Source organism: Carettochelys insculpta, chromosome 13 (genome assembly GCF_033958435.1).
Source record: "Carettochelys insculpta isolate YL-2023 chromosome 13, ASM3395843v1, whole genome shotgun sequence".
NCBI lineage: Eukaryota > Metazoa > Chordata > Testudines > Carettochelyidae > Carettochelys > Carettochelys insculpta.
The window spans coordinates 19807011-19951189 of NC_134149.1; the positions used below are offsets into that span (position 1 = coordinate 19807011).

The 144179-nt window shown below is 44.9% G+C and overlaps 1 protein-coding gene across 1 annotated transcript; it reads right to left on the minus strand.

Moving 5' to 3' along the window:
- Positions 1-3733: 3733 nt before the first annotated feature.
- TRPC5 (transient receptor potential cation channel subfamily C member 5) lies at positions 3734-109173 on the minus strand. Its single transcript, XM_075007696.1, has 10 exons — positions 108796-109173; positions 86636-87157; positions 50299-50635; positions 44233-44372; positions 38111-38433; positions 30072-30267; positions 9632-9838; positions 9417-9458; positions 5746-5835; positions 3734-4468 (listed from the first exon to the last, which is right to left on the minus strand). The coding sequence occupies exons 1-10, from the start codon at positions 109171-109173 to the stop codon at positions 3734-3736; spliced, it is 2970 nt and encodes a 989-aa protein (XP_074863797.1).
- Between the last annotated feature and the right edge of the window lie 35006 nt (positions 109174-144179).

Here is a 144179-nt window from a genome sequence, read left to right on the forward strand (position 1 = left end):
CCTATATCTTGCATTTCCTGAAAGCTCTTGGGTCTCAGAGCCTCTGGTTTTGGATTGGGCTCTTCATGCTGAGATGGGACCTCATTTACAATATGGGTGCCCAAAGGAACTGCCTGACAAAACAGCTTTCTATTTGGCTCAACTGCAGCGGAGAAACAGATTTAATAATCAGGCAAAATGTCCAATGCTTCGGCATTTGAGTACCTCCTCCATGGTTAAAACAGGAGGAGCTACTGTTACTGGGAGTCCCTTGCATTGAATCTCAGTGCTATCAGCAAAGGAGCTCCAGTCCCTTTCAGAAAAAAACCCTGGGCCACCAAGAGTAGCTCAGAAGTTTCCAACATTGTTATAGTAAAACCCTTCTCCAAGCACAGTCCACGGCCTAGCTCAGGCTGCTTGTCATGCACACTTAGGACCTGATGCTGGAAGTCTCAATAACAGTCACTTCTGCTTAACACTGCCTGGGAGCAGATCCCTGAAGTTCACTGTTTTGAGCTCATCAGCAAAGCTCCCTGTTAAATGTATAAATGTACCAAGTCGAGTTCTGCTTACCTGTCTGCACTTCTCTGAGGGAGACTCCGGGCTGCCCCATATCCCCTGAGCACCTTTCCCAAGCTGCTCTACAAGGCCACTACTCTGCACATTCAAGCCCTGATTTAAACAAATCACTTAATACCACCCCTGCCAAAAGGACTAGCTCAACTGTGATTCCTGTAAGAAAGCAATTGACTAATAATGACCAGGGCGATCAATGGTAGTTTACATCTTTCTGCAGCAACAGTAAAGGAAGTCCTGCTGTTAGGCACCGCATTATCAGAATCCTCTCTTTCATCATGGCCACATCTATGCTATGTCGAGCTGTCGACAGATGGCACCGTCGGAAGATCTCTTCTGGCAAAACTTCTGTCGACAGATCATCTCCACACACAAAAGCAGATCAAAAGACCGATCAGTTCTGGTGACAGAGTGGGCAAACTGCCCAGACACTCTCTCGACAGAACAGCCAGCCAGAAGCTCAGCAAACAGGGTTGCCCGGTAAACTGGAAGCCTGTCTGTCAATAGAGGGCCTTCTGGAGTATCTACACAGCTTTTTTGTCGACAGAAACTGTAGACAAAGGCATCATTCTTCCTCGTGGAGAGGCAGAAAATTGTCAGCAGAAGTGCCAAGTTTTGTCAACAAAACGCATTTTGTGTGTAGACGCTCTGCAGGTTTCGCTGATAAAACCCAGGTTTTGTCACCAAAACTCTCTAGTGTAGACATAGCCCAAGTGTATGTTGCATTACGTCCCTTCCTCTTTATCTAGGGCTCTGTCCATACTACTGTGACTTGTTGACAAGCTACTGTTGGAGGATTTCTTCTGACAAAACTTCTGTCGACAGATTGTGTCAAATTGCCAAGTGGATTGGAAGAACGATCTGCTCTGTCGACAAGAGTGTGGCCAGATTGCCTGGCCCCTCTCTCGCAAGAATGGCCAACTGGAAGCCCAGCGGACAGGTCTGCCTGGTGTCCTGGAAGCCCTGTCTCTCGACAAACATCCCCCTAGAATGTCCAGACTGGCTTTCTGTCAACAGGTCTCTGCTGACAGTCGTTCTGCCTCAGGGAGGAGTGGCAGAAAGCTGTTGACAAAAGTGTCATGTTCTGTCAATTTACTGTCAACAGAACGCCTTGGGAATGGGGATGCTCCGCGGGTTTTGTCAACAAAAAGCCAGTTTTGTTGACAAAACTCTAGAGTAGACATAACCTAAGTGTCTCCTTAAGATGGTGAAGCACTTTGGCTGGGGCCAGTACTATCCTTCATGCGTGTATGGTGCCCAGCACCCTGTAATACTATGGGAAACAAACAGTAATTTCTACTGCCATGTTCCATTTTGCTGCAGCTAGAATAGAACTGCATGGGGCTTCCCAAGCTGTCAAACAAAGTTCAAGCTGCTATTGCTTAGGCTGGTTTTAACTAATTCAGTTCATAAAAGCAAGGTAGATGGTCTTTCTTAGGAACTGCGAGCACAGGCCGTCAGTTTTCTGCCTACAATACTGTACCATGCAGGCCTGAACAAACTGCAGCTGACAAAAGTTCAGCCAGCATTGGAGACGGGCTTAGCCCACAAAATTCGGCTCTGAGGTTAAAGCACCAAGAGAGTCAGGAGGGCTCAGGTGTGGCTTTGATGCAATCCATGGCCAAGCTGCAGGAGCCATTTGTACAATGCAGAGGGTGGATTGTGTTTGAAGCACAAGCAGGGACATTTGGATCCTGGCTTGTAGTTCAGTCCCATCTTTATGCAGAGCCCTGGCCCTAGGCTAGTCCCTTGTATTTTCTTTCCATGTAAAAGGAGTAACACTGCTTCTCCCACAAGGACCACCAGGTTACTAAATGTATCTGACCAATGAAGAACAAGGTGATAAATACAAGAGCAGCACATGATTTAAGAGGTGATGGCAACTGGCTGAAAAACTTGCCTCTGTGAGAGAGAGTTTACATGGAGACTATAACGTACAACCATAAGAACACATGCAAGTGAAATAATCGGAGGTGGTATTGTTTAACAAAGAAAAAGGCCAGTTATACCTGGAAATCCCTCCTGACGGTTCTTGTTTGGCCCTCAGCTGCCCCAGTTAAGCTTCTTCTCCGTACCTGGCACTGTGGGCCAGTCAAATGAGGAGACTGTGCATTATACAGCGGGGTGGCTTGAGCTGGGAGCCTTAGGCTCAATGGCTCCCCTGGAAATCAGGCCCAGAGCAACTGGGGTGTAAGGGGTGTACTTTCGCAGGGCCCGCCTCTGAGGCCTGCCTGCCCCTCCTTCATAATGGAGGGGTGACTTGGACAAATGGGAGCGTGTGAGAGCAGGGACATGACCTGGCGCCACACTGATTCACAGAACCACTCAGCTTTTGTGCCTGCCATTAATAATGCAGGAAGTGACTCCCTCGACCAGGCCCAGATCTCAAATTGGCTGCCTCTGGCATCATCGTGCCAGGCCAAAGGTGACCTTCCAGGCCAAGAGCCCAGAGTTAGGATCAGGGTCAGGAATCTTACACCCACCAGCACTGGGCTCGGAGCACATGGAGAAGCTGGATCAGTACCCTGTCCCCATATGGGGCAGAGGGTCCCCATCCCCATGTTGAGAGAAGCAACTCTCCTAGGCCTGGGCTCTCTTTGACACCTTCCCTTAGCGCTCTCTTTCCTGCAGGTAGAGCAATGATCTGCCCTTTCTTCCCCATAGGCCCTCTCTGGGTCCCAACCTCTTCCCCATGTCCCCTCCCTGCAGGAAAAAACAGTGACCACAAAGGCCTGGGTCCACTAGGACTCCTCTGTCCTCCCTCATGTCCCTGTACCCGTTCAATCAGGAGACAGCATCTGGCCCTGGAGAACAACTGTACAGGTCCTTTACTCAGCCACCTCCAATAGGTCTGAGGTTGGTGGGCTCTGAAGACTCCATCTGGGGGGTCTACAGTGAGCACACACAGGCTAAAGCATAGCAACTGGTAGGGAACATCAGTCTGCACCTCTGCCGGTTCATCCTTTACAATTATTGGCCCCCCACTAGTAAATAGTTCAGCATCAGTGAGTGTAAAAAGGAAAATAAAAATGTAGTAAAGGTGACTATAAAGCAGGCTAAAATAACTCGAGGTCTACACCCGATGCTAGGGACTGAACGGGAATCCTGACTCTGAATCATCGCCCATCGCAAACACTTGCAAACATTTAGCTACGTTCTAGGTGTTAAATAACTTTACTTATAGTCGAGTTGTAACATGATCTTCCTGCCCATCTTTCCACTGGTTTATAAGCAAGTCACAGGTCTCTCCCCAAGAGTCAAACACGTCCTCTGAGGAGTCTATAAGTTTGGAATTAGAGGAGCAAATATTGGAAGCACAGTGAAGGGAGCTGGTACGAACCATAGGGCATTCCTTGCTCTGTCCTGTAAGTCTCAGGTTCCCACTGTAGTCCACCTCATTGAGGTTAATTTCACTTTTGGAGCAGTTCTCTTCTCTCTCTTTATCCATCTGAGAGTATTTAATGTCTTGCCACATGTAATGTGGCTGAATGACACCATCTGAAATCGTGTACATAGGCTCTGAATGTGGCTCAGGCACATGCCCGTTCATCTTGGAGAACAGGAGCCCCAGTCTCTTGAAAGACTCTTTCTTGGAGCTTGAGAGTCTCTGAACCCTATTCCCATTTCGGACAAAGGAGCGCTTATTTATTCCATTGCTTTTTGGTTTCTCCTCCACAATCTCAATCCCAGACATGGTTTTAATCAGAGCTGAGACATTGAAATCTTTTTTCTTGTTGGCTATGTTGAAAGAAACGCTCTTGGCCTTGGCTTTTTCTCCAGCACCATCCTCATTGGTTTCCTCTTTTTGGGAGACCTCTGTGCTGCTAGTAGAGTAGCTTCTTCTCTGGGGTTTCCTGTTTCCCAGGAGGTCAAGAACTTCATAGCGAAAGCTGGATATGTCCTGCTTTAATTCCTACAGCAAGAGGGAAAATGAATTACACTCAGAAGCTTCATCAGTGACATGAAAGAATGATTGTATTCCCCAGACAGGAGTGTTCAAAGCTATGCAAATGTGTGATACCAAATCACTGTGTACAAGAATACCAGATAAATCTTTCATTAGTCAGTGGCTGAAGAAACACATTAGTTTTCTGTGCCTGGAGAGAGAGAATGCCTCATTAGATCTCCTGTGCCCTTAGGTTAGGCCTCTTGACACCAAGAAAAAGAAAAGGAATATTTAAAAAAAAAAAAAAATCTAATTAAGATGTTCATTAATGTGGTGGGAGTGGAAGGCTCTGCTAAAATGTACAAGATGCCTTGATTGATGGGTTGCACGTTTAATTTAGGTGACAGATGTTTCCTCCTTTGGGACTGCCTCCCCTAGAAGCTCAGGCATACTAAGGGAATGACATAGACCAGCTGTCACATACGGTGATGTTTCATCTCCTGATTTTCATCAAAAACTGTCCCTTCAGGGCTGCCTTGGACTGGCCTGCTATTTTGCATCCTTGTCTTCCTTTGCCACTGGTCTTATGGTTCATGCGCACGGTCTTTGGTCTGATCTAGACTAGCATTTAGAGATGTGATGTTAAACCAAGTGAACTCAATCTGATTAATACCTTCTAATATCCTAATCAAGACCAAGCAACTGCACTTTAGACTATACTAAACTGCTAAAGCCTAGAGCATGGGTGAGCAAACATTTTACGTGGGGCCCCGCTTTTCTTCCCTGTAATTAGCTGGGCCCCCACGACCTGGCTAATGTCATCCAAACTGACAGAAATTATGGGTGTGTTCATATGAAAAAAAAAAACAAATCAAACCAAAACAAAAACCCCTTTAGGCATGTGAGAAAATAAAAGGCTATAGAATGTAAACACTTCATCAGTATCTAAATGTGAATACACAGACATAGAAACAGTAGTGTATTTCAACCTTTTTAACTAGATGGATGAGCTTGACCCCTAGCGGCCAATCACTCTGTGCCCCCCTATGGAAATTTCACACCTTTCCCGAGGGGACCCACCTCCACTTTGCTCATCCCTGGCCTAGAGGAACTTGGGGAGGTTCCCTCTTCGCTCACAAAAATGCACATAGACGTAAGATCACAAAAATACAGAATAATACTTTCATCAGTAGGTGTCACAGTGCTTTACAAAGGAGGTAATATTACTGAGTGTAGCAAAAGAAATTGTGATGTGAGGTATTGAAATAAGGAAATACCTTAAAATTACAGAAAAAAAGGATTACCTTAAAATTTTCTTCTGTTAATCCCTCATTGGTTTTTGAATTTCGTATCATTGCTGCAACATATCTTTTCACTAGATTTCTGATCACTTCCTGGAACATAAAAGAACATGAATGATTCAGCTGCCAGCCTGTGTGGTCTCCTCGTATTTTCAGTCTGTTACCTCTGTGTCCCACTCTTTACGGACTTAGAGAGCTGCCTTGGGAGTTGAAAAATGGGGCATCTTGTGGCTTGAAAGCTCAGCTGTTAAGCCTAATAAGTCAAAGTCCTGTATTAGTATTGTATGGATGTCACAATGCTTGTGGGAGAAGAGATTTCATGTCTCATATACAAATCTCATATATATATGCCAGGTATCAAGGAACCACTAAACATGTCACTGGGAGATTTGTTTTTCCCACAGTCGTGAGTCACAGACCACTCCATAGCAAACCAAATACATATGCTGAAGAGCAGACAGAACTCCCTAGATTCATTTAGAGCAGTGATTCGCAAGTATTTTAGCCCAAAGCCCACCCTGCTCAATGCAAACCTTCCCGCGGACCTCCAGCCAATCACCCATGATGACTAAATGTATTCGCTTCTCTCTAAATATCACAGTATTTATATTCTGCTGGAGCATAAAAACATAGATATGCAACTGCAATGTAAGGGGTGGGACATGGGGCTTGAGACCCAGGACAGGCTCTCTGCTGCAGGAGGAGGGGACAAATCCCATGCCCTTGGCTCGCCTGCAAGATGGTTGCAGATCGCTTGTGATTCACAGACCACACTTGGAGAGCCCCCAATTTAGAGCCACATTTGCCCACATGGATGTAAAGTGTCTTGCTGAAGTAAATGGGAACCATGGCATTTATCCAAGGGTGCAGTATATCCTGAGCATGGCCAGTCTATCACAGGGGTGAGGAGGATACTGCCCATGGATCCAAGCCAGCAGATCCAGCACAAGGTGCACCTCAGGCACAGAGCAACCAGCTGCTACTTTAAGTGGCTTCCTGCCGGCTGTATCTCTCTGCTCTAGATGCCAGGTGGTGGGGCGAGGGCTTCATGTCCTGCTCCTGCACCCTTGCAAAATATCTTAGCTCCCATGGGCTGGTTTCTGGCCAACAGGAGCTCAGAAATTTTGCTGGGAGGCAGGAGCAGCAAGCAAAGCCTCGCACTCCTCTCTGGCATCTGGAGCAGGGAGCTCCACAAAGTGGCTGGGGGGTCTGAAGCAGGAAGACAGCCTGCCAGAGGAGCTGCCTAGAAATGTCTCCCGGCCAGAGCCTGTGTTTGGTACCACAGTCTCTCCCTCCCCCCAGCTCTCATCCCCCACATAAGCCTAACCCTCTGCCCCTCCTCCTGCACCCATGCCCCTCCCTGAGACCCTGCACCCTAACCCCCTGCCCTAGGTCACAACTCAAACCCTTGAACCCCCGGCTGCCCCTGAGTCCACTGCCCCAGGTCACACCCAATCCCCTGCACTCCCTCCTGCATCTCAGACCCCTGCCCCAGGTCACAACCACCTCCTTCACCCAGAGTCCCTGCTGGACCACACGTGCCCATCCTCCACCCCAATCCCTAATCCCAATCGCTCTTCTGCACCCAAGCTCCATCCTAGATCGGTGCCTCCTCCATCGATATCATGGAAGAGTGCAGCCTGTAACCACTTTCCAAAGTCTTGGCGTGCTCCTGCCATCAAAAATTATTGTCCACCCCTACTCTGTCATCTGTAAAAGATGATCTCTGGAGGATAAGATCTTAGTGACTTGCCCTGGGCCTCTGATTCCTTCTGTGGTCCCAGGCTAGACAGTCCGAATTTTGGGTGGGAAGAGAGCCACCTGTGCAAGTAAATGTATGTGCCCATTTGTAGCTGCCTGTGTGCATGTAATGGCTGTAATTACATAAGCAAATTGGTATTTGGCGACATTAGATATGTTTGCAAACACAGGTGTGCACCTGCACCATTTCTCACCACGCCTCTGCCCTACAAATGTTGCCCTCAACCTCTCTATGCCCCTATGAGGGGAGAGCAAGCCTACAAGGGACATCCCTCAGACAGACTGTTAGGGTTAATAATTTAGCACAGGATGTTCAAAGGAAGCCTTGACTCCAGCAACATCTTTCAAAATCCTCTTTGTCAACAGCCCAGTGAAGTCTAAAAGCTCTGAGACCGACACTTTCAAGAATGGCAGCGCCTGCCTTGGCTTTGTGGTATTCATGGTAAGACATGTAGGCTACGTCTACACTAGCACACTACGTCGAAGTAGCCTATTTAGACGTAAGAACATCTAAATAGGCTGCTTTGACGCATATCGTCTACACGTTCTTCAGGGCTGGTGCCATCGATGTTCAGCGTCGAATTAGCGAGGGAGAACGTCAGCAGGAGCCGCCCTGGAAGGAAATGCAGAGTGTCCACACACACAAGTGCTCCCCGTCGAAAAAAGGGGCCAGCAAAGCCCCAAGCCCCTCCCTTAAAGGGCCTCTCCCACACACACTGGGCCTGCACAGCGCGAGATCCACAGAGCCGACAACCGGTTGCAGACCCCGTGCACGTAGCATGGACCCCCAGCTGCAGCAGCAGCCAGAAGCCCTTGGCTAAGGGCTGCTGCATGCGGTGACCATAGAGCTCTGCAGGGGCTGGACAGAGCGTCTCTCAACCCCTCAGCTGATGGCCGCCATGGAGGACCCTGCTATTTCGACATAGCAAGACGTGGATCGTCTACACATGCCCTACCTGAACGTCGAAGCAGAGCGCTATTCCCATCTTTGGATGGGAATAGCGATTTCGACGTCTCAGCGATTTCAACGTCGAAATAGCACACGGGGCGTGTAGACACAACGCGTACTATTTCGATGTTGTGCCAGCTCCTTTGAAGTAGCCAGCTAGTGTAGATGCACCCGTAGGGGAGGCCCAAGTTTCAGAAAATACCCGGTGTCTGTCCTCTGAAAACTAATCCCCTTTAAGGTGTCTCAGTTTTAGACATCCGAAAAGTAAAGCACCCAAAATCATTGTGAAAATGTAGACGGGCTGCAATATACAACAACATTCAGAGTGATTTATTATAACTATTGCTTTTCCTTCTGGAATACTGGTATAATGCATCACATTGGGTTCAGGTAGCTGGTACTGTAAGTACACATTCATTCTGTTGTAGCTTGAAACCGATGAATTTTTGAACCCAGGCAGGCAAAGAACAAACAGGAGCTACAGGAGTTGTTGCAGCAGAAGAAATCATTTCTATCATCTGAGCCTTCCTCAGTCAGTAAAAGACTCCTTCTTGGTGATGGTCTAGGGGGTCACTGCACGCACATGACTTAGCTTTTTGACTCTTTTTAGAGTTGTCTCCACGGCAATTTTGAGGAAGATTTCACTTCATTGCATGACCAGGCATGAAGTTCTGGCCTGACTGAAGCCAACGAGAATTTTGCTAGAGCCTTCAGTGGGCCAGGATTTCACCCAGCTTTTGCATTCTGGCTGAAGAAGTCAGAGGTGACAAGCGAGTCACTGAACTGAACCACACAGACTGTTTGGAAGAAGCTCTGCACATTTTATTGCACAATGAGCAGAAACCTCTCAGAACCTATACATGCGTCAAAACATATCACAGCACTCTGCTGTCAGGATGCTGCAAGCCAATCAAGCACAAGCAAGAAAGGGGCAATAAATGACTTAATGTACTGGAGGCTTTACCTGGTAATGTTGATTCTGAATCAGGTTGTCAGCATGCCGTTCCTGAAATTAAATAGGAAAATGTATATTATATGGGCCTGAATCATGTCTCCCACTGGCTCTTTGTGGTTCAGCCACAGCCCACTATTAAAAGCAAAAGTCTATGGGAATCTATGAGTCTGGATTAATGAGTACTATTCTGGGCAAATGAAATACTAAACTATAAGGCTCCTTACTGTGAACGTTTTTAGGTTTTCGTGCCTCTTCTGTTCATCTTCCGAGTCCTTGTCTGGGCACAGTTGCTTGTGGATCCACTTGCAAAGGTACCAGATTGACTTGGGACTTGGGATAATGTTAAAAGGAGGCGGCAGAGTGCCACCTTCATCAAAGTAACTCATCCACAGCTTTGTCCGTGCAAACTTCCACTCAATATCTGCGTGGTCCTGGGAAAGAGGGAAACACAATGTTACTAGCTTCGGGCGACCTGTGCTGCAGGGCACACTGACATCCATGTAGACACATATCAGCTGGGAGACTGAGTCCTGTGAGAAGAGCTGTATTAATTCACGTGCGCTGAGGAGGATCTTACATGATGAATGAGAGGCAAATTCAGTTCCTCTATAGCCCTTGTCAGTGTAAATACAAACTTGGCATGAAATGTAGCCCTGTGTAAAACTACTGGCCCCTGGACCATGGAGCAACACCAAGATTTCGTGAAAAATGTTTCCCATGCCAAAACCTGGGTTCATCATTTAAGATCTGTCCTGTCATTAGTAATGGCTTCATTTACACCTAAAGCAGAGCAAGAAAAGCCACTCCTTAGGCTGAAACAATGAGAAGTCCTGTGGCAATAACAGATTTATTGGACCATAAGCTTTCGTGGGCAAAGATCCACGTCGTCAGATGCATGTAGTGGAAATTCCAGAGGAATCCATTGGTCTGTAAGGTGCCACAGGACTTCTTGTTGTGTTTTGCGGATACAGACTAGAACAGCCACCCCCTGATACTTGTCACCAGCCTTAGACTGAGAGAGGTAGCCGTGTTAGTCTGTATCTTAGCAAAACAAAGCAAGCAGTCCTGTAGCACCTTAAAGACTAACCTCAGATTCTGGAGCAGAACTGAGAAAGCCCTGAGAAATCCATTGGCCTACTATGTGCTGCATGAAGGAAAACTTCCTTTTGTGAGTTTAAAACCTGCTGCCCATTAATTTCATTTGGTGACCCCTAGTTCTTTTATTCTGGGAACAAGTAAATAACTTTTTCTTAGTCACTTTTCCCACACCAGTCGTGATTTTATAGACTTCTATCCTATCCCCCATAGCCTCCTTCTTCCAAGCTGAAAAGTCCCAGCTATAGTCTGAAATGTGCATGCTGGGTTGTTGGCTACCTGGCAGTGCCCCTCCCTAATCAAAATACAACCAGGGCTTGGCAGTTGAGATGGAATGGGGCCATGTTTGGATCACATATCCACATTGTGCTATGGCTTTGCCCTTCCATAAGTCTGTAGCATAAGTTGGAAATTCATTCAGCTCAGCCCACACAGTGTTTGAAGCATGTCAGTTCAGCACTGTGGCCAGATTTTGCACAGAGGTAGCTTTCTAAGTGTGGGCAGGATCAGGTAGAGGTAATTGGCCTGGCCCTTTGATCTAAGCTACATTTTGCCCAGGTCTCTGGATGGAGGTAACAGTAGCACCAAAAAGAAAGAAAAACCCCAGCATTTGCACTTAACACACAAGCACAGAGCTGAGCTATCTGTAGCTTCGACATCTTTGAAGAGAGCCTTCTCCCAGGGAATCTCCTGACACTGTGCTGGAGGGTGGCCAGAAGGCAAATAGACCCACATAACCCTGACTGCAAAAATAGCCAACCAAGATTCCTCTTCTATACTGTCCAGAGGGGATGTGCTGTCCTGAGTCCAGAGGTGCTGAGAACAGCAGATAGAGCAATGAAAATAGTTTTACACAGCAGCTGTTTACTGGGGAAATAAACTTTGCACTGATGATGATGCAAGATAAACTTTTGGGCAGAAAAGGGGGGTGAGAATACTTTTCTTGGCACACATGCATGCGTGCACAGAGAGCTCACCTTCACATTCAGAGGATCGCAGAAACACATCACCTGCCTAATCCCCACAGCAAAACTCAGCCAAAGTCTCAATATGCTACATGAACTGTTCTAAAATCATCTGAGGCAGTATTTTATCAGCCTTGTTATCCACAAAGCCCAGGGGTTGGCAACCACACGAGCAAGAAGAGCCTCTTTTTTAAAAAAAAAAAATTTGGTAAAGAACTCTATCATTCTCGAGCCGCAATGCATGTGAACACAAGCCAGTCCTTAATAAATAATGTCAAACCATACTTTTTGTAACCCTTATTTTAAGAACAGCACACACACACATCCCACAATGCACTGCACATATATTAAAGGAGAAATTATCCAATAATTTGAGTTCACATATCGTTTGTTCCTTAGGTATAAGTTGTTCATTGTTTGGCTTATAGATGTTCACCAAAATATTAAAAATAATCATGAGGGTTTTACTTTGCAATTATGGCATCAGGAGCCACAAAGAAGTCTTTAAAGAGCTGCATGCTATGCTGGGAGGAGCTTGGCAGTCTCTGTAGGCAACAATTATAGGAAGGAGGCCAACAACTAGTTATTTGTTATTGCTCTGCATTTAACCCAACTGACTTTTTGTCTGAATTAAATCTTTGTATGTCTCCATTTCAGACAAGAGCAAAGCCCCGTGTGTCTGTGGGGAAGGAGTGTGTGTGTAAAGTTTTGGAGTTAATTATGCCTGGCCCCAGTCAAGTTAAATGCGCCCACCTCTTGGGGTGGGGGATCCTGATGCCAAGTCCATTTGGACATCACCTGATTTGTCACAGACGTGCAACTGTACTATGAGTTCTTTCCAAAAAAAGACAACCAACCTGCTAAATGTGGCCCAGATTACTCAAGCTTGTCCTCCTTTGCAGCTGTGAATCCCCCAGAGATTCCAGATCAAACTTGGTTCAGTTATTTGCACAACTGTTTGGAGAACCTAGGTGATCAGGTCAGCTTGATTTTGAGTATAAATTTGGGGACTGTAGCTCTCTCTGTGTTCTACAAGGCTGAGATCACAACTGGCAGTTAATAAGTAACCCCAAACCTCTAATAAGGCAAGCTGCTGGCATTGTTTTGAGAAGTGAGTTACTGCGAGGGAGAAGAGGGCTGCCCTTTCACAGAGGAATAATAAAAGAGAAGAAGTTGAATACAATGTCACACCCTGTAGCATCAGTCATATTTCAGGTATCTTAACATACCAGCCAGAGCAAGACACATATGCAACCTGTAGTGACTGCAGACAATAGAACAGTAGCTGTTCTGCACCTGACACTGCTAGCTTACAGGCTCTGGCATTGTCACCACTTCTACCGAGAGAGGCGGTCAGGATGCTGGTCAGTATATAAAAGCTACACCCTGATCTTTCACCACTGCCAGGCAGAGCAGAGAACGGACCCTCCTGGGCTCTATTCACCAGGCACAGCCACTGGCGGAGCTATGCCTTCCCTGCCACGCATTGCAGTGTCAGCCGGGCCTGGATGCTCAGGTCTTGCTGGAGCCTTTTCAGCTGCCCTCCCACCACACGTGTGGACACCTTCCTCACTCAGCTCATTCATCATTTTTCTGTAATGGCTTTTTCAATAACAACAATCAGGTTTCCTCTGAAAATCCATCCACATGTGTGCTGCAACATGCCCTTGTTGCCATAGCAATCCTGTACTCAGGGCAAGGTATGATGGCACTACCCTTTCCTTCAGCTCCTGCAGGCCACATCTGTGCCCCTTGCTTCTGTCCTCCCCCAACGTCATCACTCACTAGTGAAACCTTAACACATCTTCAGGTGGAGTCAAAACCACCTACCTCAGTCGAGCTCCAAAAACCCACGACATGGCACATCGATTTTTTTAATCCCAAAGAAACGGTATTGGTATCCATGGCAATGAGGTGACACGGTAACGTCTGCACAACCCTTTGGCAAATCCCTGCCTGTTAAATGGCTCATTAATCTTGCCTAGAGATCTCTTGCCCAGAGAATTGCTGTGGCCATTTAATTTTAGTGGCCATGAGGATTTTCTAATTCAGTAGCAGTGCTGCATTTGCAGATGTGCCAGCTCTGAAATAATTACCTACTACACTAATTATCCAGCATAATTCAAACCCTAATCTCATGCTTTATCTCTGCCTCAGAAACCTGTTATTTACATTTTGAAATGTTTCCTAAAGATTCCCTTTGCCGCCACCTCCTCCGGCTGCATGGTTTGAATCCTGTTTTGCCAAAGAATACATACATACATGCATGCATTCGACATATCATTAGCTGGGACAGGTTTGGCATCAATAGAAATCTCTTACTGTCTGAAGTGGCCCCACTAACATGCGAACTGAGCACTTTACCATCACAACCCACATTCCCTCAAATCTTTTCCATCTAGGAGTAGATTTTTTCCATCCATGTGCTGAATACATTTATTATGTGCACCAAGGCCGGTGCAAATGTGCACCATGAATAGAAACACAAAACCTAGTTGTGGGCGCACTGCTAATCAGCTAGGCAGCATCTGATTTTCTCCTGAGGGTCCGCACAAGTGTGCAGCTTTGAGGGAAAACTGATCACAACTCTTTGGGCAGGTAGGAAAGTGAGTGCTTTCCTTTCCATTTTACAGATGAGGCCCAGATCCAGAAAGGCATCTAAACCCCAGACTTGGTTAGTCTCAATGTTGGGTCCACTGCAATCCACAAAACGGTGGATTGGTGGCCTATACTTTCAGTTGGTGCCTATACGTTCAAGGCAGAAGCTCCTGGATGTCTATGTTGCTGCTTCTGGGCACGTGGCCAGCTGCCTTACCCTAGGACCCCTATCTCCCACCTGAGCCCCAGGGGATTGTTTCCCATTTGTGGATCACTAAGCAGAGACAGGCACCTAAGTCTAGGCCTTAGGGAGGAGTCCACCTCTGACATCAGTAGCTCCCATTGGGTTGTTTAGGTGGCTCACGGGCTAACACTCTGATCTCTCCCCATTCATTGTGTAATAACAATAGACGCCTAAGTAGGGCTTTGTCGATCTCCTCAATGTTCCTGTGCATTTCGAGGAGTCGTGATGCTCAGCATTGCAAGACTTAGGCCTTTGAGGGTCTGGGCCAGAGCGACAATGTCACTTGCACCGGGTTGCCCCACTTCCCCAAGTCTTAGGCTAGCGGACTAATTCCAGCAATTGCTTCCCTCTCAAGTCAGTGGAGCCATTTCAAATGTACATCCACTGGAGCTCCTGTACCTTAATACTTCAGTGGGTGGCGGGTGGATGAGGTCATGTCAGGCTGTCTCAGCACATTGTGTCATGTCCTGCCATTTCATTGGGTGAGACGAAACAAATCAGCCTTCAGCAGCAGTGCGTCAATATCACCTATGAGCCACAATACTGCCCAAGTGTAATACACTTAGCCGCAGGCCCTGCAGCACTCGGGCATCTGCAAACATCCCTTTCCTGTACATACAATAATGAATTGCCCAGCCACTTACTCCTCTCCCAGCACAGCTGAGCTGCATGAGAGTCATTGCTTCCATGTTTTTGACAAGGGGACGAACATGCATTCCAAGAATCTTCACCTTCTTGCAGATGATAGGAGAGAGCATTATCTACCTATCTGCTTCCTCTTTGCCTCTGCTCCCCCAAGCAATTGTTTGCTGATCCCTTTCACTGGGATGCAGCAGCAGTCAGTGTGCTGAGCTGGAAATCAGACTGTGGTTTGTACTCATGGGCAATGGCAGATATAGGCAAGCGAAAGCATTGCCCTCCTAAAACTGCCTACAATCCTTGGCTGCCCAGGAAGCCTGGGACCATGGATGGCCACACCAGCTCCCCAGGTGGCTGGGAAGGATCAGACAGGGGATGAGCAGGGTTTGGTTCCATGGGGAGTGTGAAGAGGTTGATGAAGGGGTGGGGCCTGGAGCAGAAGGCGTGGGGCTGGGGCTTGCCTGCCTCAGCTCGGCCTTCACCCACTGCCCAGCCTATCGGAGAAATTTTATGCTTGTTATAATGCCCTTTGATTGAGTGTTTCACAAGGAGGCTCCTCTTTCCCAGGGGGGCAATAGCAACTACAATTCCTCCTCCCAGAGTGGCGGGAATGCTCTCTGCTAGTGCCACAGAAGAACCAGCCTCCTCAAGAGGTTGCTGAGATAGTGGGGCATCACGCAACCTCCAACACAGGCCTGAGTCTACTAGACCCAATCCAGCCCTCCATTTTGGGGTCAGAAATAGCGCTCCTAAGTGTGTTAAGATGCCTGGACACAAAATAAAATGGAAGCCAGCTTGAGTTTGCCTACATTAGATGGTACCTAAAATTTTGCCAAAGCTTTAGCATGAGTCTAATTGCAGCTTGTTACTAGCTATGTCTTCCACAGTCTTATGTCCTTCCCTGGAAAGGCAATAGTTACTAGGAACTTGTGCATTAATTATAAATATTTCTTGCAAGTGCCTTTGGGGATTAAAGTGCCACACACATACTCAGGACCCAATAAACAAGAAGAACTAATGATCTTTGTTTCATTGATCATTCTTTCATGGAAATGGATGAGTCCATTTGGTAAGCCAACTGATTTTGCCAACTTAAGAGAAGTGTTTGGTGTATGTTTGGAAAATGCACACTCCAGCATCTCTGCTATTTATAGCTTCCGTGTATAGGATATATTTGGTGATTAAAAATTTTATTATAGTTTACACTGCAGTACATTCCACAAGGTATTTGGGTTATGCAGACTAATTACTTCTCATCTCCCAGTAGTATAATGGAAACAATGATGGCTAATGAGGAGGCTGGGGACTATAATATTTGGGAAGAATATAGAGCCACGTTTTGTGCTGTCCTTCATGCTATTAGATTATTTTGTGTTGACAAGCAAGAGGTGTGTAGCATTACTCTTCTCTTTTCCTTGCTAATGTTCCAGCAAGTTAAGTTCTGATCTGACTACCCCCCAGTATGAAGGCGATCAAGCCAAGTCACCCTCTGAAAAACAGCTGCCGACCAAAATGATGGGGAAGAGCTCAACAAAGGCTTTGTGAACCCGGCTGCCATTGTTTCTCTTGTCATGCAGTCTGAAAAGAGCCTTTTCTGCACATTGGATAGTCCAATAGCTTTACCAACACAACTGCATGTCACCTCGCTATCTGCAGCTGTGTCAGACTGAGTCATCCACACCTATCAGCAGCAAACAACTGAAGAGCTATGGAGATGCATCTAAATGACTAGCACTGCTGAATGTATTAGGTGCAGGGTAAAAATGAATCTGCGATGGTTCAGTTCCCCACCCTCCCCATACATAATCCTTGCCTTTGCTTCATGAGCAAAGTATACTGGATTTGGATTTTTAAAAAGCCGGGGAGAAGCAAGCTGATGCATTTTCCTACTGAATGGGTGGGACCCAGAAACCAGGGGGAAATAGAAACCACATATTTTCCCACTGTGGATGACATGGTGGATTTCGAACACACCAGACTGTATGGTTTTGCATCCCAGGATCCGATTATGGCCTGTTAAAAAGGTGTTAGACATTTTCAAAACTGGGATTCTGGTTCCCAACACTCCCCTGATTCCGGGGTATTTTGGGGCTCATGGTTTGGTCCAATTCGTTCTAAATGTATGGGCCATTGGCAATGTTTAGATCTGGATTCTGACTCTGAGTAACCCCATAGTTTATGTGCTATCAGTTTTTGCAGTCAGTGAATGTTTACTAGTAGATTTCACAATTAATCAGCCAGAAAAGTAGTTATGCAGTAACTTCATTGTAAGCATAACCCTGGGAGCTGTTTTCTCCATGTATGGGGATTTTCTTGAATCAAAGCAAAGAGCTGCAGTAAGAGATGTGTTACTCATCCACTTACCCCTTCCCACTCCTCTCCCCATCCTCCACCGAGTTCCATAGTCCCTTTTCATTATTTTATAACTTCCTCCCTTCTCATCATCTCACTCCTCCCATGTCCTCTCACCACAGTCTGGCATCCCCATCCCAAATAAACAAACCAACAAAATACATAATCGTCAAGAAGCCTGAGTCACTACACTAAACAAGCATTCAGTCTTATTGGGGTAATCCATGTGCTACACGGGCCCCCCCCTCCAATGTACCTGATTTCACTTACCCTAATTCGCCGATGTTTCACTGCAAGGTCACTGAGGCAGGAGGATGTCTTTGGTATGTTCTGTGACACGCCTACCACCAACGGGGAGCTCAGTGCCTGCACACTGAGGCGCCGATGCATGGGTTTAGGTGTCTGACTGCAAACTCCTATGTCTGCAAACTGTTAGCCTGAATACCCGAACCATTTAAAAGTACCTCCTTCAGTCAAAGGAAAGGAGCCGCTCATAAATTAATAGAGGATAAAATCCATCCTTTTGCTGATCTTTGAGCTGCAGATGTAGCCTCAAGCAGTGGGAATGGGAAAGCCTTTGTTTTTCTACAAACTCTGCTAAGTGGGGGGCCGTAATGAAGGGGCCAGTGTGTCCTTAACCCAAGTGCAATAATACCATCACATTAAACCAGACAGATATTTACACCTTAGAATTCTGCTTCATTATACATGCTCCACCTTGTTTTATTTGGCAGGGGCTGTCCCATTTTACCTTATTAACAGTGATTTCTTTACAAGAAACAGGCAGTCCTTAAGGACTAACAAAAACAGTCTTAAGGTGCCACAGGACTGCTTGTTTGTTGTGAAGCTACAGACTAACGTGGCTTCCCCACTGAGACTGGCTTCTGTGGTAGACTGTGGCACATTGAAAAGGGAGTCCTTAGAGATCTTTTAAAAAGAGCCATGTTTCTGAAATCTCTTAATGTATCCCTTCATATTGCCCGCTCATCAGCTAGGAATTAACACCGCTCTCAACCCCCACTACTAAATCCCATTTATTATTTGATTGCTTGTCCCCAGTAAAAGCACTTTTAATACATATATTAGGATTGTGCTAGATGGAAAAGGAGGGAAAAAAAGGCAATGAGAGAAGCAGAGAGAGTATTTTTCTTCTCCCTTTTAATGTTGTTGTTATTACTCCTTTCACTGAAGGCTCTTTAACGCAGCAGCCTGAGATAACATTAATTCAGCTTGTCAGGTCTGAATAAAGAACAGGAGATTGCGGTAGGTTACAACCTCAGTGGTTCCATCTGGATATTTTGACTTCCGCTGTGTAGCTATAAGGACACCTTGCTGTGCTGCTTTGCCTGTAGTGGGCACAGAGCCACAGACTTATCATATGGGGCTCTGGAAGGCTGAATGCAACAGGGAAAAGTGAGCCTGCCAATGTTATGCTGCTGAATTACTCTATATCCACAAAGCAAACTGGGAGTAGGGGTGGGTCTGAGCTCATTCCTGAGCCTCACCTTACCGTTTTATGTTGCAATGCTGCAACTTGGGGCAGGCCCGGCCTTAGGGCAAGTGAGCAAGGTGGTCGCCTAGGTTCCAAACCTTCAGGGCCCCACACTTCCACTGGCCAGGCCCCGCTGTCAGTCTGCTACCTTGGACAATAACTTGGACTGTTTGGTTGGGACTGACTGGGGGTTTGGCTTTGAGATAAAAACGCAAGTGAAAGGACGTAACTGCCTGAGCCTGCTGGGGTATACAAGTGTTGGGGCCTAGGATGGAAGCATTCTCTCGCTTATTCTTGCAATGAAAGAAGAATGCAGCATCTGCAGTCAGAGCACACAGGCAACATTCATGTGGATGCCCTGCAACAGCAGATGAATATTAACAGCATGATTCATGTCCACAGGTAATACATAACTAGGCCAAAACACAAATAGTTCTACATCTCCAATGAATATTGTAGCTTGCTACCAAAAGAACAATTAAACTCCCTTCGATGCATGGACTGGCTCAGAGTCTGACTTAACACACATCCTCCTGTTGTTGCTTTGTGGCAGCACCACACACTTTTGCTGTACTACAGCCCCCTTCAGTTTCAAGTGAAGGCTCACGGGGGTCTGGGCTGTACTAAACCCTCCTGTTGGACTACCCTACAAACTTCAGGTTTGCATACAGCCTGGCTGAAGTCAACGTACTCACATCTGCTCTTCTCACCCTGGTGGAGTACTGGTGTAACTCCAGTATGAGGTAGACTTGAGCCTGGACCCCTGGGAGCTTAATGCCTGAGCCTCTACAGTTTGAGCTAAAAGCCAGCTGCCTCTCAGCCAAGGCTGCAGAGGGGACACATTCTTTCTCTGTGTGAGTGGTCTAGCTGTCACTACGTGGGACAGTGAACTACACCCAAGAGGTTTAGGAGAGTGCTCTGAGATTGATTTATTTCATCTAAGCAAATGCGATAAATCGACTGCTTGTGGATTGATCACTGGAGCCTCGGTCCACTGCATAGCGGAGACAAGCCTAAGGTATCTCCCAGGAAGGCTCAAGTATTAGAGCTATAGTACTGGCCCCTATGAGTCTGACAACTTTTCACAAGATGGTGCAGGAAAACAAAAGTTCATCATCCAACTTTCCCTCTGTCTTATACAGAGATGGGTATACAATACAATTGATTATCCCAGTGTCATAGGAGACGTTTAATATACTTGGATAAATGGGGGAATTTTCAGTGTAGTGAACAGGCATCAGAGGATGTGACCTGCTGAAGGGGAACAAGGTAGCCGCTAACTGAGGTTCAGTTAATTGTGATTAGGTTGGGGCTAAAAAGACTTCTGGGCTGAAAGTGCAGTTGTGCACCGAGTGCAGGAATTTGGACGTTTTTGGGGCTCAGTTCGTGTGTGCACTTTAAACATGTGGGCCTCAGTATCTACAGAGACTTAACATCATATTCATCTTACGTGAACTAACACAGTGTAGGACAGAGGCCTTTGTCCACAAACTGTGTCAACTACACTTTGTACATTATTGTGCATAATTATTAGCACAGCGTCATAACAGAATACACCACTCAGTAAAGGCAAAGTCACAGGTTGTTACTCAGCGTATCTTCCAAACTAATACCAAATAAAACTGTGTGTGGTGGGGGGCAGTGTATGGAGCAGGTGTGGCCCCTGCTTGACTCAGAAGAGGAAGAATCCCTCCCTGCACCTTGGGGGATGGAATTTAGCCCCGCTCCCTTACCTGACTGGAAGGGGGCGGGGCTGCCAGTATAAAAACCCCCAGCCTAGAGCTCACCAGAGGCATAGCCAACAGAGAGGGAAGATAGAAGCTCTGAGCTCTCTTCCTGGGAGGAGCATCCTTTGCTCTGGGATTCTGAGAACTAGCCTGGACCACTGGGACCCCTGCCAGATGAACCTGAGCAGGCGCTACCCATTGTGGCCGAGGCACTGCAGCCCTCAGGGCCTAGAGGAGACTGGCTGGTGCTTAGCCAGGAGGCTGAGGATTGACCTGGACCACTGGGACCCCTGATGGAAGACCTGAAGGAGGGACTCCTCACTCTAGCAACTCACTTGACCTAGTGCACCAGGTATGGAAAAGAGGGGCAGATATGGAAGAGAGATGGGTTAACAGGGGTGACTGTGTTGTGGTGTGGATCCCTGCTGGCCCTGGCAGCAGACTGCTGGGGTGCAGTGGAGTGGGTGGGCCTGTGTGCCCCCTGCCACCTCTAACCTCAGGGTGGCTGTCTCCCCCCTCTGTTCCAGGCATGTGACTCTACTCACTAGGGCCTGGGCCTGCTCCCTGTGCATCACCTGTGACTGTTTCTCTGCTGCCCTGCCTTGCACCAGGGCCTGGGGTTATTTACTATTGTCTGTTGCATGCCCTGCACCAGGATGTGGGTCTTTGACTCTGTGGGATTGGATTTGCTGTGGTGCCTGCCCAGGAGCTAGGCATGGGCCCACTGAGGCCTGAAGCCAGGCCCAAATCTTGTGGGGAGCAGGTGTGGCTGCTACCTGAGGCAAGTCACGTACAGGGGCATATATAGTAATGATAAGAGAGCCTGGCAATTCTTTGAAGGTAAAGCAAAAGAAGGGCTGTATGCATCCCACTTGAACTCAGCTGTCTTGCTATTTGGTACTTATGCAGCTTCAAGGAACACCGGTTCAAATCAATATGTATAATATTTCCTGCTCTACCTCAGTGCATAAACAAATACAAGCCTCAGTTTCATCTAGACAACAAATAGATGGCCCCCGAAACAAAACCCCATATGCTATGGAGAAGTTTGGAAACTGATTCAAGCTTTATAGCTGAACTCGGTTCTCCTAATGAACTGATTCACAGTCCTAAACACATCCACCTCTGGTGGCAGTTCAGATCTCCATCCAAGTTGTGTGGCTTGGACCATCTCTTGAAAAAAAAACAGTGGGAAGAATTGACGAAATTGGCAAGTTTCTGGTTCCCTCGAATGCCCAGAAGAATATCTTGGACTGAAGTAAAAACCTGGAGGCTCTTGCTACCTATTGAATTATTGCCAATACTAGTGTTCAGTTACGCAAACTAAGGCATGGAAGATGAAGTCGTGTGTTTTGTGCCATTAAAGTGCCAGGATCAGAAAGGAGTCCTTTCATCTTCCCTGAATACAATGTCTGACAATTCGTGAGTAGAGGTGCATTACCGAGGTTTTATATCTTAGCATCATCAAGTATTTGTCACGTACGTAAACTATTGCTGAATAGAGAGTCTGATCTGGTGGTTCTAGAAGGCAGGGGTGTGCAAAAAGCAGGGGGAAGCACAGCCCCTGGGGAGGCACAATTTCAAAAGTGGGGCACAGCACAACTGGCTTCCCTTTACCCCATGGAGGCCCACTGCTGCCGCACCACAGCCTCGGTCAAGACAGTGCTGCCTGCCTGCCTCCTTCTGGCACTGCCAGAGGGCCAGATTCATTGCTGGTCCCTCTCCCCTCACTTCCGCCACAAGTGCCTCTGAAGCCTCCCTGGGCTAGGCTGACCTGTGCTGGCACTGCCCTGCCCACTAGGGGCGCCTGTCCCCTGGGAGTGCTGGAATCCTTTCCTGTCTCCCAGTCTGAGCAAGCTGGGGGGGGGCACATGTGGCAGAGGCAGCTGAGTGTGGGGGGGTTAAGCTGCTACCAGGACAGTCCTGTTCAGCTTTCAAAACAGTTCAGGTTTATGTTGATCTCTAGTTATTTTGTTTAATTTTGACTGGGGGTGGGGCGGGGGCAGCGGGCTCTTTAAACAGCAGGGAGCTGTTGGCTTTTTGGTTTTGGGTGTTTTCCCCCAAGCTGGAGAGTGGGTGGGATGGGGTCTTGAAACATAAAGATAAAGAGTTATATGATGCACTCTGTTTCATTAAAAATGTTGACGTTACTTTTTATGTATGTATAGTCACATTTCTATATTGATTTAACTGTTTTTTACATTCTACGTATTTATGTGCCAAAAGGTTTTCTTTTTCATAAGAATGGCAGTAAAATTTCCATCAGTTCTGATTATGTGGCTAACTTAAAGTGGGGCCTCACAAAAAGCTTGCTCACCCCTACTAAAGTATCTTGTATGATAAATGACTCTCAGGATATGGGAGGCTGGTTTTAATTTTAGCCTTTGTAGGGCTGTTGGTGACAGGCTGGTAGGGGACTTTGAGAAGTGTGCCCATATCCAGGATGGAAACCATGACATTTTGAAAGTCTCTCAATTTGTTCCTGTACAGACACTGGGATTTTTTCAGAATGTATTACACTCAGATCTCTTGGCAGGACTCGTAAAAGCCCCTCTGTCTTCATTAGGGTAGTCTTGGGAGAAGCTACAATTTATGGCAGATGCAGAGTAGAGTTTGAACTTTTTATACTAACAGGAAGATCAACATGCAAGAAAAAGCTCTAACTTGATACATGCCATAATTCATTCCAAATGCCTTTCCCTGCCATAAGAAAGTGTAAAGTGAGATGATGCAGCAATATCATGCCTCTCAGTCTGAAGAATGAGGCACCTATGCAATACACAGTTGATGTTGTGGGAGCACGAGCACCTGCTGGCCGGGCCTCACTCGCAAGGCAGAATGACCATACACTCCATCTTGGAATGCTATCATACAGCGGCGGGAAGGTCTGAAGTCAGGCCAGGAGAAAGAAATCAGAAAGTTGACAAGTAGTTGGAGAGTCCCCAAAGAGAACATCCTGACAAGCAGATAGTAAGCCCCCAAAGAGAACAGCTGGGGCTAGTAGCTGGAAGCCCCCCCAAAGAGAACATCTTGGTTGTACAACATCAGAGGGTCTCAGGGGAGGTTCAGAAAAAGACCAAGGACAGAGGAAATCTTGTAACATGTTCTGACAGGCCGGGAGGATAGAAAGCCCAAATTAGGCAACAAACGCTTTAATTGGCCAGGTATCGAACCCCCAAGTAAGAAACAGTATAAAAGGTGATTTAACAGGAATAAGGGTGTGGGCTCCTGGACACAAGGCGGAGGCTAGCAACTTCCAGTCCAGACAGCAGACCCCGGCCTGATCACCTGGACGTCACCACCACAAAAGGTCCCAGCCAAGCCGTATCTCTGACTTGAAGGGCTGCTGTAACGTAGTTATTGGTGAGATGTGGGAGCATTGGATGTTATTGGTAAGTCACATGTAATTATATATATATATGTGTATGTAACCTAGTATTTAGCTTATGCCAAATAACACTCTCTCTCTCTCTCTCTCTCTCTCTCATATATATATATATATATATATATATATATATATATATATATATATATATATATATAAATATAAAACAAGTGTTAAGTAATTGTAATATATATATATATATATATATATATATATATATATATAAATATAAAACAAGTGTTAAGTAATTGTAGTTACAAATAAATGAATAAATCACTATTGGTAAATACCACTAGCTGGTCTAGCTGGGTCTGTATAGAGAATTATTGGGACTTAGAACAGCCACAGGGCATTGTGATGTTCACAATCGGAGTGTTATTGTTCCTGGTACTCATAATACTGTGGAAACCTAGGTTTTAAAGTGAATACACTGAATCACATATTGCTGCTACACTATATCAGGCTGCTATAAAGGTGGGGTGGTTGGTCCTGGGCCACCCGACTCCCCCCGCTGTATCACACCCCACGCGCACCCACGGGACCCGGAGTAGGTCGGCACATCGTCAGATGTGAGCAGAGAAGGTTTGTTTTCATCAAGCTTGTGGGTAGCAGACTGCTGTGATAAGAGGGTGACAAGTGAAATTCTGACATACCTCACAGCAGGCTGGGGTGACAGTTTTGGCAGTGAAGGGGTTAAACTAATGCATAGAACCAGAGGAGCAGAAAGCCAGAGAGGTCAAAGGTAGGAGAACTTCCTGTAAGAAATCCACTGCTATGTTGTAAGCAATGAAGTAGGTAGCTGGAAGAACCTCTTACTAGGCTGTCTGCTGCTGGCCAAGCAAGAAAAGTCCATCTAAAATGCTCCTAGAGTTGTGGTCAGAATTTTCTGCTAGTATTAACTTATTTTTTAACCACTCATGCCATCTGTCCTTGTTTACTACACATAGCCTCTTTTAAAAATATAGGGACTACTTCCTGTTTTTTCATCCGGTCTCCCAATAACTGTCTTAATGTATTCTAATACAGAGTTTAAAAGTATATTCCTTTTTTTTTTTTTTTTTGCCTAATTTCTATTGCTCAAGCACTGGCAGGTATATTTTTAGTAGATGAACCAATCTGCTGTCAGTGAAACACTGCATTTGGCTGTAATTTTCTGTAACACATACTTGTTACTGGAAATTCTCATTTGTGTGCACAGTAACTATTGCAAATGTTTCTTAAATCTCCTATGACTATCTCAATGAGGAAATAACCATCTTCTATTTTAGCTCAGGAGATCCCAGAACACTGCCCCAAATGTATACAGTGCATTGATATTGGTTGCCTCTCAGAAAAGAGGAACCCAACAGCTGCCTCGCAGAGCACAACAGCACTACACAAGAAGGTCAGAACATCATTCAGTGAACAGCGCAGGACTAATTCACAAAGCCTGGATGCAAGAGGCCAGTTGAAGTCATTTTTGGTGCTGGAAAGAACATTCCCTGGATCTTTTTCTTGGAATCTTCCCATCCACATACTAACCAGCTTGGCTTATGACAGTCCTAGGATTTTCTGAGTGCAGAAGTGACAGCTTCAGCTATTAAATTCATCTGTCTCTCATTTACCCTCTAAACAAGACCAAGATACTCTTGTGATGAACTCCTATGGGGTATATTGAAACACCTAGAATCTGAGGTCAACTGGGGGACAGTTTCACAAAGCCTGCTGAATGTTTACCCTTGCAAAATACCTGTGCATCTTTGGTCCCATAGAAAAACTTCATTCCTGTGTATAATCAGACTAAGCTTTACCTATAGGCTTGTAGTCTCCTTTCAGACATCAAGGTGCTGTGCAGAATTAACATCTACACATGCAGAAGGACTTTACCCAGATATAACCAAGTGGTGACCATATGAGAAATAACATATCACATCTGACCTCATTACCCACCTTGTTACTTTATGCCACTTGTGAATGATGGAGCTACCTGGCCACCCCAGTTTCCCAAAGATAAATTTCATTGTCCTTCTACTTGTCATGGCATATTCCATCTGAGTTCGTAACGGAGGCTATTTATGGCTGGAGCCAGCAGTGTGAGGCATACAGCTGCACTCTGTGCTGCTCTATGGAACATTCTGATCTTCAGAAGTTGATGAGGCCCAGAAATGTACTGAAATTTAACGAGGTGTCTGGATTTTGTCTCACTGCTTATTTGTGAAGTGTAGGGCCTCCTGTGATCAGATACTGACAATGGCTTGGCAAAAGGGAAGAGCATGCAGGTTATGTGGTGCAAAATTAATACCTGAATTGCCACAGGCTGCCCCTCAGGGGACAAAGCTATTGAAGTCAGAAATAGCTTAGTCCAAAAAGCAAAAATTTCATGCAGCTCAGTAGATTGGGAGTCCCCTTAGGTTGCGCAAAGGTCATGCTATTTGCGAGCCTTACGGTGTCTTCTACAGTTATTCAGTGGCTTCATGCTGTAGTGTTGTGTCCCACCCAAACACCCAACAAGTAAACCCAGTCACTGGGACAATGGACAGAAAGCAAGGAAGCCCGGAGTCCAGCATCACAGAAAAAGTGGATGTAGATACAAAACACTCAAAGACTTATCACAGGGATATGGTTTGGACTTTTGCTCCTTGGGCTGCTGATGTAGCAGCACTCCACTGGGGCGTGTGAGGGGAAGAAAGAGCTGATGGCACCGCTGAGTGGCTCATTAACAATTGGTGTTGATGCACCCTGAATGGAATACTGGCAAATGACCAGTGTCGACAGTCTCTGGGGACTTGACTTAGAGGCACCATTTTGGTGTTGGTGGGTGAGAGAAGCAACTCTCACCATGATTCCAGGGGTTACTTAAGCTCTTGAAAAAACTAGTTTTCTGGAAGATAACTCAGCAGTCAGCTGACAAGGGCTTTGTCTTTTTCCTGTATGAAAAAGACAAATGCCTATTAGACCACTTAGCACTAACAATTTGCTCTTAGAGTGCTTGCTCAGGTCAATGCCAATCAGGTGTATGTGCATTGTATGCACACATTCACAGCTCATTATGCCATAGACCAACAAACTAGGGCTGATGCAACGGTGGGTAGGGCAGTCTTCCACTCAGTGCTTCCTAATTCCAACCCCTCCTCCAGGGCATAGTGGCTCAGGAGTCACCCGACTGGAATCTGTGAACAAGCACTTGAAGAAGAAGAAAAGACAGTTACCTCTTTTCGTAAATGGTGTTCTTCAAGCTGTATAGTTCACATCCATTCCAATACTCACTTTCCTTCCTCTTTGTTGGCATAGCCAGCAAGAAGGAAATGAGGGAGAGGCAGGGTTGGCAGTGGTACACAAGGGCTACCATATTGTTACCACCCCAGGGTGCTCCACAGCTGACCCCAATTGGAGCTGCCAGGGGAAACTTCTGATGGTCACGCATGTGATGTGATGCCTGCGCACCTGTTTGGAAGGGATGTGAACAACACATCTTAAAGAACGTCTGTTACAAAAACGGGCAACCGTGTGTTCTGACATCTTGCAGCAAGTCACTTGAGGGACACTAAAAAACCAAGTAGCCCTGTAACTCCTTAAAGACTAACAGTGAGCTCTCATGGTGCCCCAGACTTGACTGTGGCAGGTCTTTTCGCTCATGTATGTATGAGATGGACACCACAACTCACCAGCAGTGTTCCCTCTCACTTTTTCCATCCCTGAGCAGAATAATTTTGTTACATGCACCAAGGCATGTGTGGATGTGCACCATCAATAAAAACCATATACTGCCAGCTGCAGGTGCTCAGGTAAGCAGTGCACCTGAATTCCTCCTGGGCAGCCACCCAAGTGCTCACCTTACAGGAAACACTGCTCACAGGGCTTTCTGATCCTCATGCAGTGAGCTGCTGTTATCTAATAGGCTTTATATCCTCAAGAAAAGTAGCATTAAGATAAGTAAAGCTGCTCAGTTCAGCAACCAGCCCCAAAAGGGGAGCTCTGTTTACTGTCTCTTAAGGCGGGTTAAGAAAATGAACCATGCTCACAAAACTGAATCAGTTTTTGATTAATTGCAGTTAGGGAACATATCAATTTAATACATATAACTCTCAGAAGAAGCAACTTTCTAGCCACACAGAATGCTGTAAGCCACAAATGCAGAAATGTCAACTTTTAAGAATTGAGCTTTTTGCAGGTTTCAGTGGGCTGCACCGTGACAGCCAGTAGCTTACTATCTCCTGCCTTCCTGGCACATGTAACTGTGGGAATTTCTATATTACATATGAGGTGTTAAGGAAGTATTCTCTGACGTTCCCACCATCCCCATCTGCTCAATGTCACAAACAATGGTAGGAACATTTTGCTCAGCTACAGAAGAAGAAATGCTTCCATGAGAATAGCTTATCTGAGCCGATTGTCTTCGAACAGATTTGAGGAAAATATTTGCTGTTCGTGATTGTTCCATGCTCCATTTATACCAACACCATTCAGCAGATGGGGTGTTCAAACTGTGTTTCAGTTGATTCTTATTCTTATTTATGGTGTATTCCCTGCTGCCTAACTCATGTGGTGGTGTTTCTGAGTTTGGGTAGGGTGGCTGGAGTATAATGAATAGGAAATAATAGTAGTGCCTTCCCAGGATCACTGACTGTCCTTTTTCCTCTCAACCTGCACTCCCTAACTCTTGCTCAAATACCTAATGTCATTGAGACTCCAGTTTTCCTAACACTTGACAGTGTCCCCAGTTCTGCCTTTGGAACTTCAAATTGGCCTGTAGGTACTTTAAAATGAGGGTGTAGTTTTAAAAACCAATGTAAACACTCAGGTACAGTGTTGGTCAAGTTTGAAACTGGACCCACAGCGCCAGACACAACTCATTCTGCATGAGTTAGCCTAGGTCGAGGTCTGTGGCTTTCAAGGACTTCTTTGTAGCTCCTGATGCTATAATTGCACGGTGTGTTTTGGTTTTTTTTTGGTTTTTTTAAAAAAAAACAAACCCTGATTATTTTTGATATTTTGGTGAATGTCTAAAAGCCCAATAATGAACAGTTAATATCTAAATAGCAAATGATATGTGATCTTGAAATGATGGATAACTCCCCCTTTAATAGGTGTAATACATTACAGGAGATGTGTGCACATTGTTTTTAAAATACGGGGTACAAAAAGCATGGTTTGATATTTATTAATGACTTCTCATATTCACATGCATTGCAGCTCTTAAATTAAGGATTTATTTTACTAAATTAAAAAAAAAAAACAAAACACACTCCTAGCTATTTTTGGCTGCCAAGCTCTGGCCTAGAATCGGTGATTTCAGGGTTGCAGGATCAGGCGCTTACAGGAGGGGTTTGCAATTCAGCTGGGAAGTAAATTATTTCAGTTGAGCCATTTTGGAATCAAAAGTGACAGATGTGGCATGTCCAAGGGAAGAGGGTTTGAATAATAAATGGTATGACTGAGGAAAAATGACACCAGAGAACATTTAAAAAATGAAACAAAGTGAAAGGGGGGGAAAACCTTTCCAATAAAACTGCCCAGCTGCGTTGGGTTTCCGGACTGCTATGTGGCATGTAAATATGCTGTTAGTGACAAAGTGATTAATACTCCTGAGAGCAGAATTTAAGAAAAGACAGGACCGTTAACAAGTGATGACTGCTGTCAATCACATTGCTCTAGCAGAGCAGCATCCATGAGTATAGAAACAAACTGTTTCAGTCTGGTGACCGGAAACTTCATCATCACATCCAGGTTTGCTGATGGGGGGGGTGGTAAGACCAAGGAGGCAATTGCCCTGGGGCCTGACAATCAAACGGGCTGGAGCTCTGGCCGCTGCCACAGTAGCTGGGGTAGTGGGTGGAGCTCTGGGCCATGTAAATCACAGCTGGAGCACCACACCGTACTGCCTGGAGCACTCCAAGGGCTGCAGGGAGGGGACTAGCATGGTGTGCTCTGGGGGGAGGGGTCTGTGCTAAGGGCTGGCTGCTTTCAGCCCCACCCCTTCTGCCTCTGACTCTGACTCTGCCTCTTGCTGAGATGCCCCCTCCCACACGCCTTGCCTAGGGTCTTGCAGAGGCTGTTGGCTCCCCTGGACACACTAGCTGGGAGGGGTTGAGAAATAGCCCCAACCAGCCTGGAAGAAACCCTGAGACGCACATGTGTCGTGTAAAGCCAATAGTTTGCAGGGCAAGATGGATGGCCGGACAACTTACAGCGATGAGCTGGTAGGAGTTGTTCATCATGGCTATGAGCATGTTCAGCAGCACGACCAGGGAGATGACATTGTACGTTCCGAACATGGTGGCCCCGACAAACTCCGTGAACTCGTGTCGGGCCCTCACATTGGTGACGTAGAGATTCAACAGACCGAACACAGACCAGAAGAGCGACTGAAGGGTCTCAAAGAGTCTGCAAAAAACAAAGTGCGCTTTACTACTTGGGCCCCTAGAGGGACAGGAGGAACACTTAGCTCTCTGAGAGCAGTGGGGCACGGCCACATAGGGCTTTCTGCACCATGGCCACGGTGAGGTGCAGATTGGTCTGCCTTGTATCTGAGGGCACAGTGAGCCGTGGCCGGGGGAAGATGGGCGCTGTGGGCCCTGCCCAGGGGCAGATAGCGCTGCCCCACTAGAGCCATTTTGCCTGCAGTGCACCCAGACGGGCTGCTCCCCACACTTCTGCTGAGAGGAGTGTGCTGTGGAGCAGAATTTACACCTGCCTTTCTAGAGGGTCCGTATGCGCTGCTCCCTCACAGGCTACAGTCCCTCAGCCAGCATAGGAGGGAACTGCAGCATGACCACAGCCTTCTCTCCCCCTTGCAGAATTGCAGTGTACTGTGGCAGTCCTGGGACTGTAATGACTAAGGCTGTACACACCTTGGCAGGTGCACCGGGAGACTCCCCTGCGTGCATTCACACACATACACAGGGACAGACACACTCTGGCCCCTGTTATTAAAGATGTGCCTGCCACAATATAATCCCTCCAGTTCCACAGTATCTACACCATGAACAGCTCTGCATGTAACATGCACAGGTAATAGTCCAGTCAGCTGTCACGTGCAGCACACGATGGCATGCGGCAATAATGCATCACTGGAGAGAAGGTGAAGAATGTCACATCCAGTTGTGCTTCCAGGGATGATATTGGCAGAGAGCATGAAACCACCTCAGTCGCATATTAACCAGGGTGCTGGGGCGCAAACCTGTGCTGTATCCTAGCATCACTGGTGGTCAAGAACCCCTGTATCATGTCTCAGCTGAATGAGAGACCGTACCGCAGTACAGGACTCGGTTACCCAGGAACCACTCTTCACTACTGCCTCAGAAGGAAGTGTCACCTAATTTAATGCAGCATGATCAGGTTCTCCTTTGAAATCACCTGACCCCTCAACTTTAGAGCCGTTGAGAGCACTCTGGGCTGCTATGGTTTCAGCCAAAGACAAGTGACCTTTTGCAGGAATGTTAAATACATTATCAGCAGTCTGAATAATCGCTCCTTTGGGTATTATTGTTTCAAGGTGTTAGGAGCTGACGTTCTTCTCTACCTTTAAGCTGTTTTGGTCTGGGATCACAGATGGCTTTTTTTAAAGAAGAATCTTATGGTAAAAAACAAAGTATAACTGAGAGAATATTACCTATTTGAAATGTGCTTGCAATATTCGTAATCTCTTATGGTGATTGTTCACACATCTGTTACATTCTTTGGCATTCACACTGGTCCAGAGGGGAGCTGACATTATTTAAATTTTTAACTCTTGTATTACAAACTGGGTTCTGTAGATTATGGGCTGAATTACTAAGTCTTTAATAAATGACCCTCCAAACCTTGATCTGAACTTATGAGAAGCTTATTAATTGAATCAGGAAGAGGTAAAAATGATTAAGGACCTAGGGATTTGTCCCCATTTCTTAAATCTGTGAAATTGTATCTGAACAATGCAAAGAAAAAAGCACATATGATATTGTTACATGACACCACCAGTACATCCACACTTAAAGGAACCACTCCTCCTCTCCCAGCTAAACAGCTGAACTCATTTGATTCTATTACCAGTAATACTTATCCCTTATATTGCTTTTCACCAGTGGGCCTCAAAGAGCTTTACAAAGGAAGCCAGTATCATCTTCAATTTACAGAGGAGCAAACGCAACTGATTTTTCAGCAAATAGTTTGTGGAAAAGAATATTATTATTATTAAGACCTAGAATAACAAATGAGGTATCGACTCATCATAATGAACCAAATGAATGAAAATTCACCTGGCCTAGCCGCTCAGCTCAAATAACATTAAATTAATATGACCAAAGGAAGAACGCAAGGGCTATCCAACAAACTACCGAACAACAAAAGGGAAGAACTCTACATAAAGGCATTCTGTTGCATACAGAATCGGGGGGGAAAAAGGACAAACAGAAGAAAAACCTAAATGAAAGGTGTGAGCTAGTAGTCAAAAGTGAATTATCTGACATAAAGATGCCTTACAGCATGCACTAATGGGATTAACTAAGGCCTCTGGGAGACATTGTGGCATAGAGTTTTTTGACTGAGAAAAGCAATTTCCTTGACTTGCTGCTTGAATGTACCTTGCAGGATTGCATCCTCCCCATCCAGCAGTAACCCTTGGGTAGGAACATAAAATGGAAGGTATTTGTTCAAGGATTTAGGACCAAGGGGTGACATTCCACCCTCTGCCCCACTAATATTAATGTGGAGTAATTCCTTAAGGGTGACTAGCTTGTTACTTCAGCCTTGCACCTTTGTAACTAAGAGTGGAATTTAGACCCTAGGTCAAGAAGGAATACTGGGCTTATACTCGCACGTGACCCTGAACGGTATCCTAAGGCATTAGCAGCCAGTGCAGTTTATCAGGAGCAGATGTAACAGATGTGGTTTTTCCTGAGGGCCACATTGTGTTACATTTGCTCTCATAAAATAGCATCTCCCTCCACAACCAGTGCCTTTGAGTTCAGTGTGGCTCTTTCCTCTTTGGAGCTCCTCCCTTCAGGTAGTGGACTCAGGAGGGATTCTGTCTGAGCCAGGGGTTCCTCCCTCAGCCCAGAAGCAGCAAGGCTGATATTTATGGGTTCTGCAATTTTGTACAAATTATAATATTTGGTTATCCTTTCCTCTCTGTCTAATGCAGTCAATGCTGCACACAATGCCTAACCGGCGATCTGAAGGTGAGGAAAGGGCAGCAAATGGGGTGGTTGCCCTGGGGCCTACCAATTCAAAAGGGCCCAGGGCTTCTGGCTGCCACCACCCCTGCAGGAGTGGCACTGACCAGAGCTCTAGGCCCTTTAAATTGCCATCAGAGCACCACCTGGAGCAGCCTGTGTGGCTCTGTGGGCTCCTTGCTCCAAGCCCACCAGTTCTGCCCAAGGCCCTGACCCTTCTTGGAGTGCAGGGCTGCCCCCTCACCTTGCCCAGGGGCCCAGCAAGTCTGCCAGCCCCCCTGCCCAAACCAGAAGTCCATGTCTGCTGTTGGGCACTTTGGAGGAGCACTCTTTTTAAAACAGAAATCGCTTCTGAAACTTGAACTCTGAGCATCTACCATGAGGGAACACAAACCTGAAGTGCCCTCTCAAAGCATCTGTGAGAAAGAGTGTCTGCTTCTCCCTCGGGTGCGCCGGTAATTTCCAGTAAGTCGGCAGTTTCTAGAGTATCTTGGAGAGAGTGGCAACCCACTTAACAACATCCCTCTCAGGGCAAAATGGTATTGCAGAAAACAAGGAGCCACTGACCACCCTCACCCACTTACTCTTGGTTGACTGAGCCTCTGTAATAAAAATATTCTTTAGACTGCCTGTCTAAGCAATAGACACACTCCACTTTCTTAAGCACAGTGGGTCCAAAGCGTACAAATTTGAATTATTAATGCCTTCACCTCGTTTGCTGTCACAAAGGAATACAACTTTTCCTTGAGCTGTGTTTGTGGGGCAGAAAATTTCTCCAACACATTAGACCCATCCTTGGGGCGTAATAAAAATAATATCACAGTAAATAGGTGTTAAATTTTAAACAAGTTGACCATGCGCAAACAGTGCGCCTGTTTCTCCTTCACTTAGATTATACAATTAGGTCTTATTATGCAACTGCCTTGGAACACTTTTAAAAAATCAAGGGGACTCATTGGAAGCATTTTGCATTCGTCTTACCACTAGGGATGAATTAATTAAAGCCAACTTGCGGTAACATTAGGCTTGATTTGAATTCATGCCAGTGCTGCTCATTCTAAGAGTCCCATAGATATAATTTCCTATTTTGCCGGTTGCCCATTCTTAGTGAGTTGCACACGCTGTGTGTCAGTTTGAAGAGTGAAATGTCAGCTTGCCCTGGGGGTGTTCATAATGACTATTTTAAACTTTTAAGAACATGGTGAATAAACTTCTTAAGCACCGTTCAGACAAAAAGGCAATGGTGATGTATTCTGCCCCCTGCCAAGGGAGCCAGCTCCTAATGTTCCCCACCTACTGCTGCTTTGTTTTAAACAAACCTCTGTCCCCAGATGCTGAGCCCCCTCACATGTCTTTTTGTGAGGCAATTTTGTTGGCATGAGGTTTAAATGCACAGGAGTACAGGAAAATGAGTGCTCTGATTTTTAAAGGACGCTGTCAAGTTGATTTATGCATTTTCTGTCAAGTGGTTCTATATCATTTTTAAATTCCCCATTGTGTGCTACACCCTCTTAGAAACTTGAAAATCACCTTCTGCCCTCCACCTCATTTCCCTCCCTCCCTCCCCACCCTAGCTCCTCTGTGACCAAATGGGCCTTTTCTTTAGTCAGTCATCTCATTTCCTTTGTTGCTTGGATGGCACTGAACACAGCAAATTAACTCGCTTGCAATAAAGATAGGCCCAACCAAAAATACTAGACTGAATACTCCCCTCTGCCCCATCCATCCTTCAACTCTAGGACTGTCTGGAGCTGGTTCTGACCTGAATGCTTCAGGCCTCCCACTTGTTAGAAACTTCAATTCATAGAGCACCATGTCCTGCCAAAACATTTCCCTCTATGGATCAGCTTTAGCTCAGCTCCAGAAATAGTATTTGTTTAGTTAATTTACTGCTGCAAAGGGAGCATAAAACATTTTAATAGGGGCATTAAAAATATTCACCCCAGGGCCTTGATTCTAGGTTGTTTTTTTTTTGTTTTTTTTGTTTTTTTTTTCCCATATGTATTATTCTGGATTTATATTGGGGTAAATGAGTTAACCAACCTCACCACGCTTCTGATCTGAAATGGTTGAAGAGCTCTTCTAAGTAGTATGATAACATGTCTGTGCTTCTCTTAGATCATCTGCCTTTGGTAACATTGATTTGGAGGGATTGTTGACATGTTGACTCTGGCAGCTGCAGATGTAATTTCTCATAAGTGGCTCTGCTCTTTTTGGCCACATCTACACTGCACCGCCCTTCTGGAAGGGGCATGCTAATGAGTGAAGGGGAGCATTCAAATGAGGAGTGGATTTAAATATATTGTGCTTCATTTGCATATACCCATGAGAGCTCACTTCCAGAAGAGCCTTTTCTGGAAGCAAAACCATCCATGTAGACAGGGTTCCTTTTGGAAGGAAACCCTCCTTCTGGAAGACCCTCTTATTCCTCAAATGTTTGAGGGTCTTCCGTAAAGGGGCTTTTCCTCTGGGAAAAAAAACCCCATCTACAGGGCTGCTTTTGCTTCCAGAAAAGGCTTTTCCGGAAGCAAGATCTCTCAGGAATATGCAAATGAAGTGCAGGATATTTAAATCCACACCTCATTTGAATGTTTCCTTTCGCTCATTAGCGTGCCCCTTCAGGAAGGGTGATGTAGTGTAGACATGGCCTTTAAGAGAAAAGCATTAGCAGGATAGTCAGAGCAGTTGATCTTCTGCCCTGAGGCCATGAATGCTTGTGGGGTGGGGGGGGTTGTCTATCAAAGCCTGGATTTCATAGAACCATAGAAGATTATGCAGGAAGAGACCTTAGGAAGCCATCTAGTTCAAACCCTGTTCAAAATCAGACCAATCCCAACTAAATCATCCCGGTCAGGGCTTTGTCAAGCCAGGTCTTAAAAACTTCTAAGGACAGAGACTCCACCACCTCTCCAGGCAACCCATTCCACTGCTTCATCACCCTCCTGGTGAAATAGTTTTTCCTACTATCCAACATAGGCCTCACACACTGCAGCTTGAGACCATTGATCCTTGTTCTGTTATCTGTCACCCCTGAGGACAACCTGTCTCCTTCCTCTTTGGAACCTCCTTCAGGTAGCTGAAGACTGCCATCAAATTCCTCTTCAAACTTTTTTCTTTTGCAGACTAAATAAGGCCAATTACCTCAGCCTCTCCTCGTATCATGTGCCCCAGACCCCTAATCATTTTCACTGCCCTTTGTTGGACTCGCTCCAATTTGTCCACATGCTTTCTCTAATAAGAGAACCAAAACTGTATGCAGTACTCCAGATGTGGCCTCACCATTGCTGTACAGAGGGGAGTAGTCACTTCCCTTGATCTGTGGTACATGCTGCTACTAATGCACCTGATATGCTGTCAACCTTCTTGTTGACTCATCCAAGTCCTCATCCACTGCAATCCTGAGGTCCTTTTTTGCAGAGCTTCTGCCTAGTAACTTGGTCCACAGCCTATAGCAATACATGGGATTCTTCCATCCTAAGTGTGGGATTCTGCATTTGTCCTTGAATTTCATCAGATTTTTTTTTTTGGGGGGCCCAATCCTCCAATATTTCTGGGTCTTTCTGGACCCTCCAGCATATCTACCTCTCCCATCCAACTTAGTGTCTTCTGTAAGCTTTCTGAGGGTTCAATCCGTCCCATCATCCAAATAATTAATGAAGATATTGAACAAAACTGTCCCCAGGGGCACTCCTCTAGATAATGGCTTCCAACTACACATCGAGCTCCTAATCACCACCCGTTGAGCCCAAAAATCGAGCCAGCCATTTTTTATTCACCTTATAGTCCATTCATCCAATCCATACTACTTTAACTTGCTGACAAGAATATTGTGGGATACCACGTCAAAAACTTTGCCAAAGTCAAGTTACATCGCATCCACCACTCGTGTTCCTCACATCTGCAGAACCAGTTAGCTCATCAGAGAAGGCAGTCAGGTTGGTCAGGTATGATTTGCCCCTGGTGAATCCATGTTGACTGCTTCTGATCACCTACTTCTCCTCCTCCGTAGTTTCCTAAATTCTCCTTCTTCCCTGCGAGAATCTAATGTACATATTGTAAAACCCATTTTTTTTAATCAAAAGCATTTGGGCAAAAGATGAATGGAGAATTTGGGAACATAACTGAGTTTTATCTGATACAGTATCAAATGGTGAACAACGTGTTCTGCTTGTTTGCATTTTTATTTATCTTCCATTGTATTTTTCAAGCAGTGTAAGAGCCCCAAAATCAATTGTATTGGTGCTGATTATTAGCAATATTACAGCTATTATTCATTAAAATAATGCACAAGACAGACAATTTAAGTTTTGTTTTTTTTTCAGCCCAGATCTGGGCCAATGACCATCCCAGCAGTTTATGTAGGAGTTCCTCAGTAAAGAACTAGCATTTCTGCCAAGATTTCTCAGACACTCCGAGGCCTACACCTGTGTAAACGAAATCACTGAAGTCAATAGTGTTGCACTGGTGAACCCAGCATAGGTGAGATGAGAATTCTGCCCTCGCTGTATTACAAGTGCTATCGCCTATCCCAGACAAGTTCTTTCTTTGGACTTGATTGCATGCAGCACTTTTACGGCTATCATGTATACTATTTTATTTTATGCATAGGTTTGGTCCTTCACTTTTATACTTTTTCTGTTTTTCTCATAATCACACTCAAACTAGTTCTTCTGCTGATCAACAGTGATTTCCACCCCCCCCCCCCCAAGGATACTGAAATTACACTGGGAATTACTAAAATCTCTCAGTATATATGTACAGAACCACCTACATTGAATGGGAAATGGACAGAAGACCTGGAGACAGCAACTGTTTTCAATTTTAAATTTCTATGATGCTTATTTTCCATCATGTGGCTAGACTTCGTGATCCGGAACTAGCACCTTGAGCTTCCTTTTCCAGACTGAGTGTCATTCATGACAACTAAAAGACAGACTTCAGCAAAATGTCTGCCCCAGTTAACTCAGACCATCCTTATATAACCAGCCAAATGGCCTGACAAAGGAAGGTAGAGGCTGTTGAGGTAGAAAGCAACAAAAGTCAGCATTAGAAACAGAAAGGGAATGGAGTCTTACGTGGAGAATGCATTGTTCTGTTTCTCACATCGGATCCCCTTGCAGTTGTTGGGTTCCTCCGAGGCACTGGTCTCATAGTAAAAATAAAGCTGGTTCAGTCCATTGGCAAAAGCCAGAAGCACCAGACAGTAGATAAAAAGGAATTTGAGGATGTCTAGCAGCATGCGTCCCAGAGAGATCTGCAAGGGGCCCAGGTGGGAGTTTGCTGTAAACAGGGATATGAGACGCAAGGAACTTAAAATGTTGGATATTGCAAAAAGCGCTTCAGCAATGAGCGTTGGGTGCCACATTTCCCATTCCTCCCTTGGACGAGAACCATTATACTGAAAGAAATAACAAGGGTGCAAGAATTAATGGTGCAGTAAACACTTTAATGTTGCCCTGAAAGCCACAACTGCTAACGACATTTCATTATGCAGTACACTAACCAGCATTTGAATACTTGAACAGATGGTGTTCAAATCTGGATCTCAGTTAGGGTTAGCCTAACACTCAGGGTTCAGATTTGAAAAGCTGAAATGGTTAAGGCTCAGGTTTGAATCCAATGGACTCAACCTCTCAAGCTGTTCCTGTGAGATTCTTTTCTCATGTGACATTTTAGTGAGAGCAGCTCTTCACTAGGTTACTGGCATGCTGACTGCATCTCCCTTTTGATTATGGAACGAAAATTTTATGGGGCAGTTCACAATTCATAAAGATTCTCTATCAGCTTTAAAATTCCAAGCAGTTCAAATTCCTCATTATTAAATTCAAGATTCTGATTTTGGTCCATTACCAATTATTTTTTTTCACTTCCAGATTGTTAATACACATTTGAAATGGTGCTTTTATACTCTGTGATAAGCACAATGGAAAAGGAAGGAAGGAAGAGAAGAGGAAAACATGGATGAACAATGGAATTTGATATCAGTAGCTTTTCTCCTACTACTTATATCAAATGCAACCAGCCTCCCAGAACTGAAATGCTTTCTTCACATTAATTTTCTTATTAGTTAATTTGTCAAGGTAATTTTAGGAGCATCATTTCAACAGAGGTCACAATTACAGCTGGAACACTGGATTCATCTGAATACATCAATTATAAAAGTATATGAAGGCTTTGGGCCAAGTGTAGCCCTGATGTAAGTGAATGCAACTCTACTGATATCAAAAGAATCAAGGGGGCCGATTACACCAGAATATCTCCTCCATTAGGCTGATCTACAATGGTGTAACCGAGATCAGAATCCAGCCTTTTAACCCCCCTGGGCTGAATTTGGCCTCTTAGTTTTTTTCTGTTAATTTACCATGTCCTATACAGAATGGTAAATATGGCAACAAGTGTCTTATAGCAACAAATGTTTTCTAACCTAAACCGCACGCTTGACTCAAAGGGAGGATTTTTTTTGTTTGTTTTTTTGTTTTTTTTTTTTGTAAGGCCCTTCAGTTTAACTCTGAAGCATAAAAAAATCATAACTTTTCAAGGAGCTAAGTAGAAGCTGCCCTGGGCTTAGGCATTGTAACACTAAAAATCATATCCCCGACCGCTGCTACCTCGCGTCATTTGCCAGCCCAAGTGAGCAGCCTGGCTTCCTGTGCATTGTGTAAGTAGAGTCAGGCATCTGAAACAGGGGACTGCAGAAGCCAGGGGGCAGAATGGGGAGCTGCCTGAGCTCAGCTCTAGGAAATGCTGAGGAGTGGGGTGGGACCTCAGTCCTGCCCCTCCCAGGGAATGAAGCACCTATATCTGCTCAGGATTCACAGCTAAGCTTGGAACCCTCCCCTGGAGTTAGGTGCTTTTAGCCCTTTCAAGAATAACAGCGTGGTTCCCCTCCACTCCCCACACCTTGTTAGCGCACAAAGTGGGAGACCTAGATTCAGATCCCACTTTGTTGGACTCAGAGCAAGGAACTGAACACAGTCCCCCACATATGTGCATCCTAACTACTTGGGTTTAAAAGTCATTCTCTTGTGGACCTAATTAACTTTTAAGTATTGCATACAAGGTGGGAGAGAGCAAAAGTGACCCTACCCCTTGCTGTAGCCCAGTGCAATCATCTGGGAGGTCCAGCTTCCTGTCCCACCTCCAGATCGGACACACTGGGGATTTAGAACCCAAGTCTCCTACATTGTAGGCCAGGACTGTTTAATTACTAGGAGATTTTATCACTGCTGGGCTGTCTGCTGGGTATAACAAGCACGCTCTGAGAACACCTAGAAGAGCAGACCCTGCAGGAATCGTAGACAGGAAGATGCCTAGTCTGTGAATCCTGCCAAGGCCTAGGCATGAGTTAGGCACTGGGCAGCTTGGTGTTCAGGCCTTAGGCAGCTTTGCACATAACCACAGGCAGCAATTTAGGCACCTCAGGGAATTTAGATGCCTACAGGGTTAAGCAGTAGCTCAGTGATGGTTTTGTCAGTGTCCGTGCCAGTGTCAGGGACCTACATCCTGCTTGTGAATCTAGCTGAGATACCCTTAAATGTTCACAAACCAGTGTGGATATTCTTTGCTAATACCTCACACACACACACGACAGAGCGAATCAAATACTTGGGAAGCAGATGTGCATGGAAAGCTCAAAGTTCTGCTTTGCACACTGTTGAGAAACATCCCAACAGCCCATGCTTCCCTGCCAGGATTTAGAGCCAAGTGCTAATAAAAAGAATTTGAGAAGACTTTTTTTCATTTGACAGACCTTTATTTTAAAGAATGGCCCTTTTCCAGGGCCGTCCTGTAGTGGTACTCTATCAATCATTGAAATCCCTATTTGGAATGATTAGACACATGAAAGGACTGAAATGGTTGTGGCTGTTTAGATCGTAGAGAGAGAGCAGTATAAAGAAAGGTGGGCTTGGCTCTCCCATTTACCCTTTCTTGAAAGATGAGAACAAGGGCATACTCAATGATCTCGAAAGGCAGGTCATTTAAAGCTGATAAAAAGAAATACTTACATCCTGCTCTGAATTAATCTCTGGAGTTCACTGGAATTAGATAACATTGATGCCTGAGTTTAGCAGAATTCAAAACACATTTGGCATTTGCACAGATAGGTGGAACGTTTAAAGCCACACTACAAAGGATGTGTAGAATATTGGAAGGATTATAAACCCCTATGCTTCAGAGTACAAGACAACCTCTGGGTGACAAGGATTATGAAGACACTTGGGTTCTGGCAGATTATTCCATAATTGATCAATCCAAGGTTTCCTGCCCCTTTCTCTGAAACACTCATTTAGGACAATGACAAATAAAGGATACTAGATTAGATGTGCTATGGGCTTGAGCTGGCATGGCTGCTAGCTTGTTCCTGTATTGATTTTGTGGTTCTGAGGCCCAGGGTGTAGCAATCTGAGGTCCAATTTTGCAGAAGTGGGCAAAGGGGGGAAGAGAAGCTAAGAGGGGAACTGTGCTGGCAGAGGATACTAGAGGAATGGAGGGCCAGCTGCTTAGCATTTAGTGGCTTCAGCTGTGCCTTGGGGACTAGTGCTGCATCTATGTCTAGGAGACAGCAAATGAGTGGAGAGGTGGGCCAGGAGGAGGAGCTGCAAAGCCAGGCTGTGAAAAATCAAGGGTGCTGTCCAGTGAAACCCCTGCTGTTCTGTCACCTGGGAAAGGCATGCCAGGACTGAAGGGTCAGGAACGTAGTGAGAGGTTGTGACATGCAGGGTGTCTGCGCTGGAGCTGGGAATGACCCTCTCTACCCACACAGACAGACTCACACATGGAATAGCGACATTCCACTGTGGGCAGAAACTTAGCTCTGAGGGCACAGAGGCACCGCACCAGACCAAAGCTGAAACATCCCCACTATTATATTGAGTGAGGTAGCTTGAGTCCTGCTAGAATTTATCTATCCAGGCAGGGAGGCTTGCTCCTGGCTGCAATGTAAACATGCCCAGGGCTTGCTGACACTTCGTGGGGTTAGCCACCCTTATGACTGCATGGGGGTGTGTCTGCCTGTGCGGTTCTGTGGTTTTGGAGGTGTGAATTCCTGCATCACAAAGAGAACGGGGGTAGCTGTATGTTTGCACCTATGCATAGCTTGAGTGGCGGGTGCTGCACTTCTGGGTGCAGGGGTGTGTTTTTGTTCATGGTGGCTATGGGGGTAAGTGGTGCTGTGGTTGAGAGAATTGCCAGGCTGCTGATTTGGTCATGTGATGTACGATTTCCAGCCATTTTATTGTTATTGCTCAGAGCCTGAATGTTGAAGTGTTTAATTTTCTCTCCTGCTGTAAATGTCTGGAGAAAAAGATGCAGTCTGGCTTGGCTTTCGGACTGCTGCAGAACAACCTGTTCAGGGAGCAGCAGCACTCTTTGCAAAGTGCTAATGCAGTGGCAAGCAGCCTTCTGCGCTGTAAAATGGCCCCCCTGCTGGTCTGTGTGTCGCAAGAGCTTATAGGACTGTTTTTTTCCCCCTAGCCTGTGAAATGTTCAGTTTACTCATCTCTCTCTCCTATCTCCTTCCATTGTGACTGACCACAAATCTTCCCATGGTGTATGTGGTCTAGAGCTGCAAAAATGGAAAGCCCTAATTGCTGTGGGACCAGTCACATTCACAATGCAGGGAAGGAGGTCAGTTTATGGAGAGCATCCCCTATGTATGGAGGAGATGTACTCTGGAGCAGTGTTGGGCAGCCTAGGATAGTGAGTGGGCTGCATGAGTGACCCTCTTTCTTCTCTGTTGGCTGCGAAATTGTTGTCACCAAGTCTCCTGGGACAGGGTAGCTTTGCTAATTGCACTTGTGGACCTAGAATTGGTGGGGCATGCTGATTGAGCCATAGAAGCACTTCAGATACAGAGGGAGCGCTGGCTCCCACAGACAATATGTACAATCAGCATGCACCTCACTTCACACGCCCTTGCTTTATGCAAGTGTCACTTTAGTAATAACAGCAGGAGAAATCCTACGTGGATGGAGACCAGCAGAACCTTGCATCCCCGCGTGTGGGCAACAATAAACACAATGTTTCCTGGGCCGCACGCGCAACCTCAACAGGCCATGTGGGGCCTATTGCTGCCATGGACATTTTCTTCTAAATGCAGAGGTTTGGGAAGATCTGACAAGGGGACGAGTGAGCGTCTACCAGGTAGCTCTACTTCCCTAAGCCCCCTGCATGAAGAAATGTTCCGATTTGGAGCCATGTCTAAAGCAGCAGGAATGTAGGTCTGGAGTTGTAATCTCAGTTGTGTATGGCTGTCAGAAGCAGGAATCCTGGGGAGCTGCTGGGGAAAGACCCTCTTAGTCTGAGAAGAGGGCTACTTTATTTTTGACTGATACAACTGTAATACTATTAACTTGGAAGGAGTTGCTCCTGATTCATATCAGCATGAGAGGAGAAGCAGGCTCACAACCTCTGTGGGCAACAGAACGATTAGAGAAAACTCAGTGAGCTGGATTCCGCAAGCACACAACTCCCACGCAAGTCTATGGGAGACGCTGCATTGAGGGAATGCAGGGACTGTGTGTGTGTGTGAGAGAGAGAGAGAGAGAGAGACACTCTCCCACGAAAGGCAAAGGGAGTTGCTGTGTCGAGGTACTGCAGGGATTGAACTCTGTGTGTGTGCGTAAGGAGAGGGCGCCTCTGGCTTCAAAACAGCAGCTGCTCCTGAAGCTGAAAGGTGCTTTAGAGGCTAACAGTGATCTGCCCTAGCTCAAGTAGTGGAGCATGGGAGTAAATCTGCAGCCTCACTGTAAATTCGGAACAGGGCACTTTATCAACTCCCCCATTTACATTGCAAAACTCTCATTGTTTTCTGCACTCCTTGTTTGGGATTCAATGTTACATTTTTGGGGGATTTAGCAGTGTGGACCCGGAGCTCTGTGACAATCCAGAAGCTGAGGCTCTCTCTTTACCCACCATTACACGGAGGACAGCGGCTATGTGAACTCCCCCAGCCGCAACATCCCTAGACAACGTACTTCCAAGTGAACCCAGCAACACAACCTCTAAGGGGCGAGACGCCTGCTCATTCTCCAAACCAATGCTGACAATGGTTTTCCAACTGAGTTTGCAAACAAAGATGCCAGCTAGGCCCCCTCGTGATGTGGGTTGTTGTTGTCTTTGAGATGGATTTTAGTGCTGACATTTAATTTCATGTGTAGCTTCAGAGTCTGTACGCACAGGCTCTGACTTATTGTACCTTGACATAAGCCACAATTTTCAGGGAGATGGTTGCAAGGTAGAGTGAATTCATGGCAAAGTCCATCAGATTCCACCAGTCATGTATATACTCGTTGAATCCGCCATCCCACATTTCCTTGATTTCTCCCCAGATAAAACCTGTGGGAAGAAAGAGAGTTTATCTGCATGCAGGAGCATTACTGGCCATTAAAGCAGAGCAAAGCCAATGTAATAAAAGGCAATTAATAAATTAACTGCTTGACGGGGGGGAAAAAAAACTGCCTCACCTTTTCCTTGCCTACAAAATGCAATAAAGCTGCTTACAGAGCATCTTACAACAGAATGGGAAATGCAATCAGAAGACAAATGGAGCAGGTTGAGTGTTTCACACATGAAGCACAGGAAGATGCTGCATGAAACACAAATTAATTGTAACTATTTTAAGTCAAAGTTCCCCTTTAGAAAGTGTGGGTCACCTGTCCCAGGGGAAGTTGTTATTGATTTAAATAAAAGGCTTCAGTGAATTCATTCATCTTAGTTATTACTAGAGCATCCATCTCTGCAGTGTCTAAAGGGTAATATAGTGCTCATTAATGATGCCGGTTTGACAGCCTGGATGGCTGATTTCTCTACCCTTGTTCATAAGCAATACTCCAGCTGTTTTTCCTACCCATGTGCAGAATGAATTTTGTTGTGTGCCAATACATGTACAGATGTGCACCACCAGTAGACCCACCTGTTGCCAACTGTGGGGTCTCTGCTGATCAGCTGGGTGGCATTTGAATTTCATCTGGATGGCGCCCAAGTGCTCAGTGCACAGGGGACAGTGTTCATAAGATAGATGGCAGCAACACAGGTTTCCCTCCATCCATCTTCCTTGGCCCTAAGATGGAAAGGTCACATCCATCTTCCAGGCACATTTGTTAAATGCCACCTTATTTCATGAACAGCAGCACTGGCTTCAATAGGATCAATAGGGAAGTTAGGAATTTACTACTCAACTTGAGTAAGGATGTTGGAATCTGGCATTCAGTGTATGCCTTCTTTGCTGAGGTTGCCTTCTTGTGCTCCACTTTGCACCAGTTGTGGTGGTGGGTTTTTTGGAAGTGGATATTTGTTCACTACGAAGTAGACTAAGACTATCAACTCCTTACACAAATGCCAGCCCCCAACCTGCAGCAGGAAATTATTCCCATTTGTTACGAACAGAGGCTAAGTTTGCCAATGGTCATAATGAAAGTCTCCAGGGCCCTTCACCACTCAACTAAGTGACCTAGAGTAATATTTGCAAAAGAGCCTATGTGATTCCAGTGCTTAGGCCCCATTTTCACAAGTCACATAAGTGTTTAGAGGCTTAAGGGTGTGTTTACATTACAGCTGAGTGGTATGATTGTTGCATATTTAATTTAAATCTACCTACTGTGAGTAACCATGGTAGTGAAACTGCGGCAGAACAGGTTTCAGCACAAACCATGCAATCCTGCCTGGATCCTGTGTACACACTTGGTAGCTAGACTGAGTTGACGTCCAGGCTGCTGCAGTTCCGTTGCTGCTGACACCTGTGCTTGCTAGATTAAATGTAGCCTGGTATCTTTGCACATGCTGCAATCACACACCTTGGCTGCAGTTATTCATACCCTAAGTCCCATTGAAAGGCGATGAGACGTAGGCTCCTAAGTGCCTGAGTAACTTTTAAAATGGAATTGTTGCACCTAAGTCCCTTAGCACTTATGAAATTTTACTCCTATCCCCATATATTTTATGTTTATAACACTGGATGTGACTCAAGCAGCAAGATTTAATCAGAAAATACAAAAATGCATTGAGAGAGCAGCCAACAAGAATCCAACAGAACTATCATGTGATCCTTCAAACTGGGCTATCAGTTGAGTCTGGTTTCAAGGATATTAAAGGTGCAATGTGCAGGACAAAGAGCATGGAAATTAACTATTGCAGACATAAAGTTGTCAATCACATTTCCTCAGTTAATGTCTGACATGTCATGGGTCAAGTCAGCAGTGTGTTATGACCAAAAAGGTAATTTTATTACTGCTGTCTTAAAATCTTTGCATATGCAAAATAAAATAATAAAATCATCAATGGAGCAGCTTCCACTGAAGAACAACTATGTTGTATTTATTGTGAGTAATCACGCTTAGTATTGTTACTATAGTTACTGTAATGCTGTCTGCACTGTACGTGCCTGTTCCTTCTCTCTCTAGCAGAGAAATTTCCAAAATAAAAAGGACACTAAAATAGTAAATTCTTCCCTACAGACTCATACTCATCTTGTTTGAAGGTCTTTTATTCTCCATAGAATTTACTATAATTTAAATGTAAAGTTGGGATAGAGGACATGTTAGGAAAAAGGGGTTGCTTCACTGTTTAGTCCTGTTTATTTGTGCTGTCGTACATTTCAATGGCACAGATCCATTTGCTAATTCCTATTGTTGTAGACTACAAAGAATCGGGAGCAGACAATGTGAAAGCTCTGGGGATAGACTGTGGGAAGTAGCACAACTTCTCCTATATTTTGGATTGAGCTGGTCAAAATGAGAAAAAAGTTTAACATCTTTGACACTGATGCATCTTTTCATCCGCATTTAGAATTTTGTAAAACTTGTGCTAACTAGCAGTAAGCTGGGTAAAACATAGAAACAGCATTTTTAGGTTTTGTGGAAAAAGAATGTGGCAATTTTTGTCCAAATTTTTGAAGTGTGTGAAATTATCTGATTGGTTCAAGTCTTAGAACATGTAAGTAAGCCTCATGATGGGCTTTTGAAGAGATATTTGTTAATTTATTATTCACGCTTGCCTTTCAATGCTGCAGCCTGATGAAGGGGCTGGTCTGCAGTTCAGGGACAGGTTGATGTAAGTTATGCAATTTGAGTTACATTAGTAGCGTAACTCAAATATTGACAGTTTAGATCTACTTAGCACAGGTGCTGCGCCATGCTGGCTCAACAGAAGAAAACTCTCCCCTGGACTCCCTTTATTCATTCTGTTATGGTAGAGTACCTGAGTCAATGAGAAAACAAACAGTGGTTGATTTTAGCCTGGTCTTCACTAGAACTTCTCAAGTGATGGATCAACGCTGTGGTAATCAACCCTGTAGGAATTCCTGTTGTAGCTGGAGAATTCCCAGATGTCATGTTAGGGCAAATCAGTATCTCCTCTGTTACTAGAGCAGTACCAAGGGGACAGAGAGAGCAGACAGGCTCTGACCCTAATTTATCCTTACAACATTCCTACAAGGAAAGTAAGTTTTATCAAGTCTCCACTTAACTTCAGTGCCTGAATTCCCCAGATGTAAAATGCAGAGTTCAGCAGAATATTTCTGATGAAATTGCATTTCGGTGAAATGTGCTGTTTTGTTGAAGCCAAAAATGTTGTGGCAATGTATCAGTTTCCACTGAAGTTTTAGCAGGACGGCTTTTGAGCTGGGGAGGGAACAAGCAAGAGAAACTTCTATATCTGTACTGCCCTGGCACAGAGTTTAGACACATACAAGTCCCTACATTGGAATGATCTAGGCCAGGGGTTAGCAAGGTGGAGTGCTGAAATTTGACCCTTTGGCTTCTCTGTATGGTCCAAGTGCCACGGATACTTTTTAAAGTCGCTAATAGTTCTACTTACAACAGCTTAATTAATAAACAAATTGCTGGTACTCGGCAGTATTAGCCGGTCATGGCTTTGAGCAAGCTCTCAGCTGCACGGGGGAGGAGTGCGGCTGAGTTCTGAACACACATGCCACTTTTGGCACCCATGCTGGGGGTTGCTGACCCCTGATCTAGGCTAAAAGCTCTGCTGTGGAAACAGAGCCAGGCCTCACAGCTGAGTCTCTCACAGATATTGTATTAAAACAGCTGAAAGGTTTTATGTTCATTCCAGTGCAGACCAAAAACAAATTTTGAAATCTCATTGTGGTGCTCCAGTCAGCTGTAGTGAACTGACCTGTTCAAGGTGAGACAGGAAGCTTGTGGTAGAGCCACTAACCAAAATTTTTTGAGTCCCAACCCAGGGCCTGCCCGTCCTACAAATCAGCCTTCTGAGTGGAGATGGGCCCAAATGGAACGTGCTGAGCCTAGAACCTCAAGGCTGAGTTTAAAGTAAGTCCAGGTTCAAGGCACTGGACCTGATCGCTCATGCCAGCGATAGAGCAGGACGGTGGCACCAGCATGGCAACAATGCAGGACAAAGCAACGTATATGGGATGGCTTAATGGGGGACATTGCATTACAAGTGGCCTTGCAACATCACACAGGGATGTCAATGCCACTTGTGGGGGAAAAAGCAAGGAAATAGCTCTGTCTTATTTTACATCCTTTAAAAGGGTTTGTATTCACATGGCCTCTAAACTGGGTGAAGCACCTTATCTTGCAGGAGCAGGTTGCTGGACCTGAGAGCGCTAGCTGGCAGGAACGTTATTGTGGAATCTGCCCTTTGCCCATACAGCCCTTGGCCGATATTTTTCTTGGCCTTATAATTTCTTTAACAGGAGCTGCAGAATCGGACTCCAGCTTAAGACAATGGTACATGGGAGCAGAAATGTTTTCATAAGGTATAGCAAAAGGAGAGCTTGTGTTTCCTGTGTGATCCTACAAGCTTTTGCTTGCCACAGTTTGCCCCTGAGCTCAAGGCAGCTCAGCCTGAAAGCAGCAAAGCACCTGACTCAAACATGCATCAAGATGTGGCTTTTTTTGCACATCTGATCGTTTTAACCTGGGTCCCGTCCTACAAGATCACCTTTATTCTTTGCTTTTGTGAAACACACAAAACAGGGATGCAGTCACCTCATTTTGTTCCTAACGAGGGCTGTACAAATCAGACTGGACCAGACGGCTTCTACTCTGACATTTCCAAAACCCGGTTCACACTGGAGAGCTAGACTGGGACTTGGATTCTGTGCCAGCTCGGGGCAAAAGGCAGGGTAGGAGCCTCCCCCCAATGCCCCATGTGCAAGTTACACTGGGCCTGCGTGCACCAGTGTAGGCGGGCACTCTACCAGCTGAACCTTCCCAAGTGTAGACTGGTGGGGAATGGGCAAAGAGGAGCACACCGACCTCTGCCTCCCTGAGGCACCAGCCAGCGCAGTGCAGACAGCACGGGAGCATCATAATTCATTGCCGATTTAAGCCGGCAGCTCGTTATGGTGCCCCTTCCCCACTCAGGACAAAAGGGAAGTGCAGAAGGAACTGTGCCTCAAAAGAAGTACAGTAAACTCTGTTTTAACCAGCATTCCATCAGCCAGAATTCTCAAATAACTGGCATTTTAACCATAAGACACACATCATAGTTCATTATTTCATCTACTGGCATCAAAACAGTGTTTAACCGGCAGCAGCAGTAGCAGCAGCAAATACAGTATAAGCTTAGAGTGTACAATAGTACTTTTGGTAAATAAAGTGCTTTGCATACATTTTTGTTTCTTAGTACCTAATCTTGTTTTTCTTTAGTGTTATGCATTGCTAGGTATACCTCTCTATTATTTAGAACATTTGACTATCCAGTAACCTCCTGGTCCTGGGGCAGCTGGATATGAAAGAGTTTACTGTATATAAGGCACAGGATCTCTGATGGTTATCTAAGGCTGGTGCCACTTACTGAGGACAAAAGACACAGTAGATGGCAATAAAAAAACAACAAAACAGTCCTAGTCCTATAGCTCCAGAACAGGGAGAGTAGTTTTCGAATTTGGTTGCCAACCCTCTTTACATGCAGATAACACTGTAATTACAGGTTGAACCTCTCTAATCTAATTGTCTAGCAGCATTACCAACGCAACACTTCCACTGCTTACTGAGCTCTTAGAACACATTTGGGGTAAATTAGAGCTAAATAACAAAATGCCGAGAGCTAGCACTGGTAACTGGAAGCAAACTTAATGGGATTCATGGGAAATTTGGCTACACCCATGAGAAGTGGTCATCCAGCTAACTTAAATCATGCTGGATAATGGAGGTTGCCAGCTGAGAGAGTTCCGAATTAGAGAGGTTCAACCTGTAGCAACTAATCCACACCCGGTCATCATGAGCATTAGTCTGCCAGCTGAGGGCCAGGCATGCTAGTGTTTCATCTGATTTACCTAGAACCCACGGCAGGATCATCCATTCAACGACGGTGGGAGGTGGTCCCTGCACATGGAGATCAGTCCTGACAATGTGCTGTGATGCCAGCAGTAGCATGAAGAGGAAGGTTAGGTAAGAACCAGTGTGGCAGATAAACTTTATAAATGGCTTTTTAATGAACAGTCCCAGCCTGCTCTTAGGTGCAATTAAATATGCCACAGAAAGCACGGGAAATAGCAGTCCGATGGTGATGCAGGTCAAGAGCTTTACTGCCCAGTGTTTCCGCCTCCATCCTGGAAAGCCGTCGTACCACAGTGTAGCAAGCAGCTGCTGGCAGTTTGGCTGAGCAACAAACTAGAGAAGGAGAAAAAAGGGAAAGGTTAGAAGGACAAGGAGCCCAAGGCTTCTCCTGGACAGAGTTCATAACACACCTGGGATATGTTCCACCCACGGCCATTCCCATGAGCTGCATGGCTGATTTGCCCACCTGTTTGCCTCAGGGCCCCTAGTGAGTGAGCTGCAGTGCATCGTGGCAATCTAGTGAAGGGCCTTTTACTGGGGAGGGACCTGTTGGGTTGTTGTTTGTTTTTACTTAAGAGGAAAACCTGTTGGGAAAGAATAAGAACCTCTGGGTCCCGTCGCCAGCCCAGGCCTGTAGTAAAGCCAGGGATGGCAGCCAACTCTCCAGAGTCCCATGCTAGTGTCTTATCCATCAGGCCAGCCTTTCCCATGAGGCCTTTGGGCAGTCAGCCTTCCATCCCAGGGTGGGCACAAAGTCACACAGTTAATGTTCCATGCCCAGAATCCTAGTGGGCCATTTATGCAGCCTTACAAATGGGGCTAAATTGGGCCTAACCTTCAATGAGTATGTGGATGTAAAGTGAAAACAGCTGTCCCCAGTTAAGCTGCCCCTAAGGAGCCAGGCACAGTTAGACTCTCTGTGTTCAGGGATGTGCCACCGGGGGCACAAGCTACTTCAGATACTGGGTGAAGTGACAGCCAATGGGTAGGGTCACAAGCTTGCCCTCTGTCTACTGGCCAGCTGCCTTGGCCTGGATGATAGGTTTAATTGATATGATGGACACTCTGGAGCTCCACAGATTCTCGCCCCGCAGTCCAGAATAAGATGCTACTCGGACACAAATAAGGGTGAGAGGACAGAAATCTGGGAATCAATAAGCTGAAGTCTGAAGGAAACATTTCCAGATGCAGGAGATAGTTCTGCCACCTTAGCTGTGGAGAGCTATAGTTATGGACATCGATGACCTGTCAAGCTCCCTTCCAGTTCTAGTGTTACATGATTCTACAGCATATTCTGGGCCAGTTCCATAACCAGTTCAGGAAGAAAGGGGATTTTGTATATATATTTTTTTTAATGCAGTCAGGATTTTAGTGCTTAGCTTTGCTCTAAGAGGCCATTTCTGTTTTCAGCGTCCCTTGGTAGAACAGTCGCTGGTCACATGTGAGCCCTACTGTGAGAGTTACACAATTTAACAGTTACTCTCAGTGTTGTCTATTCCCAAACTGCTGCTTCTCCAAATGCTTTTTTTTTTTTGGCTTTTGGCAGCCTCAAAAGAGCACTTGGCAGCTTTTGAAAACATGACTTGGAGACCAGGCTGGCAGGAAGAGACAGAGGTGGTAAAACTCTGTGTGTGCGTGCGTGCGTGCGTGCGTGCGTGCGTGCATGTCAGTGTGTGCACCTGCACATACCTGATGGTGAACACATGCATTTGTGCAAGCAGGTGGGCATACAAAAATGGTCGTGGGGAAAAAGGGCTTGCCATGTGAATGCATGTGCCTCTGAAGTTCCAACAGGGAACAGCTGGCGGGAAACACTCTTGGTGAGGTGGTTTGTTAGCACGGAAAGGTGGGCAGTTGTAAAATATCTGAGACAAGGCAGGGAAGAGACGCTTTTGATCACAGAAGGAAAATGACACTTTAATGTTTAGTTCTCCTCTGAAAATGACTGGGAAGAAATGGGCTTGCAGGATTCTACATTTATGGTGCCTAAGTGACTCCACAGCAGATGTGCTTTAGTTTACAAGTAAAAAGATGGGGGTTTTCTAACCACCCATCTTACAAACAGCCTTAGGATCCAAAACTGCCAAGTGCTTTCTGGAATGTGCATCAGCACTGTAATAAATATTCTGCAAGCAGATGCTGTCCTCAAGTACACCTTGGCAAGCCTATTGTATTCAGAGTATGCATATTTAGAAATTTTTCAGAACTGAATGTACATTAAGGGTTCTATCCCAAGGCATATTAAGGGCTTTATTGGAGCTCATTGCAGGATGGAGGTATAAGTGCTGACTTCTTCCCCTGTGATTTTTTCATCCCCCCTTGATGGAGTTATTCTTCATAGTTAATCTAAAATATTCCTATGGAATTTCTTTGGGACTTTTCACTCACACTCGATTGTGATCTTCATTCCAACCATGTCATTTTGCTACAATTGTGTCTGTACCAACAGGGTTTTATTGTTAGACTTATGCTGGTGGTGTTAAACCAGTGTTAACACAGTTAAATTGGTATTAAAGTGCTAAATCATTATTATTGCATCTACACTTGGGCTTTTACTGGCATAGCTTTACTAGTAAAATAAAAACAAACATACCCCTAACCAACATAGTTATGCCTGTAAAACACCGAAGTGAGCCTTATTAGAAAATAGATGTACTGTGGTGAGTAATCGGAAGATGACAGTATTATTTATTATTCATAAAGTGTCTCTGCAGAAGTGAGCTTTAGTGTTATGCAGTGTTATTAACCCCCAACTCACATGCACATTTGAGACAGTTATGTGCTTTTTGACCATTTAAAAATATATCTTATACACAGACCTGTTTGTGGGTCCTACTGTTAGCCATCAGATGAGTTCAGATTTGACATCGCAAAGTCACTTTCATAATAAAGGCTCCCATGCACACTCAGACCTTTTAACTATCCATTCACCATGAAAACTGCATAAGTCTTAGCTCTGACAGAGCACTTCTTGTCCATGGATCTCCAAGCTCTTTTTAAAAGTCAAGCAGTATCATTCCCATTTTACAGAGGAATAAACTAAGGATAGCAAAAGGAAAAATAGCTTGCCTGACATCACACATGCCACATCAATGGCAGAGCCAGCACTAATACCTCAGTTCTCTGCCTGGCAGGGAGAGTGGTTAGGAGCCTGTGAAAAGCTTATGTGTTCTCTTGCTGTTTTAACTATAACCTGAAGGTTTGCTGACATCCACAAGCCAATGCAAGTTGAACTTCTTTAGTCTGGCACCCTCTGGACCTGACTCGTACCGAACATGAGAATTTACTGAAACGCAGAAAGTCAATATTGTCTATCAGGTTACCAACACTTCCACTGCTTACTAGGCTTTTAGAAGACACTTAGGGACAAAGTACAGCTAAATAACAGCACAGAATACTGAGAGCCAGAACTGCTGGGTATAAACAAATTTTATGGGACTGTGGGCAGTTTAGCCACACCCCATGATAAGTGGTCATCTGGATAAGTAAAATAATGCTGGATTATAGATGTTGCCAGATGAGAGAGTTCTGGATTAGAAGGATTCAACCTGTATTCTCATTAATGCACAGGTGAAGGGGGCTGGTGGGAAATCCTTCCCCAGGAGTTCTCTTAGCTCCTAAATACACGATCTGGGAAGAGTCAAATAGTGATTTACTGTTCAAAGGAGGGGAAAATCAAATAAGAAATAGACCAATTTATAAATGCAAGATAATCTCTTCCTCTTCTTCTATGGCTTTCTAACGATAAGACACAGGGAAGTAATTGGCCAATGATTAGTTACAGAAAGCAAACTAACGTGACAAAAGGCAGACAGCCTCTTTTAGAAGGATCTTACTGCCATTATTTTTTGTACATATTGACTTGTCTGTTGTGTACTGATCTTAGGCTTTGTAACGGATTCTCTGTGTAAGAGATGGCTAAATTTGCAGGGCAGGCAGTTCAAATGGATGGACTGACCTGTCTGAGAGCTAAGAATAAAAAGCTGCAGAAGGAGCAGCAGGTGTTTGTGATGTGGGACATTCATTTGAGAGAGACAGGTTGTCACAGGAGGATACCGGAAAGGAAAATCAGAGGAGCGTGTTTTGCTTTAATTTGACTTTGAACACCCCCTCAACCAAAGGGCAACAGTTGGCATGGGGATGATCTAAGAAAAACTGCAGGATGCTGTTTCCCAGACTACTAGGAAATGCTATTGTATCTTACAGCCATTGGAATTACAGAGAAGGAAATAAAAATGCTATAGAAAAACAACGAAAATCATGAATTTCCTTTCCCTTTTTTAATCTGTGATTTCAGAGTAGTTTCAGGCAACAGTTGTGCTTAAAAGCCAATGGAACAAAAGAAACAAAGTTACTTTGCCATATTTTTTTACATTTAAGAGTTTAGATAAAGGTTCTGACCAGATGTTTTCTACAGGAACATTCATAGTAATATGTTTCATAAAAAAGATCAGCTCTCACATTTTTTATGTGGGAGGGGAAGTATCTTATAAAACATTTCTTTTCTTCATTCCATGTAACAGACAGCACGAAGGGGAGAATGAGTTTATTTCCCCCTGCCCCCACCCCAAGTCAAACCCAATCCACTAGACAAATCAAAATATTTTTGCTTCTTCTGTAGCTTGTGCAGCTTCCACGCATCCTAAAAACTTTCTCCCCTCCCCTCAGCTTAAAGGCTCCTTTTGAGGAAAAAAAAAGAAAAGCTTTGCTTTCCTGGTGTCTGAGCTCAGTTCCGCAAAGAGAAGAAAATCCATATATCATGCAAGGAATCTTTTCAAGATCATCTTAGCAAAAACTGAGTTGCAATAAAAATGCCCTTAAATCTTCCAATCAAGCCCCTTTCCCCACCTTACTAAAAATGGTCCAACAGAAATTTAACATTGACCAAAACGTCTCTGAAGTGGCAGAAATCAGCCACAGTCCCCTGATTCTCATACCACAGTTGAACACCTGCTGAGTTAGCCTTTTACTGCCTCCCCAAATTCAAATGTATCAAATGCAATATTTATCACTAGTTCTCAAATATTATTCAAAAGGCTTTAAATCTCAAGCAAGGTGAGCTCCCCAGAGTAACACATCAAGTGTTGGAGGAGCAAGAGAGACTGAACCTATGACAGAATAAAATTGTGTTTCAGCAGAACGCCCATTGTGGTCAGGTCTGGTTGGAACACCATAGGTCCTTCGTTCCTGTAAAGATGATGGTGGTGCCAGACAATAGAATAAATGAAGAAATAATAAAAAGCTCAACTCTGCTGCTTTTATCTATGGAATAGACCAAAGCTGCATACTTACACTTCACACTCAGTGAGTTTGTTTCACCCATAGATTTGAAAGCACTTTACAGAGAGAAACATTTTCATTTCCTTTCTACAAATGGACAAAACTGGAAAGTAGAGAAAGGTGACTTGCCCCAAATCTCACATACCAAGCCCATGTCAGAGCCATCCCTTAAAACCTAACTTCCTTGAGTTCAAATTCATTGAAGCATACGTTGTACACAAAAAATATAATTTCCTTACCACCATCTTTCAGGCAAAGCTAAGTTACCAGGGTTTTCTGGCAAATTTTTCATCAGTTCCCTTATGTCCTCAGTTGCAAACATTACTTTCATTCTATCCTATAATCCTTCTTCATTAGACATAGATAGAACTAATGCATGTGACTGTCACATTTATTACTTCTCATAAACGTGCTAGATGGAACAGGTTTTGTTATCAACTAATGCTGTCGCACTGTGAAAAATGAGAGATTTGGAATTTTAAAAAATGGTATGTGTTCCCAGTTTTATAATATTGTTTCTGACAAAATAACTTCCAGAATCAATGGCTGGTTTATTATTTGAAGCACTTTTCAAAAAAAAAAAATTATGAGCCTATGATGCACAAACAATATATCTTTCCAATCGATGACAGTCAGGATATCTAGTATTTTTGTCAAGATATATGGGGCTCAGGGCATCTCCAGTCTCCTCTTCATTTTCTGAAAGAATTGTCAAGACAAGACAGCTCTGTTGCCACCCTAAAGATGTGACAGATAATCCTGTGACAGTTGCTTCAGTGAAAAGAAATGTGCTTCCAACGTGCTTGTAAGAGTGGATTCTGCTTATCCATGAATTTAAGCATAGCATGGCATGGAGCAGAGGTGGCTGAAACTTGGGATCTCTAGTTCATGGGAAATGTCAGTATTTTGAAATATAGTTTCATTCCAGACCCTCAGAGCTGCACCACTTGGGTGCTAGACAGCATGGGAACCAGCTGTCCTCCAAACCTGGAAGCCTTGATTCCTCTCTACCTAGCTGGTCTGTGCTTGGAGCAGTCCACCTGGCAGATTCACAAACCCCGCTGGCCTGTGGTACCCAGCATCCCGCAAAGAAACAATGCAGTCTCCCGTCAGAACCCTGCCTGTGATTCATCAAAAGTGCATCAAACCAGAGGTGCTTCTGCAAAACCTGAGTGTGACTAACTGAACCTTTCCTGCTCTACTATTGAAGTTATGTGAATTATTGGCTTGGACTATCCCCCTCAGTATCATAATCTGTGGAAGGGGAATTCTCATACCTCTGGATCACAGGGCTCACATTCCCTGGAGGAGCTATTATTGAGGAAACGCTGGGAAAAATGGGAAATGCAGGAGTTAGACAGGAAGCAACTCAGCCATGTGAACAGAACAATGCACAGGGTTTAATGAAGTCCCACTTGTTCAACTCTACTGCACTCAGCTTCACTCTTTCACTAACGAAATGTGGTAGCAGCAGCTGAATGGTGAGTTCTCTGAAGTACAGCAGCCAGCAGCATGAGCTGCAGAACTCAGTCTAAAGCCAAATTTCCAGACACCAAACCAAGTCCAGTGATAGGCTCAGAGGAAGGAGGAGTTCAAGCTGTACCCACACCTGGCCTTGCAGGAGGATGACAATAGGGAAGTAACCTGTCCTGAATCAGGTGGAATATGGCCATATACACCATAGATCTGATTGGGGGAAGTGTTAGAATTTGGCAGCTGCTGTTCAGGAAGCAACAGGATGGCCCTGGAACTATGTGGATAATATGGGGATGTGTCAAAGCTGAAAAGTAGGCCCTACAGTGACACTTGTCGTGAAGGAAAATTCCAGTGGCAGTATCTAATCCAGTATGCAAGAAGCACTGGTAGAGAACAGTACAGCCTAAGCAGGCAACATGGTGCAGTAAAGAAGCCATCAGGAAAATTATCAAACGAAGAAACCCAAAGCCACTGACAAGATGCTGCAATCTACTATGCATAATGGATGACATTTTGCCAGAACTCTCCAGAGCCAGAACCCCCGCTGGCCTGTGATATGAGGAACTGGTTTTGGCATATACGCCTGAAAAAAAGAGTCCAGGACACTGACAACCTTTACAACACCATTTGGTCTCTACAGATGGCTGAGCATGCTGACTGCCATCAGAGGTGTTCCAGAGAAGACTTAACTGAATTGGTGACAGGACTGACTGGTGTGAAAATATTTACAGATGGTATCCTCACAGTAGGTGAAAGAAGTAATGAGACTGAAGCTAGAGGAGGCCATGACAAAAAAAAAAGAAAAAACGGTGTTCTTCAGCAAAGCAGTGACAACATAAAACTCAAGCCAGAAAAAACATGACTCGCGAGGGGATATATATGGGACATCTGCTCACAGCAGAGGGACTGAAAGCAGAGCCCAAGAAGGTCAAAGCAGTTGAAGACACGCCAACTCCAGTGGGTGTGAAAGTGACACTGGACCTCAGATGTGATACATTTTCTGTCCCCACCTGACTGTGCTATCGCAACTGGTACATTAGTTCAGGGTGTGGACTGGGAATGTTCCCAACAGTGAGTGTATAACATACTGATACAAATGGTATTGGATACCCCTGCAGTGAAGTACTGTCAGCCAGGAGAACCACTGTAATACATCAGAAAAAGGACTGGGTTCTTCTGCAGGAGCTCTTTTGCAGGAGCAGCCAGTGGCTTATGCCAGCAGACTCCTGACACAGATAGAACAAGGGTCTGATGACTGTGGTGTCTGGAGTGAAGTGATTCCATCAACACGCCTCTGGCCATCCAGTCACAGTGCAGTAAAAGGTGCCAAACAGGCCAGTGCAGACACTGATGGAACGAAAGACCAAAATCATGCTACCAGAGGGATGGAGCTATGTTCCTGTAAACTGTCTGCTTGTGTGTACATAAAAATTTATTTTGCACATGGATAGATAAGATTAGAGGGAAAATTGATGGAGATGCCCTCTCAGATGAGGTGGGTAATGATCAGAGAAAGCAAGCACTAGAGTATACCAGGTCAACCAAAATTTACCAGCCTTGGAGACAGGCAGTCTATAAGGATCTACCCATTACACAGGCACAGAGCAGACTAAAGGAGTATTGGGGGTTGCATTGGCACCCAGGTTATATGAGATGACTATGCTAGAATGACAAGTGATCCAAAGGAATGGAAGACAGGAGCCAGCAGACACAAACCCAGAGAGAGTTTACGGAGACCATCACAGAATGCAAAGGGAGAGAGCCATTCTGAGGCTAATCCCGCAAAGAGAGAGAACTCCACAGAGAGAGAGAGAATTAACTAGACTCTGAGAGAGATATACTTTTAGAAACAAGCTGCAATCATACAAGTGATCTATCTCAATAACGGCATAACCAGCTGAATCTGTGGTCAAGACGAGACAAGACTCCAACATGGTGATGTACCAGTGCCTCAGGCCAAAGTGACACAGGATGGCCATGTGGGCATCAATTATTTGTTTTTATGTTTATATTAAAATGTTTGTGAAATAGGGAAGATGTATCATGATCACTGGTACTGCAGGTAGAGGGCCAGTGTTCCTGGAAGGGCTAAGTTCCCTCTAAGATGTGCAGTCACATAGCTGCCCATTAAGCCCCATGCAGGTGTGTCAAGGGTAGGGAAAGATGCCTCTCCCCAATCTCTGGACCTGCTGCGGCATGGAGAGGCACCTGTGGCTGCTGGCTCAGGCATGGACCTGCCTCAGTGGGGAGAGGCCTTTCTCCCTGCTTGTGCCAACCCAGACCTGCATCAGACTTGCCAAAGCCATAAGAACAGCCATACTGGGTCAGACCAAAGGTCCACCCAGCCCAGTATCCTGTCTGTCAACAGTGGCCAATGCCAGGTACCGCAGGGAGAGTGAACTGAATAGGTAACCATCTCTCTCTCTCTCTCACCATCCATCTCCAGCTTCTGACAAACACAGGCTAGAGACATCACTGATTACCCATCCTGGCTAATAGCCATTACTAGACCTAACCTCCATGAATTTATCTAGCTCTTTTTTTAAACCCTGTTATAGTCCTAGCCTTCACAGCCTCCTCTGGCAAGGAGTTCCACAGGCTGATTGTGCACTATGTGAAGAAGAATTTCCTTTTTGTTTGTTTTTAAACCTGCTACTCATTAATTTAATTTGGTGTTTCCCTAGCTCTTATATTATGGGAGCAAGCAAATAATATCTCCTTGTTCACTTTCTCCACACCACTCATAATTTTATATACCTCTATCTTATCCCCCCTTAGTCTCCTCTTTTCTAAGCTGAAAAGCCCTAGTCTCTTTAATCTATCTTCATATGGGACCCATTCCAAACCCTAATCATTTTAGTTGCCCTTTTCTGGACCTTTTCCTAATGCCAATATATCTTTTTTGAGATGAGGTGACCACATCTGTACGCAGTATTCAAGATGTGGGTGTACCATGGTTTTATATAACTGCAATGAGATATTCTCTATCCCTTTTTTTAGTGATTTCTAACATCCTGTTTGCTTCTTTGACTGCTGCTGCACACTGCATGGATGTTTTCAGAGAACTATCACAATGATCCAAGTTCTCTTTCCTGATTAGTTGTAGCTAAATTAATCCCTATCATATTGCATGTACAGTTGGTGGGTTTTTTCAATGTGCATCATTTTACATTTATGCACTTTAAATTTCATTACATTTCTGTTGCTCAGTCACTCAGTTTTGTGAGATCTTTTTGAAGTTCTTCACAGACTGTTTTGGTCTTAACTGCCTTGAGCGGTTTAGTATCATCTGCAAACTTTACCACTCATAGTTTATCCCTTTCTCCAGACCATTTATGAATAAGTTGCATAGGATTGGTTCTAGGACTGGTCCTTGGGGAACGCTACTAGTTACCCCTCTCCTTTCTGAATATTTACCATTTATTCTCACCCTTTGCTTCCTGTCTTCTAACCAATTCTCAATCCAGGAAAGGATCTTCTCACTTATCCAATGACAACTTAATTTACAAACCTTGTCAAAGGTTTTCTGGAAATGTAAGTATACTATATCTGTAGCCAGGGAAGAGGCACCCTGGTCCCAAACCAGCCATGGAATGGACCTGCCACAACCTGGGGGGCGATAGGCACCTCTCCCCCAGCCTGGCCTCATCAGGGCTGAGGGTTTGGTTCCAGCCATGCTTGAAGCCAGGTCTCTCCCCTGGCCCTGCCTGCCAGGGAATTTGAAATCCAGCAGCTGTAAACAAGAGCAGGGCTGGACGCAGCACACTCACAGTGGGTGGACCCTGACTGCAGTACCTGTGTGACAGGTGGCCACAATGTGATTGGCAGCACCCACACAGAATCCACAGCAGCGAGGCTTCCTGCAGAGCAAGAGGGGAGGACGGACCTCACCTGACCAAGGCCTTCTTGGGTGAGTGTCTTGCAGTGCCCCCCCCCCGCCCACATCCACTGTTCCTGCCCCATGTTGGGCAAGATGCAGTCCACCTGCCCACCGAAGTCCTCCCGTGAGAGATCTCGGTGAGAGCCGACTTGATTGCACCATCTCCCACCCACTGCCACCACTTCTGCCCTGTGCTGGGCTGGGGTAGCCCAATCTCATTGTGAGGCTACAGTGAGGGGCAGCACCAGGGGAGGAGGTGCACATGTGATGGTAGCCCCCTCCCCCCACTCCCCAAACCCTGCACAGGAAAGGACACTTCCTGCACCTGAGACAGATCCAAGGAACATGTGCAGTGACAGTGGTCCAGGGTGAGTGTGCTGCAGGGGGTGGGGGCACCTGCTCCACCAGGAGAGTGTTGGTGGGAGTCCTTCCCTCTGGCTTTAGCCATGGGGCACCCTGTCTACACCATAAGCTCCCCATCACTGGCCCTGCCCCACTCCAGAGCCTGCATCCAAACTCCTTCCCAGAGCCTGCACCTCTCCCCCACCCAAACTCCCTCTCAGAGCCTTAGGCAGGCGGGGTGGGAAGTTTGGATAATGAAGGGGTTTGGGCACTGGGCATTTTGAGCATCACCAAAATTTCTGCAAATCTGCCACCCTGACAGGGCTTCATTGTTCCACAGATTCCACTTAAACTACAGACATCTTCATGCTTTGCAAATTAAACATCCTCGTGTGGAAGATCCTGTACGAGGAGAATCTGGGTGAGGAAATCTCAGCATGGAGATGCTCCCCCATTCTTCCAGGATACAGGCTCCACCCTCTTCTGCTGCAGAAAGGGAGGAAGCTCAGCTGGTAGGAGCCGTGGTGAGAAGTATTTAGGAGGAATTTCCTCACGTAGACAAAACCAGTGTGTAATCTCCCCTCTCCGCCCCTCAGCTCTCCCATCTGTAGAAGAGAGGTGAAAACAGTCACCTGCTCCACAGAAGGGATTGGAGGTTTAAATAATATCTGGAAACAATTTTGGTGGTAGAAGCAACATAAAAACAAATTATATTGGTTTGTTCCCCTGGTCTGAGCCCTGCCAGGTTCCTTTCAAGACCATTTGGCTTACCGCTATAAGGTGGTGTTACAGAACATCATTTTCTGCATTCATTGTATTCATTGTCACCTGTTCCCCTACTAAGGGGAACAATTTCAAAGGGAGCAGCTGCTAGATGGATAGTATTTTCTATGCCTGTTCTTTATGTTTTAGGTTGTCAATACCATATTCAAATATTTTCAGTGTTCTGTGTCACTAATATAGACATCAGATATACAAATGCTATTCCTTTCCCCCCAGGATCAGGAGGTAGTCCTTTATTTCTCACAATCACACATAATTTAGGATTACACTACTGGTGGGTTGAGATGTGAATGCCTAAAGAATCAGCTAAATAGCTCTGGAGTCTTCATTCTGTATAAGCATGATATTGCTTAGAGATATTGTAGATTGCCATCTGGGCTGCAAACAGCCTATTCCATGCTGAGTTTATTGAAGGTACTACCTCATTCTTGCTGTGTAATGCTCTTCATAGATGAATAAGAAAGAATCTATAGCAGCCAAGTGAACCCAATTTTAATGAGATGGCCCAAGTCCTGTTGTCAGTTATACTGGGATTACACCAGCACAACTGAGAGCAAAATCGATAGAGAGTTTAGAAAATTAACCTCTTTCTTGTCTGCCATTCCTAGTTGTTAGATTCAGTGTTGTGGGCTACTGTAATAATCTAAAACATAGCTGTTTAATAATATGGACAGTGTAGATTAGAGACCCCTTTTCTCACATACAATACCACAACCTTTAGGAGAATTTACTTTTGCTTTTAAAAGACTGATTCTGATAAGTACAGTGGGCTAAATTTTACCACCATTAATCCCCATGCAAAATCATTTTACATTTTGAATAGTAACAGAGAGTAAGCCATGCTAGTCTACACTCTATCAAAACAAAAAGCAGTCAAGTAGCACTTTAAAGACTAGCAAAATAGTTTATTAGGTGAGCTTTTGTGGGACAGAAGAAGTGGGTCTATCCCACGAAAGCTCACCTAATAAACTATTTTGCTAGTCTTTAAAGTGCTACTTGACTGCATTTTACATTTGTGCAACTACATGAAGGACATTGAAGTCAGTCCTGCTTTATAGGCTGCAAATATCCTATGAACTTGATTCTTACATACCAGTAACTGTAGACAAATGCAACAGCCATTGTGCTCCCAGCAACAGTTCACATGGTGTTTAGCGTGTATTTTGCATATATGGGTATGTCACTGTTTGCCCAGTGCAGCCACAGAGACCTTTGCCTAGCACAGCCTGCACACCCACAAGTCACAACAACGCGGAGGGAAATCTTTTCAAGGCCATTTCCCGCTGTCTGGTGCAGTATGTGGGCAGGCAAAGGTGAGCTGGACAGAGACATGACTCTCCCATATATCTGTCAATGTGCTAGTAGCAGAACTGGGTCTGCGGGGCAGGAGGGGGTGCAGGGTGTATCTCCCATAATTGTCAATGGCAGTTCTTGGTGTAGAACAAAGGGGAACTGTGGCCCTTAAGTCTTTAAAACCTCACAGGTGGAATATGTCTGCTCTAATTCCTAACACTAGGGATATATATAAAAGCTTGCGTTGCATTATCAAATATTAATCCTGTTGCAGGCCTAGGGCTGTCAGGTGTTCCAAACTCTAAACCTAGTTCAAGTCCATCAAATGGTACCAACCATAACCCTAGCTTTGGTCCACCACTATCCCTAACCCAGGGCCACCTGTGAAACGTAACCCTCGCCCAGGGTTGCTTAACGGCCCCAACTCTAAACCTAGTTAGGGAAACCTATACTGGCCAACAGTAACCCTAGCCTGGGCCACCAGCTGGCTGTAAACTTAAGCCTACCTCTGCTCCATTTAGTAGCCCCAAATCTGTCCCTATCCTGAGGCCACACAGTCACCTGAATCCTAATGCTAGCTCAGGTCCATCTATTAGCTCAAATACTAACCACCTCTCAAAGCCATGCAGGAACCCAACCTCAATGCTATGTCGAATGCTTAATGCTTAGCCCAACTCTGAAGCAGCTGATGAACTCAAACAAATCCTAGCCCAGATCAACCAACTGGCTCCAGACATAACTCTAGAATGTTTCTACCATTTTCAGTAGTAAATAAAATTATTTCAGTGGGGACCTGGTATCTTTTTACCAGTAAAGTGTTTGATTTTAATCTTTTCACAAATAAAGCATTTATTAACTCTTACTGTTGTAGCTTAAAAGTGGATTTGTGGTTGTATGTGAACTAAGTGATCTCCACCTAGTCTTCGGATAAATGATTGTGTATAAGGAACTACTACACATAAGATCCAGCTGAGACCTAGGGAAACAGTGCATATGGAACCAGAGACCTCCAATGGCAGCATTTGGGGCATACTGAACCACCATTTAGTACAAGCAACTTTTGAGTAAGTGGATCACAGGGCTCCCACAATGACCCACATCTATTTTTCAGACAGATGTCAACCCTCTAATAAGGAATTCAGTTGAAATGAAATGTAAGCAATTTTTAGTGGTCCCATTCTTTCTCTCCTCGTGTACATGCTCTGCTCAAAACAAAGCAAAATACAACCAGACCAAGTACTCTTATCCCAACATTTATTTTGAAATTGAGGGACAGGACTTTTCACGAAGAAAGGGAATTTTACTGGGGAAGTAAAACCGGGGCAAAGGAGATGGATTACAGTGTGGTGGCAGAAAGGAACAGAACAGAGAACGTTCAGTTCCATCAGCCCTCTGAGAGATACAGACCCAAAGTGGCGTGGCTTAATGTGTAAAACTTTAACTTGCTTTATCTGAAATGGGGGTTATGTTAACAGCCCATCTTTCCTTACGCCCTGTCAAAGTAACAGCAGACTTTCAGTCTCTAATTTTTTGCTATGGCCGAGAGACCCTAAAATTATGCTAAGAAGCCCAGAGAATGAGATGTGTGAGTGGGCTCTGAACAATGAGAGTTTTCCCTAAACCATAAATCACATCCATGGAAGTGATGAGATCTTAGTGTCTAAGGAGTCAGACATACACCTTAGTTGTTAATGTAGAGGAGAGGGTGGAAGCAATTGCTTGATCCCAGGGTCTTATATTTTTGAATCTAAAGCACATGCTTGTTTAGGATGGATATTGGAAAGCATGTGCCAGTCAGAGGGGAGCATCCAGAACGGACCGAAGATTAAACTTGACTCCAGGTTTGGCACATTCTGTTGGTGTGTTCAAACTGTGATTTGCCAAACTGATTAGCAAATCCCTGGGGAGGTGCTCTGGGACCTAACAGGCTCAAACAACAACTTTAACACTCAAGGTAAAGGTGGAAGAGGCGATCCTTTCAGGCCACCCTAATGACTCATACCCCACATTTTCCTGGGATAGTCCTAAGGAAAAAGGAGACACGGACTTCCACCCAGCAACCAAGCCAGCTGCCCAGAGGAAACCCACTGACCAGCAGATGGTATTGATCACATCCAGTATCACCTAGACTGCAACCAAAATAGCAAGAAGAGCTGTTTCTTCAAATTCGGTTACAAAATCAACACTTCAAGAGCCGCAATGCATGTGAATACGAGACGGTCCTTAATAAGTAACATCAAACCGTACTTTTCATAACCCCTATTTTAGAACAGTGCACATCTTTCCCCAACCCCCATACTGGGAAAAATGTATTTTACTTTCATCCCTGAGGCTTGCCATGTTAGATCAAATCTCTGATCCATTCAGCCCAGCAAACTGCTTCTGACAACGCTGCAGAGGAAGGCAGAAAAGCCTCATGCTGACGAGTTATGGCAAAGCCTGGCCAGAGGAGAAATGCAAGGTGGTAAGCCATGAAAAAATTTCTCTTTTCAGATATGAACCCCAAAAATATTTGAGAATACCCATTTTAAAACTGTGAGGGGGGAGACACCCAAGCTGCTCACTGCAGCCCACCACCATTCCACGCTCTGCTTGAGCCCAGACGGGTTCCAGACCCCCAGGGAGAGCTGTGCTGAAACACACAGGTGCAGCAGTAGGGTCAGCCCTTCCCCTCCCCGCACACTGCCCTGCTGAGACGTGAGAGGATCAGGAGGATGAGTCGAGCACTGGCCAGCCCTCCCCTCTGGCTCTGCTTTTTCAAAAGAGGCATGCAAATGAAGGAAATCAAAAATGTAAATGAGGCACTGATTTACCTATCTGACACCTTATTTGCATCTTCGTTCGAAAGAATAACTCTTCCAGAATAGCTTATTTTGAAATAACGCTGCTGTGTAGACATACCCCCAAAGGTGTATAGGGAACTCCAGTGGGAAATGGGGAGACCAGACAGCTAGGTTTCTAAAACAGGATGAAACTGGAAACTACATGTGGCTATAATTGCTCCTTCCAGCACTGTATCATTGTGCCCTGTCAGATGGGTGCTTGTCATATAAGTGAAATATCAGTCTCCTCAAATGTACAAAGGTGCCAGCTGGGACCTGAATAAGAAACCCCTCATATATGATGGCACATGAGAAGATCAATCAAAAAAAAAAAAACAGCTGGACAGTGATTTGCGTTTTGCTGTTCAGGTGTCAGCTGCGGATGAAGGAATACCTAAGAACTGTTCTTCCTGCTGGTAAAACATTTCCTGGAGAAGAAACAAAACTAAGCGAAGAAAGCATGTGCATGTGTATGTGTGCACACGCACGTTAATTAGTGGGAAAAATGTTTCCAATCTCTAAGAATTTCCACATCAGGAATCTTTAGGGAGAACGTCCATTTTGTCAGGAAAATAGCTTTTGAACACCACCAACAGAAACCATATTGCTTCTTGCATTTATGGTATTACTAACAGCCAGGTATTGATGGAAAGCCAAGGAAAATAACAGCTATTACTGCCACAAGAAGGCAATTGACAAGACCTCAGGCGTGGTTCAGAAAAGCAGAGCACTTACCAAATCATTTTAAATCCCTCTGCTGGCTAATCAAGTGAGCTTTGGATTTCACACAGGTAAAGAGATGGCCCCAAATCATATCGTTTCCTTTAATCCCATCTCAAAACATTTTATCTGGAATGGACCTGTGGATCTCAACTCGGGGTCTCTTCTGCATGTTGTAACTCCCACAGAAACTAAACATGAAGCCACTTGGAACGAGAGCAACAACAAAAATGCCAGCAATGATTTAATACTGCCAGAAGGCAAGACTCTGAAGTAATACCCAAGGGCTTGATCCAGTTCCTATTACAATCAAAGCTGTCCACTGGTTTAAACTGGAGTTGACTGGCCTCTAAATCCCCATGGCTGTGCCTACACTACAAAATTAACTTTGAAGTTGCTTACTTCAAAGTACAACTTCAAAGCTGAGTGTCTACACACACCCTACTTCGAAGTTAAACTTGGAAGTAGGGCATTACTCCATTCCTGGGAATGGAGTAAGGACTTCAAAGTTGGCTCCCTACTTCAAAGTTAACTTTGAAATAAGGGAAAATGTGGGTAGAGACTCTGCTGGCTAGTTCGATGAAGTGCCTAACTTCAAAGTTAGTTCCTAGTGTAGACACACCCCAAGTGTTTCATATATTACAAAACAAAACTAGAAGCTTACTGATTCTCTGCATGTAGGCAGGGAGAAAGAAAATAGCCCTTAATTTACCAAAGCTGTTAATTGGGTGCTTAAATATATCCTTCTTCAGCAAAGCATTTACGAATGTGCTTAATGTTAAGTATGTGGTAAATCCTTTTGATGACAGTGGGCTTTAAGCATATGCTTAAGTGGTTTGCAAATAGGGATAGACTGAATGGGCATCACAAACACTAATCCCTACTAGCAAATAATCCACTGGGACACAATTTCTCAGGGCCCAGGGCCATTCCTATGCATGAGCAGCGGCATAGAGCACTCCACAGATTTGGGGGCCCACAAGGACGAGATATGAGGGTCAGCTCCAGCATATAAGAGATCAGACCTGCTCCTTCTCTCACTGTGGTACCCCAAACTACAGCGACATGTACACTGGAGGGGGGCTGGGGCAGTTACCTGATTGCTGCCACAAGTCCCCTGAGCCCAGTGCTATGGACGAACTGACAAGCCCTCCCCAGGCAAAGTGTGTGGGAAGTGGAGCAGCTCTAGGACCCAGAAGGGGAGGGGCTGGGAGCTAGTCTCCTCCAGCCACCCTTTCAGAGCCATCCAGCTAATGCTGTCCAGAGCTCCAGGGGTGACTGAAAGGGCCCAGGACTCCAGCTGCTACTGTGAAAGTGGTTGTGGCATCTGGGAGCCCTAAGCCCTTTTAAATTTGCAGGGCCTGGGGCAACTGTCCTTTTGCCTCTCTGTTTCCACCCCCTCCCTGTCAGCTGCATGTCCTGAGCCCAGTTCCCTGCTCCCTGGAGGCTACAGCACTCTGATTCCCAGCAAGCCCCAAACCCCAGAGCTGAGTGACGACAGGCTCTGCATCACTCAGATCAGGCATTTAACCCCTTTCCTGCCCTGCTGAAATGTCCAAGGTAATGTCCCATGTGGAGGGGAGAATGATAGGGTGGGGACCCCTAGCTGGGCATAGGAACAAGTCATGTGAGGAGTAGAGAGGGGAGTGAGCATAAATTCTAAAGACAGCTCTGTCTGAGCCAAAGTCTGTACGAGAGTTCAGAATCAGGGGGTGGAGAGAGAGTCTTGTCAAAGGCTGGTTTTCATCATGTGCTTTAGTTGACATTGTAATACAGTAGATAAATAGTTTTTCTGGGAAAGATTTCAGCAAACATTCAGGAGCATAAATCCATTACAGCCGTTAAGAAGGCCTAACATGCTGAGATTAATACTCACAATTTACAAATGCAGCTCAAAGCAATCCAAACTAGCTCTGAACATGACACATGTTGCTAAGAGAGATGGTCACAGCGAACTGGTTAAGCACCAGCAACCAGGTACACTTTATGGCTATATCAAAGACACTCAGGTGAAAAGTCACACAAAGACAACTCCTGACTTTTTTGTGCAAGGAGAGCTCCTACTGTCATAGGTCAGGGTAACAGGAGCTTTCTAAGAAATTAACTGAAGGGATGGGCATGTTGATTTTTAAATAGAGACCTTTTCTCTCAGGAGCATTTCCACATTTAAACTAAATGCATTAATGAAAATTCAGGGTTTTAATGGTGACTAGCAAAAATTACCGTCATGTCCTTTTTCTGCTTCTTTGTTACTAATAAAAAAAACCCTGAAAATGTTTTTCTCTTCCAGTTCTGTTTGTCTGTCAGTTTGTGTGTGTTTTGGGTTCTTTATAAACCTTAGAAATATCAAATCTGGTCTTCCCTGGATTTGCTGGAGAACTTCAAGGACAGGGGTTGGCAGCCTGTGTCTCCGGAGCCACATGTGGCTCTTTAAAGAGTCATTTATGGCTCCAGAAGCTGCTGCCGCTGAGACAGTAGAACTAAATTTAATTGGTTTAACAGCCAGCAGGATGGTGGGAGGGATCTGGTCATTAAACCAAGTGAGTTTAGTTCCACTATTTCAGTGGCAGCAGGGCAGAAACCTGCAGAGAGCTCCTCACTTGCCTTGCTACCCTAGCGGCCACAATGCACTGTTGGGCGTGGCTTTTCTCACCCCCGCCAGCGGAACACCTCCACAGCAGCCTTTCTTCTGTTGGGTGCACGTGGCCACCTGGCATAGGATCTCCAGCCAGCCGCAAATGGATGAGTTAGTCCCACGGGCCAGTTTGGGGTTGAGGCGGGTTAATCCTGGGGATAGTGGGGCAGGTTTGGGGCTGAGAGGGGTTAAGCCTGGGAATGGGGTGGCGTGGTGGGTTTGGGGGCCAAGGTGGGTAGAGCCTGGGAATGGTGGGGTGGAGGGTTGATGTGAACATTGCTCCTTCCTGCTTAAGAACCTATCCCCCAGTGCAGCATTTTCCTTGTTCTCATTTGCTCTCCAATCCAGGGGTGAAAATAACTTTAACTTTCTAATGAGTACAAACCATTGTGTGTGTGCTATTCTTAACACAGGGGTTACAAAAAATATGGTTTGATGTTATTTATTAAGGACGGTCTTGTATTCACGTGCATTGCAGTTCTTGAAGTATTGATTTTGTAACTGAATTCAAAAAAATGGCTGTTCTCGCTATTTTCTTTGCAGACCCTGTTCTGGGAGATCCCAGGGATATTGATTGTGAGTTCCAACACCTTAGTGGATTAGGTGATGATGATGAAGCTTAGAGACAGGCTATGTTTTTCCAAATGTTAATTAGTCATTGGAATTAAATGGATCTTTAAAAACCCAGCAAAACTTAAAATGATTGAAATAATTTAAGTAAAAGTCCTTTCCCTTCGCACTTTCATATTTTTGGGGGGCTTCTTTGATGTCTTCAGTTCACTAGTTTTCTGGTTAGTATGGACTTCCAGCCAATACAAAACCTGCATTTCAAAATCAAAAAAGGAGCAGGGGAAAAAAATCTTAAAATACTAACATCTTTGCTTCCTTTCTTATACTGCACATCATAAAGAAGAAATCAGACACAAGTCCAGTTTTCTTTTCTTTGCAGATTGCCTTTAAGCAGTTTGCACAAAAATCCTTTTTATTTAATCATGTTTCACTTTCTTGGCACGTACAGTGTTCTTCCACTAGTTCTCCAGCCATCACAGACTCCTTCGCACCTTAACGTCTAATGTAAATAAACAGTAAAAATCTTTCCATTAAAAAGCCCCTTCCCAGATCTTTTTTACTTAATAAACGAGACTGACATATTTGTGAGCACGCATGTGCAGGTGTGCGTGGTAGCAAATCCCCTTTAAGAAGCCGTTTGTTAGCTGTGTAACCAAACAAACCTGTTTACAATCCAAGAGACACTGATAAATCACCAGACAGAAAGCTGTGCTAGGTGAAACAATATCAATCCAAGCCCTAATTTTCTCACTAGAAATAAACCATAAAACACACTGTTAATTCTTACACTGTACTTCTAAGGTTACAGTTTGGGGCTGTGACCAAGAGTTCCTGTTCAGCTGAAAACAAAGAATTTATACCCCAGGAGGAACACAGAATATTTAATTTTTTTTCTTCTACCGTGAAAGAGTATTTTCCCAAAACGGTGTTATTTTCTTCAGCTCGCTCATGGTGAAAAAGTACCGGGAAAGAGAGGAATGGACCTATGCACAGTGATCATGTCACACCTTGCTGGGAAGCCCTTACTGGTCATTAGCAGAGAAAATCGCTGTTATACAAGGAGGAGCACACGTGCTCTGCAGAAGTAGGCTTGCTAAGCCTTCAGTATCTGTGGCAAAACAATGAGAACACAGCAACGGCAGGCACATTAGAAATGCCAGGCTGAACCAGATCACATTTTGGGATGATTATGAATCACTTTATCCATCACATTCACTCTCTCTTTCCTGGAATGAAGAACTATGAAATTATGCTTCCAAATGTATCTAAATGGCCCATTCTGATGCTGCAGCTGTTGCAGACATAATGGACATTGGGGCCGAATCCTCAGTCTGTTTCTGTGGGCCTCACAGCTCATTCCATTGGCGAGCTCAAGAAAAGTTGAAACCTGCCACAAGTAGATCACTCCTAGCACCATTTCCAGCACTAAGAGTGGGCTCCATATAAAGACTTTTCCTCCTAGTAATACATGTGGGCATCTCACAAACTGCAGTATGAATCAGCATAATGGAGCCTTCAATGCTGACATCGGAATAACTGGAAAGACTCTTTGTGAATGGGTGGCATAGACCTTCAAACAAGATAAGGCTGGTGAATTTGCTTCTAAGTTACACAATGTATCACTTCTTTTCCCCATTTCATATTTCTCTCTTGTCTTTCGAAAACAAAATCAATCATGTCCAGCTTGTGCTTCCAAAGCACTGGCCTACCATCAGGAGAAAGAGTGATGATACTGAGGTAAGGGAAATGGTGAAATCCCTTAATCATTCACATATGCTCTTGGGTTGGCAACCATTTCCTTTTACTTTCAACATCCCTTTACTTCTCTCTGTCCAAGACATCATTCAGACCAGAGACCGGGGCAACAAAATGTTAATTAAAATGATTCTTGCTTTTGTTGCCTAAGCCATGTTACCACCAGTGTTCTCTACAAGCTGGGTGCTTGGGCAGCTGCCCAGGAGAGATTCAGGTACCGCTCAGCTGATTGGCAGAGTACCCACCACACCACACCCAGCTGCCTGTATTTCTATTGGTGGTGTACACACGCCCAAGCCTCAATACACATAACAAAATGTATTCTGCACATGGGATGTGTCTACACTAGCAAGTCTTTTGGGAAAAGCTGGGCCTTTAATGAAAAAACCTGTGAAGTGTTTCCACACACAATGTGCTCTTCCAATCTGAAATTCAAAGAACATGGCCCTTTTTCCAGAGGTGGTCTTCCTCTCCCAGATGGGAAGAATGCCTTTTTCCAAAAGCTTCTTTTCAAAAAAAGCATGTGTAGATGCTCCATGGGGCCATCTTTCAAAACAGCGATCCTTATGGTGCTAGGTTTTTTGATTCCTGGCCTGTTCTTTCGAAAGAGCAGGGGCTGTGTGGACGCCATCTACCAAAAGAGAGGATCAATCTTCCAGTCTGCTTTTATGTGTGTGGACACAATCTTTCAAAGGAAGTGTTTTTGGAAGAGATCTTCCAGAAGAACTTGTTTTGAAGGATCACTGTAGTGTAGATGTAGCCCAGGATGGAAAAAATTAGAGGGAACATTGAATACTACCAGTTAAAGAGAGTTGAAAATAATGCAGAAAAGACAGAAATGTTCTATAAATATTTCTGCTCAGAGGATGGTGAAATCCTCTTACTCCAGTGGTAAGTAAGGGCGATGATCCTATAACCTATGCAGTCCCTTGAAAAGCCAGTTTTACAAGTCTCGCCTTTAAAAAGCACACTAAAAGTCTTGTGTTATTATACCACTAGGCAGAGTTGCATTAAAACAGACAAAACCACTGGAAAATATCTTTGTACCTGACTATCAGAAAAAAAATGTCCTTGGCTCTCCATCAAGAAAAATGAATGGGCTTAGAAACAGATATAAACAACATACAGCAGATTGACTTTTGTTTTTGCATACTCTGCACCCCATCCTTTATGCGCCTGGAATATTTTTATAAGCAAACTGAAGTGCCCTGAGAAATTCTCCAGGTTTACTCCTACACGCTTGCAATGTTCCCTATAATTTTTCCACCCATGTGTGGAATAAATGTTGTTCTATGCACCAAGTTGCATGTGGATGTGCACTACCAATAGAAACACACTGCTGGCCACTGCCGACTGTGCGCACTCTGCTAATTAGCTGGGCACCATTTGAATCTCCCCTGGGCAGCCACCCAAGGGCTCAGCTTATAGGGAACACTGCTCTCTTGGGGCTGTTGCACATCTAATTTAACATTCTCAAGACACATCTGACACTATACAGCATGGCTGGAATGATGGTCCACACAAGCAATAGATCTCTAGAGGTAGTTGCCTACTGAAATGTTTTGGGGGAAAAGAAATAGCTGAACTCCTTATTCTAGGAAACAACTTTTGAGGTTATGTCTTAAAGTGAAAGTAGTAAAAAATAAAATAAAAGCCCAAACAAAAACCCATCTGATTCCCCCAGATTTCCTGTCAATGATTTAAAGAGTAAAGAGAGTAAGAAAGATGGAGGGTAAGCCTGCCACGAGGGAATTCAAACAGTGCTTTGATCTCTCAGGCTACGTTTACACAAGCACACTATGTCGAAGTAGCCTGTTTCGAAGTTAGGACATCGAAATAGGCTACTTCGACGCGTATCGTCTACATGTCCTCCAGGGCTGGTGTCACTGACGTTCAACGTTGAATTAGCAACAGGGAACATTGAAAGGAGCCACCCCGGAAGGAAATGCAGAGTGTCCACACACACAAGTGCTCCCCATCGAAATAAGGGGCCAGCAAAGCCCCAAGCCGCTCCCTTAAAGGGCCCCTCCCAGACACACTTGCCCTGCACAGCACAAGATCCACAGAGCCGACAACTGGTTGCAGACCCTCTGCATGCAGCATGGACCCCCAGCTGCAGCAGCAGCAGCCAGAAGCCCTGGGCTAAGGGCTGCTGCATGCGGTGACCATAGAGCCCCGCAGGGGCTGGACAGAGCGTCTTTCAACCCCTCAGCTGATGGCCGCCATGGAGGACCCCACTATTTTGAAGTAGCAAGACATGGATCGTCTACACATGCCCTACTTCAACGTTGAAGTAGGGGGCTATTCCCATCTTCGGATGGGAATAGCGATTTCGACGTCGATTTCAACGTCGAAATTGCACGCGGCGCGTGTAGACGCGACGCATGCTATTTTGACGTTGTGCCGACTACTTCGAAGTAGCCAGCTAGTGTAAACGCACCCTCAGAGAAAGTGTTAAGCTATTCAGTGCTAGATCAAATGCCATTCTCTTGCAGGACTTTAAAAACAGTTTGTGGGGAATTTAAATTGCCCGGATTCCTCTTTGCCTGCCATCTGGTGAAATCCATCTCTCTGTCTCTCTCTCTTTCTTTCTGGCTTAGCTGGCTTTTATGTTCACTCTGCATAGACGTAAATGATTCTTCAATGTGCAAGGCAGTGAAGACTCTAGTGCTTTAGTTCTGAATCACTAAGGTCGCTTTACGCTATTCAGTCAGTGGCTGAAAGTGAGCATCAATTATATTTCTAAGGGCCATTTTCACCACTAGTGCTGTGGAAATGAGAATCAGACCCTTTGTAGTTGTGTTTTTAAGTAACTGCCAAGGAACCCTTTCCCAAACCTGATAGAAAGCTTTGTGTAAACTGGCAAAATTGTCTCTTGCAACTTGTCCAATACCAGTAGTACCTCACCCACCTTGTCTCTCTAAGGAAGCCTCAAGGTTTAAAGGTGTGATCTTCCCCCTTCTCCTCCCAGTGTAAATTGCATTGATTTGGTAGAGCTTAATTCTTTGGGAAATGCATCCGAGGACTATGGATGCAAAAGCACCAGATCTAACCAACCCACGACAAAGCCATGACAAAACTGCCTTTAAGTTTTAGCACATGGTGAGGAATGCATCACAACAATTAGATCTCTTCCTGTTTCTAAATAAATCATCAAGTTCACTTGGTATTTTGAAACTTGAGGCACGCAATCATTCCACATGTGATAGCGTCCCTCTTGAATCTCAAATGGAAACAGAGCATTACAAAGCGGATGTGAACACTTGTAAACAAGAGAGATACTACAAAAAAAAAAAAAACACCTCAGGGCACATTCTAATCTGTCTTCAATAATTGATTCTTCTCCTCCTGTGTAAAAAAGTGACCACCTTCCTGGAGGTATGTGAGCTTATCCAAAAATAAACCTAAAAAGCTATCATTTTTATTTTTCTCATTCTTTTTCCCCAAAAGGAAAGTGCTCTTACTCAGATGCTACATATCTGTTTGCCAGTTTATAAAAATATCTGCAAATGTAACATTCTGGCCAAATCAAATGTAGGATGGAAACACTGTAGGACTAAATCAACTTTTTTTTCCTGCCACTGCAAAGATAAAACAAATATTTGTGTTAGAGACACAAGAGAGTAATAGGGAACATGAGTGCTAGCAGGTAACAGTGTTTCTAATTCACTTCTTGCCTGCAGTGACTGCATGTCATACGCTATCGTAAGGTGCCCCTTCATTTTGGTTTGGGTCCCTTGCTTCTGCCCCCAGACTGTAGGATGTGGGCTGCAGCTACCACTGCTCTTCTGGTTGGTGGCCGGCCGGCCAGTCTCCCAGTCTCTCTCCCTCTCCCTGCCTGGCTAGGAGAGGGGAACCCTGCCACTCCTCTCTCCACAGCTCTTTTATGGGTACTTCCCAACTCCTAATCTGCTTTTAGCTTCTCCTTCTCTTCCTCACAATATCTCTCAACCCCTCTACCACCTCTCTCGTTCTCCTCCTCCGCTCTGTTTGCCTCCACTGCTTTTAAGCCTGCTGGCAGTCAGATCAGCTAGCTCTTGTCAATTGATTGTCTGTTGCCACACCTATTGCTTCCACCTGGGAGCTTAATTAGTATTTTCTGCTCTTCCCCTAGCCAGGCTGGGGTCCTGAGCTGCCTTCCACATGGGGCTTGCTGGCCTGACCCTTTTACAATGCAAACTCCAGCCAGAGGGTGAGGGACTCAGGTAGAGACATCAGGATGCTATCCTCAGGTAGAGGGACTGACAACAAGACCACTGAGCTGCATAGTAGAGCATCTCCCAGAGAAGAATGCATTGCATGGTTTCAGGTGGGTGCTTGCTAAATTACTGGGATTTCATCTCCCAGCTCAATAGGTAGGGTTGGAACCTGTGGTGGAAAGCAGTGATATCATGTCAGATCTTGAAACTGGTAATGTGACTATCCTGGCGGTTTAGCTCCACAGTTTGGTCTTGGATAATCTTTTGCTAGCATTTAACCTAAGTAGCTACAGTTTCAAATGTAACATTCACAGAGGTGCCTGTGGGCTTATCAAAAGCAATTTTAAGCAGGTAAGGGCCCACTTCCTGTTCATTTCAGTGGAATCTCGGCAACCATGCCCAGAATTTTAAACAATCTCGGCACTGCTGTGCTCAGCATTGCAACACTTAAGTCTTCCCAGTGCTTACAGCCCTTATGAAAATGAGATTTAGGTGCCTATAGTGATTGGGCAGTGAAGTGCTTAGAACAGCAGCAGCTAAATACTTCTAAAACTTCAGGTCCTCAGATGATCAGGCACTTTGAAACATCTAAATAGTCACCTAGGCATCTTTAGGGGCCTTTGCACATTTGAAAATCTCTCTGATGGGCTCATCTTAGAAACGGTCCAGGCTTCAACAAGTGAGAACCTCCTGCAGTTGTAACCGTCTTTTCTCATTATGATTTTTTAGCAGCACATTCAGAATTATAGAGCCATTGAAACTGGAGAGAGAACTTGACCCTCTGTTCCTTTCACACAGACAGAATGAAGGCAGCACAGTGGGAGCAAGTTGGCAGTTCCAGCACAGGGGCGTCCTGAGGGGTGAGGGGCAGTCAGGCTGAGGAAGTCTACAGTGCTATGTAGAGATGAATGCATTGAATGATATATCTGGAGAAAAACTGGGTTAATTCTGCTCTGTCACTAGTATCCTCCACTTAAAAATATGTCTTGGAGGGAGGACTCAGAAAGCCCGGAGACTGAGTTTATCTGCGGAATTAAAGTAAAATGGGCTTAGACCATGGTCTTTGGAAACCTTTCATACTTAGTATGCTCAATTAAACTAAAAGCTGGTTGGCATTTTCCTTAGTGATTACCTATAACTGACTTGGTATTAGGCACTGCTGAAGATGGGGATAGACTCTGTTGATGAAGGCACTGCAAAGGCATTCACCCAATGCGATCTGGGGACTTGCTGGTTCTTAAGTTCAGGAGGCAGGAGATATACGGTTTATTCCTGGCTCTAGCCTGGCCTGCTGAGTGGGGAGGGCAAAGCAAGGGGGAAACTGCACCAGGATCCAGAGACTCAAAGGGGCCCAGAGTTCCCACCTAATGCTACAGATACTGTAACCATGGCAGCAGCCGAAGCCCCTGGTCCCTTTCAATTGCCACCAAAGCACCACTCTGTGTGGTGGGGGGTGGTGTCATAGTCTGGGCAGTGCTAAGGGCTGACTGCCCTTGGCTCCGCCCCTTCCACCTGAAGCCGCACCTCTTCCAGGGCACAGAGCCACCCCTGCTCACACTTTGCCCCGGGGTCTGCAGTGGCTGTTTGTTCCACTGGCTGTACCACAGACTTCCTGTCATCTTGGATAAATCACTTCCCCTATTTGGAATTGCAGGGACAAAAACTCTTCCCCTGTCTTCTCAGGATGTTATGACGCTTACTTCATTATTGTCTGTAAAGGGCACTGGCTCCTTAAAACAACTATCAGCTCTTTAGGAAAAGAACTGTCATAATCCAGCCACTAACACAGTGGAGCCTGGCGTGGCTGGCTTCTAGATATAGTTGCAATATAAACATTAGATAGATAATAACAAAGTTGATAGAGCAATGCAAAGTATAATTCTGATTCCCATTTAGACATCAGAATTGTGTTTTATCCAGCAGCAAATCCTAACAAATAACATTAAATAAAGTCAGGGTACCGTACATATAAAGGTACAGGGCTACATTTTCAGATGACTGCTTTACCTGAGTTCTCAGACATTGGAATGCTATTAAAGGAGACCACTGGAAGTGACAGCTGAGAAGCCAGGGATGATTGCACTGTGGAAACCTGCAGTGCCAGATTAATACCCATCAGTGGGAAGTCCTTCTGGAGCTGGAATATTCACAATATGGGCCTCTGTCATGCAGGGCCATTAATTATCTCCTGCTTCACAGGCCTGTGACTCCTAGCAATGTGTGGGGCATGCTGGATGGATTTGCAGCATTTGGGTTCCAGAACACACATTCCTATTTTGGTCCCACCTTGCCTCACTGAAAAAAGGAACAAAAATTATGGTCTCTGGATAGCGTTACAGGCTGAGGAAGTTGCATGAGGGAAGTTGGACGGCTTTTAGCCCCTTCCTTTACAACTCGTTTGTCCCTTGTAACACGTTATGAAGGGATTCAAAAGGCATGATGCCGCACCATAGCCCACGGCACACTGAGATATAAACCCATGGGGCGCTGCATTTTGTGTTGACCCCAACACTCGTGGGCAGTGGGGCCGACAGCAACTGTGGGCCCCGGAGCAAGGTGGAAGTGAGGCCTGGCTCTGTGACCCTGTAAGCGGCGGGGCCAAAAGTGTCAGGGGCAGAGCCTAAGGCACGCAGCCCTTAGTGCTGCTTGGACTGCAGTGCTGGTCCCCTCCCTCCCTTCAACAGCTGCATGGACTGGTGCTGCTGTGGCAGTCCAAAGGGGCCTGGAGCTCCAGCTGCTGCCAAAGTAGTAGTGGCTGGAGCTCCGGCCTCCTTTGAAATGCCAGACCCTAATGCAACTGTTCCCCTTACTCCCGCCCCAGCCTGCCTGCTCTGGGTGAAGCACCCATGCAAGCGGCCAAGCATGAATGTGCCGAAGCAATATGTTGACTGAGGCAGCTTTATGCAGAATTACCCCTCAGTAGCCAAAGTTCATAGACCCAGTCTGTGGTCTGCCATATCATTGATTGTTAACATAACATTTGCTACCAGCGGAGAGAAAGCTTCCCGGAGGCAGTACGGCTCCCGGGTCAGGTGCTGAACGGAAGCCTTCCCATCTGCAACGAGCCTTCCCTAAGAGCTTGGTGATCAACTGTGAAAAATTAAACAGACTACTTGCCTCTGGGCCAACGCATGCCAGGAGCCTGCTGGGCCAGCAGGGACTGAGGGATAATTAAACACAGAAGTTTGTTATAAACAAGGGTCTGTGCTTGTGTACAAAGCACCTGCTGACTGTGGAGCCAATGGAGCAAGGAGGCTCCATCTTATGTCTCTACTCAGGCAGAAAAGCCTCTGTCTAAACACATGAGCTCTCTCCTTTGTTCTTCACTGTCCTTCTGGAAAGTGTTTTTAGTCCAATATCTTTTCATTAAGATGAGAGGCGTTTCCACATCTCTGTCACCAAATGTCCCTATTTACAATTTTTACATGTTGGCAAGGATATTTCTATCTTGCCTGATGATTTGTTTTTCTTATCATTATTATGATAAGAAAATTGCAGCAACAATTAAAAGCATGTTGTGGGTGGGCTTCTTGTAATCCTCGCTTGTTTGCAAACAGCCGGGGGAGACATGGGGGTAGTTTGCAGGGCGGTTGTTGTTCCCCTTTGGAGGCACAGTCGCTCTGACTCTGTGCAGCCAGGCATTACAAGCGGAAACCATACTGACAAAGTGACAGTTCAGGTCTTGTGTCTGTGTATGACGTCATTTGCACAGTGGAATGGACATAACCATGCCAGTGGAACACGGAGTTACACAGCCAGCCAACACCGACCAAAAAAAGAATCAGAAAAGGTCAAAAAGGGATTAAACAAATTGCAGCGTTACAAAATGTCAATACAGCCCAGCACCCTATTCCAAAGAGCAGCTCGCACGTAAGCCAGATCCACGCTGTTTCGCTCCTACCAAAACACGAGACCCAGTCACATTACAGACACCTGCGTGAGCATTTCTGAAGAGCAGCAGCAGGATAAGTGTATGTCCTGAGATGGCTGAACTCTGGAGTGATCTAAGGCAGTGGTTCTCAACCCAGGGTACACAGAAGTCTTCTGGGGGTACATCAACTCATCTAATTCATCAGCTGGCTACATGAGGAGCACTAGTGAAGTCAGCACAAACTACAACGTCATACAGACAAAAGTCAGCAAGTTGTCAGTGACACTTGTATTTTGATGTCCGATTTTATAGGCAAGTGGTTTTCAAGGAGGTGGCGCTTGGAGATGGGCAGTGCACAATACAAGCCAGGGAAGGGCTGTGCCTACCCACATAGCAAGGAGTGGCCCTGTCCATGCATCACACCAGACTAGGCCCCTTTCTCCTGCAGTGCAGCTACCAGGCCCCAGCCCAGGCAAGCTGCTCTCTAGGGAGCCTGTTGGGGAGGGAGCTACCCAGTGTTGGGGGAGGGCGGCATTGGAGCTGCACCATCCATCACTCTGGGGTGCTGCGCATTGGAGGGCCCAGCACTGGGGCTGTGCTGCTGGCTGTGTGCTCCGGGGTAGCGGGGAGGGTGGGCTCTTGCTTGGTGCTTTGGGTATGTGAGAGGAAAGAAGCAGCTTGGCCTGCCACTGGGGCTAGTGGCCTGCAGGACAGGGAGACCAGCATGTCCCAGCGCTCTGGCAGGGCTGGTGGCTGAGCCGGGGGACCTTCAGGGTCAAGTGGGGGGACAGCCAGTTGGGGTCACAGCTGGAGCAGGCCTATGGAGGCTGGAGCATGCCAACCAAGGCTTGGGCTAGATGGCATGGCCCAGCAAGGCTGGGGCCAGCTGGGATGACTGGGGCTGGCTGGCTGTCACTCCTCCAAGGAGGAGAGGCTCTGGTCCTAGGGGGAGAAAGGAGGGTGGGGGAGGGTCTTAGGCAGAGGAGACTGGGCCAGCTGGCTAACCACCCTGAATGGAGGATTCACACCCCCAGCCATAAACTTGGGGTACATAAGACAAATCAGACTCCTGAAAGGGGTACAGTGGTCTGGAAGGTTTGAGAGCCCCAGATGTAAGGTACGGTTCTTAGCTTAGACAAGCGTGCACAGGAGTGTTGCCAAGCCCCATTCAGGTAAAAATAAGGTCCAATATTATAAGGCGGAAGTTCTCAAACTTCATTGTACCATGATCATCGACTGATAGCAAAAATTACCAAGCCCCGCTGCCCCAGGTGTGGGGGACCAAGCTGAAGCCCAAGGGCTTCTGCCCTGGATGGAGATTCAGGGGGCACCTTAGTGGTGGGCAGTAGACCTTGGGCTTCTGACTTGCTGGGGCCCAGGGCCAACACAGCCCTGGCAATCCCATTAAAATGGGATCATTGCCCACTCTGGTGTCCCAACCCACAGGTTGAGAACCCCTGCTCTAAAGTAACAGGCAATTTGCACTTTCACTGCAGTCCACCGTGGGAAGTGGAAGGTGCCTCAGGGTTTGAAAGCTAACTCCCCAGATTCCTGGTGGGATTCCTGAAAATAAGGAACATCTGTAATGGTCTAATCAATACACTTATTAGCACTGTGTTTACATAACTACCTACTATTGCTCCTTTACACCATTTACAATTCCCTCTGTAATTACCTGTAAGGATGGCACCAGATGGAGCTTTTGTGGGACTGTCCTGATTTGGACGAGGCCATTCTACTTTCTTGGTTCACAAAAATATGAAAATACATTCAGAGTAAAATATTTTTTCTCTTCTCAGTTCCAGTCAGGGGCTACGTCTACACATGCAGCCAACATCGAAATAGGCTATTTCGATGAATAACGTCTACATGTCCTCCAGGGCTGGCAACGTCGATGTTCAACTTCGACGTTGCGCGGCACCACATCGAAATAGGCGCTGCGAGGGTACGTCTACACGCCAAAGTAGCACACATCGAAATAAGGGTGCCAGGCACAGCTGCAGACAGGGTCACAGGGCGGACTCAACAGCAAGCCGCTCCCTTAAAGGGCCCCTCCCAGACACAGTTGCACTAAACAACACAAGATCCACAGAGCCGACAACTGGTTGCAGACCCTGTGCCTGCAGCATGGATCTCCAGCTGCCGCAGCAGCAGCCAGAAGCCCTGGGCTAAGGGCTGCTGCCCACGGTGACCATAGACCCCCACAGTGGCTAGAGAGAGAGCATCTCTCAACCCCCCAGCTGATGGCCGCCATGGAGGACCCGGCAATTTCGACGTTGCGGGACGCGGATCGTCTACACGGTCCCTACTTCGACGTTGAACGTCGAAGTAGGGCGCTATTCCGATCCCCTCATGAGGTTAGCGACTTCGACGTCTCGCTGCCTAACGTCGAAGTTAACTTCGAAATAGCGCCCGACGCGTGTAGCCGCGACGGGCGCTATTTCGAAGTTAGTGCCGCTACTTCGAAGTAGCGTGCACATGTAGACACAGCTAGGGAGCCCAGAAGAAAAGCTCTGTGAAGGATCTGGCTGCCTATCTTAGGCTGTGGCTATACTGCGTCCCACTTTTGGAAGGGGCATGCAAATACAGCCAATCGGAAATGCAAATAAGGCATGATTTAAATATCTCACACCTCATTTGCATACTTGTGCAGGATCTCGAAACAGCTGTGCAAATGAGGTTCATTCAAAAAGAAACCTTGCTTTCGAAAGTACCCTTCTTCCTCATTTTTTTTCCAGGAAGAAGGGTCCTTTCCAAAGCAGGCTTTCCTTTCGAATGAATCCCATCTGCGTGTCTGTTTTGGCTTTTGATATCAGCTCTTCTGGAATTGAGATCCTGCACGAGTATGCAAATGAGGCATGAGATATTTAAACACACGTCTCATTTGCATTTCCAATCAGCCACATTTGCATGCCCCTTCCAAAATTGAGGGGCACTGTAGCCACAACCTTAGCATTTTCTATAGCATACATCACCATAGTAGCTGAGTATTGTGACAGACTCAGGACAGAGGGCTACAGGAGAGCAGTTGAAGGAAAACTTAGCCCCAGATCGATAGGTCCCTGTTCCCAGGGAAAACGAACAGAGCCTAATCTAGAACTAGCAGGAACTTGCCAGAATTATTTAAGGTAATCAAGAAAATTCAGGCACCTGGAGCCAATTAGGAGGTTTCCAGAGGCAAGTGCGTCAGACTAATCGGAACACCTGGGGCCAATTAAGAAATAGTTGAGACTGATTAAAAAGGGCTCCTCTTCTGTTAGCTGTAAGGAGCTGATGAGAGAAGTTGCTGTGGAGGATTTGGGAAATGTGAGTGTAAGCAGGTTCCAGAAAGAAGAACCTACAGATCAGAGAAGTGCTGGGGGGAGTGCCATGGGGAAGTGGCCCGTGGCATTGTAGCTGTCGCGCAGCTGTTACTGGGGACATTTGCAGACAGCTGTTTTCACAGGTCTTCTGCGGTGGAGCCTAGACAAGAGGGCAGGTCTGGGTTCTTCTGACCACTCTCTTCCCACTACAGCACCATAGCAGGATTGGTTTCTCTAAAGGGGTTTGTGTCCTGCCTTGCACCACTTGGAAGGACCACAAAGACTATGGAATTTGGTTTTCCCACTTTTCCCTACGCTAGCCAATGAGGAGATTAGCTCAACAAACAAACTGGAGCCCAAGCGAAAATACTTAAACTGAGGGCTGCTATGAGCCTCTGAGGTTAGCAATCTGCCTAAAAGTGTAGGACCCGCCAAGATTGAGGGGCAGCTTTGTCACAATCCGTAAGATAAATATTTCCAAAATTCCTAAATGAATTAGGAACCTAACTCTGACTAGCATTTAGGCTTCTAAGTCACTTAAGGGTTTCCTTCCCCCCCAGTATTTATCTGTAGTATCTAATGAGATCTGGGGAGGAGAGGCCAACGACACCAATGTCCCAGAACAGCAGTTCCCAAACTTTTTCCAGTTGTGGAACATTTGGACATCACAGCGCTCTCTGCAGAACACTTTATCATTTTTACATGATCGTACTAACTATGAGGAACATTACTTCCCTAAGAATGGAGAAGAGACTGCCATTTCTCAGTTTCGGTGGCGGAACACTTTGCCACAGCAACATAGTTTGGGAACCGCTGTCCCAGAACATAGCTATGCACATTTCAGTAGGGAGTACCACAACAGTAGCCACAGTTGAACAATAGGGTATTCATTGAATTCATTGAACAATAGGGTAGCTATAGCCTATGATATGCACCCTTAATAAATAGCACTTAAATGTAATGTGAGTCACTCCTAAATGCTACCACTGTGCAACTTGAGTGCAAACCTTTCGGTATGTGAAAGCTTCTCTGTTTGAAGCAGTAAGAGTATGAGGATGCCAACATCTGTGACATAATGGTGACCCATCATGATGGAATGATGCCACAGTAAAGGTTAATGACACCCCATTACCACCCTGATAAAACAACATCATGTGACATGACATAACCTGTTTTACTGTGGCCGTATTTAACTTATTCAACAAAAGCCTAGCCTGACTGAAATCACAGGAAATTCTGACACTGACTTGGATGGGATTTCATTTGTTGGCTCTACCAAGCCAACCTAAATGATCCCCAAACTTCATCAGTGAGAGCAAAATCACTAATCCATGGGAAGAATAACTTGCATGGCAGGATTGCACTGTTAGACCAACCTACAGCTGATCCGTGCAATGTATTGTCATGTGCAAAGTATGGCCAAGCTTGAGGCTCCAGCCTAGCTCTTTGCTTGGGACTGCACTCTGAAGATACTAGCAGGCCATGGGTAGAGGAGGGGGGAAGACACATCTTCCACCAAGCTGCAGTTTTCCCTCTGGTAATGCATGGAGCAGCCTTGATGGGCTATGGAATGTGTCAGGTTGAGCTCTCCTCATCCAGGACAATGGCATAATGCAGGGCCTTGAGCAGAAGCAAGGCAGTGAAAAACAGAGTGCAGGCCCAGCCTTAGATCAAGGCTGTTGCCTTGGGCTCTGTGGCTTTAGGGCCCTGTCCTCCAATTGACTGTAGCATCCACCACCCACTGTCCAGGCCCCACTGCCAGCATGCCACCTTGGGCCATGGCCTGTGGCCAAACCCCACTGGGTCAGCTCTGGTAAGGTGATTAGATAAGCTTTGAAGCTTCTTGGAATCTTTAGAAAAAATGTGAGGGCCAAGTAAAATAAATTAAACTCCTTAACTAGGGTAACTAGGCCTTTTCCTTTGAAACCAAGGGTGTCACTCGCATATGGCAATCTACGACAATCTACTGACTTCCGCCCTTGGTTTGGAAACAAAGAAAATCCTGGGTCAACTAATGAAACCATATTAGCATTTTACTAAAGTTTGATTCCTGGCCCTACCCTATTGAATAATACTGAAGCATCTCTGGATTTCCAGGGCTTTTGGATAGCTCCCTCTTGTCTCTTAGCAAACACTGCTTCCTTTTTCAAGCACCAAAGGCAGGACTGAAATATTTCTGAGTACCTAGAGCCTGGATGAAGCAGAGCCAAAGAATCAAACTGGGTCTTTCAGGTACGAAGCAGTATTTGTGTGGTTCTGTAGCAAAATGCCTGATGCAAGAAATGTGAGTTTAAACTAGTTATTTGTTTAATCATAATTGCAATAATTAAGGTGGCAAATTGTCCGCCATGACCCTAATTTACAAACATACCCAGAACTTTAATTGTGTACTCGCATGTGTTTGTGCATTTAATATGTATGTAACATGAACTTGGCTATTGTGGGCCAGACTTGAGTTAGTGGAGTAAAGGCCAATAAGATGCCTCCAAAAATATTATGTGTCACCTTTTGTCATGGTCTTTTTCCTTCCTTTTCCAGATTTTCCCCCCCCTTCTTCCTACCAGCAGTAGCAAAATGAGGAGCCCATCGACAGGTCCCAACTTTGAACATTGCAAATGTATTCACAACAAGAGTGTCCATCAAAGGCACAGAGTCATCATTTGGGCTTCATTTGCACGAGCCCAAAATACAGCTGCAAACAGAACAAGGAAACCATTAGGGATGTGAAACACACCAGAATCATTGTCCTGAAGCCTCCTTCTTTGTGATGCCTACTCAAGGCGTATTAAAATCCTATTTGATTTTCTTCACATCTCATCATGGCAGAACTACTTATGGATACTGAGTGTCCTGCAGTCACAGCCTCTCAACATGATGAGAACTGTAGATACTAGCATGAGTTCCCATGCACAAACAGTACTGCCACTGGAAAGATCCACAACTTCAGATTCAGCGAGAATAGGAAGATTACTGTGTGTGCCTGGAACAAGATTGGGTGCTATTGTCTTTAGAAACTATTTAAGGCTATGAGATAGATATGAGCACAGTTTTAATTGAAGTCTGACTCACATCTGTTTTAGATAGAAAATAAGGCATTCAGTTAATGCTAAAGCTGGACAGGAAATGCTGAATCTTGATCTTGTGACGTATCGCATACTCACAGTGGGTGCTGAGGTCCTTGAACACTCATTCACTATTGTTGTCATTGAGGGTGGGTGGGTCTAGAACCAACTCTTGTAGGCCTATTTACAACTTGTCTTCCTATTAGTTCAAATATATTTCTGAAGGATCTCAGCTGGGTCATGGTTCTAGTGTTCTCTCAATGAACATAAGGGAGGGCAACAAATACATCATTTTACCCAACACCGGTGGCTTTGGAAAACCCCATACTAAGATGGCTCTTACCTCTTTCTGATGATACTTTATTGCTACCTTTAGCTTTGCCAAATCATGACATTTCTGGGGATCCAGCTCCTCGCTCTGATCATCCCTGTGGTTGAGAATGATCTCCAGTTCCCTGGAGCTCCGGGCTTGGTCCAAAAGGTCCTTAGCAAAACGTTTGCACTGCTGAGAAAGCTCTTCATATTCAGCCTTGAACTCATTCTCCACTTTGCTGAGCTCCTTCAGTTCCCAGCCCAGCCGGAAGGCTGTCAAAATAGGGTCCTCACTCGATAAGGCAATCAATGAAGGGCTGGCTAAGGCTTTGTAGATATTCAGCCTTGATCGGGAATGCCTCAGGCTGTCCACCTCTGAACTGGAGACACATTCCACACAGTTGCATCTGATCTGGTGTGGGCGTGGTATTGTTACCCTTCTTTGGACAAGCAGTTTGATGATTTCATAGTTATTGGTGTGGGCTGCCAACATTATTGGGGTGATGTCAGGGGTGAATTCTGAAAACTGGGTGTCCATCATCAAGGTAGGGACCTACACAAAACAAATAACTCTCATTCAGGGGAGTAGGAAATAGACATTTATCTTGTATACAGTTACACTAACTAAACCTGGCACATGCTGGCTAAGATGGGTCATTTATAGTCCACATTTGCAAACCTTATTCACTCCCTTTTCAGGCTAAACTGCCTTCTTCAAACAGAGCCCAGTGGCCCTCAATGCAACAATCCATGGCCTCTTAACTCCCATGCTGGTGTATAGGTTGCTCAATAGCCCATGTTCATTTTCATAAAGGAAATTGATGGAAAGTAGATCCTAGTAGTTCATAAATTGCTACTGAAAGGGCAGCTGGGTTTGTGACAGAAGGTCCAGGCAACCTCACAAAAGGAGAGCCCTTCCAAACAATCAACAAATTATACATGATATTAATATTCATAATACAGTAGTGCCTCTGAGTCCCAGTCATAGGCCAGGTTCCATTGTGCTAGGTGTTGTACGAACACAGAATAAAATGATGGTCCCTATTTGATCAAAGGGGTTGCTAACTTTTCCCCTACTCTTTTGAGTAGCAACAACTTTCCAAATGAAGATAATGTTACACAAGTGCCTCCAGAATACATTTATTAAAGGTTTGAAAAATGTTAAACATAAAATTACTGAGCCACAATCTACTACCAATCAGCCACTCCAGGGCACGTATTATTTGGCAACCAGTGCAATTTTCAACGTGTTAAAGAGCTGATGCTGAGGTTTGTACTCACTCTATTGTGGCTCATGACCATATTCAGACTGTGTAATTATACTGAAATGCTCATACAGACCAACCCCTCGGTGCGTTTCCATTTGCAGCATAGATTGCTCTTTTTGTTGTGCGTGCATAATCACTCAAGCATACTGTACTTCATGTACCCTCTGCACCCACTCCTGGGGCTGACATTCTGCTGCTGAAAGTGTGATTGCAGGTTGAGATGAATGGCAGGCTCATTTCCCCCTTGTGATTGTCCAAGGCATTTCACAAAAGAATTTTAATGACAAGAAACATTACTCAGGCCATGTTTTTTAAAAGCACTGTATCTAGTTAATAATCCTCACATCTGACATGTGTAATATGAGGTAATGATGGCCTGTGAGCAGTCATGACTGTACGTGGGCCTCTAATACCATGACTGTCTGTGGTCAAAGGTTCTAACAGACCCATAAACCTCAATGCAGTCCAGGACTGACAGCCAGAAAGCTAAGCTGGGGGCTGCCGTCTGTAATAATTACCTCAAAACATGCACAGAGCTCAGTGGGTTGGATGTGCTGCGGGGGTCAGGTGGTGAGAATGACAAAGCAGATTACCCACACAGGTAGAAGTCCCTGTGTTTGCAAACGTAATAAGGTACCTGCTGGAGCACAGTAAAAGAGAAGTTAATTCTCCAGCAAGCCAAACCCACACAGGTGGAAAGAATTGTCTTAACAAGGCAAAGAATCCTATGAAAATGGCTTGCTGGATGTTCACTTGGATGGATTGAGGGTAGGATGAGGATGGTGGTTAAGATGGTTGCTTAGGGAGTGGGGCTTATTGTTGTTTAAGAAAAGTTGTCTCTTCTCTTTGTTAAGCCGTATGGGGGAAGCTCTCTTTGCAAGGCTTTTGTGGCTTGCTTATTCTGCCAGGTTAGTTGCCTACCTTTCTAAATGGCAAATGAAAGCTACAGAGTTCACTTGGCCACATCTACTGTAGTGTCAATTCTAAAATAAAATGCACACAAGTGCATAATGATATAGCTATTTTTCTCTCTGGCAGTCAGTAGTTATTGGTTACTACATCCAGTTTATGGGCTTCAAAGGGGCAAAGAAACAACCTCATTATAATCAGGTCATAGGGAGGGAAAAATAACAAGTTGTGCTATATCCAGAATTGTAGTGGGAGAGCATTCAACCTTCCATGACTGATTCATGGTTTTTTTTCAAGTAAATGGCATTTGGAGATAAGAGTGACACAAGTAGGGAAGGGAGTGAGCCAAGTTACCTAGAACATTGCAGGCTTTCAAAATCTGAACCTGATCAAGATGGGAATTTTCTAAGGGGCTCTCCTTATCTCTTGGATGTCCTAGCTCTGATTCAGTATTATTGTTGTCCAGAAAACATTAGTCTGAGCACCCTCACCAGGGTGGGAATTCTGTTGCAGCTGGCCTCTCTCAAACACAGTGAGAGCTAGACTTTGCCAGACAGAGCTTACAATGTATGTGGACAGAGTAGGAAGGGAAAGGGCTACAAATTCACATAGCAGTTCTGTGGCAATGCAAAGACCAGAACCTCCATCTCCTCATTTCCTTTGTAATACCTTAAGCACTTGCTACTTGGCCTATCTGCAATGACTGGTGCACTAGAATCCAAATGGCAACAGAGAGGCACCTGGTGAAAAGGAGAGCTGCAATAATCCTTCCCCACAACCCTCTGCTTTTCCTAACTGATTCTAAAAGCAGCATGCTGGCCACAAATTTTAGATTTTGTGACTTTTTTGGTGCTTTTCCATCAGGCCTTGCTGGGTTTCAAATACAGATCCTGGGCCACATCCCTTCCACATAAAAGCTGGAATTATGCAGAGAAATCCTCTGGTGATAACACAGTATTTGATGTATTATCACTGGAGAAATTGCTAATGCTCAGTCTGTGGCCCAGCATATATCTGCATTGTTCTGACAGGTTGAGCTCATGTTTAGATCATCTTATTCCACATTTTGGGCTAAATTACAGTTATGGAAATGGAACAGGAATAAATTATTTCACCCCAAACACTGTGCTTAGCTCTCCCAAGGTTATTTTCATTAAGTACCCTGAATAAAAAATTCCTTTCCATTAACCTCATCCCCAGACGCAAGCTGTTCTGCTGAATCCCTCAGAAGCCCACTGTCAGTTCTCACTTAACAACATGTGCCTTTCCTGCATTTTATCTCAGTAGAGGCAGCTTCAGAAGTTAAAACTACTATTTATATCAACTGATTGAACCCTTGTTAACCAATTCCTGGACTTAATCCTCCCAAGGCTGGTCTGGTAACCCACTACATCATTCCCTTTTTTGATGATACTGTAATGAGTGGTAATTGGGTTTTTAATTACTCCCTGTCCTGTTTTGGTGTCATTGCTGTTTTCCCTCCCATGGAATCATTGTTCAACCTACTTCAGAGTTTTCAAGCAACCGGCTGAAATACTGTTTTATTCATTATTGGAAAGACAATATTTTCTAGCAAATAATGCTCAGGACAAGGAGAACAATGGTTTGGATATCAGTCCAGGTTGTAACTCTGAGAAAGTCACTTCACCTTTCTGATTCAGTTTCCTCCAGTTATAAGAAAAAAGATAATATGCTCTTTATAACATGCTTGAAGAACTTTTAGATTGTAGTCACTTGATAAATGCTAAGTAGTTTTCCTTTCCCCATTTAGAAGATGAAGACTATTAGACTACGTGATGCCTCACAAAACAGTTGTTTCCACTGCTCAAGGTGGACCACTGGGCACAGTCTCAAAACCAAAACTATTCATCTAGAAGAGCTGTGGGTCTGACCTAGCCACTGTCTGTTTTGGATTGAGAACCAATGAGGAGTTTATTTTGAAGGTCTTTTTGGACAGAGCTGGGAATAATTGTTATGTGATTTTGGTCCCAAGATGATGGACATTACCAATCCTGTCCTCTTTCCAGTCCCTCCTTGAGATTTACTTCTATTGTGGAGCCTACAGGAAGTTGATAGCTGATAACTCATCAGGTGGTCAGTGGAGATTACTGGAAGAGGGCCTGGTTATTAATTTGTTGTATCACTAAAAGCAAACTTCCAGTACTGATCCTGGGCTTTTTCTTAGGCCAGTTACCATCATCTTGTTATACCCACTTGTGGTCTCTTCTTTTCACCTAGAAAGAACCATCTTTTACTCTGTGATTTGCTGAACCCTGCAAAATAAGGCCCTGATTCAATTGGGTATAGAGGCACTCTTGGAATACAATTAAAAAAGTAAATAATCTCCTGAGAATGCTAATCTTGTGACATTTTCCCCCATTCGTGATAGTAGAAAGCACCTGAAATAAACTGAGTGGGCCTGAAATTCACAAGATTTCAGTGCCATCAAACTCAGGCTCAAGCATTAGCTCAGGTGCAGCTTCAAACCTGAATCCTGAATTGTCACCCCCAAGACCGTGCAGGCTTGCCCGAGTCTGTATTTCAGAACCTATCACACACCCCTTTGCTCTGCCAATGCAACCAGACTTGACATTCCATTTAATTCCTTCTCCTGTTTGCACGGCTTTCTCCATTCGAGCCCCCACTGCATGGATGTGCTTGCCTCAGACCCCACCCCGGCACGCAATCTCTCCTCACTCAATTCCCTCCTAAATACAATCTTTTCCCACAAATCCTAGTTCACTTCAAACACTAGACAAAAGACTCCCAACTACAATACTTGAAAACAAAACATGGCAGAATCAGAGCCTGGAAAACCAAAGTCACCTATTAACCGCCACAAATGGTGTATCCTGTGGCTGTAGGTCTAAACCAAGGGATTTTACAGCATAAATGCTTGCCACCTGTGAAACAGGAACAGGCCCACCGATCTGGGGGAGGGCAAAGGGGGCAGTTGCCCCTGGTCCTGGCCTTTGAAAGGGGTCTGAAGCACTGGCAGCGGCTGGAGCTCCAGGTCCCTTTGAATTGCTGCAGCAGCACAGCTCTGGCAGCTCGTGGCTTGGAGAGCATGGGGGTGGGTCAGCACTACAGTTCCAGCGGTGCTGAGGGCTGAATGCCCAGTGCCCCACCCCTTCTGCCATTGATCCCGCCCCTTCCCAGGCTCAGAGCCAGACACCCGCACCACCACCTTGCCCAGGGGCCTGTGGCAGCTCTCAGCAGCACTGAGCCACAGTGAGGGTGGGAAGATACCTTAACACTGCCTATCAGGTCAGAATCACTATTCTGTGACCCTTGTGGTGCTGTTCTGAAAACAGAGAGACCCTGAGGGACCCCCGAGGGTCAGCAATGGGCAAAAAGGGTGTGATAATACATAGGGGGCCAGGTAGACATACAGGCCACATCTACATTAGCCCCTTCTTTTTGAAAGGGACATGGTAATGAGTGAGGTCAGAAGATGCTAATGAGGCGCTGCCAGAAATATGCAACGCCTCATTAGCATAATGGCAGCTGCAGCAATTCGAAAGTGCTGCTTCGAATCACGCACCGTCCGTGTACACAGGAGCCTTTCGAAAGGACCCCCCAGTCTTCAAAAGTTCCTTATTCCTAAAACCTCATAGGAATAACGGGCTTTTGAAGAGTGTGGGGTCCTTTCAAAAGGTCCTCATCTACACGGGCGGCAAATTGCCACCATTATGCTAATGAGGTGCTGCATATTCATAGCAGTGCCTCTAGCATATTCCAACCTCACTCATGACCATGCCCCTTTCGAAAAGAAGGGGCAAGTGTAGACCCAGCCACAGTGACTGGGACGACTTTCCTGAGCTCAATGCCAGTAGGGGAGGGAAGCATTTGGCCTGGACTTCATACTCAAAGGGGGCCTCAGATTTAAGACACTTGTTAATTTTTTGGCATTTGATAAGTTTTGCAACTTGTTTTTATGCTCATTCTTCAATAATTCATGCATTTGCTCAGAAAAAGGCTAGACAAATGCTTGATAAAAAATTCAAATTATGTCTCTCTTTTTGGTGCCTTATTTGGTTTTTATGTGTCTTTATTTTTTAATTTTTATTATGGCTAGGGGCCTCAGAAGCTGGAAGTGGCCCAGGCCTCTCTGGACCTCTGATGGGGCCTGCATTTCCTGCCTGTGTCCATGATATAGACTTCATAGTCCACAGAGGGGTGTGCGTCTTTTTGTATCGTGAGGCTCTTGAGAAAATGCAACATTAGCTGATACAATAAAACGAAGCTAATCACCACTTTTAAGCAGTGGTTCCAGAGATACTGATTTTAAGGCCTTGACATCTTGTCTGTTATGCCTAGAGAGGCTCTTCACAGAGCTAATATAGCACCATGCACAACCAGTAAAACTGCATAAATACAGTGGTTGACTTTTCAGTACAGAGCAATTCACTGAACGATATTACGGGGTTAATTGATAAGACACAATGAATGCCACCATCTATCTGGTGACAAGACATATATTCCAGACCTGCCTTTAGACTTGTCATGAACATCTTTCAACTGTAACACTGAAAGGACACAGTTGTAGGTGAGCTTTCAGCTGTCTTGGGCCTGATCTTCAGTTGTGTGACTCCAGGAAGTTCAGTGGAGCTACACCAATATGCTCAAGGGAGGGTGTTGCCATTGGGCCAAATTCTGCTCTCAGGTTACATCAGTGTAAACCCCAAATTGTCCTTGTACCTCAGATCTACAGTGGAATAAGTGAGCAAAATTTGGATCCCTACCGTTTTCAACTCAAGGTAGTGGCCAATCACTAACCAAGGTTATTATGTAATTTAGTACTTCTAATTCAAAATATTTTCAAGGCCAAAAACACTCACCAGTGGAATGCATTTTAGTGTTAGCTTTGGAAACCAATGCAGGAGAAGGTAATTGTATGCTTTAAAATAACCAGCCCTTTATAATTGATAAGTAAAAGCAAAATAGGTATTCAGCCAGTCATATTTGTTCCAGACTCTCTTAGTTTTAATTTGGCTGCTTCTCCATGTGTTTAAAACCCAAGATGCACCCCTGGCATAACCTGCGTGAGCATTCAACAGTGGTGTCAGAGTTGTACCTGGCTTGTCCTGCTCAGCTGCATGTTTAAGAATTGCAGTGTAGTCAAACAGACTGCCAAAAAGATATCACTATTTATAGCTCATGTGACTATAATATCTCCTCTTTTGGAGAAAGAGGGGTTCATGCAAAGAAAGAGAATGAAGTCTGTAGAAGGGAAGGATTTTGCAAATACGGTGTCTTAACTGACCTGACCCTGCTCAGTCTGGAATGAGAAATTCCTCCTTAACTGGCAGCAGTGCATCTATCAGCAGCACACTGTATAAGCCACTCTCCCTTCCTGGTGAGAGTGAAAGAAAAGGTGAGGCAGTCGATGGTTAGACAACCAGGAAGGGTAGCCAATGCATAGTCTGGTCTCCTGATCCCAGCAGGATGATGTTAAGAATTAGCTTGTGGTTATACCTCTTCTGTTTAAATTAAATTCAACCTCCGAGTTTGCTCTTAAAGGAGCCAAGAGAAACATTTAAGAGGAACCCGGTGGAACACAAATCCAGTTTGGAAGTCTGAGTTCATGTCACAAGGAGAGTTAATCATCACCATAAAGCAGCAAGAATTGGATTCTGTGCTGTAAGGATCTGGAGGACTGCATCCTCTTTTATGTTGAAGACTTCTGATTTGTACAAACACCTCTGAAAAGTTTATTATAGTGACAAATTCAATATTGTGGCATAATTTCTGCATCTTCTAATATTATTGACTTACATAGTGCAGAGAACTAACTGAATAATATTTGTCAAATTTTGTTTACGTTGAAATAAATCCAGAGTAGCTCATCAGAGTCACTCTACATTGTCAGTGATTTAACTGAGATTGGAATCTGACTCATAGGTGGGCTGGTATTCTTAAAACTTTGTCAATGCCCACTTCTTCCCTGGTTACTTGCTAGACATAACAATCATTTCCCAACATTCTCCCGCAGCAGTTCAGAAAAATGTCTAGTAATGCTGATAAAGGAGCAAATCTGACTTAGCCCCTTTAGTGCAGTCCAAACTGACTGATGTGTTAGTACAAGTGAGAATTTTTCCCCCTTTATATTTTGAAGTGCTACTTAGTCACCTTGTCATTTTTTTGTCATTGCCACAGGAGTTTTGGTGACAACAGTGACTAAACCTGACAATAGTGAGCTGTTTGTTTAACAATGAGAAATTTATCTTGCTGAAGGGCCAACCCCTTCCAATACCGTTTAGACTTCATGTCAAATTAAGGCTTTGGAGCTCCACTGCACCTTACGCAGCGTACATTTTATTTTAAGCATTTTCTGAAACCCAAACTTGCTGAAGTATAGACATGGCATGGTTAGCAATTTGCAGTAATTGAAAATGCCATCTGCTTTTATTATTATTATTTACTTATGATTTTTCTAAGGTTTACTCAGGAGAGACTTTTGCATTTCCAGCCTTTTTAAATGGTTTCATTTGACTTACGTGTTTTCAAGCCGGACAAGATGGTAACAGGACAAGATCTGCCAATACAATTTCCTATTATGCTACCTATGGTCTTTTATGTCATCCTTTTTTGTATGTAGACTGCCTGCCTTTTCCTGTAATATAAGACTATATTCAGGCAAGGTTTGAATCTTTGTATTTCAGTGATAGAACACGTTACAGCTTTTTTTTTTTAGAAGAGGGTTTTGTTTTGAATTCTCACTTAACAGTACTTCTTTAAATTTCAGATGTGATGACAAAAAGTAGTATTAAAACTAAGGAAATGGTTATATCTGTGGTCACTTCACTGCTGAACTTCATACTATCTGACCCTGCCCAGTGAGTGTTCCCCAAAACAGACCTCAAAACTTACAAAGCAAAGCCTTCCAGCCATTTGATTTTGTTATGCCAGGCAAGTGGGTTTTGCTATTACAATACAGAGCAGACCATGAAATTTGATGCTACAGCTTCTGAATTAGAAAGTGAAAAGACCACAGTGTCTCTGCTGACCAAAAATAGCCTTTGGAAAAATAGATTTTCTCTCAATAGAAAAAAAAAAATCAGAATGAGTAAGATCTTCCTTTGCCATCACTTATCCAATACCTTTCTTCATTTGCTTTAGTCTTATCATTTCAAAACCACATTGTTAATGACACCCCTTTAATGCTACTGGAACAAGAGCTGACTCACCAATAGCATCAGAACTTTGTCGTTTTCCTTCTGCATGGTGTACATGCAAGTGCAACATGCGAGTCCTGCTCACGTTCCCATGAATTATCATGATACACACTACCCTGAACCATCTCAGTTTGGCTGGCGAGCCAACATGCTCCTTCAAGGTAGACTCAAGTTGAGAATGGTCTTTGGACAGTCTCTGCAGGATTTCCACTTCACTGGTAAGCAGATGTGGGAAGTATCACAGAAATCACATTCTCAGCCTCAGAGTCAGGGAAAATGAAATATTTTGTCACTAACACAGCATACTTGGCACTGGAAAGTGTGTGTTATTGCTGCAGTTGAGGGCAGGTGAACTGCAAGGTTAGCTATGAGTATATCTGGCATTCTAAGAAGATCTAGCTCAGGGATGGACAACCACGAATTGTGAGTGGGCTGTATGAATGGCCCTCCTTTACCAAAGTGGGCCAAAGTAGCCTGAGGTTCTGCCTGTGGCCCCGTGACCACCATCCCTGTCCACCCCTATTTTCCCACACACCACTCACATGCCAGCGCAACGGAGCCCCACACTTACCTGCTCCTTCCCCTCCCTCCCAGCACTTATGGAGGTCATGAATTGCCTGCTTCACACCTTATCCCTATTCTGCCCCCCGCCCCCGCCCAGCTCCTGGGCTGGAACTCAGTAGCTAAATAGCGACAACATTTTAAAGTGATGATACACAAATGCTAGAAGTCTAGATAATAAGGTGGGTGAACTAGTGCCTCATATAAAACCAGGATATTGATATAATACGCATCGCAGAAACTGGGTGGAACGAGGAAACTCAATGGGGCACAGTCATACCAGGGTACCAAATATATCAGAAGGACAGAACAGGTCATGCTGGTGGGGGCATGGGATTACACATGAAAGAAAATGTAGAATCAAATGAAGTAAAAATATTAAATGAACCAAAATGTTCCTTAGAATCTCTGTGGATAGTTAATTCCATGCTCTAGTAATACGAACAGCAGTAGGGATATATTACCAACCATAGCATCTGTGAAATGCTAAGGTAGGTTACAGAGGGTATAAATAAATAAATAAACAAATATAAACTCACTAATAATGGGGGATTTTAACTCTCCCGTATTGATCAGATACATGTCGCCTCAAGATGAGATGCAGAGATAAAGTTTCTTGACACCTTAAATGACTGCTTCTTGGAGCAGTTGGTTCTGGAACCCACAAGGGTAGAGACAATTCTTGATTTAGTCCTAAGTGGGGCAAAGGATCGAGGTCTAGAGGTAAATATAACTGAACCACTTTGAAATTGTGGCCATAATGTAATAAAATTTAACACCCCTGTGGTGGAGAGAACACCACAGCAGCCCAACCCTGTGGTATTTAATTTCAGAATGGGGAACTAGACAAAAAGAAGGCTAGTTAAAAAGAAAAGGTAGAATGCCAAAAGTGAGATCCCTGTAAGCTGCATGGAAACTTTTCAAATATACCGTATTAGAGGCCCACTCAGGTCTTGAATACTGCACACAGATGTGGTAGCTGCATATCAAAAAATATATGTTGACACTGGAAAAGGTTCAGAAAAAGACAACACAAATGCTTAGGGGTTTGGAATGGGCACCATGTGAAAAGAGATTAAAAAGACTGGAATTTTTCAGCTTAGAAAAGATGAGACTAAGGAGGTGATGACAGAGGTCTATAAAATCATTACTGATATGGAGAAAGTGAATAAGGAAAAGTTATTTACTTGTTCCCATAAGAAGTAGGAGTCACCAAACGAAATTAATAGATAGCAGTTTTAAAACAAAAGGATTTTTTTCTTTACAGAGTGGACAGTTAACCTTTGGAACTCCTTGCCAGAGGATGTGGTGAAGACCAGGACTTTATCAGGGTTCAAAAAAGAATTAGATGAATTCATGGAGGTTAGGTCCATCAAAACTTATTAGCTAGGATGGATAGGAATGGTGTCCCTTGCCTCTGTTTGTTAGAGGCTGAAAATGGCTGACAGGCTCACTCAATTTCCTGCTCTGTTCACTCCCTCTGGGTCTTCTGGCATTGGACACTGTCAGAAGACAAGATACTGGGATAGATGGACCTTTGATCTGACCCAGTTTGGCCATTCTTCTGTCCTTATGCTTAGGTTAATAATGAAGATCTGAAGCTGCAGTCACTGAGTCTGTGAGCTGTACGTAGCCTGAAATACACTGATCAATCATTGCGGTCAAACAACAAACAAATTGATCAAAACAAGTGTTTGTGTAGAAACAGGAGAAAGATTAAATTAGTTGCCACAAAGAGTTTGTGGCAAATAAGTCACCCAGCTGTAATTCTAGCCTCTGAAGCTGGAAAGCCACACAGTGAGGTATGAGGAATTTTTTTGCCCTGGTGACCTGATGTCACGTGACCAGTCAAATCAGACAGCTGAGCTGGCATGATACTAAGCTACTGGGGATTAATGAAAAAAAATTTATGGGCTGCTAGCAAGTGGCATATGGACATGCTGAGCATGTTACCTGAGGTATTAGGAACAACACACTCTTAAATGAGGAGAGTTCCCAGTGCAGGGTCCATCACATTTCCAATTCCCTGTTTGCCTTGCCTCTTCCCCAACCCCTTCTCACATTTATTTCCTCCTTTGTTTACTAGCTTGGAGTTGCAGATAGGGAGTGTGGTACCATCATGCTGCAGAGTTCACAGATCCCTGCTCTTCTTTAATAGTTTAGTAAGGTCAGATGGAATAGTCATTTCTTTTTATACAGAAAATAAATGTAAGGGATCATCTTCCTTATGGCTGCTGAGATGAGTGGGTAGTTCAGACTCTGAGTCTATCTAGAGGTCCTACCTAATTCCACTGGTTTCCAAGATTTTTTATTCTTATCTAGTTTTTATACCACCTCTGTGGTATCTGTGCTGCTTCCTTCATTTTCATCAGTGTTGCTTGTTATTCTGTTACTCAGTTATGCTTAAATTGAGGCATAGGAATTGGTCAGAGGAACTCTTCTCTCGGCTTGTTTAGTGGAGAAGATCCCTACAAAATTACAGCTACTGAACTGAAAACACCCTCAATCAAAGAAGTAACCTGGCATTGGTAAGAATGGAATGGTTTAAAGTAGCATATTGTTTATGGTTCATGAAAGATTTCCATGGGGCCACGGATCTCTTGTATTTACTTACACAGTGACTGAGATAGACTCTTACTCATCAACTTACTTGAAATAAGATTTTCAAAGTCAAGTTTAAGTTAGCAAATGTCAAGTTTCACAGCCTACCTTTAGCAGGTGCCTGAGAATTATTAACACAGATCCTAAATCTTGCCCTTTGTTTTTGCAGACGACACTATAGAGAATAATCTCCTGCCCCAGGTTTATTTCTGCAATATTTTTTCTTTGGAAGACATGGGAATTAGTCTTTCATGAGCTCTCATTGATTTATGAGGCCTTTTGACCTTTGCAATAAATTCAGCCAGAATAATTATCAATAATGAAAACACATTGTTGTGTATTTTTTTGTTATTGAGGCATCGCATCTCAGTCCCATCTTGTGAACCAGATTAATTTGGAACCGGCTGCCTTGGGCAAATTACTAATTATAAGACTTACAAGAGGGATGTTAATACCATCTTTATGGAAACATTTGATGTCAGCCATGATTGACGTGTGCAAAACAGCTACCCAGGAAAATTATTTCTGACTAGACTGTGGACAAAATATTAATCCACATAAAGTTCATGTCTTAAAGGACAGAAACAGGGTTCAGAATTGAGCTTAGACTGCACATTGTATAGCAGAAATGAACGAACGTGGTGCTGACTGCCGCCAGGGGCACTGGGGCAATGTGGGAGGGGGACCCAGCTCTGCACCCTAAAAGAGGCAGGGCCAAGAGTGGACGGGGCCTGGCCTAGGGCATTCGGCCCTCAGCACCACCCAGACCACGGCACTGGGGCCCCCTTCCTCACAGCCATGCACAGCAGCACTGCTGTGGCAATTCAGAGGAGCCCAAAGCTCCAGCTTCCTTTGCTGCCTTTTATGAAACAGCAGGCCCAGGAGCGATTGCCCTCTTTGCCCACTCCCCCGCCCCCTGTTGGTGGGCCCTGTACTACCGTAAGTTGCAATTAACGTCAGACTCATGCAAACTGAGTGTATTTGTACTAGGATCTGCACAAATCACCTTCACTGTACTGTAAAAAAAACATATTAAAAAAGGAATGTGCATAGGTTCTAATTCAAAATCTATTAAAGTCAATGGAAGGACCCCTATTGTCACCAGAGGGTTTCACTGAAAGATAAGGCTCTCGGTGAGAGAGTTGTCTGGAAAGACAGTTGTTTCTAGGATGAAGATTAGGATGGCGAAAACTTCATAAATGTAACGTAAATCTTCAGAGGTACAGTTTCTCTTCTGTCAGCACAATTACTCTCCACAGAGGTTTCACCTACAGGCTTGTCTATATTGCAACCACACAGGAAAATAGGATTTAACTAAAACTGTGAATTTAAAGTGGATTAATTCAGCTGCTTTAGTTTCCTGTGTGGAAAATGTCATTCAGAATTAAAATGGCCTGAATTTGTTTTATTTTTGTGACAAAAGTACCAGTGACCACATTGGGAGTTGGATCAGGCCCATAGCAAGCATGAATATTATCCTGTAGCGGAAAGAAAACATGCCAGCTTCCGACGCGCTCTCCATTGATTATAACAAAGGTCAGAGTCCCATGATATGACACCACTGTGGCTGAACCCAAACTCTCCAAAAGGGGTCATGGTGGGTCACAACTGTTGTGCCATTAAGTTAACAAGAGAATTAGTCCGTATTTAACTGTTATAGTCTCTTGAATGATTTCATTTGGAGACATGCAGCTCAGTGCACAGAAAACTGTAGTCGTTCATTGTAAAGATCAGACAGAAGAAACCTTGTGATAAATGCTAGGTTCCCATGGAGGTGAACATAAAAGGAAATAGCTCTACTTTAACACATCGTTGTTCAGATGAGTGTACTTTGTAGGCTCACTCAAAGAGGCTTTTGCTTGCCCCCATTTCTCGTAAATTTCCAGTATAAACAAAATCCCATTTCTTTCTCTCCAGCCACATCTGATAGGAGGCAAGCTGCAGCTCTGGATGAGTGTGTTGTTATAGTAACTGGCAAATGACATATCACTGCAATTGTCATAGTGCTTTTGGAAAACAGCAATTTAACATCAAAACTGCAGTTTAACAAAAGTGTGAGGAATACAGGTTGTCTGGTGGGTTTAATAATGGCACATTAATCATAGAACACTAGACCTGGAAGGGACCTCGAGAGGTTATCGAGTCCTGTTCCCTGCCCTCTCGGCAGGACCAAGCACCGTCTAGACCATCCCTGACAGGTATCTAACCTGCTCTTAAAAATCTCCAGTGATGGAAATTCCACAACCTTCTGAGGTAATTTATTCCAGCGTTTAACCACCCTGACAGTTAGAAAGCTTCTTCCTAATGTCCAACCTAAACCTCCCTTGCTGCAGTTTAAGCCCATCGCTCCTTGTCTTATCCTCAGAGGCCAAGGAGAATAATTTTTCTCCCTCCTCCTTGTAACCCTCTTTTAGGTACTTGAAAACCCCCATCATGCCCCTTTTAAGTCTTCTTCTCTTGTCTGAACTAAACAAGCCCAGTTCTTTCAGCCTTCCTTCTCTAGAACTTTAATCATTCTTGTTGCTCTTCTCTGGACCTTCTCCAGTTTCTTCACATCTTTCTTGAAATGTGGTGCCCAGACCTGGGTATGGTACTCCAACTGAGGCCTAGTCAGAGCAGAGTAGAGCCAAAGAATGACCTCTTGTGTCTGCCTCACTACACTCCTGTTAATGCATCCCAGAATCACGCTTGCTTTTTTTGCAACAGCATCACACTGTTGACTCATATTTAGCTTGTGGTCCAGAATGACCCTCTCGGCAGTACTCCTTCCTATATAGTCATTTCCCATTAAGTCCTTTCCTGCTGTGTCAGCTCAGTGATTTGAATCAGGCTCTGAGAGGTTGGGATGGGACCCTGACATTCTCACAGAAGCAAAAAAAAAAAAAAAAAAGCAAACAAAAACTAAAGCTCTTGCCCTATTTTTGAAACCACTGCCAACCCTATAATGAGGAGCTATTTTTTAAGAGATCGAGGGGTGTGCTGGGGGCAGGGTAGAACCTCCATAGGGACCTCCCTTGTGTGTCTGAAGGGCAGGTTGCCAACCTTCAGTAAATTTACAGATAGTCTGTAAAAATTAGCTGAAATTGGACATGTCCGTAAAGTCTGTAAAAAAAAAAAAAAGTAGGTTTCCATAAATTTTGTAAAAGTGCAATAAAATGTTTTAAAAAAACAGCAATTATTCTATAGTTAAATTTCTCCTGTGCTGCTTCAGCCATTTTACTGCAGAGCAATGGAAATTAGACGTTTTAGTTGTTTATTTACCTGAATGGTTGAGGTGACGTAACGTGAATCATGTGATCCACGTGATGTTACCATCTACATTATCCTGCCGAGTTAGCACCAGCACATTGGCAACATGAGTAACTAAATGAAAGAGAGTTAAGTAGCATATTGTTCTTGTGATGTATGAATGACAACAATAACTTTTCACTTTTGCCCACTTAATGTCATCTTACTATAGTATAAAAATTATGTCCATAAAAACAATGTGTCTGTCCCTAAATTTTTCCCATTTTGTCCATAAATGAAATTTCTGTGGGTGGGCAACCCTGCTGAAGGGTGTCCAGGTTAGACCAGGCATTAGAGCTCATCCAACCCACCCAGGAGCTAGTCGGTCCAACTAGGGTTGCTAGCTTTCAGGTTTCCAAACACTCTTTGGAACTTTGGAGGGACTGGGGTGCAGGAGGGTGCTCCAGTCTGGGATTGAGGGGCTCAGTCCCTCATCCCCAGCCTTGCCCCAGACCCCTCTCCTGTGGTGGGAGCCCTCATCCTGACCCCCCCAGTCACTCAACCCTCTGTCCCAGCCCTGATGATCCCCCTCCTGCATTCCAAACCTCTCCACTCCAGCCCAGACCCCCCTTCTGCACCCAAACTCCCTCATCCCTGGCCCCACCCCTGAGCCTGCATCCCTGTCTGGAGCCCGTACTCCCACTTACATCCCAACACAATGCCTCAGCCTGGCCACACAACTGAACCCCAGAGTGAGGTGGCAAGACAGCACATAGTTAACAGGGCTTCCAAAGTTCATAACTCTGGGACTGGGAGGTAGGAACAAGGCTGTGTGTCAAGCAGCTCGCAGTGAGTGATCAGCACTTCAGAGCACCTGCTCTGGCCCCCTGGTGAGACAGCCTCTCTGTGGAATGGAAGTGACTCTGTCTGACTTCCATTTTCTGCAAAAAAGAGCTGGTCCTGTGCAGTTTTGTGCTGCCGCTGTCCAGGGAAACAAATCCCTTTGTATACATAAAAAGTCTGTGCTCAGAAAACAGCCTGTGTCCATGTCACTGATTTCTTACGCAAATGAAACCCCCTCTGCAAGCCCTGGATTTCAGTTATGCTCAGCCAGAACGGCTCAACATGTTTATTTTTCCTTGACATAAGTGGGAGGACAGTAATGGCAGCCAGCGAGGACCTGGATACGTGCACACACACAGGCATGTAACAACTTCAACTGCTGTTCTGTGCTAAGAGGATTTACGGTGTATTCTTGTAAAAGATGTTTGGTGGGGTGCAACCCCAGGTCTTCCCAGGAAAGGATCCAATAAGCTATGTGCCCTGACTTTGCTTAATTGGGTACTTCTTTTCATTTCATGCATTAACACAGTACATGAAATGCAAACCAATTCGTTATTTTCACATTGTTTTTAAATGGAGATACACATCTCATAGAGCTGGAAGGGACCTTGGGAGGTCATTGAGTCCAGTTCCCTGCTCTCTTGGCAGGACCAAGAGTCATGAAGATCTAAGAACCCAGTCCTGCAGCTCTCAGAACCCAGTCCTGCAGTTCTCTGTATGGAAACTCCCAGTGAGGTCTACAGGAACCAAACCCCACATCAAAACAACCTGCAAATCCAAGATGGTTTGGTTAATACATTCTGGGTAGTACACAAGTGCTCATGCTGATCCAGGGTTACTCAAAATGGGAATAAACCTGGGCTGTGGAAGAATATGTTTTGTTGTGCTGCTTAAGGCAGGTGGGACCATTAGATCATCTTGACTGAGCTCCTGCACATCACAGGCTGTTATATTTCATTCCATGACCCCTTTGTTGTAGATTCTAAAGCCAGAAGGGATCATTATGGCATCTCGTCCAACCTCCTGTGTAACACAGGGCATAAATTTTTCCCAATATAATTCCTAGAGCAGTTTTCAGAAAAACATCCGATCCTGATTTTAAAATGGCCAGTGATGGAGACTCGACTTCAACCATTGGTAAATTGTTCCAATAATTAATTACTGTGATTGAGCAAATTACAGCTTCCTTCCAGCGTGAATGCATCTAGTTGCAATTTCCAGGCATTGGATTAGGTTAGTCCTTTCTCTGCTAGACTGAAGAGCCCTTTATTAAATATTTGTTGCCCAGGCAGATGTTTAGAGACTGAATCAAGTCACCCTTTAGCTTTATATTTGTTAAACTAAATAGATGGAGCTCCTTATGTCTATCCCTATCAAGTGGGTTTTTCAAATCTTTTTTAATTATTCTTCTCTAAAGTCTCTCCATTTTTCTCTACATCCTTCTTGAATTGTGAGCACTAGAACTGGACATGGGACTCTAGCAGTGGTCTCACCAGTGCCAATACAGACATAAAACTACTTCTCTGAGCCTACTCCAGATTCCCGTTTATGCATCCAAAGATTGTGGTAGCTCAGGGCTCAGCAACCAAAATAGCAAGAAAAGCCTTTTTTTTTTCCAGTTCTGTGAAACACTCAGTAATTGAAGAGGCACAATGCATGTGAATATGAGACAGTCCTGAATAAATAACATCAAACCATACCTTTTGCAACCCCCATTTTAAAAACAGTGCTCACACAATGATTTGTAATGGGATCCATGTTTACTGCAGGATGTTCACAAGCTTTTTACTTGTTCTATTTCCTCACACTTTTTGTGTGTGTTTGTACCACTGTAGTCCTGACTTTCACTCCTGAACGTTCTGTCTCCCTGGATGATCCTAGGGGTAGTCACCCAATGTTTCGAGGTCACATATTGTTTGCTGTTTAGATATGAGTTGTTCATTTTTGGGCTTTTAGACATTCATTGTTTATTGAAAATAATCAGGAGAGGGTTTTTTTTTTTCAGTTTGCAGTTATAGCACCAGGAGCCACAAAGAAGTCCTAAAAGAGCCACAAGTTGCAGACCCCTGCACACTAACTCTTTTTGTCACAGCATCACACTGGGAGCTCATGTTCAGCTGATTATCCACCATGGCTGCCAATTCTTTTCAGGGTTGCTGCTTCCCAGGCTAGAGTGCCCCGTTCTGTCACCATGGCTTACAATCCTTGTTCCTAGAGGTACTGAGTTAGACCAGAATATTGCAGTCCTCAGGAGACTGACTGTGGCACCCTTGGAGAGACTGAGGTATTTCCAAGTCTGAGGCACCTGCGGTGGCAGAGAACTGATTAGGTGAGGCACCCTGATGATACTAATGGCAATATGTGCTCTGTGCTGCAGAGCAAGGCAACCACCCACCCACATCACCACACGCACACAGTTCCTCCAATCTTCCCTGAGGGAAAACTCCTTCCTCAGCTCAATTCTGGGGATCATTTTGACCCTGGGTGTATAAACAAGACACACCAGCCAGACATCAGAGGGCAGGTCTACCCTACTGCTTAAGTAGATCTAACGTAAGTCACTTGGGAGTGTGAAAAAAATACTCTCCTAAATGATGTAAGTTACATTGACCTATGCACTGTCCACACCAGCACTGTGTCCTGTCTCTAGGTATTTGTTGGACCTCCCTAAACTTGAATCTCCGGTTTGGCAGCATCCATGGTCCATCAGGACCATGAATGTTCCTGGACCAGAGAGCCCCAGGGCTGGTGGCGAGGAGCTCTGCTGAGCCAGAAGCCTGGTGTCAGGAGTGGGACCAGGGTTGGTTTCCAGAAACCTGGGTAAAACTGGAGCCAGCAGTAGTGGGACTGGTGCTGGTCAGCAGCCAGGCCAGGGCTAGTGGTAGGGGACTGACATGCAACAGCCCAGGTGGGCTGGAGGCAAGTCAGCCAGCCAAGACCAGAAGCACAGCTGGCAGTGGGGAGGAGCAGCGGGCTGGGGTGCTGTTGGCAGGGGACCTCCCCTGGTCTGGCAATTCCCTCATTTAGCAGCAGCACGTCCAGGGAGGTACAATCTGTATGGCCAATCGCTGATGCTTTAGAGGAAAGCAAAACAAATCCAGAAAACCAACCCAGAATACATCTGGCCAACTGTGCATTGGACATAAAATTCCTTCCTGCCCCAACTGGTGATTATTCTAATTTGGGATTTATTCATTGTCTTAATGCAGAGCTTCAAGGTTGATGGGCATGTCCTAGGCAATTCTGTTCTCTGCGCCTCACCCTCCTTGAGGAAAGAAGATGAATCTGGCAATTAATCTGATTTTGTGCCATGTGGATCTGATTCACCAGAACCAAGCATATTTTGTGTGTTTGGGGATTTGGTTTAGAACATTGTACAAAACTCTATGTAAAATGTAATTACTATATCAGGATGAAAATTGGTTTTCCTTAACAGACATGTGCCGTTCCCACTGGTATTAAGGGAAGACACACACATAAATATAACCATTGATGTAGAAAATGAAGATAGATATGTATATAGTTTAGTACTTTGAAATATAGCAGTAAAGGTGTTGGGGCCAATCCTCAGCTGATATCGTTCTGCCTACCTCCGCTGACATCAGTGGAGCTATGTCAGCTTAAAACACCAGACATTGTGAATCACCAGGAATAAAAAGTTCTGGATTACAAGACAACTTATTGAAATCCACATGGAATCCTAGCACAGTCTTTTCATGATAATTCACAAATGCTTGTATTTTAGCTCAGCATTTACCTACAATAATGAAGCCCCTTTCAAAATGTATCTGTAGTTCTGTGATACCTTCTGCCAACCTGGTTAATCTCTGAACAGCAACACCAGTCTTTGTAGGTCAGTGAAAAAAAGGAATACACACTAGCATAAAGATAAAACAGAAAAGTTTAACTTCAGTTTAACTGTCAGAAGTCTCTCTCTCCATCCATCCATCCATCCTGCCTGTCAATAACATATTTCTAGTTAGTATTCAAGAGGTTTGTGGAATACTGTTATTTCAAGATTGCAAGTGGAACATCCTTCAAAGTTATTGGTGATGATCAGAAATATTGCTTCATTGTTTGCTTTGGATAATTTACAACCATTCTCAAAAAGCTGCACACTAAGGCTGCCTCTACACTACAAAATAACTTCCAAGTTAACTTTGAAGTAAGGGGCTACTTTGAAGTAGCCTGCGGAATGTCTACACAGGCTTTTCCTTACTTCAAAGTTAAGGGAGGCTAACTTCAAAGTCACTACTGCATTTCCAGGAACAGAGTAGTGCCCTACTTGCAAGTTTAACTTTGAAGGAGGGAGTGTGTAGACGCTCAACTTCGAAGTTGCTTACTTCGAAGTAAGCAACTTTGCAGTTATTTTTGTAGCGTAGACACAGCCTAGGACTAGCTTGTTAATAAAAAAAAGAACCCTTTTATGGTTAAATCATGTCAATCTCTCAATTCTTTTACACTACAGCAAACATGTTCCTATGAATTTCAGAAAATAAATTAGGCATTGAAATGGATAGACAGGTAGATAGATGTTCTAATCAAAGAACAGGCAAAAAAATCTGCAGTGGGTCTAGTACTGTGTATACAAATCGGCCCATTTGTCAGCTATATTATTTGTAAATGAAGATGTGAGAGAAAATTTGTACAGTACAATAGGTAAAATTCTTTTGGCAAAGATACAGGCCTCAACCTTACAAACACTTTTTCATCTGCTTAATTTTAAGCATGACTAGCCCCACTGACTTCAGTAGGACTGCTCATGTGATTGAAGCTAAGCATAAGTGTAACCCTCTCATATATTACAGGTCCCCAACTTTGTTCAGCTACAAAGAAAAAGAACTATTAAATCCCACAAACATAGTGCTTTATTTCAAGCTGTACCACATCACTGGCCTAGCTCTGAAGGTCCCTGGTTGAATGGCCAGTTTGTTGGAGTGGCCATGCCATGCCATGCCATGCCAATGCATGGCAGTTGTCCCACATGTGTAAGTATTGAAATCAGTGGGTCAATATTTGCAGTGCTGGGATCTGTCTTGGAAAAGTGATTCCATTTATTCATAGCAATAAGACAACAGCTTAGGTTTGTATTGGAATTTTGTATTGGAACATTGGCATTTAACTCATAAAGAAGCTAAATTGCTACACAAAGAATCTGTTTATAAATCACTTTGCCCACATTATTAGGTTGGGGAAAGTAAGGGAATAGTATCTGAAAAGAAAACTGCAGTGGGGGACTTGAGCAAAGCCGAATCTGATCACTCAATTGGAAATTGACCAGGACTGACACGGCTGCACTTACAGAAATGGCCAGAGCAGCTTGCATTCACATCTTCATTTGGTATTTCCTGTGTAGTACAGCATCAGCAGCACAGTACCCTCCCGCCTCCTCCCACTTCCCCAAACTGCTCTGGGACAGTGGTTCAGAACTGATTCAGAGGGAAATGCGCCCTCTGCAGAATCAACAACATCTTGAGATTTTCCAACATGATGCCATATTCAAGGAATAGCCAGGCCTGACCCACTAGAGCTTCCAATCAGATGGTATCTCTTACCAAGCCAATAGCTAATGTAAACTTTCCTTCCCTGAATATTTGACTAACCTGCTTTTCACCGCTTGGCTTCCTATAATTCAGAAGCAGTTCCACCGCCCCCACCACTTCCTTCCGTATTGCATACAACAGAGCATCTCCCACGTAAATACTGTGGCTCAGCAGTAACTCCATGATTTCCAGGTTTTCGTTCTCTATGGCTATTAAAAGGGCACTGCGTCCGAGAGGATCCATGCAATTAATGTTGATGTTGTAATAGATTTCAGCCTCTTGTAAGGCATGTTTCACACTGGCATAGTCCCCCTTCTCCACAGCAGTGAGATAGGCCTTCTCTTCCTGGGAGAGCTCTGCCTCCGCTCGCACAATCTGCAATGGGATCCGGTCTCTGTAGGGGGAATAGTTTACTTTTTTGTAGTATAGCTGGGCCATTGTTCATAGTGACTGTGGAACCTGTAGGGAAGGAAGAAAAAGGACACTTAGACACTGAAATTACAGCAATTACTAGCTTCCACTCAATTGGGACAAATTGCTGAAGATCAGTCATAGTAAAAACATCTGATCCCTGTACCCGGGCTTATTTTCAATACAGTGAGTTGAATACTCCCCAGCAGCCACCAAACAAAAGGTTACATGGAAAAGTAGAGGTTGAAGAGTCATATTCCTCCAGGAAATGCATGAAGTGACACTGGTTCTACTTTAAATGCCATCCTATGCTATTCTTTATCTTCTCACTGGCACCAGCTGCTGTTAGTGGATTATCCATCAACTGTGTGAATAAGTGGATTTCTCACCTCTACTGTATTGCCACTCAGTGTTTTTCATGTTCTCAGGTGGTATAAATCACCATAGTTCCACTGAAGTCAATGGCCCTGTGTTGATTTACACCAGCCAAAACTGGTGTGTTATACAAAATGAAATTTCCCTTTAATATGCACTTTCTTGCTTGCTCTTTTTTTTACCCCCTTGAATAAAGACTTAATTCCCCCCTTCAACAGCCCATTTTAAACCCTTAGAACATTTTTTAAATTTATCTTTCTCCAATTTATAAATTGGGCCTAAGGATGGGCTCATGTTTACAACATCACTCCAGCTCCCAAGAGTCAGCAGTGCTGCCCTCAGCCTAAGAGGAACAAACTTCTTCCTTTGAACAAGTGCAACAAATTGAACTTCAGCTCCATCCTATGGCTACTTACTAGCCTGCCCGGCTGCCAATTAACAAACAGGCAAGGTGGCACATGGCACAGAAAAGCACCCTGTTATCTGCAGGCCAGGGCCAATGAGGCCCACAAAGACAGCATCATAGCCACGGGCAGCAGCAGGGAGTGGTCAAAAGGGAACAGTTGCCCAGGACCTGACAATTTAAAAGGGCCATGAGCTCTGGGTCACCACCACTGCTACCACTGCAGAAGCAATAGCCACCCTGGGCCCTTTAAATTGCCACCGGAGCTCTACACGACATGGTCTGGTCAGTTCTGAGGCCTGGCTGCGCCTAGCCTCACCCCTTCCATCTGAAGTTCCTCCCCTTTAGGGAACCTCCAGAGCTGAGACCCATCACCCGCATCGGCCAAGGCCCAGGGAAGTTTGCTGCCAGCCCTGATTATAGCAGTACATACATTCAAAACCCGTTAGATCTGTTCACCCCGTGCAGGATTGTTCCACGCAACAAATTTAACAGGGTTTTATCTCACTTAGTTTTCTGCCAGGTGGCAAGGTGAGATTTTGATGAAGAGAAAACGGAGCAGGAGGGCTTTGTGGTTTGCACGCAGGGCTGGGAGCCAGGAGCTCAGGGTGCTCTTTCTAGTCTGCCCCACATTCCTCATTCAAGAGCGGACATCTTCTTGTACTTGAACTTTCAGTGATGTGGTCAGCCTGTTTTTTACGCTGAAGTGCAGGTGAGTCTGCCAGGACGACTTCGTCCTTAAGAAAGTGTATGTATCTTGAATTCAGATGACTACATTCTAGATGTTTCAAGTAGTGACATTAAGAAATTTTAAAGGATGCTGTCCAGGTTTACTAGCCAAAAAATAGACCAGTGTCCCATCTTCCAGGTCTGACCTTCTGTAAGCCAACAAAATATTCACTTGTTCCATCTAAAACAGAGAGTTTATGATTTACCTACTGCTAGACTACCAATATACCAGTCAGTGTAACACGTTGTCCTGTATGATGTTGTGATGACTTCTTTTGTATGGGCAGTGAAACTATTAATGAAGATGGGGACAAGTTGTCATTCCATTCACCTGTTGTGCCATGAGTTCAAATACTTTTAATTGTAATTTGGATAAATATCTAAATCTGAAGTATGTGGTTACAGCATCTCGCCAGTTCGCATGAAATTTAATTTTCACTGAGTCAGCTGATAGGTTTACCTGTCATGCCCGAGGTGGCAGCTTCCTATTGTATAGTGTATTGCACTACAGTTATAGACCTGCCGTTTACTATGTGGACTCAGAAGTACTTGCCATAGGGTAATTGTATTGGGTAGGTTAAGGACTGAATCAGAATCTCTTTTAGCTCAAGTGTTTAGGGCCTTGTATCTTCTGAAATAGGATGATCAAAGCTGAATCCCAGCTGTCACTGTGCACTTGTGGGTGATTGCTGGCATGCAGCAATGTGACATCTGTCCACTTCCTAGGCCACATACTGGTTAGAAGGCATTAGGCGTGTCTGACAGAGCTCTGTGAGAACCCCCTCCTGCTGATGAATATGAGAGTACAAGACTTTCAGCTCCATGCACATCTGTTTAAACCCTAAGACGCACATATGCTTTAGACATAATCTGAGATATGGTTCAAGCCTTTCATGCAACCCGTCTTAAGTGCTTTGCCTTTGTTTCTTGATGGTAAACAGAGTGGCTCTGTTATTTGGTTATACATATTGTTTGTGCCATTTGCATGCTCAAGTGACATAATTTAATCAGGGAACTCAATGTGTTAGGATGGGGGCTAGTGGGTAAGGAAGCCAAGACATTCCCAGACTGATCATTTTCTGGGTCCCTCTCCCCAGTGCAGTCTGAAAAATCACACCCCCTTACTTACTAGATCTAAGTGACTTAGGACCTAGGATCCACTGACATTCAATAAGACTTGAGCTCTTCAATGCTTAAGTAACTTTTAAAAGTGGAACTATAAGGCTCCTACAACCCTTAAGCTTTGTCTACATTATCCCATGTCTACAAGGCCTCATCCTGGTGACTACCGCACTAGGACATCAGGAGGTTGCAGGGAGTTAAGGGCCCAGTTCCCTTGTTCTGCAAAGCTTTCCACGGGCATCAACAGGAGATGGAAAGGGCTTGAATGCGTGGAAGGATTAACAGGCCTACTGCTGGAGGAGGCAAAGGGAGCAACTGCCCTGGGACCTGGCAATTCAAAGGGCCTGGGGCTCCCAGCCACTGCCCTTTAGCCCCAGGCTCTTTCAGTTGCCGCCGGTGCCTCGTGTGGTGTGCTCCAAGCAGCACTGAGACTGCCAGGGGGAAGCTAGTCCCTGCCCTGCCCCCTTCTACTCAAGGACACTTTCACCCACGCTCTCCCCCGCTTTGCCCATGGGCCTGGCAAGTCTTTCAACCCCAGTGAGGACTGAAGTGACCTCAGGAAAGTGAGATGCATGCTGAGGACCACTGAGAAGAGAAGCCTCATTCTCTTGTGAGGAGTGATGACTCAGTAGGCAGGAGAAATTCAGCTGCTCAGCTCCAGCTCAACACCTTTTACATCTACTTCTCTTCAATTTCATTGATTTTTTTTTTGCAAATAATGGGCCAAATTCGGCAAAGATTTCCTATCACGGCCGCCCTGTGTAAGTCTGTGGCATGATGTTGGTGTAATCAGTACAGAATTTAGTCTCTCTTGTTTTTTCCAATAGCTCATAATAAAGGCGGGGGGGAAACCTACAATTCATCTTCACTTATACACAAGAAAAATCTTTGTCCCCACCATAGCCTAAGACCCTGATCCACCAAAGAATTCACTTCATTGCAAGCACGTGAGGAGCCACATGAAATCAGAGTAGGGAAAATTCATCAGCTGAATTATTTGCTTCAAATTATTCATTCAGCTCTGTTAAATACGCTGTCACTTGTACATCTGCTCCCCCCTCAAACAAACTGACTGTTGCCGGGGGTGGAAATGATAGCATGCAATGCCCAAGTGAATACACTCCCCATTAAGTTACACTGAAAATGGAACAAGCTGTTTGTTAACTCTGGCCTGTCTGCTCAGATTTAGAGGGAGAATGGATGAGGAGGGGTTGTAGGCGGAAGCTCTGATCTCCTATCTCTCTCTGCTGTAAAATCTGGACATAAAGTCAGCCTTCAGCAAAATGATCACATAGCCAGCCATCTTACAAATTACCGCAAGTGCCTCACTCACTTTTATACTTCGCTAGCCTGCTGGAAGCGATGTCATATGCAGAAAGAAAGGAGGAATGCTGATCAGCAACTTTGCCCTGATCATTGCTCCTTCTTTATTCTAGAGAGTGAAACTTAGAATCATAAAACACTAGAGCTGGAAGGGACCTCAGGAGGTCATCAAGTCCTTTACCCTGCTCTCATGGCAGGACCAAGCACCATCTATATCATGCTCGTTAGCCATTTATCCAACCTGCTCTTAAATATCTCCAAGGATAGAGATTCTACAACCACCCTAGGCAATTTATTTATTCCAGTAATTAACCATTCTGGCAGGAACTTTTTCCTAACATCCAATCTAACCCTTCCTTGCTACAATTGAAGCCCATTGCTTCTTCTCCTATTATCAGAGACTAAGAAGAACAATTTTTCTTCCTCCTCTTTATAACACCCTTTTAGGTACTTGAAAGCTGCTATCGTCCTCTCTCAGCCCTCTCTTTTTCAGACTAAACAAACCCAATTCGGTTAAACTTCTCTCATAGGTCGTATTTCCCAGACCTTTCACCATTTTCATTGTTCTTTGCTGGAACCCTTTCAATTTCTGCACATCTTCCCAAAAGTGTGGGACCTAGAACTGGACCCCATACTCCATTTCAGGCCTAACAAGTGCAGAGTAGAGCAGAATGACTTCTCATGTCTTGCTCACAACACCCCAATTAATGCATCCCAGAATCATGTTTGCTTTTCTTGCAACGGCGTCACACTGTTGACTCACAAGCAGCGATGACCCCTGGATCACTTTCTGCAGTTCTTCCTAGGGAGTCCCTTCCCACTTGGTATGCGTGAAACAGTTTGTTCCTCCCGAAGTGGAGCACTTTGCATTTGTCCTTATTGAAATTCATCCTATTTGCCTCAGACCATTTCTCCAGTTTATCGAGATCATTTTGAATTCTGCCCTATCCTCCAAGCACTTGCAACCCCTCCCAGCTTGGTATCATCTGCAAACTTGATGAGCCTGCTCTCTATGCCATTATCTCAAGCGTTTATGAAGATATTGAATAGACCTGGCCCCAAAACTGACCCCTGCAGAACCTCACTTGTGACTCCCTTCCAGTCAGACTGTGAACCATTAATAACAACTCTCTGTAAACAGTTATCCGACCAGTTACACATCCACCTGATAGTAGTCCCATCTAGGTTGCATTTCCTTAGTTTACTGATAAGAAGGTCCCAGTCATATTCTATCAAATGCTTTACTAAAGGCTAGGTATACCACGTCAACCACTTCTACTTCATCCAACCTTTCCCTCTTATTAGCATGTAGGGAATTGAAGAACTAATACAGGTTGCACCTCCATCCAGCACCCTTAAGATCTGACTGGTCTCAAAGGAGAGAACTTGTCAGATGAAGGATGGTCCCTTGCTCCAGCCACTAAGTCTGCTGCCCGCTCCTCTTCCCACCACCACCTCCAGCCCTGGGGCCCCCTTACTTCCCACTGGACCTTGGCTCCTGCTGGATCGACACCAGCATGGCCACCTCAGGCTGCCAGCTGTGGAAGCCGATTCCAGCTCCATGCTGGACATGGCCCTGGCCAAGTGGGTGCCAGCTCCTCCCCGACTGTGCTGCCAGCATGGCCCCAGAGCATCAGGCGCAGACATGGCCCTGCAGAGGCCAGCTCTAGCCCCCACAAGGATGCCGGACATTGCCCTGGCCCCAGCCCAGAGGCCAGCTCTGCATCCACCAGGTTGTCAGCATGGCCCCCACCTTGCAGGTGCTTGGTGTGGCCCTTACCTGGGTTGCCAGAGTGCTCTGGCCCCATGGGTGCCTGGTGCAGTCCCGACCAGGCCGCTGGCACAGCCCTGGCCCCATGGGTGCCTGTGCAGCCCTGGCTGGGCTGACTGCACAGTCCTGGCCATCTGGGTTCCCATTACTAACCTAACAACCCAGGTCTCTGATCCAGTCATATCCATGTTCCTGCCAGACGACCGATGTTGCCGAATGAGGGAATTCCAGTTTGGGGAGGTTTAACCTGTCTTGGTGAATTCAAACTCAGAAAAGATCCATGTGACTCCCAGGGACATCAAAGGGAAGCAGCAGCAAAGTATTTGAAATGTAACAAAAACTGAAACTTGGCTGCTGCAATTGCATAGTGACTTTAATTTAGCAGAATCTGTGCAGAAAGCTTGAAAAATGCAATTTTTTCATTTGACTTCCTTTCAGGAGGGAAAATGTCCTGCTACCCAAGTTTCTAAGTGGGGCTAATGAAAAGTGTTCTGAACTGTACACGTGCTAGATTTCAAAAGCATCCAGGGTGAAAGGAACTTACAATGTCTTACAGGTACTGTCCTATTGCAACCCAGGTCTCTGCCAGCTCTTTAAACAGCTCCCTGGCTGACTTTTGCCGCAGCTCACCCCGCTCTTGCCAGAGCTGCTCACCAGGGTGCACGCACTTACTTTAACCTCCAATAGTATAAATGAATTATAAATGTCATGTATGTGATGGTGATAGCCACACAATGAAATGCAGAGCATCAGGGAAAATGAGAAAACTGGGTGAGAAATAGCATATCACATGACCTATTCTTCATTATTCACCTTCGACTCTATTGCTTGCCTCAAGCTCATTATTTCCTCTTCAACAGAGCTCCTCGTAATATTCCTAACCTTCAAGCAGCTTCAAAAAAGCCACATTTTATTTAAGTTGCCTCTTAAGGAAATGGGAGTTTTATCTCTTTAAATGGAGCCACTTAAAACCTCTACACCTGTCCTGAAATTGCTTTCCTATTCCAGAGTGTTAAGGTCTGAATTCTCACCATCCCCCAGGATTGTTCCTCTTGGATAAACTGGCATTGCCACTTTGCAAAGGGATAAATTTCCCTTTCTCATTTCGCAGTCAGGAGACATCACAGCTCAAATGTGTCAGTCAGTTCTCCAAGACTGAATACTGCCCATCCTTGACTTTGGGCCAGTGTTGTGTTGGAAGGGATGGTCCAGAAACAGGAAGGAAGAAAGAAGTCTTTCTCTGACATGTACCTGAAAAATGGCTCACACTGCAAGCTCTTGAGAGGTTTCATACATTCTGTGGCATACATAAAACTTAGAGAAAAACTCTGTCCCCCTCCAATTCTAAACCATACCAATATAATAGCACTAACTTAGAATGCACCAGATGAGTGGGGCACAGCTTTGTCTCCAACGAGCGCAAAAATAATAACATAATTAAACTCCTTTCAATATAACAGCATCTTTTCCCATAACACTTCTTCCTCTGGAGGGATGCACTTTTATAGGCTTCTTGGAAGAAGTGGACCTGGGGAGCCACCAGAGGTGGCACGGAAAATGGTTCAAAGATAAGAGAGAAGGAAACAAAGGAAATGGACAGGTGGGAAGTTTCAGTAACATGAAGGATTTTTGGGGATATAGGAAGAAATAAAATCAGAGAAATATTAATAATTAGATCTCTCTATAGATACTATTCATGGTGGGAATACACGGGCGCCAATCCTCAACACTGCTTCCAGCCACTATGTAAATTTCAGGAGATTTCACTAGATTTTCACAAGATAATTTCCTCAGGAATTTTTGACATTTGATTCTGCTCATCACATTTCACAGGATATAATCCAATGTGTGATGCTCTAAAATTCACATCCCTTTAGAGTTCTGGTGAAGACTTAAAACAGTGAACCAATGTTAGTTTGTTTCTTTTTAATTGTACGGTCTTCTGTAAAATAGGACAATCTAGATGACTGGTTTATTTTTTATCACTTGTTTTCCCTGATGATTGACAGATGGGTGACATAAATCATCACACATAACTATGTAATGAAAGCAGAATATATATGTACGTATATATATAGTTTAGATTCAGGAACTTATTGCTGACAACTGTTGTGAACATCTGCCTGAGTGATAAAAACAAGAATCAAATACTCAAAAGCCACTTTTTCTGCTTGATGGGGCTCAGTGTGAGCAGCCGAACTAAACCACAGATTAGAGTAGTCAGTCAAATAGTGTATCTGTCACAGTGCAGATAGCACATTAGTCGTTCCCTTTTAGTGTAAGCGTATTCTGGAAGAGGTTGACAAAATTGTATGTGTGTAGTTTTAAATGTTGTCAACACACCTTGGCTACGTCTACACTAGCCCCAAACTTCGAAATGGCCACGCAAATGGCCATTTCGAACTTTACTAATGAAGCGCTGAAATGCATATTCAGCGCTTCATTAGCATGCGGGCGGCCGCAGCACTTTGAAATTGACACGCCTCGCAGCCCTATTCCCAGGAATAAGGGGACTTCGAAGAAGCTGGCGTCCTTTCGAAAAGGAGCCCCGTCGGGACAAGCCGCGCGGCTGCGAGGCGTGTCAATTTCAAAGTGCTGCGGCCGCCCGCATGCTAATGAAGCTCTGAATATGCATTTCAGCGCTTCATTAGTAAAGTTCGAAATGGCCATTTGCGTGGCCATTTCGAAGTTTGGGGCTAGTGTAGACACGGCCCTTATGTCACTTTGTCCCAACCTTGTAGGGCAATTCTTCCTCCCTGGTATTTCAAGGAGGACATCCTCTACACTTTTCATTCTCTACCAGGATCTTGAGGAGTTTGAAAAGTTGATAGATTGAATTAGCTCTTTGGTCATGCTTAGAGTCTGTGCACTTAATAAAATTGATCACTTTGAAAAGATTATAAACCTGTCTTCTGACACAGTCCAGAAGGGCTATTTAAGTAAATATGATTACATTTACTAAATGGACTGATTGAATTGTGACTGGATCCTTCTTTTAAATGCCTTATTTCATATCCGCTATTTATGCCCAAAAAAGCATATGCACTAGGACTTTCAGAAAACAATACTTACCTATTATCATCTTATAAAGTGTTTTTCCTTTTGTAAGAGGCAATATGTACTCTGTAAAACATTCTTTCCATCATTGGGAGTTCAATGGGAATGGAATTGGATCAAGTCCTAAATCCCCTGAGAATTTGTGAAGTCCTTATATGACAGGCAGCACCCTTCTGATCAGGAGTTGTATAAAATAATACTTATTTTATAACTTTCTGTAAAATATTTTTCCTATCATAAAGGGACACTAACCTCTTAGAAAGTTTCAGTAAACCCAAAACTTTAGTGTCATAAAAATATATACCCCTGGAGTGTTTTCACCCCCAAAACTGTAATATTTTATTGGTGCTAGGTTTTGAGAACTAGGAAGTGAAACTGACTAACCAAATGAAAACTGACTAATCATTGCCCAAGTGAATTGAAAAGTTGAACACAAATGGAATACCCAGCATAAAGGAAGTCTCTGGTTCTCCAAGCTCTACACAAGTTGATCCAGCTATCACAGAACTGAGTTGGCTTTTAAAAATTCTTTCAGTTTTAATCGCTTTATGTGGTCTTTAAAACAGATGAGGTCATTGCGGTGTTGCATATGATTTTGCTAACCTTACAGATGCTATTTAAAAACCATGTGATACAGGCAAGAAAAATGAATAAGCCCCCAGTTCAGCTATTGTTAGCGAATGCCAAAGATGTAATACAAACTGACAAAAGCCAGAAAGTTTTTTCATTGAAGGTGACTCAAAATGTCACAAGTGAAGACTGAAATTTCAGCTTTTGGTGACATAATTTTGAAGTTATTTATGTGTGATTTGGAAAGATGAAATCTTTGATAGTATTCTTTCTCCTTGTGTAATCAATTGGATGAGTCATAACAAACTGCAAAAGACTAGCCCTTCCCTTTTTAACATAAAACACTTGATACTTTTTGAGATCTTGCTAGTCATTATGAATGGACCTTTTCTTTTCCTGCTGACCATAAAACTCAGCTAATGACTTGGGACTCTTACACTGCAGTCTCACAGGCTGATCTGCACAGGCAGACACCTGCACTGGCCTTCTCTCTAATTCTTTCCATCGGGCAGAATAAATTTTGTTATGTGCACCAAGGTATGAGCAGATGTGCACCACCAATAGAAACACATGCTGGCCACTGTAGGTGGCTGTGAGCAGTCTGCTAATCAGCTGAGCGGCACCTGAACCTCTCCTGGGCAGCCACCCAAGTGCTTCACCGACAGGGAACTCTAGTGCTGAGATGCCTTGGTCTCTTCAATGGGTCTCTTTAAAGATGCAAGTGCCTGACTGAGTGGATCTCATTGCAGGATCATGGCTTACAATTCCCAGCACCTAGATGCCAGCTGAGATTCATATTCAGAGTAGATTTCCTTCTTTTCAAGAGGTAGCATTTTAATTTTGTAAAAATGCACCGAATGTGGAACTCATCATTGAGGAGTGGGTGGCAATCGGGGTCCAGAGAATGGGGGAGAACAGAGAGTCTGAATCCCAAAGACTAAGCAACTGAATCAACTGCATATACAAGATTATTGTATTATTGTAGTGTATGAAGCGCTGTAAAAGCTGATCATGAAAATCATTGCCTGATATATGGATGGATGGTGTGTGGAAAGATTTATATATGTGTGCTGGAAATATGTTAATAAAATGCGTATTGGTGGCAGACTTGATAAACATGTTTGTCCTAAACAACAAGCAGTCCTGTGGCACCTTAGAAACTAGCAAATTTATTAGATCGTGAGCTTTCGTGGGTCAAGCCCACTTCATCAGATGGGTTGCAAGGATGTCTGTCCTAGGCTAAAGAATGTTGTTTTGCCTTATTTGTCTGGCTCTCCAATATAAATTTTGCAAAGTGATGACAGAGACGACGGAAAAAGCATTTCAGTGTGAGTCAACAGGGAGGTGGGAAGTCAGCAGGAAGGGAGACAAACAGCACAGGAGAATTGTCTCAGGAGATAGACACTTGAGAAGAACACATTACAAATATTCTCTGAACTCTACAAAAGAGGGGAGAGAATCCTGTTGTTATTCATTGCTTCAGGGACAAAAGAGGCCATTGCTCAGGAAATCTGTGAAAGGTGAATCGTTCAGTAGGGTGGGTTGAAGACTGAGAAATGACTGTAGGTGAGGAATTATCTGAGACCACATTTATAATCTCTTACATTTAGACACTAAAAAGGATATTTTTACTTTTGTTGTGTTTTCTTTGTGACCATATCTGCTTTTTTTCCTTCTTGCTCGGTATCATTTACACCTATGGCCATAGTTTTATCGTAAACCATGCTGTGTATTGTTAGCGTGTCCTCCATGAGCCAACAGGCTGGGTGTACTCTGTCTCCTTGGACAGAGCATACTTAATTTCTTTTGGCCCTGGACCCTGCCAAAAGACACCTCTAGGGATTTGGATTTCACTGGATGCTACCCACAAGGCAAGATTCAGACAGAATCTCAGCTAGTTTGCTGGGGATGCAGACTTCTGGCGGTGTGACAGGAAGCTGACACATGGTTTATGCTCCAGCAGAGCTCATGCTTGCTGAGGCAGAGAAGTAACATGGTGACTTATGGTTCTGGGTGTCCCTAAGTAGTATGAGGTCTCCCTAGCACATGAGCACACACGTACACACTCTTCTGTGCTCCTCCCCCAGCATATTCTACTCCCTTCTGCTTAGGCACTAATATCATGCCCAAGGCTGTGGTCTCTGAGCACCTTTGCAAACCGCACACTTGCAATCAGAAGGAGAAAGTTTTTTTCCAGAGCAGGACAAAAACCTCTTGTAAAGCTTTTCTCCAAGGACCCTGAAGCAATCAGGCTGTGACTGGCTTATTGACGTGCACAGGGTTTATACCTCAGGGTCTCTTGCCAGTCAAGACAATTTATCTGCAACAAAAAAGGCCAATATTCTCCCTTTCAGCCGTGATGTCTCCCATTCCTGCTCCCTCCCCGCTACCCCGCTCCAAACCTTGGAACTTGTTAATGTTGATATTGTCTTTTTAGCAAAATTTAGCCTTTAAAATGCTGAATCTAGAGAGTTTGTTTCTGTACCTGAATAGCTTAAATCAAATATTTTCTGTTTGCACCTGTTGGGATTTTTGCAAGTTGTGGTAAAAATACTAATTATTTACATTTCAGCTTCATCTTAGAGCAAACCCTTTTTATTAATGCACTAATTGTTCTGGGGCAGGGAGCTTGCAGGACACTTGAAGTGGGTTTAACAAGAAGCCCAGTATTCTGCAAGGGATTCTCCAGGGAGAGAAGAATCATGATGGCTAGAGAGTATTACAGAGTAGCTCTTCTAGCAGCCAGAAGCGTGGGGTGTTAGGCACCTCAATACCTTTGAAGATCTGGGCCATCATACCTGAAAACCATGGCTTCTTGTAGCTAAAGAAGTATGCCTCTGCTGGTTCGAACAGGGGATTGGGAGTGGAAAGTTCCTGAGCAGGAGTCCACCAAAATGGTGTGTCACCTGCATAAGTTGCTTAATTTCTCTCTAGCTACTTGGGTCTCCTGGAAACAGGCTCCATCTCCCCAAGGCCACTGAAGCCAATGTAAGGCCAGTGGTGCAGCAGGTCTGAGACAGGTTCCCTGCCTGCCCTAGCCCCGTGCCCCTCCCGGAAGCAGACAGCACATGTCTGCAGGCCTGAAAGGGGGCCAGGTTTCTCCAAAAGTTACCCCCACCCTGAGTGCCAACTCCACAGCTCCCACTGGCCAGGACCCAGGGTCAATGGGAGCTGCTGGGTCAGTGCTTGCAGGCAGAGGAAGTGCATGGACCCAACTAGCCCCCCTCAGTGGCTGCAGCAACATGCCAGACACTTCTGGGTCAGCGCATGCAGGGAGTTTACCCTGGCCCCACTGCACCACTGGCTAGAGCCACCTGAGATAAGTGCTGCCCCGGCTCTGCCTGCACCCTAATCCCCTCCCCCAGCACTGATGCCCCTCCCTAAGCCTGCACACTGAATTCCCTCCTGCTTGGCCCTGAACCCCCTCCCAGAGCCCACATACCCCAACCCAGTCCTGCACCCCACACTTCTGCTTGAGGCTTAGCCTGGAGCTCACTCCCACACTGAACCTTTCAGCCCCACCCCAGAGCCCACACTCCCTCCTGCATCCAACCCCCCGTCTCAGCCTGGTGAGCTTGAGTGAGGGTTGAGGGAGAGCACACAACAGATAGGGGATGGAATGAGCAGGGGCAGGGCCTTGGGAAGGGCTGGGGCAGGGGTTTTGGGGTTTCTGTGATTAAATAATTGGCAAAACTAACAGCTTTTTCGTTTGGTTTTTTGGTTTTTTACAAACCTACATGGGGCTGCTTGGAGGCTTATAGAATTAATGTCTGTTAGACATTTTGAGATCATCCAGTGAAAGGTGCTAAACATACTCAAAAATATTATGACTGATATATCTACACATTTTAATCTCACAAGAAGTTTGTCAAGAGTGAGGCTAGTCAAGTTCCAGAACTGGCTTCCATGGGTAGTTGTGGAGTTGTTAGACACACGCTTGTCACAGACAGTCTATATTTACAAGCGCCTGCCTGAGCATGGGAGGATAGGTTAGATGACCTCTTTTCTCCTATGATTATGTAAATTTTAGCAGTGCAAGCTCTTTCTCACTGTTCCACAGCCAGTGTTCCCTCTCATTCTTCCTGGCCATGTGCAGAATAAATTTTATCACGTGCAGATTGGCACAAAACGTGCTGCCTACAGTGGGTGCGCTGCTAATCAGCTGTGTGGCACCTGAATCTCTCCTGCGTGGCTGCCTGAACGCTCATTTTTCAGGGAATTGCGGCCTGCAGCCTGTCTACATTAGATGGATGCAGTGCAAAATTCCCTAAGATAGATCTGACCCCACTAGAAATATCAAGCTGAAATGCCAGCCCAAAGCCTGAAATCCTTTGCTGATGCATACAGAAAAGCAACCAGACTGTTACCTCTTATGATCTGAGAGTGTGGGAAAGGGCCTTATGAACAGACATGGGGTAGGATGGTGACAAGGGAGAAAAGATGGACCGATTGTGGGTATTTCTTTTCAGCTCAAAACATTAGCATGGTCCATCAATTTAACATAAGCTGCTTATACAGGATGAACCTCTCTCATCCAGCACCCTGGGAACCTGACTGGTGCTGGATGAGAGAATTTGCTGGATGATGGGAGTATTTTCTAGCTCATTACTAACACTGCCCCTGCTTACTGGGCTCTTAGAAGACATGTAGGGGTAAATTACAGCTAAATAACAGCACAGAACACTGAGAGCCAGAACTGGTGGCTGTAAACAAACGTTATGGGACCACTGGAAACTTGGCCACATCCATGATAAGTGGTCATGAGGCTAACTAAAATCATGCCAGATTACGGAGTTTGCCAGATGAGAGAGTTCTGCATTAGAGAGGTTCAGCCTGTACCATGACTTATCAGCAGGACAAAGAGCAAGTGGCTGGCCTGTGAGGAATAACAATTTGGAAATCATCTACGTACTTTCGATGCATTTTCTTGTTAGAACAGTTGTGCTGAGGTAGGACATTGGAGGGATTTGTTGTTGTTGTTGTTCTTACTCCTGTCTTTTTGGCTCATTGCTAATTTTTGCTTTCGATTAGAAAATTGTTCTAAAAAATCCCAACCATTGCAAAAATAAAAGCAACTTGGTGCCCTCCATTCCATAGCTGAAAACCAAACAGGCAAGTGTCTGAATGATCATGCTGCTGCTCCTCCCCGTGAGAGCTGCACATCCCAGGGAGCAGACAAGCTGGTGTTCTGTAAGCCACAGCAACGGCATTGACTATTATGGGCATCTGCTGTGGATCTGGTCCACACCGGTCCGGAGGGTGGCCACGGGACATGGATGGAAGTGAATTTTTCTAACACTTATTAAGCCATTTTGGAGGTCGCATTTAACTAAGAGCAGTTTATCCTCTGGCACATCCACACTGGAAATCATCACCAGTGAGGTGCCCAAATGGGACGCCTCTTCATTGTTAGCAAGAACAGCAGTTCTTACTAGGCTACCCATCCTGCACTGAGCACGTCATAGGCAACTGCCTCCCCCAGGGGTCCCATATCATCACAAAGATCTGTTATTCCACAGGAGAGGCTTCTCCCAGTATGGCCTCATCTGGAAACTCTGGACATTTTTTTTTTCCCTACCCTTCTTATCTGCATACACTCCCCTAAGACCCAATGCATACTGGGATGTTGCACTAATACAGTATAACTACCCTGTTGTTAATTAGTGGGGTGAACTGTACGAGTAAAAAATCCATTTTGTAGTGAAGGTTCCAGCATGTGTGGCTTACTTTGGTGTCAATACATTGATGCAGATATGCCACCTCTAACTTTCCCAATTGAGGCAAATGACAGTACAAGCTGCGTTATCCAGAACTTAGATAACCAGCAATCTCAATTAACTGGCATCTGCTCTGACACAGTGGGGCAGGTTGCTGTGGAACTGGGCCAGCTGCCTGCCCCGCTGTAGCCTGCAGCCGTGGGCCGAGCTATCCAGCTGGTGCCAGCAGCAGCAGGGCTGAGGACAGGCTTCCTGGCTGGAACCATGGGGTTGGCTCTCCAGCTAGTGCCAGTGGGTATGGGTCTTGGTCTGGCTGCCTGGCTGGTGCATGTGGCAGCAGGGCTGTGGGCCAGCTGCCCAGCTGCGGCTGTGGGGCCAGCTGTCCACCAGTAGCCACAAGGTCTGAGTGGGGGGCGATGGCCATGGGGCCAAATGTCTGGCAGTAGAGCCATTATCAGTCACTTTTGATTATCTGGCACCCCCAGTTTCCCCGGGAGTGCTGGATAATACAACTTGTGCTGTATTCTGTGTCCTAGGTAAGTGGGTTTAAAGTAGCATCTGCTATAACCTATGTGCATAACTGAGGGTGAGAATGGCCAGTCCTAGATTTTGCAGGTGAAGTCAAAAACCAAGAAGCAGGGCATTTTACCTACAAAAGCTTATAAAATAAATAACATAAATAATTTTACGTACAAAAGCTTATAAAATAAAAAAAAAATTGTTAGCCTCTAAGATGCCACAGGACTGCTTCTTGTTTTTGAAGATACAAATTAATGTGGCTACACTCTCTGAGACTTCAAAATCCAAGCAACCTCTCATCTCTCACGTGGAGAAACGGCAGTAGGAACCAGTCTTAGGCTTGCCTGCATTTTATTAAGTAATAACACGTTCTCTCCAGATACATATAATTAGCTGAGATGCTTGAACTCCTGGAAAGTCTCCAGCATGGCCTTTACAGATCCTGAGTGTCCCTGATTTAGCTGGATCTGTCCTGAAAGCAATGTTTTTTTTTTAATGAAATATATTACCCCAATGAAACTGCTTCTGAAAACAAATGGTCTCCATCAATTTGAAACCCAGATGCAGTGTTCCACTGACCTGAAACCCACCTCTTTTCCTGGCACATTTCAAAACAGCTTGAACAGAAGGCGTGAGAGAGAAAACACCAAAAATGGAAATGGAAAGCGGGGGCATGCAGCGACCAGTGTGCCACAGTCTGCAAAGAAAAGAAAAAAGGGAAAAGAGAGTACTTGATGTTGGTTTGAGCCATCGGTAGGCTTCCAATAGCAGATTGTTTCTGGTGTCATTAAAAACTGCAATATATCCATGTTTTTGGAAAGTCTCCATTAATTTTGGTAGATTATTAGTTCCAGCTGAGTGAGAAAGGAGCATCACTGCCACACAGCACATTCACATATGAGGGAGGAGAACAGAAGAGCAGCAAGGGGAAGTTCTCCATTGCTTCAGCATGTGTTCTAAGGAACAAAAGAATTACAAAGCGAAGGTTTGAGACCCTGACACCTTGGATGTAGGAGACATTTGCACCCCACAGTTAGGCACAAACATGTCCCCTTCATCTCTAACAAATGGATCTGTGCCCGGAGTGAGGTAGTTGGAGGCATACCTGCACTGCATGAAGAGTGAAAATAAGACAAACTGAGGAACCTGTGACCTCAAAAAATTCTGCACCATGCAAAACACAAATGGTGTCCCTCATCCAGTGAGAACATGGCCCAGAGAGAGCCCCAGGCCTCTGACGTCTCCGACGGAACAGGATCAAAGGGGTCAGGGACAGCATTTGGGGAAAGGAACCAGAGGATGAACTGAGGGCTGGCAAATAGTACAGAGTCTCAGGTGGGGGTACGGAACACAATCTGTAATAGGAGACGGAAAGACCTAAGTGTGCAGAAAAGCTTTGTAAAGTCATCGCAACTTCCCAAGGCTTAACGGATGCAGAGGGCTAGTAAAATGTCATTCTGTCATCCGCCTCACCCCAAACAGCACTAACTGGCACTGTTTTGATCAGTCCAGAGGACCTGGGCCTCAGAGGGTGAAGTTCTTTCTCACTTTTAGAAGTGAGTCCTTCCTGTCAGGTGAAGCATATCGCTCAGGGGTGAGGTGTGCAAGGGAACTGTTCTGCTTCTGCTTGTACTCTACCTGTTACATGGGAATGACTTGACCCTTTCACCCAATACCCTGTTGTAAACAGGCTTCATGCAGGGATCTGTGCAGGGGATACACTTCCCTCCACCCACAACACAGCAGCTCTTGGGCCCTACTCCAGACCTTGGGATGACACAATGGCTACAAACCCCAACAAGGAAGTCTGCCTGTACTTCTTCCAGCTACCTAGGGCACAGCAGGTGAGGAGGGACACAAATATGGGTAGTTTGTGTTTGATGCCTACTGTGGTAGGATGTATAAACCACATACTGGGCTGAGATAGCCCTGCCCTGCCAGTCCAATGGGGCATGTGGCCAACTGGAGAGGAAGCTTAAAAGGAACGGAATAGAAGGCGGTGGAGGGAGTGGCTTCGTCCTGAGGGCACCTGTAGATGAGTGCTGAAGAAGCCTTGCTGGCCAGAAGAAGATTGCCCCTTTCTTTTGCTCCTTTTGGGTTTGGAGGCTTTGGAAGGCAGATGGTAGGAAGAAAGTGACCCGGGGGCCAGCTCTGGAGTTCCCTCCCAACTGTCTGCCACTGCAATCTCTAAGGGCCCTGGGTCAGAGCCTAGGGGAGAGGGGCTGGCTGGGCTTCCTATGAATGGCAGGAGGGAAATAAATCTCATTTCCACCCTACTACATCCCTCTCTAATAAAGAGAGGGTAAGGACAGGGAAAAGCTTGAGGCAAGGATGAGACGCATATAAGGGTTAGGATCTGCACCAAAGGCCCTTGTTGCCGGGAAGCAAGAGACTGGAAACTGGGAACACTAACTACAAGGCCCCTTAGTTCTCTGCAATCTCCACCACACATCCACATGCTGTCCCAGAACAAATTTCAAAAAGGGTAAATAGAAGACCTCAGCATCCAAGATGTGTGCCTGGCTACTGCACATTAACGATCTAATCTCTCGGGGCCTTCCATGAGAGAGGCTCCTTCCATTAAAAAAAAAAATTAAAACAAATATGCAACCACACTACTAAAATGACCACCACGTTAGGTAGCTCCATTATATTTGTAACTCAGGCCACAGCAAAGCATTTACAGTTTGTTAATATCCTACTTCTCTTCACACAGCCATCAAACAGGTGTGACTATGAAAAAAGGACCATTGTGCAATCACAGCCTTCCATCCTCTTGGATACAGAATGAACATGAAGCTTATTATGTCTGCCCCGCATCATCACTGTGGTCCTCCTCTGTCGAGGTGTGAATCTATTCATCTTCAGAAAATAATAACAATGGAAAAGAAATGTCGGTTAAACCAAGAATGTGTCAAGCAAGCAACCCCATTGGCTTATTGACTAATACAGCACTAATGTAACAGGTCACCACTATAATCTCTCATATTCTGCATCCACATTCTCTGAACCCATTGGCTGTGATCCCTAGCTACTGCAGCTACCTACAAGGTGTCTTTTTAGCTGTCACCACTAGTGCCAGAAGAGAATTGTAATCATTTCTTCAATCAACAAGATAATCACTGAACAGAGTCCACAGCAGAGCAAATGCCTCTGCATTCCAACAGCGGCTTCTTCACAGCTATAAGTAAAAGGAAGCTACCCATTCATTTTTTAAAAAAAGAATAGGATAGATGGCAACAAGTCAAATAATTACAGGGGGAGGGAGAGCATTAGGGGGAAAGTATCAAATAATTAGCAGTGTTATAACCATTTATATTTCACTTGGGCCAAATCCCTAACTGACACAAATCTGCATAGCTCTGCTGGAGCTATACAAGTTTGCAGCAGCTACAAGAGCTGGATCTAACTAAAATGTAGCCATTATCTAATATAGCTAGCTAGCTCTTAATATTTTTATACACTGTCCATTATCTGAGACCCACAACTCAGCCCAAAGTCGTCCATCTTCACTCTGAAGCAGGAATAGAGCACTTCCTCTGCTTTTTTCTCTTTTTAATTTTACTCTTCAATCACTGTGTCAGAGCAACAAATAAAACCCCAGGCCTAGGTATCACACCACAGTCATAAATTCTGCTTTCAAGGAAAAGTGTTTTAGAAGGTGAGAAGCCCCCACAATCTCAACTATGTTTTTAATGTAACCAGGAACAAAGCCCAAGACCCTGGTGTCATTTTTAACACTTCAAGAGACAGGGGAAGAAGCCAGACTGCACCATTTACAACCACTCAGGCATAATACTCCTCTCTTGCTCCTTGAGTGGTCCCTTCTACCTCCACAATGCAACTACAAAACATGGTGTAAGATACTGTGTGTGCCTTGGAGCTTTTTGCCCCTTCCTGCAATGTTCCCTCTAATCTTTTCCATCCACGTACAGATTTTTTCCCCTTCTATGTGCAGCAGGCCTTTTTAAGTACACGGAGGCATACGCGTAACTGCTCCACCAGTAGAAACAAACAATCCTAGCTGTGGTACTCTCATAATCAGCTTGGAAGTCTCTCAATCTCTCCTGAGTGGCTGCCCTCAAGCACACAGTTTACAGAGAACACTGCTCACCTACATATATGTAACAGCGATGCCAGGGCAAAGCAGTGTCAGGATTTTATTTCTTTTTGCCCTTTTACTGCTTAACCACCCTGGAATCAAAGTGGCTTGTTCCCTGTTGGTTTTGTGGAAAAGAAAGCAATCGTCCAGTTTTTGCTCATTTTAAAATTCTAACAGTGGAAAAGGGACCTTTTGATGGGGATCCCACCACAGAAATTGATTCAGGGTGTGAATTTGAAACACCCTAAATGCCCGGGTTATGCGGATAAGGGAGGGATTGGTTTGAGTTCATTTCTGAAACAAACCTTCTAGTCTGACCTATTTGATTTGCCTGAAGGGCCAAGAAGAACCACCACTTTCACATTAGCAATGGGATTTGCTGGACATACTGTTTTATATTGACAGAGATTAGGGATTATTGATTTCAGGGGCAACACCACCAGCTTTTACCATGCTCTCTCCTCTTGGATTGTTTGTTTCAGTCAGCCCTGCCCTGGACAATCTTCACAGCAGCTTCTGTTGAGAGAGACTCTTGACAAAATGATTGCTACAATTACTCAGGCTCAGGGGTCATTTTTAAGGAAACAAGAAAAAACTGAGCACACACAAAGATCAAGGAACAGCAGGAAGAAATCTTTGGGGACAGAAGATGGGTTTTTAGTCACTGACAAAGCTAATCAAGCAGGATGATCTGCAGATAAAAAATGTGCATGAAGATCTCCTAGGAAAGCAGCTGAATGTCTCAGGCTGGAGAGCCACGATAAAGCTGTAATGAGAAAGTGTAGTAAATTGTTTATTTGAAGATTCACAGAGAGGATGGGGGAGATAAGAGCACATTCTCCTGTAACAGGAAAAGGCTGGTCTTAAGAGAATTAGTCATGTGAATTTAAAAGACATAAATAAATGCTCCATAGACATAAACCAGCCTGGAAAAGGAGTTATGCTGTAATACCTCTTATAAAGGAATAGATGGGATAGGGGGATTTGCTTTTACTTAATGCCCTAATAAGGTTATTGAATAATTTCTCCAGCACAAAACTTGCCCCATTCAGTTGCTAGATCATTCTTAGCCAAAGGCTATGTCTACACTAGCCCCAAACTTCGAAATGGCCATGCAAATGGCCATTTCAAAGTTTACTAATGAAGCGCTGAAATACATATTCAGTGCCTCATTAGCATGCGGGCGGCTGCGGCACTTCGAAATTGACGCGGCTCGCCACCGCGCGGCTTGTTCAGACGGGGCTCCTTTTCGAAAGGACGCCAGCTTCTTCGAAGTCCCCTTATTCCCCTCTGCTCATAGGAATAAGGGGATTTCGAAGTAGCCGGGGTCCTTTCGAAAAGGAGCCCCATCTGACCGAGCCGTGCAGCGGCGAGCCGCGTCAATTTCGAAGTGCTGTGGCCGCCCGCATGCTAATGAGGCACTGAATATGTATTTCAGGGCTTCATTAGTAAACTTCGAAATGGCCATTTGCATGGCCATTTCAAAGTTTGGGGCTAGTGTAGACACGGCCAAAGACTGCAGTATAGATGTGAAGGATATGAAATAATGTGTTTACACCTCAAATTTCTGGCCCAAACCTCCCACTGCACATTCTAACAATAATATTTAGCTCTTCTAGCATTTCAGCCAGTGATCTCAAATCACTTGGCAAAGGAGGGAAAGCATGTTTCTCCCATTTTATAGCAGCATAGATTACCAGCAGAGAGAGAAAGTGATGCTCCAAGAATGCACATTGGTCACTTGGCATGGAAGGAATAGAATGTGCATCTACTGCTCCATCCACAGGACTAAACAGCTTCCTGGACAGAAAAACACTTTGCTTAAGGCACATGTCCCTCCTTCTCCTTTAGCTGATGGGTCTGAGAGATTTCTGAAGATGATGCTCTCATTCTCTGATGTGTTCTGAGTGTCTGGTTAGCTTGTGCTGCAGCCTCAGCTGCAGAGACTCTCTGGACACCCGCTAACAGGAGCACAGCTAAGAAAAAAGAGGAGAAAATCATTTCTATTCAGAATCAAGGGTGGAACTCATCTGCCTTGTTACAGAAGCAATGGGGGAGAAAGAGAGGGTTTAAAGAAGTTGAATATATATAGGAAATTCACACCGCATTGAAGTCAATGTTGAAACTCTCATTCACGTCGGTGAGGCTGAGATTTCACATAACATATTCAAAATAGTATCAGACTAGGAGGGCCTGATGTAAATCCCACTGAAGACAACTGAAAGACTCATGCTCAAGGCTCTCACTGGGCTGCTGATCAGTCCCTTGGTTTAGCAGTAGCCTAGACAGTGAGGACTGGCTAGATAGCTGGACCTGCTCACCTCTGCCAGGAACTTATTTTTAAAAGAGAGAAAACATCTCCATGGGCTTTCAAGTAAATCAAAGGCAGATGACCTCCTGCCATTGAGAGGGAGAGACAGATGGTTCCACTGCATTGGCTAAGAGAGGAGGTTGGAATTAGCATTTCTCTAGGACAGTAGGGTCAGTGAGTCTCTTTCCAGTGATACTGCTTATATTCTCCAACCCTCTGCACTGGCTCACTTCTGTGTGAAGAGGTCCAAGGCCTTCACACAACCTCTCCACTAAAGGGATCACTTCTGATCAAGGACTGGGCTTGTATGTAGCTCCATCCCAGGGGACCTTTGGGCGTAAGACATCTTTGTGCATCCATGAAGAGCCCTCCACAACGTAGGTAGTGAATGTCAGGTGGGTAGTGTGTTCCCAGGCATGCAATGTGTGCCTTATAGAGTGAATTGCTTTGCCCTGGTCAAACATGGTTCTAAAGCTATGTGATGAGGGCTACGTCTACACGTGCACACTACATCGAAATAGCTTATTTCGATGTAGCGACATCGAAATAGTCTATTTCGATGAATAACGTCTACACGTCCTCCAGGGCTGGCAACGTCGACGTTCAACTTCGACGTTGGGCAACACCACATCGAAATAGGCGCTGCGAGGGAATGTCTACACGCCAGAGTAGCACACATCGAAATAAGGGTGCCAGAAACAGCTGCAGACAGGGTCACAGGGCGGACTCAACAGCAAGACGCTCCCTTAAAGGGCCCCTCCCAGACACAGTTGCACTAAACAACACAAGATCCACAGAGCCAACAAGTGGTTGCAGACCCTGTGCATGCAGCATGGATCCCCAGCTGCAGCAGCAGCAGCCAGAAGCCCTGGGCTAAGGGCTGCTGCACATGGTGACCACAGAGCCCCGCAGGGGCTGGAGAGAGAGCGTCTCTCAACCCCTCAGCTGATGGCCGCCATGGCAGACCCAGCTATTTCGATGGTGCGGGACGCAGATCGTCTACACGTGCCCTACTTCGACGTTCAGCTTCGAAGTAGGGCGCTATTCCCATCCCCTCATGGGGTTAGCGACTTTGATGTCTCGCCGCCTAACGTCGATTTCAACTGCGAAATAGCGCCCAACACGTGTAGCCGTGACGGGCGCTATTTCGAAGTTGGCGCCACTACTTCGAAGTAGCGTGCACGTGTAGATGCGGCTGAGGAGTGAAATAAATACCGTTAGCACAACCTCATTGGAAACTTCTCTGACAGCTCTGTCAGGCACCTGGGCAAGGCTCTTAGGTCACATTTTACAAACCCACAAGATGGCCTATCTTGGACATTGTCCACTAGTCCCTTTAAAGGACCCTCACCTGTTATTGTGTTTAGTTGGGTTGCTTTTCCTCTCCCCAGTATTCCTCTCACCTGGTGTATGCTTTCAGTTGCAGCCCCTCCTTATTGTTTCTGTTTCTAGAGATGAAGTGAGGCCGTGTTCTGCAATGCCCCTCATTTTTCTCTCAGATTATCAGTGTTTTTTCTGTGCTGGTACTTGCCGGTACTGAGTACCAGCATCTCTGCAGCCCCAGCTATGGGATTGGCTAGGGGTGGGTGACAGGGAGCCAGTTGAGTACCGGCTCCTCTTTTATTTATAAAAAAGGCACTGCAGATTACAATTTGAAGTTTGCTTTCTTTTGAGTTAATCTGTTGTTAATTTTAATGGATAAGATATTTCTGTTTTCTAGAGACATGTTAAATTAGGCTCATCACAGTTTTTCTTCAAGAGGGGACCTTATTCTTTTTCTTTCTCTGTTTTCAGAGTCAGCTGCAATAGAGGGCTGCATAGGGCCTATTATTGAACTGAGGTACATATTTTCAGGCTACATGTGTGTGTATACACAAAGCAAGTGCACAAATACACAAATAAGGCTTGCCATAATTTTGCTGCTCTATTACATGCAGACACTGGCAAGCTCTGCATTTCCCCCACGCTTCTTGCTTCCAAACCTCTGCACCTGCTAATTTCTTAATTCTGTTTTCAGTTAGTTGAGGCTTGTGTATGCTTAATTATGCTAATGAGGACTATGCTCTTTAAAATATTAACATTTTGTAAACTTGAAAAACCCGTAGTTAATTTAAACAGTCCTCATCCTGGGGCCTGACTTCATTCCAGAACTCAAAGTCCACTTCAGAGCTTTAGTTCTCCTTATCTAGACTGTAGGATGGAAATTTCTGAGGCAGAGCCCCCAGTTGTTGCAACAAAGTCTGCACACCATGTATGAAGCAAGCAAGAAGGTTTGTTACACACAGCGCTGGTGGCGTGCCACTTCACACATCAGGACTCAGTGGAGCCATGCCAGACAATAGGTTACAACTGATTATATAGATTATTGATGGGCAGGGGGAAACTACGGCATGGGTGTCACCCAAGCCTGGATAGGTCCTAGCAGTAAGATGAAATGGGCACAAAAAGGTTACAGAGTATCCCCGCCCATATCTTATAGAACATCTTATCTCTAGTACAAGTGGCTTTCCTTAACAAGTTACTTAAACAAAGCAGACATGCAATAACACCTATGTGTCTAATTGGATGGATGATGCATCTACAGGAGTACTGATGATGCCTTCAAATGGGCATATCTAGGGGTGCATTATCTAGGAGATTAAAACAAAAGAGACAGTAGCCGCATAGACCAATAACACATTTTTTTTTTTATGTACCAGCCTAGGATAACAAATGTGATGGTCTATACCTGGGTTCTCATTTGCATGGCCGCATCTTGGAATGTGGTTGCTGGGGCAACTCTCCCTCCCTCCAAACTCCAAGACCCTGTCCAAGTTGGGATGACCTTCACTGGGTCTTGTGAGTGAGATGCTGGGTGGAGCAGGAGCAGGGATAACTTTCCACTCATGCTAACTGGGTTTCTGAACTATAAGATTATAGGCCTACTCCAGACTTTAGGATTTGAACAGGGGGTCTTTGGCAAAATATCATAACCTGCTTCAGAAATTTCCATCCTACATAGACTCCCCCTGAATGCTTTTCCTGCTGTTCTCTAGTCCAGGGGTATACAAAGTGGGGGGGTGGGCCCCCTCAAGGGGACATGAAATTTCATAAGGGAGGGGGCAGAGCATGATTATTTGCGGGGTCTCAGGCTCATTCATCTCATAAAAACAGGAAAATATTTCAAAAATTTTAATGTATGTGTATTCACATTTATATACTGATTAATAAAGTTTTACATTCTACAGACTTATGCTCTTACATATGCCAAAAGGTTGTTTTTTTTATGAACAGATCCATAATTTCTGGCAGTTTGGATTATAATAGACAGGTTGGGGGACCCCTGCTAATTTCAGGATGAAAATTGATGCCCGAAGTAAAAAGTTTGCTCATCCTTGTTCCAGTCCAGTGTTTCTTAAACTTTTTGAGACCAAAGAACACCAAATAATAATATTTCTTATGCAGAACATCCAAGAAAATTTTCTTCAGAAAATTTGTTGTTAGACAAAAAAACCCAGCAACACAGACAGCAAAAAATGATGTAATTTGACCACATATCATAGCAATGCAGAAGTAACATTGTATCTGGTTTTAATAACAGAAAATATAGACCATCAGTGTACGGTATCAAAAAAAAAAAGTGTCAGATGCTCATTGCACACCTGCAAGTTGTTCACAGGACACCTGTGCTCCACAGAACGTAATTTAAGAAACACTGAGCTAGTCTACACACACACACACACACCCTTGCTTGGACTTCTCTAGCTGCCCTCTATAAAGAGGAGGATCTTGCAAATCAATGAGCTTCTCCTCAGAAAGGGTGAACTCCCTCAGCTCCAAGCGCTTGAGCTTGTGGGAGTGGATGGCATTCAGCACCTCCCAGGGGGCTCAGAAAATCTTGTGTGATTGGGATTCCCAGTAGTACCCATTAACTCTCCAGTCAGCTGGATTTCTTCAGTGCTGTCCCTTACCTTTGCCCCTCCTGCCCTCTCTACTGCTTCTTTTTGCCTCTCTCTCAGCATCCAACTTTTCAACCCCGCAAGGATCTCAGGGTCATCAAAAAGTCTCCCAAAACTCTAGGAGCCTGATTCTGCAAAATCTTGCAAATAGTATCGTCATTTACCTGTGCAAAGTGAGTGTAAACCACTAGCAAATCTGTATCCTTCACCAGCCACACCAATGATAACATTCTGTGCAAATTTTGCAAACATGCACAGGCTAGGTACTTCTTGGTGGTCACACGGTAACGAGTAGGATGTCTTCCTGTCGCCCTGCTTTTTGTGAGTCCATTGATGGTGATCAGCCCAATTCTGGAGTCACAGGTCTTATCACAGAAAAGGCAGATGCCAGTAGCTGTTAGAGGGGTGTGGGGCAGTTTTTGATGCTCTTTTCTTCTTTTCCACCTCTCCTCATCTGCACAGAGGTGGGACCTCTCAAATTGCATGTGGAGAACAGAATCTGTTTTGGGAGGTGCTGATCAGACATCCGAACCATGTGACCAGCCCAGTAAAGTTACTGGTGGATGATAACGGCTTCAGTGTTGGTCATATTCAGTTCTTCCAGGATGCTAGTGTTCGTGCACCTATCCTCCCCCAAGAGATATTTAGGATTCTCCGGAGGCAGGATTGATGATATTGTTCCAGTGCCTTCAAATGATGCTTGTATGTTGTTGAGGTTTCACATGCATACAGTAGCACTGGAACAACCACTGCACAGCATACAAGGAGCTTTGTCTTGGCCGCTGAAGATCATGTCCACTGTTCCTCAGATGTTCACAGATACTATCCCAAGGGGCTGTTCCTCCAGCTAGGAATTATTGGAACACAGTAGTACTCCATCCCTTCTCCTCCCACTTCTCTTGGGACACATCCTTGCCAGGAAGTATGTTATACCTCTGGCAAAGAGGATGGGGCATGGACCAGGATTTGGTTTTTCCTTTTGGTAGCATAGCTTGTCTATCTCCATACATCCATGACTTTAGTGCATTCCTCTTCTGTTTTCTGGAACACTGCTTTGCTGAGCTGGTTTGTGTTTCCTTGGCTTTTAAAGAAAATGTAGGTCACAGACATGTTGAGCATTCATCAAAACCGTGATTTACTGAACATGAAAGGAAGAGCAAGCACTGAACCTGAGAAAGAGAAATATGACTAATTGCCTCTTTTGCCCAAACGAACGTCTACCTGATGAACGTTTTTGTTCCTGGCATGTTTGTCTCTGACTGCATGGATTCCTAATACGCTTGTTGCTGGGGTATCGGGATGCTTCTCTTTTTTAAACATCTGCACAGAACTATTTAAGCCAGAGGCAAAGCAACCTCAGTGATCATTTAATCCTTATCCCTGCTAAGACCAGACTGTTGTTTCTTACAATACAGGTGGCTTACAAAATACCCATTTCTGCCAGTGGAGAAGAGAGGGTGTCTGTGCTCAATGACCCTGGAAAGAAATATACAGATTTTAAGGCTGGGAGCTAGAAGGGATCAGTGCTGTAGGGGGTAGGGGGCAGTGAGAGCTATTTAACCCTTTGGGGAGCACTAGGAACCCTTTCACTGCAGGAGACATAATCTCATGCAGGACTGCCTAATGCCGGGGGGGTCAAATTCTCTGCACACTCCCAGGAGATGCCAGAAGTCTCCAAATCTCTTGATAAAAACGATGATTTTTTTTTTAAATCTCATGGTTTTTGAATGGTTAATCTTGCAGATACTAACATTGCTTCCTCTGAGCATGCCAGGCCCTGCACGGACAGTAGTTCAGTCTCACCTTTAAAAACATAATCAGACATTGGGCACAGTGGGTCAGTTTAATGCCCCATGGTCACTGTGTAATTTTAACAAGGGAATAATTTAATATATTAGAGTGACAAGATCATATTTCATATCCCTGCATTTTTACCAAGAGGATTAGTGCAGCAGCTCCTTCATTCCTATACATGCCGCAGAAAGCCCTTGTAATTCTCAGGCAGAGCCCACAATTAAGTGGAAAAATATGGGCAACACAAACAATAAAAGGCTGTTGTTCTTCATGACCTAAGCATGGCTGCAGAAGTCTGCTAGAACTACAGAGATACAAATTGCTTGTGTGACACAGGAATGGTATTATTTCCTTATTTCTCTCCTAATTATAACAAAACACAGTATAACGGATTGTTTTGAGTATCAATTGCTTCTCCTTGCAAACACTTACTACCATGCATGATTATGGTCTATAAATGATAATTACACACAGACCAATGTAGTTTCTGAGCACCTCATTGTTTAATATAGTCACCCTCACAAAATTCCTTGAGTGACTGAAGTGCTGTATCCCTATTTTACAGATGGAAAACTGAGGCACAGAGAAACCACAGGATTTACTTCTGGTCACCTAGGAAGTCTACAGTAGAACACAGAATTGAATCCACCTCTATAGCTACAGTTACACTGACCTGAACTGCCAGCAGCAGTATGCAAATAGACGCTTATATGCATATTTGCTTGCCAGCAGAGGCTGCTGCCTACAGAAAAAAAGCACTGTAAATGTGGTTCTGCTGGCGAACTGCCCGCCCCCCCATCCACTTTGTCGTCAGCCTCTTATGCCTGGAAAAAATCAGGCATAAGAGGCTGCCAAAGGTGGAGTGTTGCTCGCAGAACCACAGTTATCCTGCTTCTTTTCTGCCAGCAGCAGCCTCTGCTGGGGGGTGTATATGCAAATGATGGCCACTTGTGTTTCCAAAACCTCTCATTTGCATACTGTCGCCAGCAGTGCAGGTCAGTGTAACTGTACCCATTCAAATGCTACTCCAGCACCTCAACAACTGGATCATCCTTCTCTCTTACTGCATAAATACTGTAGGGTGAGTCCATGCGCAGAAGAGCTGAGACGTGCTGATAGTAGCCTAGCATGGAAGTCTAGTCTACCCTAGTATGGCTTGGGGTTCATAAACAGGCAGTATGTGTTGACACACCTAATGGGACTCTCTGGCCAGGTCACCTTGCTCTCCGGAATGTCAGCTTTCATGTTACAAGCCAGGAAGTCTTTCATCACAAAGCTTGCAAAGAAAACTGCAGAAATGTGAGCTGAGTAAGTGGTGCAAAAATAGCTATAGAAGTGTGCAGTGAGCAGGGAACAATAGCTCCCAGACGTGTGAACTACTCCCTGCATCTCAGTAAGGGGTAAGTCAGATGTCCACTGATGATTTAGATGTTAACTTTCATCTCGCATATAAAAAAAGGACACTGCCTACGTCTACATGTGACAGACTACAGTAGCACAGCTACAGCACTTCTTCAGTGCAGAGCAGGGGTCAGCAACCCTACTGAGGCAGAGTGCCAAAATTTGACCTTTTAACGTCTGTGTGTGTTTCCAGTGCCAGTGCAACTTTTTCGTCCTACTTACAACATCTTCATTACTGAATAAACTAAGATGCAGAGCTTTACCGTTCAGGTGGTGGTTGGTAGTTTTCACTGGTCTTTTGTTAATCCACAGGTGGCTTAGCTTTGAGCAACCTCCTGGTGGCACATGTTCCATGGGTTGCTGAGTCCTGGTGTGCACACTTAGGACAAGTTTCCGAGGGGCAGCTGTGTTAGTCTGTATCTGCAAAAACAATAAGAAGTCCCCTGGTGCTTTATAGACTAACAGATATACTGGAACATAAGCTTTCATGGGCAAAGAGCTGCTTTGTCAGATGCACAAAGTGGGTCTGATGAAGTGGGTCTTTGCCCACAAAAGCTTATGCTCCAAAAAAGCTGTTGTCTATCAGGTGCCACAGGACTTCTTGTATTTACATGTAGGATAGTGACCAAAGGGGTTTTCTCATTGCTGTAGTAAATCTACTTGCCTGAGAGAAAATTTCTTCCCTTAACTTAGCACTATCTACACATGGACTTAGGTTGGTTTAGCTTGGTTGCCCAAAGGTATGGATTTTTCATGGCTCTGACCAGCCCAGAGACTCACAGAATAAGACTACTTCCTGTGAGTTTTGTCTCATTTTGGTGCCACAGTTTGGCGGTGTTTGGAAGATACCATCATGCACTTTTATTCTCAGTCAAGAAGATGCGAAGGCCATGGAGCCTATGCCTATGGGCATAATCAAGCCCGACCAACAGGAGGCTGAGCTCAAGCAACCCAGTGGAGTCCAGGTTTGTCGCTTACTATGTATTTGTACAGCACCTACTACAATGGGGTGCAAATATTCACAGGAGGCCTCTAGATGGTAAAATGATAATGATGAGAAGAGTCTTATTTCATTAATACATTTCCATCCTTCCTTCTTCCCTCTTTCAATGACTATTTTTCATGCACATCTCTGATTTTGGAGATCTCCTCAGCCCCCTTCTTTTCCAAACATTTAAAGCAGATAATGTTGCCAAATAAAAAACAGATCAAATCAGCTAAGCCCATCTCATACATATGGAACTACAGAAAATGACACAAAATGAAGGGTGGGTTTTTTGGCATATAAGCTCATTCACAACAATGTATGTGATTATTATGACTAACTCCTGTTAAAAATGGAATTTTAGCAGAAATCCTAATTTAAATGTTGTCGCTTGTATCCAATTAGCCATTAGCATTCTGGAATAACGTCCATTACATTTTACTGCCTGCAGTCAAGTTTTTGTAACAGTTTGGCAAGCACAATAGTTAAAAAAGAGGTTCTGCAGAAAAGCATGAGATGCTATGAGCAGCATTCCATGTGAAAATTGGGACACTCCTAAGAGTCTTCATTATGTGTTGATGGAATGGACAGTGGTCTTCAGATCACAACTCATATTTTTGCCATTGGGTACAGCGGTGTAAATCTATAGGTATTCTCTTTGACATGCTTAGAATTACCCTGGACTCACACTGGAGTCACTGACGTAGAGTTTTAAAAGATCGTTTATGAAAAAAAGATTGATAAAACCATTCCAGACCAGACTGTGGCACTCTTCTTCAAGGTCATGCTTATCACACCCCACAAGTAGACCCAGTAAAATCAATGGGATCACTCGTGGAGGAAGGCCATGACGATACTCCAAATTTCTGCTGACACAGCTGTGTCAGTCAGGAGTGTGGAGAACCGTGCCCCCTGAGTGACATACTTGTGTCTGTGGAAGCCCCTAGCAAAGAGAAAATTATCAGTAATACTGGAGCAAGGAACTGGAATAAGCTGCACTGGGAAAAGCACCATTCTGCTGGTACAAGCTGAGTCTACACCAGTGTTTCACGTAAGCTCAGTGCTCGGGTGGCCACCCCGGAGAGACTGAGGTGCTGCCCAGCTGTTTAGCAAAGCACCCGCTGCCGTCCACAGCCAGCAGCATGTGTTTATATTGACAGTGTACATCCACGGATGCCTTGGTGCACATAAAATTTATTCTGCCCATGGATGGAAAAAAAAATAGAGGAAACATTGGGCCACACTAGGAGACTGTTGCCAGCATAGTATATTCATATAGCTGTATTGTTTCTACTGTAGATGCGGCCTGAAGAGTCACCCAGTTACAAAAGCATCAGAAACTGGCTTCTAACTTATACCTGCAACTGCCCCCTCTCCTTTATAGTTAAATTCCATCCAGTATTTTGGCATTGCTTATAAGCAAGGCAGTGGGAGAAATACTCCTGTTATGATGCCGCAGCAGTGTATCAGGGCTCTTAGAGCCCTTCCTCCAGCCACATGAGACTCCTCCTTGGTCCCAGCATTCCACAAGGCATCTTATATTGCCACTTATGCATGGAGGTCATCCAAGCTGGAGGGGGTGGCACTGCTGCAATGCTGCACAATACAGGGATTCTAGGTGGAATGATCCCCAGTAGGTTGGTGGGGAGACTGGTACAAGGAGCTAAGTTCCTCAAGGAGCTGCACCGGCTGCTCAAAGCAGCTCTGAAGTAGGAGAACATACAGTCATCTTTAAAAAACCCACCTTAGTCTACCTCTAGGCGGCCAATGAGTTTTCTGCTGTGACTTTAAAAATGCCAGAACAAAATTTCAGTTGATACATACAAATTAATGCGGCAGTCGTGTAAAGTGGAATTAGCTCCATTGCTTCAGCGGAGCAACAGAGTTCCATTTGTTGAGGACCTGGACCAAGGAAATCTAATCACATAATTCCCCCACTCTTAACAAGAGCTGGATAATGCCATGCACTGGCACATTCTGAGATGGATGATCTCAGATGTTCCAGAGGATGACTGGCTCCATGAGGGCATCAACCCCTTAGTTGGCATTTCATGATGAGAAAAGTCAAATGCCATCCCTTAACATTTTTCCCTTTTCATTTTTTGGGCGGTGGCGGTTTCTAGGGAGGAAAAGATGGGGGAATGTTGGCTCTGGAGGAAAGTTGAAGGGCTGCTAGCTCTGAAAACTATATTTCTGCCCTACACGCTAAGCTGTCCCACAACAAGCTTAATCTCACGTCCCTGGCAATGCCATCAATTCTGAACTGTGTGGAACAGCTCTGTCGAAGGCTGACAGGCAGTGTTTATCATAGCTCACATATGCCGTCCTTAATACCCGATCCACATAAAGGTGAAGTAATTTAAATATGAATCTCTCACTAGGAAAAGAGTTCAGATTGCCCAATTTCGTTCAGATAATATTTGATAACAGCTACGCTCCTAAGCCCCCTCCCTCACTCACGGGGCCATTCAGTCCCCTACATGTATTATTGACAATTAAGTTGTTTGTTTGTCATCTCCAGACTGAATGGGAATGACATTTCTGTTGCAGTGCAGGGAAAGGTTAGCATTTGCAGAAACTGGTAAATACGAAGTCAAGGTGACTCTGCTTTATGTATTATATTAGCATAGAAGTGCAGATCCTTCGGGCACACACAGATATCTCAGCAAGCAACATAAGGAACCACTGCACTGCAACAGAAAAAGTCCAAAGGAAAATGAGTAGCTTTGGGAGAAACTCTATGTAAAACGATGAGAGGAATGTAATCTTGCTGTGTGGTAGGCTGCATCTGTGCAGATCACAGAACCAAACACCCCTGCGGTATGTAGAATGAATATTACCTGCTAACTTGAAAGATGCTGTTTTCTACTTAACTATTTCTATACAGAAGAAAACCAAAGTCTTAGAACAGCATCAAGTTGATGAGTCTTATATAATCAGAAAAAAAGATTCACAATATTTTTTTTAAAAACATTTGACCAAAACAACGTACTGTAAGTGAGAGGCATTTTTACCCGATTGCTGGCTTTCAAATTTCCAATAAGCCCCCCACAATTCCTCACTCACTAGGAGTCCACACACATTTAAGTGGGAACTCAATTCAGGAAAACATTTAGAGCTCTTCTGACTTTTAATTTTTCTTTTCAATGTCAGTTATTTAAAAAATTTATACAAGAAGATGAATTTTGTTTCTTTTCATCACTTCAGTGCCAAAGGAGCAGAATTGTTTTAAATACATTTTAGAGGATCTGGGTCTGAGCCTGCTCTCACTTATAGGCTATGTCTACACGTGCACGCTACATCGAAATAGTCTATTTCGATGAATAACGTCTACACGTCCTCCAGGGCTGGCAATGTCAACGTTCAACTTCGACGTTGGGCAGCACCACATCGAAATAGGCGCTGCGAGGGAACGTCTACATGCCAAAGTAGCACACATCGAAATAAGGGTGCCAGGCACAGCTGCAAACAGGGTCACAGGGTGGACTCAACAGCAAGATGCTACCTTAAAGGGCCCCTCCCAGACACAGTTGCACTAAACAACACAAGATCCACAGAGCCGACAACTGGTTGCAGACCCTGTGCATGCAGCATGGATCCCCAGCTGCAGCAGCAGCCAGAAGCCCTGGGCTAAGGGCTGCTGCACATGATGACCATAGAGCCCCGCAGGAGCTGGAGAGAGAGCGTCTCCCAACCCCTCAGCTGATGGCCACCATGGAGGACCCTGCTATTTCGATGTTGCGGGACGCGGATCGTCTACACGTGCCCTACTTCGACGTTCAACTTCGAAGTAGGGCGCTATTCCCATCCCCTCATGGGGTTAGCGACTTCGACGTCTCACCACCTAACGTCAATTTCAACTTTGAAATAGTGCCCAACACGTGTAGCCGTGACGGACGCTATTTCGAAGTTGGCGCCGCTACTTCGAAGTAGCGTGCACGTGTAGACACGGCCATACTGATGTAACTTGGCTCCTGATTTATAGTGGTGTTAGTGAGAGCAGAATCAATTTTTTCTGGCCTGTTATAGTGGGATAGCTCCACCTATTTCAGTGAGTTTCCCCTATATTTACTCCAGTGTAATGCCGCATATGGTTCTCGCTCACTCAATGGGAATGTTATCACTATATCTTGGTAACACCTAAAAAGAAGGGATACCTCACTTTCCTTTTTGCTTCTGGCTGGACGCGTTCCTGCACATTCATCACAATATAATCTTTAATTAAAGATTAATCTTTAATTCCTGCAGCCTCTAGGACAATAATGGAGGGCTGGTAAGCCATTCTTATGCTTTCAGGCCGAGGCCTTACAACATTCTGGCCTATTCTATGCTCACTTCTGTGTCTAGGGTGCCTCTTTCCCATACAGAGCACAAAAGGCAGAGCTGTCCCATCCATGATGGTTTGGGGCAGCCGCCCGAGGCCCCACTCTTTGGGAGGCCCTGCAGCAGCCACCGCAACTGTCCTTCGGACAAGGCTCTGGGTGGCCTAGGAGATTACTGGGGTCCTGGCTGCAGGGTGGAAGCAGGGGTCGTCCCCCCACCCTGCCACTCATTGTGGTGGCAGGAGCCAGAGCAACCTGGTAGTCCTCTCGCCAGCCTGCAGAGTTCTGCTTCACCACAGCAGCAGGAAGCAGTGCCCCAGCCTCCGAGCGCTCTGCTTCCCGCCGCTGTGGTAAGCAGTGTACTGTGGGCTGGGAGAGGGCAGCAGGTCAGGGAGGAGCAGAACAGGCTTGCTGGGTCTCTCTAGCTCTTGCCACCAGGGTGAGTGTGGAGGGGTGATCCCCGCTGCTGTCGCCCAGTAATCCCTGGGCTTTGGACAATCAGGTAGAGCAGGGCTGGGAAGGGTTGGGGATGAGGCCTTCGACAGGGGGTTCCCTGGGTCCCCCTACCTGCGGCACTAGGCGGGAGTTGCCCCC

Bases quoted from the DNA above. Each gene is read 5' to 3' on its own strand.
- TRPC5 (XM_075007696.1), bottom strand. From the start codon at position 109,173: ATGGCCCAGCTATACTACAAAAAAGTAAACTATTCCCCCTACAGAGAC. The intron at 50,636-86,635 runs GTAAGAGCCATC...CTCCTTCTCTAG, and splicing joins TAAAGTATCATCAGAAAGAG to TTTGTTGCTCAGCCAAACTG. The intron at 38,434-44,232 runs GTACAATAAGTC...TATTTCTTTCAG, and splicing joins AAATTGTGGCTTATGTCAAG to TATAATGGTTCTCGTCCAAG.